We start from the raw sequence: 144,179 nt of genomic DNA, 5'->3' as shown, positions 1-144,179 counted from the left end.
ATAAAATATTGTATGGAAGTCACCAAGACCGAATTTCTGATCTGATTCTGTGGTTCGACGCATAATCAGTTTTTTCTCCGGCTCGGTGAACATACCTATTTGGCAATACTTGCAAAATTTCGAACGGGCCTAGGGTGGAGTCAGGGCATAATTATTGATCAGATTCTTTCGTATGTGTATAAAATATTTTATGGAAGTGTCCAAGACCGAATTTCTGATCCGATTCAGGGGTTCGACGCCTACTTAGTTTTTTTCTTCGGCTCGGTGAACATACCTCTTTGCCAATAATGGCAAAATTTCGAACGGGCCCTGGGCTGGCGTCACGGCATAATTATTGATCCGATTCTTTTGTATGTGTATAAAATATTGTATGGAAGTGTCCAAAACCGAAATTCTGATTCGATTCTGTGGTTCGACCCATTGTCAGTTTTTTCTCCGGCTCGGTGAACATACCCCTTTGGCAATACTGGCAAAATTTCAAACGGGTCGCAGGGTGGCGTTGGGGCATAATTAATTATCCGATTCTTTCGTATGTGTATAAATTATTATATGGAAGTCACCAAGACCGAATTTCTGATTTGATTCAGTGGTTCGACGCATACTCAGTTTTTTCTCCGGCTCGGTGAACATACCCCTTTGGCAATAATGACTAAATTTCGAACGGGCCGCGGGGTGGCGTCATGGCATAATTTTTTATTCGATTCTTTCGTATGTGTATAAAATATAGTATGGAAGTCTCCAAGACCAAATTTCTGAAACGATTCAGTGGTTCGACGCATACTCAGTTTTTTCCCCGGCTCGGTGAAAATATCCCTTTTGCAATACTGGCATAATTTCGAACGGGGCGCGGGGTTGCGTCTTGGCATAATTATTGAACCGATTCTTTCTTATGTGTATAAAATATTGTATGGAAGTCACCAAGACCGAATTTCTGATCTGATTCAGTGGTTCGACGCATAATCAGTTTTTTCTCCAGCTCGGTGAACATACCCATTTGGCAATTCTGGCAAAATTTCGAACGGGCCTAGGGGTGGAGTCAGGGCATAATTATTGATCCGATTCTTTCGAATGTGTATAAAATATTGTATGGAAGTCTCCAAGACCGAATTTCTGATCCGATTTAGATGTTCGACGCATACTCAGTTTTTTTTCCGGCTCGGCGAACGTACCCCTTTGCCAATAATGGCAAAATTTCGAACGGGACCCGGGGTGGCGTCTGGGCATAATTATTTATCCGATTCTTTCGTATGTGTATAAAATATTGTATTAAAATCTCCAAAACCGAATTTTGATCCGATTCTGTGGTTCGACGCATAGTCAGTTTTTTCTTCGGCTCGGTGAACATACCCCTTTGGCAGTACTGGCAAAATTTCAAACGGGCCGCGGGGTCGGGTCAGGGCATAGTTATTGATCCGATTCTTTCGTATGTGTATAAAATATTTTATGGAAGTCACCAAGACCGAATTTCTGATCCGATTCAGTGGTTCGACGCATACTCAGTTTTTTCTCCGGCTCGGTGAACATTCCCCATTGGCAATAATGGTAAAATTTTGAACAGGCCACGGTGTGGCGTCAGGGCATAATTATTGATTCGATTATTTCGTATGTGTATAAAATATTGTATGGAAGTCTCCAAGACCGAATTTCTAAACCGATTCAGTGGTTCGACGCATACTCAGTTTTTTCTCTGGATCGGTGAACATGCCCTTTTGGCAAAACTGGCAAAATTTTGAACGGGCCCCGGGGTGCCGTCACGGGATAATTATTAATCCTATTCTTTCGTATGTGTATAACATATTGAATGGAAGTCTCCAAGACCGAATTTCAGATCCGATTCAGTGGTTCGACGCATACTTTGTTTTTTCTCATGCTCGGTGAACATACCCCTTTGGCAATACAGGCAAAATTTCAAACGGGCCACGAGGTGGCGTCAGGGAATAAATATTAATCCGATTCTTTAGTATGTGTATAAAATATGGTATTAAAGTCACCAAGACCGAATTTCTGTTCCGATTCAGTGGTTCGACGCCTAGTTTGTTTTTTCTCCGGCTCGGTGAACGTACCCCATTGGCAATAATGGCAAAATTTCGAACGGGCCGTGGGGTGGCGTCATGGCATAATTATTGATTAGATTCTTTCGTATGTGTATAAAATATTTTATGGAAGTGTCCAAGACCGAATTTCTGTTCCGATTCAGGGGTTCGACGCATACTCAGTTTTTTCTCCGGCCTGGTCCCTTTGGCAATGCTGACAAAATTTCGAACGGGCCGAGGGGTGGCTCAGGGCATAATTATTGATCCGATACTTTCGTATGTATTAAATATTGTATAGAAGTCACCAATACCGAATTTCTGATCCGATTCAGTGGTTCGACCCACACTCAATTTTTTCTCTGGCTCGGTGAACATACCCATTTGGCAATACTGGTCAAATTTCGAACGGGCCCCGGGGAGGAGTCACGGCATAATTATTGATCCGATTAATTCGTATGTGTATAAAATATTGAATGGAAGTCTCCATGACCGAATTTCAGATCTGATTCAGTGGTTCGACGCATACTTAGTTTTTTCTCCGGCTCGGTGAACATACCCCTTTGGCAATACTGGCAAAATTTCAAACGGGCCACGCGGTGGCGTCAGAAAATGATTATTGATCTGATTCCTTAGTATGTGTATAAAATATTGTATTAATGTCACCAAGACCGAATTTCTGATCCGATTCAGTGGTTCGACGCATAGTCAGTTTTTTCTCCGGCTCGGTGAACGTACCCCTTTGGCAATAATGGCAAAATTTCAAATTGGCCGTGGGGTGGCGTCATGGCATAATTATTGATCAGATTCTTTCGTATGTGTATAAATATTTTATGGAAGTGTCCAAGACCGAATTTCTGATCCGATTCAGGGGTTCGACGCATACTCAGTTTTTTCTCCGGCCCGGTGAACATACCCCTTTGGCAATGCTGACAAAATTTCGAACGGGCCGAGGGGTGGCTCAGGGCATAATTATTGATCCGATTAATTCGTATGTGTATAAAATATTGAATGGAAGTCTCCATGGCCGAATTTCATATCCGATTCAGTGGTTCGACGCATACTTAGTTTTTTCTCCGGCTCGGTGAACATACCCCTTTGGCAATACTGGCAAAATTTCAAACGGGCCACGCGGTGGCGTCAGGGAATGATTATTGATCTGATTCCTTAGTATGTGTATAAAATATTGTATTAAAGTCACCAAGACCGAATTTCTGATCCGATTCAGTGGTTCGACGCATAGTCAGTTTTTTGTCCGGCTCGGTGAACGTACCCCTTTGGCAATAATGGCAAAATTTCAAATGGGTCGCGGGGTGGCGTCAGGGCATAATTATTGATCCAATTCTTTCGTATGTGTATAAAATATTGTATGGAAGTCACCAAGACCGAATTTCTGATCCGATTCAGTGGTTCGACGCATACTCCGTTTTTTCTCTGGCTCAGTGAACTTACCCTTTGGCAATACAGGTATAATTTCAAATGTGCCGCTGGGTGGCTTCTGGGCATACTTATTGATACGATTCTTTCGTATATGTATAAAATATTGTATGGAAGTCACCAAGACCGAATTTCGGATCCGATTCAGTGGTTCGACGCATACTCAGTTTTTTCTCCGGCTCGGTGAACATACCCCTTTGGCAATAATGGCAAAATTTCGAGCGGGTCGCAGAGTGGCGTTAGGGCATAATTATTGATCTGATTCATTGGTATGTGTATAAAATATTGTATGAAAGTCTCCAAAGCTGAATTTCTGATCCGATTCGGTGGTTCGACGCATACTTAGTTTTTTCTCCGGCTCGGTGAACGTACCTCTTTGGCAATAATGGCAAAATTTTAAACGGGGCCTGGGGTGGCATCAAGGCATTGATCCGATTCTTTCGTATGTGTATATAATATTGTATGTATGTCTCAAAGACCGAATTTCTGATCCGATTCAGTGGTTCGACACATTCTCAGTTTTCCTCCAGCTCGGTGAACATACCCCTTTGGCAATACTGGCAAAATTTTGAACGGGCCGCGGGGTGGCCTTAGGGTGGCCTCAGGGCATAAATATTGATCTGATTCTTTTGTATGTGTATAAAATATTGTATGGTAGTCTCCAAGACCGAATTTCTGTTCCGATTCAGTGGTTCGACGCATACTCAGTTTTTTCTCCGGCTCGTTGAACATACCCCTTTGGAAATAATGGCAAAATTTCGAACGGGTCGCAAGGTGGCGTTAGGGCATAATTGTTGATCCGATTCTTTCGTATGTGAATAAAATGTTGTTTGTAAGTCTCCAAGACCGAATTTCTGAACCGATTCAGGGGTTCGCCGCATAGTCAGATTTTTCTCCGGCTCGGTGAACATACCCCTTTGGCAATAAAGGAAAAACTTCGAACGGGCCCCGGGTGGAATCACGGCATAATTATTAATCCGATTCTTTCGTATGTGTATAAAATATTATATGGAAGTCTCCAAAACCGAATCTCTGATCCGATTTTGTTGTTCAACGCATAGTCAGTTTTGTCTCTGGCTCGGTGAACATACCCCTTTGGCAATACTGGAAAAATTTTGAATGGGCCGCGGGGTGGCCTCTGGGCATAATTATTGATCTGATTCTTTCGTATGTGTATAAAATATTGTATGGAAGTCTCCAAGACCGAATTTCTGATCCGATTCGGTGGTTCGACCCACACTCAGTTTTTAATCCGGCTCGCTGAACATACCCCATTGGCAATACTTGAAAATTTCGAACGGGCCCCGGGGTGGCGTTAAGGCATAATTATTGATCCGATTCTTTCGTATGTGTGTAAAATATAGTATGGAAGTCTCTAAAACCGAATTTTTGATCCGATTACGTGGTTCGACCGACACTCAGTTTTTAATCCGGCTCGGTGAATATACACATTTGGCAATAATGGTAAAATTTCAAACGGGCCGCGGGGTGGCGTAAAGGCATAATTACTGATCTGATTCTTTCGTATGTGTATAAAATATTGTATGGAAGTCTCCAAAACCGAATTTCTGATCTGATTCTTTGGTTCGACACATAGTCAGTATTTTCTCCGGCTCGGTGAACATACCCCTTTGGCAATGCTGGCAAAATTTCGAACGGGCCGCGGGGTGTTCTCAGGGCATAATTATTGATCTGATACTTTCGTATGTATAATATATAGTATGGAAGTCAACCTGACCGAATTTCTGATCCGATTCAGCGATTCAACCCAAACTCATTTTTTTCTCCAGCTCGGTGAACATACCCCTTTGGCAATACTGGCAAAATTTTGAACGGGCCCCGGGGTGACGACAGGGCATAATTATTGATCCGATTCTTTCGTATGTGTATAAAATATTGAATGGAAGTCTCCCAAACCGAATTTCAGATCCGACTCAGTTGATCGATGCATACTCAATTTTTTCTCCGGCTCGGTGAACATACCCCTTTGGCAATACTGGCAAAATTTCAAACGGCCCCCGGGGTGGCGTTAGGGCATAATTATTGATCCGATTCTATCGTATGTGTATAAATAATTATATTAAAGTCTCCAAGACCGAAATTCTGATCCGATTCAGTGGTTCGATACATACTCAATTTTCTCTGCGGCTCGGTGAATATACCCCTTTGGCAATACTGGAGAATTTCGAACGGGCCCCGGGGTGGCGTCAAGGCATAATTATTGATCCGATTCTTTCGTATTTGTATAAAATAAAGTATGAAAGTCTCCCAAAACCGAATTTATGATCCGATTCAGTGGTTCGACGCATACTCAGTTTTTTCTCCAGCTCGGTGAACATACCCCTTTGGCAATATTGGCAAAATTTCGAACGGGTCGCGGGGTGGCGTCAAGGCATAATTATTGATCTGATTCTTCCGTATATGTAAAAAATATTGAATGGAAGTCTCCAAAACGACTTTCAGATCCGATTCAGTAGTTCGACGCATACTCAGTTTTTTCTCCGGCTCAGTGAACATACCCCTTTGGCAATACTGGAAAATTTTCAAACGGGCCTCGTGGTGACGTTAGGGCATAATTATTGATCCGATTCTTTCGTATGTGTATAAATAATTGTATTAAAGTCTCCAAGATCGAAATTCTGATCCGATTCAGCGGTTCAACGCATAGTCAGTGTTTTCTCCGGCTCGGTGAACATACCCCTTTGACAATACTGGCAATATTTCAAACGGACCACGGGGTGGCGTCAAGGCATAATTATTGATCCGATTATTTCCTATGTGTATAAAATATTGTATGGAAGTCACCAAGACCGAATTTCTGATCCGATTCAGTGGTTCGACGCATACTCAGTTTTTTCTCCGGCTCGGTGAACATACCCCTTTGGAAATAATGGCAAAATTTCGAACGGGTCGCAAGGTGGCGTTAGGGCATAATTGTTGATCCGATTCTTTCATATGTGTATAAAATGTTGTTTGTAAGTCTCCAAGACCGAATTTCTGAACCGATTCACGGGTTCGCCGCATAGTCAGTTTTTTCTCCGGCTCGGTGAACATACCCCTTTGGCAATAAAGGAAAAACTTCGAACGGGCCCCGGGGTGGAATCACGGCATAGTTATTAATCCGATTCTTTCGTATGTGTATAAAATATTATATGGAAGTCTCCAAAACCGAATCTCTGATCCGATTCTGTTGTTCGACGCATAGTCAGTTTTGTCTCCGGCTCGGTGAACATACCCCTTTGGCAATACTGGAAAAAATTCGAATGGGCCGCGGGGTGGCCTCTGTGCATAATTATTGATCTTATTCTTTCGTATGTGTATAAAATATTGTATGGAAGTCTCCAAGACCGAAATTCTGATCCGATTCGGTGGTTTGACCCACACTCAGTTTTTAATCCGGCTCGGTGAACATACCCCTTTGGCAATACTTGAAAATTTCGAACGGGCCCCGGGGTGTGTCAAGGCATAATTATTGATCCGATTCTTTCGTCTGTGTGTAAAATATTGTATGGAAGTCTCTAAAACCGAATTTTTGATCCGATTAGGTGGTTCGACCCACACTCAGTTTTTAATCTGGCTCGGTGAACATACCCCTTTGGCAATAATGGTAAAATTTCAAACGGGCCGAGGGGTGGTGTCAAGGCATAATTATTGATCTGATTCTTTCGTATGTGTATAAAATATTGTATGGAAGTCTCCAAAACCGAATTTCTGATCTGATTCTTTGGTTCGACGCATACTCAGTTTTTTCCCCGGCTCGGTGAACATACCCCTTTGGCAATGCTGGCAAAATTTCGAACGGGCCGCGGGGTGTTCTCAGGGCATAATTATTGATCTGATACTTTCGTATGTATAATATATTGTATGGAAGTCAACAAGACCGAATTTCAGATCCGATTCAGCGGTTCAACCCAAACTCAATTTTTTCACCAGCTCGGTGAACATACCCCTTTGGCAATACTGGCAAAATTTCGAACGGGCCCCTGGGTGACGTCAGGGCATAATTATTGATCCGATTCTTTCGTATGTGTTTAAAATATTGAATGGAAGTTTCCCAAACCGAATTTCAGATCCGATTCAGTAGATCGATGCATACTCAGTTTTTTCCCCGGCTCGGTGAACATACCCCTTTGGCAATACTGGCAAAATTTCAAACGGCCCCTGGGGTGGCGTTAGGGCATAATTATTGATCCGATTCTTTCGTATGTGTATAAATAAATGTATTAAAGTCTCCAAGACCGAAATTCTGATCCGATTCAGTGGTTCGATGCGTACTAAGTTTTCTCTGCGGCTCGGTGAATATACCCCTTTGGCGATACTGGAGAATTTCGAACGGGCCCCGGGGTGGCATCAAGGCATAATTATTGATCCGATTCTTTCGTATTTGTATAAAATATTGTATGGAAGTCTCTTAAAACCGAATTTATGATCCGAATCAGTGGTTCGACGCATACTCAGTTTTTTCTCCAGCTCAGTGTACATACCCCTTTTGCAATAATGGCAAAATTTCGAACGGGCCGCGGGATGGCGTCAAGGCATAATTATTGATCTGATTCTTTCGTATGTGTATAAAATATTGAATGGAAGTCTCCAAAACCGAATTTCAGATCCGATTCAGTAATTCGACGCATACTCGGTTTTTTCTCCGGCTCGGTGATCATACCTCTTTGGCATTACTGGAAAAATTTCAAACGGGCCTCGGGGTGACGTTAGGGCATAATTATTGATCTGATTCTTTCGTATGTGTATAAATAATTGTATTAAAGTCTCCAAGATCGACATTCTGATCTGATTCAGTGGTTCGACGCATAGTCAGTTTTTTCTCCGGCTCCATGAACATACCCCTTTGGCAATACTGGAAAAATTTCAAACGGGCCTCGGGGTGACGTTAGGGCATAATTATTGATCTGATTCTTTCGTATGTGTATAAATAATTGTATTAAAGTCTCCAAGATCGACATTCTGATCTGATTCAGTGGTTCGACGCATAGTCAGTTTTTTCTCCGGCTCGGTGAACATACCCCTTTGGCAATACTGGCAATATTTCAAATGGACCACGGGGTGGCGTCAAGGCATAATTATTGATCTGATTCTTTCGAATGTGTATAAAATATTGTATGGAAGTCACCAAGACCGAATTTCTGATCCAATTCAGTGGTTTGACGCATAAACAGTTTGTTCTCCGGCTCGGTGAACATACCCCTTTGGCAATACTTGGAAAATTTCGAACGAGCCCCGAGGTTGCGTCATGGCATAATTATTAATCTGATTTTTTCTTATGTGTAAAAAATATTGTATGGAAGTCTCCAAGACCGAATTTCTGATCCGATTCAGTGGTTCGACGCATAGTCAGTTTTTTATCCGACTCGGTGAACATACCCCTTTGACAATACAGTCGGAATTTCGAACCGGCCGCGGGGTGGCCTCAGGGCATAATTATTGATACGATTCTTTCGTATGTGTATAAAATATTGTTTGGAAGTCTCCAATATCGAATTTCTGATCTGATTTGGTGGCTCGACCAACACTCAATTTTTTCTCCGGCTCGGTGAACTTACCCCTTTGGCAATGCTGGAAAATTTCGAAAGGGCCCCGGGGTGGCGTCAGGGCATAATTATTGACCCGATTCTTTCGTATGTGTATAAAATATTGAATTGAAGTTTCCAAGACAGAATTTCAGATCTGATTCAGTGGTTCGACGCATACTCAGTTTTTCTCCGGATCGGTGAACATACCCCTTTGGAAATACAGGCAAAATTTCAAACGGGCCCCGGGGTGGCAATAGGACATAATTATTGATCTGATTCCTTCGTATGTGTATAAAATATTGTATTAAAGTCTCCAAAACCAAATTTCTGATCCGATTCAGTGGTTCGACGCATTGTCGGTTATTTCTCTGGATCGGTGAACATTCCCCTTTGCCAATAATGACAAAATTTCAAACGGGCCGCGGGGAGGCGTCAGGGCATAATTATTGATCCGATTCTTTCGTATGTGTATAAAATATAGTATGGAAGTCACCAAGACCGTATTTCTGATCCGATTTAGTGGTTCGACGCATACTCCGTTTTTTCTCCGGCTCGGTGAACATACCCCTTTGGCAATAATGTCAAAATTTCGAACGGGTCGTAGGGTGGTGTCAGAGCATAATTATTGATTCGATTCCTTCGTATGTGTATAAAATATTGTTTGAAGTCTCTAATACCAAATTTCTAATCCGATTCAGTGGTTCGACGCATAGTCAGTTTTTTCTCCGGCTCGGTGAACGTACCCCTTTGGCAATACAGGCAAATTTTCAAACGGGCTACGTGGTGGCGTCAGGGCATAATTATTGATCCGATTCTGTTGTATGTTTATAAAATATTGTATGGAAGTCGACAAGACCGAATTTCAGATCCAATTCAGTGGTTCGACGCAAACTCAGTTTTTTCTCCGGCTCGGTGAACATACCCCTTTGGCAATACTGGAAAAATTTCGAACGGGCCCCGGGGTGGCGTTATGGCATAATTATTGATCTGATTTTTTCTTATGTGTAAAAAATATTGTATGGAAGTCTCCAAGACCGAATTTCTGATCCGTTTCAGGGTTCGATGCATACTCAGTTATTTCTCAGGCTCGGTGAACATACCCCTTTGGGAATATTGGAAAATTTTCGAACGGGCCCCCTAGTGGCATCACGGCATAATTATTAATCCGATTATTTCGTATGTGTATAAAATATTGTATGGAAGTCTCTAAAACAGGATTTCTGATCCGATTCTGTTGTTCGACGGATAGTCAGTTTTATCTCCGGCTCGGTGAACATACCCTTTTGGCAATACTGGAAAAATTTCGAGCGGGCCGCGGGGTGGCCTCAGGGCATAATTATTGATCTAATTCTTTCGTATGTGTATAAAATATTGTATGGAAGTCTCCAAGACCGAATTTCTGATCCGATTCGGTGGTTCGACCCAAACTCAGTTTTTAATCCGGCTCGGTGAATATACCCCTTTGGCAATACTAGAAAATTTCTATCGGGCCCCGGGGTGGCGTCAAGGCATAATTATTGATCCGATTCTTTCGTATTTGTATAAAATATTGTATGGAAGTCTCTCAAAACCAAATTTTTGATCCGATTCAGTGGTTCGACGCATACCCAGTTTTTTTCTCCAGCTCGGTGAACATACCCCTTTGGCAATAATGGCAAAATTTCAAACGGGCCGCGGGGTGGCGTCAAGGCATAATTATTGATCTGATTCTTTCGTATGTGTATAAAATATTGAATGGAAGTCTCCAAAACCGAATTTCAGATCCGATTCAGTAGTTCGACGCATACTCGGTTTTTTCTCCGGCTCGGTGAACATACCCCTTTGGCAATACTGGAAAAATTTCAAACGGACCTCGGGGTGACGTTAGGGCATAATTATTGATCCGATTCTTTCGTATGTGTATAAATAATTGTATTAAAGTCTCCAAGATAGAAATTCTGATCCGATTCAGTGGTTCGACGCATAGTTAGTTTTTTCTCCGGCTCGGTGAACATACCCCTTTGGCAATACTGGCAATATTTCAAACGGACCACGGGTTGGCGTCAAGGCATAATTATTTATCCGATTCTTTCGTATGTGTTTAAAATATTGTATGGAAGTCGACAAGACCGAATTTCGGATCCGATTCAGTGGTTCGACGCAAACTCAGTTTTTTCTCCGGCTCGGTGATCATACCCCTTTGGCAATTCAAGAAAAATTTCGAACGGGCCCCGGGGTGGCGTCCTGGCATATTTATTGATCTGATTTTTTCTTATGTGTAAAAAATATTGTATGGAAGTCTCCAAGACCGAATTTCTGATCCGATTCAGGGGTTCGATGCATACTCAGTTATTTCTCCGGCTCGGTGAACATACCCCTTTGGGAATATTGGAAAATTTTCGAACGGGCCCCCTAGTGGCATCACGGCATAATTATTAATCCGATTCTTTCGTATGTGTATAAAATATTGTATGGAAGTCTCTAAAATAGGATTTCTGATCCGATTCTGTTGTTCGACGGATAGTCAGTTTTATCTCCGGCTCAGTGAACATACCCCTTTGGCAATACTGGAAAAATTTCGAGCGGGCCGCGGGGTGGCCTCAAGGCATATTTATTGATCTAATTCTTTCGTATGTGTATAAAATATTGTATGGAAGTCTCCAAGACCGAATTTCTGATCCGATTCGGTGGTTCGACCCAAACTCAGTTTTTAATCCGGCTCGGTGAATATACCCCTTTGGCAATACTGGAAAATTTCTAACGGGCCCCGTGGTGGCGTCAAGGCATAATTATTGATCCGATTCTTTCGTATTTGTATAAAATATTGTATGGAAGTCTCTCAAAACCAAATTTTTGATCCGATTCAGTGGTTCGACGCATACTCAGTTTTTTCTCCAGCTCGGTGAACAAACCCCTTTGTCAATAATGGCAAAATTTCAAACGGGCCGCGGGGTGGCGTCAAGGCATAATTATTGATCTGATTCTTTCGTATGTGTATAAAATATTGAATGGAAGTCTCCAAAACCGAATTTCAGATCCGATTTAGTAGTTCGACGCATACTGAGTTTTTTCTCCGGCTCGGTAAACATACCCCTTTGGCAATACTTGAAAAATTTCAAACGGGCCTCGGGGTGACGTTAGGGCATAATTATTGATCCGATTCTTTCGTATGTGTATAAATAATTGTATTAAAGAATCCAAGATCGAAATTCTGATCCGATTCAGTGGTTCGACGCATAGTCAGTTTTTTCTCCGGCTCGGTGAACATACCCCTTTGGCAATACTGGCAATATTTCAAACGGACCACGGGTTGGCGTCAAGGCATAATTATTTATCCGATTCTTTCGTATGTGTTAAAAATATTGTATGGAAGTCAACAAGACCGAATTTCTGATCCGATTCAGTGGTTCGACGCAAACTCAGTTTTTTCTCCGGCTCGGTGATCATACCCCTTTGGCAATTCAAGAAAAATTTCGAACGGGCCCCGGGGTGGCGCCATGGCATAATTATTGATCTGATTTTTTCTTATGTGTAAAAAATATTGTATGGAAGTCTCCAAGACCGAATTTCTGATCCGATTCAGGGGTTCGATGCATACTCAGTTATTTCTCCGGCTCGGTGAACATACCCCTTTGGGAATATTGGAAAATTTTCGAACGGGCCCACTAGTGGCATCACGGCATAATTATTAATCCGATTCTTTCGTATGTGTATAAAATATTGTATGGAAGTCTCTAAAACAGGATTTCTGATCCGATTCTGTTGTTCGACGGATAGTCAGTTTTATCTCCGGCTCGGTGAACATACCCCTTTGGCAATACTGGAAAAATTTCGAGCGGGCCGCGGGGTGGCCTCAAGGCATAATTATTGATCTAATTCTTTCGTATGTGTATAAAATATTGTATGGAAGTCTCCAAGACCGAATTTCTGATCCGATTCGGTGGTTCGACCCAAACTCAGTTTTTAATCCGGCTCGGTGAATATACCCCTTTGGCAATACTGGAAAATTTCGAACGGGCCCCGTGGTGGCGTCAAGGCATAATTATTGATCCGATTCTTTCGTATTTGTATAAAATATTGTATGGAAGTCTCTCAAAACCAAATTTTTGATCCGATTCAGTGGTTCGACGCATACTCAGTTTTTTCTCCAGCTCGGTGAACATACCCCTTTGTCAATAATGGCAAAATTCAAACGGGCCGCGGGGTGGCGTCAAGGCTTAATTATTGATCTGATTCTTTCGTATATGTATAAAATATTGAATGGAAGTCTCCAAAACCGAATTTCAGATCCGATTCAGTAGTTCGACTCATACTCAGTTTTTTCTCCGGCTCGGTGAACATACCCCTTTGGCAATACTTGAAAAATTTCAAACGGGCCTCGGGGTGACGTTAGGGCATAATTATTGATCCGATTCTTTCGTATGTGTATAAATAATTGTATTAAAGAATCCAAGATCGAAATTCTGATCCGATTCAGTGGTTCGACGCATAGTCAGTTTTTTCTCCGGCTCGGTGAACATACCCCTTTGGCAATACTGGCAATATTTCAAACGGACCACGGGTTGGCGTCAAGGCATAATTATTTATCCGATTCTTTCGTATGTGTATAAAATATTGAATGGAAGTCTCCAAAACCGAATTTCAGATCCGATTCAGTAGTTCGACGCATACTCGGTTTTTTCTCCGGCTCGGTGAACATACCCCTTTGGCAATACTGGAAAAATTTCAAACGGACCTCGGGGTGACGTTAGGGCATAATTATTGATCCGATTCTTTCGTATGTGTATAAATAATTGTATTAAAGTCTCCAAGATAGAAATTCTGATCCGATTCAGTGGTTCGACGCATAGTCAGTTTTTTCTCCGGCTCGGTGAACATACCCCTTTGGCAATACTGGCAATATTTCAAACGGACCACGGGTTGGCGTCAAGGCATAATTATTTATCCGATTCTTTCGTATGTGTTTAAAATATTGTATGGAAGTCGACAAGACCGAATTTCGGATCCGATTCAGTGGTTCGACGCAAACTCAGTTTTTTCTCCGGCTCGGTGATCATACCCCTTTGGCAATTCAAGAAAAATTTCGAACGGGCCCCGGGGTGGCGTCCTGGCATAATTATTGATCTGATTTTTTCTTATGTGTAAAAAATATTGTATGGAAGTCTCCAAGACCGAATTTCTGATCCGATTCAGGGGTTCGATGCATACTCAGTTATTTCTCCGGCTCGGTGAACATACCCCTTTGGGAATATTGGAAAATTTTCGAACGGGCCCCCTAGTGGCATCACGGCATAATTATTAATCCGATTCTTTCGTATGTGTATAAAATATTGTATGGAAGTCTCTAAAATAGGATTTCTGATCCGATTCTGTTGTTCGACGGATAGTCAGTTTTATCTCCGGCTCAGTGAACATACCCCTTTGGCAATACTGGAAAAATTTCGAGCGGGCCGCGGGGTGGCCTCAAGGCATATTTATTGATCTAATTCTTTCGTATGTGTATAAAATATTGTATGGAAGTCTCCAAGACCGAATTTCTGATCCGATTCGGTGGTTCGACCCAAACTCAGTTTTTAATCCGGCTCGGTGAATATACCCCTTTGGCAATACTGGAAAATTTCAAACGGGCCCCGTGGTGGCGTCAAGGCATAATTATTGATCCGATTCTTTCGTATTTGTATAAAATATTGTATGGAAGTCTCTCAAAACCAAATTTTTGATCCGATTCAGTGGTTCGACGCATACTCAGTTTTTTCTCCAGCTCGGTGAACATACCCCTTTGTCAATAATGGCAAAATTTCAAACGGGCCGCGGGGTGGCGTCAAGGCATAATTATTGATCTGATTCTTTCGTATGTGTATAAAATATTGAATGGAAGTCTCCAAAACCGAATTTCAGATCCGATTTAGTAGTTCGACGCATACTGAGTTTTTTCTCCGGCTCGGTGAACATACCCCTTTGGCAATACTTGAAAAATTTCAAACGGGCCTCGGGGTGACGTTAGGGCATAATTATTGATCCGATTCTTTCGTATGTGTATAAATAATTGTATTAAAGAATCCAAGATCGAAATTCTGATCCGATTCAGTGGTTCGACGCATAGTCAGTTTTTTCTCCGGCTCGGTGAACATACCCCTTTGGCAATACTGGCAATATTTCAAACGGACCACGGGTTGGCGTCAAGGCATAATTATTTATCCGATTCTTTCGTATGTGTTTAAAATATTGTATGGAAGTCAACAAGACCGAATTTCGGATCCGATTCAGTGGTTCGACGCAAACTCAGTTTTTTCTCCGGCTCGGTGATCATACCCCTTTGGCAATTCAAGAAAAATTTCGAACGGGCCCCGGGGTGGCGTCATGGCATAATTATTGATCTGATTTTTTCTTATGTGTAAAAAATATTGTATGGAAGTCTCCAAGACCGAATTTCTGATCCGATTCAGGGGTTCGATGCATACTCAGTTATTTCTCCGGCTCGGTGAACATACCCCTTTGGGAATATTGGAAAATTTTCGAACGGGCCCCCTAGTGGCATCACGGCATAATTATTAATCCGATTCTTTCGTATGTGTATAAAATATTGTATGGAAGTCTCTAAAACAGGATTTCTGATCCGATTCTGTTGTTCGACGGATAGTCAGTTTTATCTCCGGCTCGGTGAACATACCCCTTTGGCAATACTGGAAAAATTTCGAGCGGGCCGCGGGGTGGTCTCAAGGCATAATTATTGATCTAATTCTTTCGTATGTGTATAAAATATTGTATGGAAGTCTCCAAGACCGAATTTCTGATCCGATTCGGTGGTTCGACCCAAACTCAGTTTTTAATCCGGCACGGTGAATATACCCCTTTGGCAATACTGGAAAATTTCGAACGGGCCCCGTGGTGGCGTCAAGGCATAATTATTGATCTGATTCTTTCGTATTTGTATAAAATATTGTATGGAAGTCTCTCAAAACCAAATTTTTGATCCGATTCAGTGGTTCGACGCATACTCAGTTTTTTCTCCAGCTCGGTGAACATACCCCTTTGTCAATAATGGCAAAATTTCAAACGGGTCGCGGGGTGGCGTCAAGGCATAATTATTGATCTGATTCTTTCGTATGTGTATAAAATATTGAATGGAAGTCTCCAAAACCGAATTTCAGATCCAATTCAGTAGTTCGACGCATACTCAGTTTTTTCTCCGGCTCGGTGAACATACCCCTTTGGCAATACTTGAAAAATTTCAAACGGGCCTCGGGGTGACGTTAGGGCATAATTATTGATCCGATTCTTTCGTATGTGTATAAATAATTGTATTAAAGAATCCAAGATCGAAATTCTGATCCGATTCAGTGGTTCGACGCATAGTCAGTTTTTTCTCCGGCTCGGTGAACATACCCCTTTGGCAATACTGGCAATATTTCAAACGGACCACGGGTTGGCGTCAAGGCATAATTATTTATCCGATTCTTTCGTATGTGTTTAAAATATTGTATGGAAGTCGACAAGACCGAATTTCGGATCCGATTCAGTGGTTCGACGCAAACTCAGTTTTTTCTCTGGCTCGGTGATCATACCCCTTTGGCAATTCAAGAAAAATTTCGAACGGGCCCCGGGGTGGCGTCATGGCATAATTATTGATCTGATTTTTTCTTATGTGTAAAAAATATTGTATGGAAGTCTCCAAGACCGAATTTCTGATCCGATTCAGGGGTTCGATGCATACTCAGTTATTTCTCCGGCTCGGTGAACATACCCCTTTGGGAATATTGGAAAATTTTCGAACGGGCCCACTAGTGGCATCACGGCATAATTATTAATCCGATTCTTTCGTATGTGTATAAAATATTGTATGGAAGTCTCTAAAACAGGATTTCTGATCCGATTCTGTTGTTCGACGGATAGTCAGTTTTATCTCCGGCTCGGTGAACATACCCCTTTGGCAATACTGGAAAAATTTCGAGCGGGCCGCGGGGTGGCCTCAAGGCATAATTATTGATCTAATTCTTTCGTATGTGTATAAAATATTGTATGGAAGTCTCCAAGACCGAATTTCTGATCCGATTCGGTGGTTCGACCCAAACTCAGTTTTTAATCCGGCTCGGTGAATATACCCCTTTGGCAATACTGGAAAATTTCGAACGGGCCCCATGGTGGCGTCAAGGCATAATTATTGATCCGATTCTTTCGTATTTGTATAAAATATTGTATGGAAGTCTCTCAAAACCAAATTTTTGATCCGATTCAGTGGTTCGACGCATACTCAGTTTTTTCTCCAGCTCGGTGAACATACCCCTTTGTCAATAATGGCAAAATTCAAACGGGCCGCGGGGTGGCGTCAAGGCTTAATTATTGATCTGATTCTTTCGTATGTGTATAAAATATTGAATGGAAGTCTCCAAAACCGAATTTCAGATCCGATTCAGTAGTTCGACGCATACTCAGTTTTTTCTCCGGCTCGGTGAACATACCCCTTTGGCAATACTTGAAAAATTTCAAACGGGCCTCAGGGTGACGTTAGGGCATAATTATTGATCCGATTCTTTCGTATGTGTATAAATAATTGTATTGAAGAATCCAAGATCGAAATTCTGATCCGATTCAGTGGTTCGACGCATAGTCAGTTTTTTCTCCGGCTCGGTGAACATACCCCTTTGGCAATACTGGCAACATTTCAAACGGACCACGGGTTGGCGTCAAGGCATAATTATTTATCCGATTCTTTCGTATGTGTTTAAAATATTGTATGGAAGTCGACAAGACCGAATTTCGGATCCGATTCAGTGGTTCGACGCAAACTCAGTTTTTTCTCCGGCTCGGTGATCATACCCCTTTGGCAATTCAAGAAAAATTTCGAACGGGCCCCGGGGTGGCGTCATGGCATAATTATTGATCTGATTTTTTCTTATGTGTAAAAAATATTGTATGGAAGTATCCAAGACCGAATTTCTGATCCGATTCAGGGGTTCGATGCATACTCAGTTATTTCTCCGGCTCGGTGAACATACCCCTTTGGGAATATTGGAAAATTTTCGAACGGGCCCCCTAGTGGCATCACGGCATAATTATTAATCCGATTCTTTCGTATGTGTATAAAATATTGTATGGAAGTCTCTAAAACAGGATTTCTGATCCGATTCTGTTGTTCGACGGATAGTCAGTTTTATCTCCGGCTCGGTGAACATACCCCTTTGGCAATACTGGAAAAATTTCGAGCGGGCCGCGGGGTGGCCTCAAGGCATAATTATTGATCTAATTCTTTCGTATGTGTATAAAATATTGTTTGGAAGTCTCCAACACCGAATATCTGATCCGATTCGGTGGTTCGACCCAAACTCAGTTTTTAATCCGGCTCGGTGAATATACCCCTTTGGCAATACTGGAAAATTTCGAACAGGCCCCGTGGTGGCGTCAAGGCATAATTATTGATCCGATTCTTTCGTATTTGTATAAAATATTGTATGGAAGTCTCTCAAAACCAAATTTTTGATCCGATTCAGTGGTTCGACGCATACTCAGTTTTTTCTCCAGCTCGGTGAACATACCCCTTTGTCAATAATGGCAAAATTCAAACGGGCCGCGGGGTGGCGTCAAGGCTTAATTATTGATCTGATTCTTTCGTATGTGTATAAAATATTGAATGGAAGTCTCCAAAACCGAATTTCAGATTCGATTCAGTAGTTCGACGCATACTCAGTTTTTTCTCCGGCTCGGTGAACATACCCATTAGGCAATACTGGAAAAATTTCAAACGGGCCTCGGGGTGACGTTAGGGCATAATTATTGATCCGATTCTTTCGTATGTGTATAAATAATTGTATTAAAGAATCCAAGATCGAAATTCTGATCCGATTCAGTGGTTCGACGCATAGTCAGTTTTTTCTCCGGCTCGGTGAACATACCCATTTGGCAATACTGGCAATATTTCAAACGGACCACGGGTTGGCGTCAAGGCATAATTATTGATCCGATTCTTTCGTATGTGTATAAAATATTGTATGGAAGTCACCAAGACCGAATTTCTGATCCGATTCATTGGTTCGACGCATACTCAGTTTTTTCTCCGGCTCGGTGAACATACCCCTTTGGCAATAATGGTAAAATTTCGAACGGGTCGCAAGGTGGCGTTAGGGCATAATTGTTGATCCGATTCTTTCATATGTGTAAAAAATATTGTATGGAAGTCTCCAAGACCGAATTTCTGATCCGATTCAGGGGTTCGATGCATACTCAGTTATTTCTCCGGCTCGGTGAACATACCCCTTTGGGAATATTGGAAAATTTTCGAACGGGCCCCCTAGTGGCATCACGGCATAATTATTAATCCGATTCTTTCGTATGTGTATAAAATATTGTATGGAAGTCTCTAAAACAGGATTTCTGATCCGATTCTGTTGTTCGACGGATAGTCAGTTTTATCTCCGGCTCGGTGAACATACCCCTTTGGCAATACTGGAAAAATTTCGAGCGGGCCGCGGGGTGGCCTCAAGGAATAATTATTGATCTAATTCTTTCGTATGTGTATAAAATATTGTATGGAAGTCTCCAAGACCGAATCTCTGATCCGATTCGGTGGTTCGACCCAAACTCAGTTTTTAATCCGGCTCGGTGAATATACCCCTTTGGCAATACTCTAAAATTTCGAACGGGCCCCGTGGTGGCGTCAAGGCATAATTATTGATCCGATTCTTTCGTATTTGTATAAAATATTGTATGGAAGTCTCTCAAAACCAAATTTTTGATCCGATTCAGTGGTTCGACGCATACTCAGTTTTTTCTCCAGCTCGGTGAACATACCCCTTTGTCAATAATGGCAAAATTTCAAACGGGCCGCGGGGTGGCGTCAAGGCTTAATTATTGATCTGATTCTTTCGTATGTGTATAAAATATTGAATGGAAGTCTCCAAAACCGAATTTCAGATCCGATTCAGTAGTTCGACGCATACTCAGTTTTTTCTCCGGCTCGGTGAACATACCCCTTTGGCAATACTGGAAAAATTTCAAACGGGCCTCGGGGTGACGTTAGGGCATAATTATTGATCCGATTCTTTCGTATGTGTATAAATAATTGTATTAAAGAATCCAAGATCGAAATTCTGATCCGATTCAGTGGTTCGACGCATAGTCAGTTTTTTCTCCGGCTCGGTGAACATACCCATTTGGCAATACTGGCAATATTTCAAACGGACCACGTGTTGGCGTCAAGGAATAATTATTGATCCGATTCTTTCGTATGTGTATAAAATATTGTATGGAAGTCACCAAGACCGAATTTCTGATCCGATTCAGTGGTTCGACGCATACTCAGTTTTTTCTCCGGCTCGGTGAACATACCCCTTTGGCAATAATGGTAAAATTTCGAACGGGTCGCAAGGTGGCGTTAGGGCATAATTGTTGATCCGATTCTTTCATATGTGTATAAAATGTTGTTTGTAAGTCTCCATGACCGAATTTCTGAACCGATTCAGGGGTTCGCCGCATAGACAGTTTTTTCTCCGGCTCGGTGAACATACCCCTTTCGCAATAAAGGAAAAACTTCGAACGGGCCCCGAGGTGGAATCACGGCATAATTATTAATCCGATTCTTTCGTATGTGTATGAAATATTATATGGAAGTCTCCCAAACCGAATCTCTGATCTGATTCTGTTGTTCGACACATAGTCAGTTTTGTCTCCGGCTCGGTGAACATACCCCTTTGGCAATACTGGAAAAATTTCGAATGGGCCGCAGGGTGGCCTCAGGGCATAATTATTGATCTGATTCTTTCGTATGTGTATAAAATATTGTATGGAAGTCTCCAAGACCGAATTTCTGATACGATTCGGTGGTTCGACCCACACTCAGTTTTTAATCCGGCTCGGTGAACATACCCCTTTGGCAATACTGGAAAATTTCGAACGGGCCCCGGTGTGGCGTCACGGCATAATTATTGATCCGATTCTTTCGTATGTGTGTATAATATTGTATGGAAGTCTCTAAAACCGAATTTTTGATCCGATTTGGTGGTTCGACCCTCACTCAGTTTTAATCCGGCTCGGTGAACATACCCCTTTGGCAATAATGGTAAAATTTCAAACGGGCCGCGGTGTGGCGTTAAGTCATAATTATTGATCTGATTCTTTCGTATGTATATAAAATATTGTATGGAAGTCACCAAAACCGAATTTCTGATCTGATTCTTTGGTTCGACACATACTCAGTTTTTTCTCCGGCTCGGTGAACATACCCCTTTGGCAATGCTGGCAAAATTTCGAACAGGCCGCGGGGTGTTCTCAGGGCATAATTATTGATCTGATACTTTCGTATGTATAATATATTGTATGGAAGTCAACAAGACAGAATTTCTGATCCGATTTAGAGGTTCAACCCAAACTCAATTTTTTCTCCAGCTCGGTGAACATACCCCTTTGGCAATACTGGCAAAATTTCGAACCGGCCCCGTGGTGACGTCAGGGCATAATTATTGATCTGATTCTTTCGTTTGTGTATAAAATATTGAATGGAAATCTCCAAAACCGAATTTCAGATCCGATTCAGTAGATCGATGCATACTCAGTTTTTTCTCCGGCTCGGTGAACATACCCCTTGGGCAATACGGGAAAAATTTCAAACGGCCCCCGGGGTGGCGTTAGGGCATAATTATTGATCCGATTCTTTCGTATGTGTATAAATAATTGTATTAAAGTGTCCAAGACCGAAATTCTGATCCGATTCAGTGGTTCGATGCATACTCAGTTTTCTCTGCGGCTCGGTGAATATATCCCTTTGGCAATAATGGCAAATTTTCAAACGGGCCGCGGGGTGACGTCAAGGCATAATTATTGATCCGATTCTTTTGTATGTGAATAAAATATTATATGTAAGTCACCAAGACCGAATTTCTGATTCGATTCAATGGTTCGACGCATACTCAGTTTTTTCACTTGCTCGGTGAACATACCTCTTTGGCAATAGTGGCAAAATTTCGAACGGGCCTCGGGGTGGCGTCAGGGCATAACTATTGATCCGAGTCTTCCGTATGTGTATAAAATATTGTACTAAAGTCCTCAGGACCGAATTTCTGTTCCGATTCTGTGGTTCGTCGCATAGTCAGTTTTTTCACTGGCTCGGTGAACATACCCCTTTGGCAATACTGGCAATATTTAAAACGGGCCATGGGGTGGCGTTAGGGCATAATTATTGATCTGATTCTTTCGTATGTGTATAAAATATTGTATGGAAGTCACCAAGACCGAATTTCTGATCCGATTCAGTGGTTCGACGCATACTCAGTTTTTTCTACGGCTCGGTGAACATACCCCTTTGGCAATATTGGCAAAATTTCGAACGGGCAGCGGGTTGGCGTCAGGGCATAATTATTGATCTGATTCTTTCGTATGTGTATAAAATATTTTATGGAAGTCTCCAAGACCGAATTTCTGATCCGATTCAGTGGTTCGACCCACACTCAGTTTTTTCTCCGGCTCGGTGAACATACCCCGTTGGCAATACAGGCAAAATTTCGAACGGGCCATGGGGTGGCCTCAGGGCATAATTATTTATCCGATTCTTTCGTATGTGTATAAAATATTCTACGAAATTCTCCAAGACCGAATTTCTGATCCGATTCAGTGGTTCGACCCGCACTTAGTTTTTTCTCCGGCTCAGTGAACTTACCCCATTGGCAATGCTGACAAAATTTCGAACAGGCCCCTGGGTGGCGTCAGGGCATAATTAATGATCTGATTCTTTCGTATGTGTATAAAATATCGTATGGAAGTATCCAGACCGAATTTCAGATCCGATTCAGTGGTTCGACGCATACTCAGTTTTTTCTACGGCTCGGTGAACATACCTCTTTGGCAATACTGGCAATATTTACAACGGGCCACGGGGTGGCGGTAAGGCATAATTATTTATCCGATTCTTTTGTATGTGTATAAAATATTGTATTAAAGTCTCCAAAACCGAATTTCTGATCCGATTCAGTGGTTCGACGCATACTCGGTTTTTTCTCCGGCTCGGTGAACATACCCATTTGGCAATACTGCAAAATTTTAATCGTGCCCCGGGGTGGCGTCAGGGCATAATTATTTATCCGATTCTTTCGTATGTTTATAAAATATTGTATGGAGGTCTCCAAGACCGAATTTCTGATCCGATTCAGATGTTTGACGCATACTCAGTTTTTTCTCCGGCTCGGTGAACATACCAATCTGACAAAAAAATGGCAAAATTTCGAACGGCCCCGGGTTGCGTCAGGGCATAATTATTGATCTGATTCTTTCGTATGTGTACAAAGTATTGTATGGAAGTCACCAAGACCGAATTTCTGATCCGATTCAGTGGTTCGACGCATACTCAGTTTTTTCTCCGGCTCGGTGAACATACCCCTTTGGCAATACTGGCCAAATTTCGAACGGGCCGCGGGGTGGCCTCAGGGCATAATTATTGTTCCGATTCTTTCGTATATGTATAAAATATTGTAATGAAGTCTCCAAGACCGAATTTCTGATCCGATCCGGTTGTTCGACCCACACTCAGTTTTTTCTCCGGCTCCCTGAACATACCCTTTGGCAATACTGGCAAAATTTCGAACATGCCCTGGGGTTGCGTCAGGGCGTAATTATTGATCTGATTATTTCGTATGGGTATAAAATATTGTATGAAAGTCTCCAAGACCGAATTTCTGATCCGATTCACTGGTTCGAGCATACTCAGTTTTTTCTCTGGCTCGGTGAACATACCCCTTTAGCAATACTGGCAAAATTTCGAACGGGCCCGGTGGCGTCATGGCCTAATTATTGATCTGATTCTTTCTTATGTGTATAAAATAGTGTATGGAAGTCTCCAATACCGAATTTCTGATCCGATTCAGAGGATCGACGCATACTCAGTTATTTCTCCGGCTCGGTGAACATACCCCTTTGGCAATAATAGAAAAATTTTGAACGGGCCGCGGGGTAGCGTCAGGGCATAATTATTAATCCAATTCTTTCGTATGTGTATAAAATATTGAATGGAGGTCTCCAAGACCGAATTTCAGATCTGATTCAGTGGTTCGACGCATACTAAGTTTTTTCTCCGGCTCGGTGAACATACCCCTTTGGCAATACTAGCCAAATTTCGAAAGGGCCGCGGGGTGGCCTCGGGGCATAATTATTGATCCGATTCTTTCGTATGTGTATAAAATATTGTAAGGAAGTCTCAAGACCGAATTTCTGATCCGATCTGGTGGTTCGACCCACACTCAGTTTTTTCTCCGGCTCCCTGAACATAACCTTTGGCAATACTGTCAAAATTTCGAACGGGCCCTGGGGTTGCGTCAAAGCATAATTATTGATCTGATTATTTCGTATGTGTATAAAATATTGTAAGAAAGTTTCCAAGATCAAATTTCTGATCCGATTCAGTGGTTCGAGCATACTCAGTTTTTTCTCCGGCTCGGTGAACATACCCCTTTGGCAATACTGGCAAAATTTCAAACGGGCCCCGAGGTGGCGTTAGGGCATAATTATTGATCCGATTCTTTCGTATGTGTATGAATAATTGTATTAAATTCTCCAAGACCGAAATTCTGATCCGATTCAGTGGTTCGACGAATAGTCAGTTTTTTCCCCGGCTCGTAGAACATACCCCTTTGGAAATAATGGCAAATTTTCAAACGGGCCACGGGGTGGCGTCAAGGCATAATTATTGATCTGATTCTTTCGTATGTGTATAAAATATTGTATGGAAGTTTCTAAAACCGAATTTTTGATCCGATTAGGTGGTTCGGGCCACACTCAGTTTTTATTCCGGCTCGGTGAACATACCCCTTTGACAATAATGGTAAAATTTCAAACGTGCCGCGGGGTGGCGTTAAGGCATAATTATTGATCTGATTCTTTCGTATGTGTATAAAGTATTGTATTAAAGTCCTCAAGACCGAATTTCTGATCCAATTCTGTGGTTCGTCGTATAGTCAGTTTTTTCTCCGGCTCGGTGAACATACCCCATTGGCAATACTGGCAATATTTCAAACGCGCCGCGGGGTGGCGTCAGGGCATAATTATTGATCTGATTATGTGTATAAAATATTGTATGGAAGTCACCAAGACCGAATTTTTGATCCGATTCAGTGGTTCGACGCATACACAGGTTTTTTCTCCGGCTCGGTGAACATACCCCTTTGGCAATAATGAAAAAACTTCGAACGGGCCCCGGGGTGGCATCACGACATAACTATTAATCCGATTCTTTCGTATGTGTATAAAATATTGTATGGAAGTCTCCCAAACCGAATTTCTGATCCGATTCTGTTGTTCGACGCATAGTCAGTTTTGTCTCCAGCTCGTTGAACATACCCCTTTGGCAATACTGGAAAAATTTCGAACGGGCCGCGGGGTGGCCTCAGGGCATAATTATTAATCTGATTCTTTCCTATGTGTATAAAATATTGTATGGAAGTCTCCAAGACCGAATTTTTGATCCGGTTCTGTGGTTCGACCCACACTCAGTTTTTAATCTGGCTCGGTGAACATACCCCTTTGGCAATACTGGAAAATTTCGAACAGGCCCCGGGGTGGCGTTAAGGCATAATTATTGATTCGATTCTTTCGAATGTGTATAAAATATTGTTTGGAAGTCTCTAAAACCGAATTTTTTAATCCGGCTCGGTGAACATACCCCTTTGGCAATAATGGTAAAATTTCAAACGTGCCGCAGGGCGGCGTCAAGGCATAATTGTTGATCTTATTCTTTCGTATGTGTATAAAATATTGTATGGAAGTCTCCAAGTCCGAATTTCAGATCCGATTCAGTGGTTCGACGCATACTCAGTTTTTTCTCCGGCTCGGTGAACATACCTCTTTGGCGATACTGGCAAAATTTCGAACGGGCCCCGGGGTGGCTTCAGGGCATAATTATTTATCCGATTCTTTCGTATGTGTGTAAAATATTGTATTAAAGTCTCCAAAACCGAATTTTAGATCCGTTTCAGTGGTTCAACGCATACTCAGTTTTTTCTCCGGCTCGGTGAACATACCCCTTTGGCTATTCTGCAAAATTTCGAACGTGCCCCGGGGAGGCGTCAGGGCATAATTATTTATCTGATTCTTTCGTATGTGTATAAAGTATTGTATGGAAGTCACCAAGACCGAATTTCTGATCCAATTCAGTGGTTCGACGCATACTCAAATTTTTCTCCGGCTCGGTGAACATACCCCTTTGGTAATAATGGCAAAATTTCGAACTGGCCGCGGGGTGGTGTCAGGGCATAATTATAGATCTGATTCTTTCGTATGTGTATAAAATATTGTATGTAAGTCACCAAGACCGAATTTCTGATTTGATTCAGTGGTTCGACGCATTCTCAGTTTTTTCTCTTGCTCGATGAACATACCTCTTTGGCAATAGTGGCAAAATTTCGAACGGGCCCCGGGGTGGCGTCAGGGCATAACTTTTGATCCGATTCTTTCGTATGTGTATAAAATATTGTATTAAAGTCCTCAAGACCGAATTTCTGATCCGATTCTGTGGTTCGTCGCATAGTCAGTTTTTTCTCCGGCTCGGTGAACATACCCGTTTGGCAATACTGGCAATATTTCAAACGGGCCGCGGGGTGGCGTTAAGGCATAATTATTGATCCGATTCTTTCGTATGTGTATAAAATATTGAATGGAAGCATCCAAGACCCGGGTTGCGTCAGGGCATAATTATTTATCTGATTCTTTCGTATGTGTATAAAGTATTGTATGGAAGTCACCAAGACCAAATTTGTGATCCGATTCAGTGGTTCGACGCATACTCAGTTTTTTTTCCTGCTTGGTGAATATACCCCTTTGGCAATAATGTAAAAATTTCGAGTGGGCAGCGGGGTGGCGTTAGGGCATAATTATTGATCCGATTCTTTCGTATGTGTAAAAAATGTTGTATGGAAGTCTCCAAAACCGAATTTCTGTACCGATTCAGGGGTTCGACGCATAGTCAGTTTTTTCTCCGGCTCGGTGAACATACCCCCTTGGCAATACTGGCAAAATTTCAAACGGGCCACGGGCTGGCGTCTGGGCATAATTATTGATCTAATTCTTTCGTATGTGTATAAACTATTTTATGGAAGTCTTCAAGACCGAATTTCTGATCCGATTCAGTGGTTCGACCCACACTCAGTTTTTTCTCCGGCTCCGTGAACATACCCCGTTGGCAATACTGGCAAAATTTCGAATGGGCCGTGGGGTGGCCTCAGGGCATAATTATTTATCCGATTCTTTCGTATTTGTTTAAAATATTGAATGGAAGTTTCCAAGACCGAATTTCTCACGCTCGGTTAACATACCACGTTGGCAATACTGGCAAAATTTTGAACCGGCCACGGGGTGGCTTCAGGGCATAAATATTGATCCGATTCTTTCGTATGTGTATAAAATATTCTATGGAAGTCTCCAAGACAGACCTTCAGAACCGATTCAGTGGTTCGACGCATAGTCAGCTTTTTCTCCGGCTCGATGAACATACCTCTTTGGCAATAATGACAAAGTTTTGAACGGGGCACGGGGTGGCTTCAGGGCATAATTATTGATCCGATTGTTTCGTATGTGTATAAAATATTGTTTGGAAGTCTCCAAGACCGACCTTCTGAACCGATTCAGGGGTTCGACGCATTGTCAGCTTTTTCTCCGGCTCAGTGAACGTACCCCTTTGGCAATACTGGCAAAATTTCAAACGGGCCCCGGGGTGGCGTTTGGGCATATTTATTGATCCGATTCTTTCGTATGTGTATAAATAATTGTATTAAAGTCTCCAAGACCGAATATCTGATCCGATTCAGTGGTTCGCCGCATTCTCAGTTTTTTCTCTGGCTCGGTGAACATACCCCTTTGGCAATAATGGCAAATTTTCAAATGGGCCCAGGGGTGGCGTCAGGGCATAATTATTGATCCGATTTTTTCGTTTGTGTATAAAATATTGAATGGAAGTCTCCAAGTCCGAATTTCAGATCCAATTCAGTGGTTCGACGCATACTCATTTTTTTCTCCGGCTCGGTTAACATACCCCTTTGGCAATACTGGCAAAATTTCAAACGGACCCCGGGGTGGCGTTAGGGCATAATTATTGATCCGATTCTTTCGTATGTGTATAAAGTATTGTTTGGAAGTCACCAAGACCGAATTTCTAATCCGATTCAGTGGTTCGACGCATACTCAGTTTTTTCTCCGGCTCTGTGAACATACCCCTTTGGCAATAATGGCAAAATTTCGAATGGGCCGCGGGATGGTGTCAGGGCATATAATTATTGATCTGATTCTTTCGTATGTGTATAAAATATTGTTTGGAAGTCTCCAAGACCGACCTTCTGAACAGATTCAGTGGTTCGACGCATAGTCAGCTTTTTCTCCGGCACGGTGAACGTACCCCTTTGGCAATATAGGCAAAATTTCAAACGGGTCGCGGGGTGGCGTCAGGGCATAAATATTGATCTGATTCTTTCGTATGTGTATAAAATATTGTTTGGAAGTCTCCAAGACCGAATTTCTGATCCGATTCAGTGGTTCGACGCATTGTTAGTTTTTTCTCCGGCTCGGTGTACGTACCCCTTTGGCAATACAAGCAAAATTTCAAACGGGCTTCGGGGTGGCGTCAGGGCATAATTATTGATCCGATTCTGTTGTATGTGTATAAAATATTGTATGGAAGTCGACAAGACCGAATATCTGATCCGATTCAGTGGTTCGACGCATACTCTTTTTTTTCTCCGGCTCGGTGAACATACCCCTTTGGAAAAGTTGGCAAAATTTTGAACGGGCCTCGGGTGGCCTCAGGTCATAATTATTGATCCGATACTTTTGTTTGTATAAACTATTGTATGGAAGTCACCAAGACCGAATTTCTGATCCGATTCAGGGGTTCGACCCACACTCAATTTTTTCTCCAGCTCGGTGAACATACCCCTTTGGCAATACTGGCAAAATTTCGAACGGTCCCCGGGGTGGCGTCAGAGCGTAATCATTGATCCGATTCTTTCGTATGTGTATAAAATTTTGAATGGATGTCTCCAAGAACGAATTTCAGATCCAATTCAGTGGTTCGAAGCATACTCAGTTTTTCTCCGGCTCGGTGAAAATACCCTTTTGGCAATACAGGCAAAATTTCAAACGGGCACGGGGTGGCGTTAGGGCATAATTATTGATCGATTCTTTCGTATGTGTATAAATAATTGAATTAAAGTCTCCAAGACCGAATTTCTGATCCGATTCAGCGGTTCGACGCATTGTCAGTTTTTCCTCTGGCTCGATGAACATACCCCTTTGGCAATAATGTCAAATTTTCAAACGGGCCCCGGGGTGGCGTCAGGGTATAATTATTGATCCGATTCTTTCGTATGTGTATAAAATATTGTATGGAAGTCACCAAGACCGGATTTCTGATCTGATACAGTGGTTCGACGCATACTCAGTTTTTTCTCCGGCTCGGTGAACATACCCCTTTGGCAATAATGGCAAAATTTCAAACGGGCCACGGGGTGGCTTAAGGCATAATTATTGATCCGATTCTTTCGTATGTGTATAAAATATTGTATGGAAGTCGACAAGACCGAATTTCTGATCTGATTCAGTGGTTCGACGCATATTCAATTTTTTCTCCGGCTCGGTGAACATACCCCTTTGGCAATACTGGCAAAATTTCAAACGGGCCCAGGGGTGTCGTTAGGGCATAATTATTTATCCGATTCTTTCCTATGTGTATAAATAATTGTATTAAAGTCTCCAAGACCGAATTTCTGATCCGATTCAGTGTTTCGACGCATAGTCAGTTTTTTCTATGGCTCGGTAAACATACCCCTTTGGCAATAATGGCAAATTTTCAAACGGGCCCCGGGGTGGCGTCAGGGTATAATTATTGATCTGATTCTTTCGTATGTGTATAAAATATTGTATGAAAGTCACCAAGACCGAATTTCTGATCCGATACAGTGGTTCGACGCATACTCAGTTTTTTCTCCGGCTCGGTGAACATACCCCTTTGGCAATAATGGCAAAATTTTGAACGGGGCATGGGGTGGCTTCAGGGCATAATTATTGATCCGATTCTTTCGTATGTGTATAAAATATTGTATGGAAGTCACCAAGACCGACCTTCTGAACCGATTCAGTGGTTCGACGCATAGTCAGCTTTTTCTCCAGCCCGGTGAATGTACCCCTTTGGCAATACTGGCAAACTTTCAAACGGGCCGCGAGGTGGCGTTAGGGCATAATTATTGATCCGATTTTTTCGTATGTGTATAAATAATTGTATTAAAGTCTCCAAGACCAAATTTCAGATCCGATTCAGTGGTTCGACGCATACTCAGTTTTTTCTGCGGCTCGGAGAACATACCCCTTTGGCAATAATGGCAAAATTTCGAATGGGCCCCGGGGTGGCGTTAGGGCATAATTATTGATCCGATCCTTTCGTGTGTGTATAAATTATTGTATGGAAGTCACCAAGACCGAATTTCTGATCCAATTCAGTGGTTCGACGCATACTCAGTTTTTTCTGCGGCTCGGAGAACATACCCCTTTGGCAATAATGGCAAAATTTCGAACGGGCCGCGGGATGGTGTCAGGGCATATAATTATTGATCTGATTCTTTCGTATGTGTATAAAATATTGTTTAGAAGTCTCCAAGACCGAATTTCTGAACCGATTCAGTGGTTCGACGCATAGTCAGTTTTTTCTCCGTCTCGTTGTACGTACCCCTTTGGCAATACAGGCAAAATTTCAAACGGGCTTCGGGGTGGTGTCAGGGCATAATTATTGATCCGATTCTAATGTATGTGTATAAAATATTGTATGGAAGTCGAAAAGACCGAATTTCTGATCCGATTCAGTGGCTCGACGCATACTGTGTTTTTTCTCCGGCTCGGTGAACATACCCCTTTGGAAATGTTGGCAAAATTTTGAACGGGACGCGGGGTGGCCTGAGGGCATAATTCTTGATCTGATACTTTCGTATGAATAAACTATTGTATGCAAGTCACCAAGACCAAATTTCTAATCCGATTCAGCGGTTCGACCCACAATCAATTTTTTCTCATGCTCGGTGAACATACCCCTTTGGCAATACTGGCAAAAATTCGAACGGTCCTCGGGGTGGCGTCAGAGCGTAATTATTGATCCGATTCTTTCGTATGTGTATAAAATTTTGAATGGAATTATCCAAGACCGTATTTCAGATTCGATTCAGTGGTTCGACGCATACTCAGTTTTTCTCAGGCTCGGTGAACAAACCCTTTTGGCAATACTGGAAAAATTTCAAACGGGCCCGGGGTGGCGTTAGGGCATAATTATTGATCCGATTCTTTCGTATGTGTATAAATAATTGTATTAAAGTCTCCAAGACCGAATTTCTGATCCGATTCAGTGGTTCGACGCATAGTCAGTTTTTTCTCTGGCTCGGTGAACATACCCCTTTGGCAATAATGGCAAATTTTCAAACGGGCCCCGGGGTGGCGTCAGGGTATAATTATTGATCCGATTATTTCGTATGTGTATAAAATATTATATGGAAGTCACCAAGACCAAATTTCTGATCTGCTACAGTGGTTCGACGCATACTCAGTTTTTTCTTCGGCTCGGTGAACATACCCCTTTGGCAATAATGGCAAAATTTTGAACGGGTCACGGGGTGGCTTCAGGGCATAATTATTGATCCGATTCTTTCGTATGTGTATAAAATATTGTATGGAAGTCTCCAAGACCGACCTTCTGAACCGATTCAGTGGTTCGACGCATAGTCAGCTTTTTCTCCAGCTCGGTGAACGTACCCCTTTGGCAATACTGGCAAACTTTCACACGGGCCGCGGGGTGGCGTTAGGGCATAATTATTGATCCGATTCTTCGTATGTGTATAAATAGTTGTATTAAAGTCTCCAATTCCAAATTTCAGATCCGATTCAGTGGTTCGACTCATACTCATTTTTTTCTCCAGCTAGGTTAACATACCCCTTTGGCAATACTGGAAAATTTTCAAACGGGCCCCGGGGTGGCGTTAGGGCATAATTATAGATCCGATCCTTTCGTATGTGTATAAAGTATTGTATGTAAGTCACCAAGACCGAATTTCTGATCCAATTCAGTGGTTTGACTCATACTCAGTTTTTTCTCTGGCTCGGTGAACATACCCCTTTGACAATAATGGCAAAATTTCGAACGGGCCGCGGGATGGTGTCAGGGCATATAATTATTGATCTGATTCTTTCGTATATGTATAAAATATTGTTTAGAAGTCTCCAAGACCGAATTTCTGAACCGATTCAGTGGTTCGACGCATAGTCAGTTTTTCTCCGTCTCGGTGTACGTACCCCTTTGGCAATACAGGCAAAATTTCAAACGGGCTTCGGGGTGGCGTCAGGGCATAATTATTGATCCGATTCTGTTGTATGTGTATAAAATATTGTATGGAAGTCGAAAAGACCGAATTTCTGATCCGATTCAGTGGCTCGACGCATACTCTGTTTTTTCTCCGGCTCGGTGAACATACCACTTTGGAAATGTTGGTAAAATTTAGAACGGGACTGAGGGTATAATTCTTGATCGGATACTTTCGTATGAATAAACTATTGTATGCGAGTCACCAAGACTAAATTTCTAATCCGATTCAGCGGTTCGATCCACAATCAATTTTTTCTCATGCTCGGTGAACATACCCCTTTGGCAATACTGGCAAAATTTCGAACGGTCCCCGGGGTGGCGTCAGAGTGTAATTATTGATCCGATTCTTTCGTATGTGTATAAAATATTGAATGGAAGTATCCAAGACCGAATTTCAGATTCGATTCAGTGGTTCGACGCTTACTCAGTTTCTCTCTGGTTCGGTGAACAAACCCTTTTGGCAATACTGGCAAAATTTCAAACGGGCCCGGGGTGGCGTTAGGGCATAATTATTGATCCGATTCTTTCGTATGTGTATAAAATATTGTATGGAAGTCTCCAAGACCGACCTTCTGAACCGATTCAGTGGTTCGACGCATAGTCAGCTTTTTCTCCAGCTCGGTGAATGTACCCCTTTGGCAATACTGGCAAACTTTCAAACGGGCCGCGGGGTGGCGTTAGGGCATAATTATTGATCCGATTCTTTCGTATGTGTATAAATAATTGTATTAAAGTCTCCAAGACCAAATTTCTGATCTGATACAGTGGTTCGACGCATACTCAGTTTTTTCTCTAGCTCGGTGAACATACCCCATTGGCAATTCTGGGAAAATTTCAAACGAGCCTAGGGGTGGCGTTAGGGCATAATTATTGATCTGATTCTTTCGTATGTGTATATCTAATTGTATTAAAGTCTCCAAGACCAAATTTCTGATCCGATTCAGTGGTTCGATGCATAGTCAGTTTTTTCTCTGGCTCGTTGAACATACCCCTTTGGCAATAATGGCAAATTTTAAAACGGGCCCCGGGGTGGCGTCATGGTATAATTATTGATCCGATTCTTTCGTATGTGTATAAAATATTGTATCTAAGTCACCAATACCGAATTTGTGATCCGATACAGTGGTTGGACACATAGTCAGTTTTTTCCCCGGCTCGGTGAACATACCCCTTTGGCAATAATGCCAAATTTTGAACGGGGCACGGGGTGGCTTCAGAGAATAATTATTGATCTGGTTCTTTCGTATGTGTATAAAATATTGTATGGAAGTCTCCAAGACCGACCTTCTGAACCGATTCAGTGGTTCGACGCATTGTCAGCTTTTTCTCCGGCTCGGTGAACGTACCCCTTTGGCAATACAGGCAAAATTTCAAACGGGCCGCGGGGTGGCGTCAGGGCATAAATATTGATCTGATTCTTTCGTATGTGTATAAAATATTGTATGGAAGTCTTCAAGACCGAATTTCTGATCCGATTCGGTTGTTCGACCCACACTCAGTTTTTTCTCCGGCTCCCTGAACATACCCTTTGGCAATACTGGCAAAATTTCGAACGGGCCCCGGGGTTGCGTCAGGGCATAGTTATTGATCTGATTCTTTCGTATGTGTGTAAAATATTGTATTGAAGTCTCCAAGACCGAATTTCTGATCCGATTCAGAGGTTCGACACATACTCAGTTTTTTCTCCGGCTCGGTGAACACACCCCTTTGGCAATACAGGCAAAATTTCGAACGGGCCCCGGGGAGGCGTCAAGGCATAATTTTTGATCCGATTCTTTCGTATTTATATAAAATATTATGAGGAAGTCTCCAAAACCGAATTGCTGATCCGATTCTGTGGTTTGACGCATAGTAAGTTTTTTCTCCGGCTCGGTGAACATACCCCTTTGGCAATACTGGCAAAACTTCAAACGGGCCGCGGGTTGGCGTCAGGGCATAATTATTGATCCGATTCTTTCGTATGTGTATAAAATGTTGTATTGATGTTACCAAGACCGAATTTATCATCCAATTCAGTGGTTCGACACATACTCAGTTTTTTCTCTGGCTCAGTGAACATACCCATAGGCAATAATGGCAAAATTTCGAACGGGCCGCGGGGTGTTTTCAAGGCTTAATTATTGATCTGATTCTTTCATATGTGTATAAAATATTGTTTGGAGGTCTCCAAGACCGAATTTCTGAACCGATTCAGTGGTTCGACGCATAGTCAGTTTTTTCTCTGGCTCGGTGAACGTACCTCTTTGGCAATACAGGCAAAATTTCAAACGGGCTGCGTGGTGGCGTCAAGGCATAATTATTGATCCGATTCTTACGTATGTGCATAAAATATTGTATGGAAGTCTTCTAGACCGAATTTCTGATCCGATTCGGTGGTTCAACCCACACTTAGTTTTTTCTTCGGCTCGGTGAACATACCCCTTTGGCAATGATGGCAAAATTTCAAACGGGCCGCGGGGTGGCGTCAGGGCAAAATTATTGATCCGATTCTTTCGTATGTGTATAAAGTATTGTATGGAAGTCACCAAGACCAAATTTCAGATCCGATTCAGTAGTTAGACGTATAGTCAGTGTTTTCTCCGGCTCGGTGAACATACCCAATGGCAATAATGATAAAATTTCGAACGAGCCGCGGGGTGGTGTCAGGGCATAATTTTTGATCCGATCCTTTCGTATGTGTATAAAATATTGCTTAGAAGTCTCCAAGACCGAATTTCTGAACCGATTCAGTGGTTCGACGCATAGTCAGTTTTTTCTCCGTCTCGGTGTACGTACCCCTTTGGCAATACAGGCAAAATTTCAAACATGCTTCGGGGTGGCGTCAGGGCTTAATTATTGATCCGATTCTGTTGTATGTGTATAAAATATTGTATGGAAGTCGAAAAGACCGAACTTCTGATCCGATTCAGTGGCTCGACGCATACTCTGTTTTTTCTCCGGCTCGGTGAACATACCCATTTGGAAATGTTGGCAAATTTTGAACGTGACGCGGGGTGGCCTGAGGGTATAATTCTTGATCTGATACTTTCGTATGAATAAACTATTGTATGCAAGTCACCAAGACCAAATTTCTAATCCGATTCAGCGGTTCGACCCACAATCAATTTTTTCTCATGCTCGGTGAACATACCCCTTTGGCAATAATGGCAAAATTTCGAACGGTCCCCGGGGTGGCGTCAGAGCGTAATTATTGATCCGATTCTTTCGTATGTGTATAAAATATTGAATGGAAGCATCCAAGACCGAAATTCAGATTCGATTCAGTGGTTCGACGCATACTCAGTTTTTCTCTGGCTCGGTGAACAAACCCTTTTGGCAATACTGGCAAAATTTCAAACGGGCCCGGGGTGGCGTTAGGGCATAATTATTGATCCGATTCTTTCGTATGTGTATAAATAATTGTATTAAAGTCTCCAAGACCGAATTTCTGATCCGATTCAGTGGTTCGACGCATAGTCAGTTTTTACTCTGGCACGGTGAACATACCCCTTTGGCAATAATGGAAATTTTCAAACGGGCCCCGGGGTGGCGTCAGGGTATAATTATTGATCCGATTATTTCGTATGTGTATAAAATATTGTATGGAAATCATCATGACCGAATTTCTGATCTGATACAGTGGTTCGACGCATACTCAGTTTTTTCTCCAGCTCGGTGAACATACCCTTTGGCAATTCTGGGAAAATTTCAAACGAGCCCAGGGGTGGCGTTAGGGCATAATTAATGATCTGATTCTTTCGTATGTGCATAAATAATTGTATTAAAGTCACCAAGATCGAATTTCTGATCCGATTCAGTGGTTCGACGCATAGTCAGTTTTTTCTCTGGCACGGTGAACATACCCCTTTGTCAATAACGGCAAATTTTAAAACGGGCCCCGGGGTGGCGTCATGGTATAATTATTGATCTGATTCTTTCGTATGTGTATAAAATATTGTATGGAAGTCACCAATACCGAATTTGTGATCCGATACAGTGGTTGGACGCATAGTCAGTTTTTTCCCCGGCTCGGTGAACATACCCCTTTGGCAATAATGGCAAAATTATGAACGGGGCACGGGGTGGCTTCAGAGCAAAATTATTGATCCGGTTCTTTCGTATGTGTATAAAATATTGTATGGAAGTCTCCAAGACCGACCTTCTGAACCGATTCAGTGGTTCGACGCATAGTCAGCTTTTTCTCCGGCTCGGTGAACGTACCCCTTTGGCAACACAGGCAAAATTTCAAACGAGCTGCGGGGTGGCGTCAGGGCATAAATATTGATCTGATTCTTTTGTATGTGTATAAAATATTGTATGGAAGTCTTCAAGACCGAATTTCTGATCCGATTCGGTTGGTCGACCCACACTCAGTTTTTTCTCCGGCTCCCTGAACATACCCTTTGGCAATACTGGCAAAATTTCGAACGGGCCCCGGGGTTGCGTCAGGGCATAGCTATTGATCTGATTCTTTCGTATGTGTGTAAAATATTGAATAGAAGTCTCCAAGACCGAATTTCTGATCCGTTTCAGAGGTTCGACACATACTCAGTTTTTTCTCCGGCTCGGTGAACACACCCCTTTAGCAATACTGGCAAAATTTCGAACGGGCCTCGGGGTGGCGTCAGGGCATAATTTTTGATCCAATTCTTTCGTATTTATATAAAATATTATGAGGAAGTCTCCAAAACCGAATTGCTGATCCGATTCTGTGGTTTGACGCATAGTAAGTTTTTTCTCCGGCTCGGTGAACATACCACTTTGGCAATACTAGCAAAACTTCAAACGGGCCGCGGGGTGGCGTCGGGGCATAATAATTGATCCGATTCTTTCGTATGTGTATAAAATGTTGTATTGATGTCACCAAGACCGAATTTCTCTACCAATTCAGTGGTTCGACACATACTCAGTTTTTTCTCTGGCTCGGTGAACATACCCATAGGCAATAATGGCAAAATTTCGAACGGGACGCGGGGTGGTGTCAGGGCATAATTATTGATCCGATTCTTTCATATGTGTATAAAATATTGTTTGGAAGTATCCAAGACCGAATTTCTGAACCGATTCTGTGGTTTGACGCATAGTCAGTTTTTTCTCCGGCTCGGTGAACATACCCCTTTGGCAATACTGGAAAAACTTCAAACGGGCCGCGTGGTGGCGTCAGGGCATAATTATTGATCCGATTCTTTCGTATGTGTATAAAATGTTGTATTGATGTCACCAAGACCGAATTTCTCATCCAATTCAGTGGTTCGACACATACTCAGTTTTTTCTCTGGCTCGGTGAACATACCCATAGGCAATAATGGCAAAATTTCGAACGGGCCGCGGGGTGGTGTCAGGGCATAATTATTGATCCGATTCTTTCATATGTGTATAAAATATTGTTGGGAGGTCTCCAAGACCAAATTTGTGAACCGGTTCAGTGGTTTTAACGCATACACAGTTTTTTCCCTGGCTCGGTGAACATACCCCTTTGGCAATACTGGCAACCCTTCAAACGGGCTGCGGGGCGGCGTCAGGGCATAATTATTGATCCGATTATTTCGTATGTTTATAAAATATTGTATGGAAGTCTCCAAAACCGAATTGCTGATCCGATTCTGTGGTTTAACGCATAGTCAGTTTTTTCTCCGGCTCGGTAAACATACCCCTTTGGCAATACTGGCAAAACTTCAAACGGGCCGCGGGGTGGCGTCAGGGCATAATTATTGATCTGATTCTTTCGAATGTGTATAAAATGTTGTATTGATGTCACCATGACCGAATTTCTCATCCAATTCAGTGGTTCGACACATATCAGTTTTTTCTCTGGCTCGGTGAACATACCCATAGGCAATAATGGCAAAATTTCGAACGGGCCGCGGGGTGGTGTCAGGGCATAATTATTGACCCAATTCTTTCATATGTGTATAAAATATTGTTTGGAGGTCTCCAAGACCGAATTTCTGAACTGATTCAGTGGTTCGACGCATAGTCAGTTTTTTCTCTGGCTCGGTGAACGTACCTCTTTGGCAATACAGGCAAAATTTCAAACGGGCTGCGGGGTGGCGTCAAGGCATAATTATTGATCCGATTCTTACGTATGTGCATAAAATATTGTATGGAAGTCTTCTAGACCGAATTTCTGATCCGATTCGGTGGTTCAACCCAAACTTAGTTTTTTCTTCGGCTCGGTGAACATACCCCTTTGGCAATGATGGCAAAATTTCAAACGGGCCGCGGGGTGGCGTCAGGGCAAAATTATTGATCTGATTCTTTCGTATGTGTATAAAGTATTGTATGGAAGTCACCAAGACCAAATTTAAGATCCGATTCAGTAGTTCGACGCATAGTCAGTGTTTTCTCCGGCTCGGTGAACATACCCATTGGCAATAATGGCAAAATTTCGAACGAGCCGCGGGGTGGTGTCAGGGCATAATTTTTGATCCGATTCTTTCATATGTTTATAAAATATTGTTTGGAAGTCTCCAAGACCAAATTTCTGAACCGATTCTGTGGTTTGAAGCATAGTTAGTTTTTTCTCCGGCTCGGTGAACATACCCCTTTGGCAATACTGGCAAAACTTCAAACGGGCCGCGGGGTGGCGTCAGGGCATAATTATTGATCCGATTCTTTCGTATGTGTATTAAATGTTGTATTGATGTCACCAAGACCGAATTTCTCATCCAATTCAGTGGTTCGACACATACTCAGTTTTTTCTCTGGCTCTGTGAACATACCCATAGGCAATAATGGCAAAATTTCGAACGGGCCGCGGGGTGGTGTCAGGGCATAATTATTGATCCGATTCTTTCATATGTGTATAAAATATTGTTTGGAAGTCTCCAAGACCGAATTTCTGAACCGATTCAGTGGTTCGACGCATAGTCAGTTTTTTCTCTGGCTCGGTGAACGTACCTCTTTGGCAATACAGGAAAAATTTCAAACGGGCTGCGGGGTGGCGTCAAGGCATAATTATTGATCCGATTCTTTCGTATGTTTATAAAATGTTGTATTGATGTCACCAAGACCGAATTTCTCATCCAATTCAGTGGTTCGACACATACTCAGTTTTTTCTCTGGCTCGGTGAACATACCCATAGGCAATAATGGCAAAATTTCGAACGGGCCGCGAGGTGGTGTCTGGGCATAATTATTGATCCAATTCTTTCATATGTGTATAAAATATTGTTTGGAAGTCTCCAATACCGAATTTCTGAACCGATTCTGTTGTTTGACACATAGTCAGTTTTTTCTCCGGCTCGGTGAATATTCCCCATTGGCAATACTTCAAACGGGCCGCGGGGTGGCGTCAGGGTATAATTATTGATGCGATTCTTTCGTATGTGTATAAAATATTGTATGGAAGTCACCAAGACAGTATTTCTGATCCGATTCAGTGGTTCGACGCATACTCAGTTTTTTCTCCGGCTCGGTGAACATACCGCTTTGTCAATAATGACAAAATTTCGAACGGGCCGCGGGGTGGCTTCAGGGCATAATTATTGATCTGATTCTTTCGTATGTGTATAAAATATTGTATGGGAGTCTCCAAGACCGACCTTCTGAACCGATTCAATGGTTCGACGCATAGTCAGTTTTTACTCAGGCTCGGTGAATGTACCCCTTTGGCAATACAGGCAAAATTTCAAACGGGTCGTGGGGTGGCGTCAGGGCATTATTATTGATCCGATTCTTTCATATGTGTATAAAATATTGTATGGAAGTCTACAAGATATAATTTCTGATCCGATTCAGTGGTTCGACGCATACTCAGTTTTTTTCCGGCTCGGTGAACATACCTCTTTGGCAATACTTGCAAAATTTCGAACGGGGCGCGGGGTAGCCTCAGGGCATAATTATTGATTTGATTCTTTCGTATGTGTATAAAATATTGTATGGAAGTCTCCAAGACCGAATTTCTGATCCGATTCGGTTGTTCGACCCACACTCAATTTTTTCTCCGGCTCCCTGAACATACCCTTAGACAATACTGGCAAAATTTCGAACGAGCCACGAGGTGACGTCAGGGCATAATTATTGATCTGATTCTTTCGTATGTGTATAAAATAATGTATAGAAGTCTCCAAGATCGAATTTCTGATCCGATTCAGTGGTTCGACCCACACTCATATTTTTCTCCTGCTCGGTGAACTTACCCATTTGGCAATACTGGCAAAATTTCAAACGGCCCAGGGGTGGCTTCAGGGCATAATTATTGATCTGATTCTTTCGTATGTGTATAAAATATTGTATTGAAGTCTCCAAGACCGAATTTCTGATCCGATTCATTTATTCGACGCATACTTAGTTTTTTCTCCGGCTCGGTGAACATACCCCTTTGGCAATACTGGCAAAATTTCGAATAGGCCCCGGGGTGGCGTCAGGGCATAATTATTGATCTTATTCTTTCGTATGTGTATAAAATAATGTATAGAAGTCTCCAAGATCGAATTTCTGATCCGATTCAGTGGTTCGACCCACACTCATATTTTTCTCCTGCTCGGTGAACTTACCCATTTGGCAATACTGGCAAAATTTCAAACGGCCCCGGGGTGGCGTCAGGGCATAATTATTGATCTGATTATTTCGTATGTGAATAAAATATTGTATTGAAGTCTCCAAGACCGAATTTCTGATCCGATTCATTTATTCGACGCATACTCAGTTTTTTCTCCGGCTCGGTGAACATACCCCTTTGGCAATACTGGCAAAATTTCGAATGGGCCCCGGGGTGGCGTCAGGGCATAATTATTGATCTTATTCTTTTGTATGTGTATAAAATAATGTATAGAAGTCTCCAAGATCGAATTTCTGATCCGATTCAATGGTTCGACCCACACTCATATTTTTCTCCTGCTCGGTGAACTTACCCCTTTGGCAATACTGGTAAAATTTCAAACGGCCCCGAGGTAGCGTCAGGGCATAATTATTGATCCGATTCTTTCGTATGTGTATAAAATGTTGTATTGATGTCACCAAGACCGAATTTCTCATCCAATTCAGTGGTTCGACACATATTCAGTTTTTTCTCTGGCTCGGTGAACATACCCATAGGCAATAATGGCAAAATTTCGAACGGGCCGCGAGGTGGTGTCATGGCATAATTATTGATCCAATTCTTTCATATGTGTATAAAATATTGTTTGGAAGTCTCCAATACCGAATTTCTGAACCGATTCTGTGGTTTGACGCATAGTTTGTTTTTTCTCCGTCTCGGTGAATATACCCCATTGGCAATACTTCAAACGGGCCGCGGGGTGGCGTCAGGGTATAATTATTGATGCGATTCTTTCGTATGTGTATAAAATATTGTATGGAAGTCACCAAGACAGTATTTCTGATCCGATTCAGTGGTTCGACGCTTACTCAGTTTTTTCTCCGGCTCGATGAACATACCGCTTTGTCAATAATGACAAAATTTCGAACGGGGCGCGGGGTGGCTTCAGGGCATAATTATTGATCTGATTCTTTCGTATGTGTATAAAATATAGTATGGGAGTCTCCAAGACCGACCTTCTGAACCGATTCAGTGGTTCGACGCATAGTCAGTTTTTACTCAGGCTCGGTGAACGTACCCCTTTGGCAATACAGGCAAAATTTCAAACGGGTCGTGGGGTGGCGTCAGGGCATTATTATTGATCTGATTCTTTCGTATGTGAATAAAATATTGTATGGAAGTCTACAAGATATAATTTCTGATCCGATTCAGTGGTTCGACGCATACTCAGTTTTTTTCCGGCTCGGTGAACATACCTCTTTGGCAATACTAGCAAAATTTCGAACGGGGCGCGGGGTAGCCTCAGGGCATAATTATTGATCTGATTCTTTCGTATGTGTATAAAATATTGTATGGAAGTCTCCAAGACCGAATTTCTGATCCGATTCGGTTGTTCGACCCACACTCAATTTTTTCTCCGGCTCCCTGAACATACCCATAGGCAATAATGGCAAAATTTCGAACGGGCCGCGAGGTGGTGTCATGGCATAATGTGACAACCGGTAATTTCCCAAACCCATAAGCTAAGTAATCAACCTAATAATTAGGTGATTGTAAATATTAAGCGCGTGCATTTGTTATGTGCAACCTGCGCGAGCGCACCATGTTAAGAACCAGCGTGAGCATATGTTATATGCGCCATGCGTGAATGATTTGGCTTTATGTTTTCATGTAACTTAAACGTTATGTTGTCTATGGGTTGACCATCCCGCATGATGCTAAGGCGGGTGCATCCTACATCGTTTATGCGCGTGCGGAAGGGAACTAACCTACCCGCATGGCGGGAACGTTGAGAGCTAGTTTGTCTGAAGCTCCAAGATGGAATTGACTTCAACATGACTGATCACTATGTTGAAATACCAAGACCACCTGGAGAATCTACAAATGAAACTCAAATGTCCCTAACTGCGAGAAGGTTACGCACCTACCCGCAGCAAAGACATGTCCTATACGCAGAAAGCTATGCGCACCAAGTTATACGCGCAGAACACTTGGTCTATTCTCCAGTTAAGGAGATTACTCCCGCCCGAAAGGAAACAGTAGCGTGTTTCAGAGATTTTCCACTTTTTACTGTACACTGACAAAAGTACCTGAAAAAGCACACTGTAACATGAAAAGTCAACTGTCAGCCACCCTATTCTCACCAACCCCAGACCTGCATGTTCTGTCCAAATCAAATCAAAATCTTTTATCCACCACTCCACTCTTAAGTAAATAATAATAACTTCCATACTTTATCATCATTACATTTAGATATGAAAAGATTTCAATCCCCTAAAGCAAGGGATTGTGTTCCCTTGAGTTTGCCTATAAATTTGTAGCCTAAATTATCACCCAAAACACACCTCAAAGAACTACAAACTTGCACTAATCCTTTCCCAAGCATCCGTTGTTTCCAGCTCCGATCCTGTTACTAGGTAAGCCGAGAATATAACCTTGAGACCTACTATCCAACCCTTATATTCTCCTATTTCTTGATCTTAATATATATACTTGTTATTTAATCGTATTCTAGACCTTCGATTCCGAGGCCAACACCAAGAAAACCCGAATCTCGATTAATCCCTTAACAAGAACCTCAGGTGAGTCTCACAGCCCCTATTTTCACTGTTTTCACTGTTTTTAAACTGCTTTCGGGGCGAGGGACACGTACTTAAATAATGTTTTATCATGGTATACTTACAAGCTATGCAAGCGATTATGTGTTTAAGTTATGTTTCATGATGAGCAATGCAAACGGTTATCTAAGGTTTTCAATGTATGTGCGCTAGAACTCGAGTAAGTGATCACTTTACCATTGGAACTCTAAGGGTAGGGACTGCTGGTTTGATCCGCCCACTCGTAGGGGTCGCACCTCTTTGCATGGACGAGTACCTGGCATGGGGCAGTACTATGGGGTTGAGCCCGCTCGTAGGGGTCGCGCCTCTTTGCATGGACGAGCGCCTTGTTTTCCGGCACAACGTCTGCGCGTAACCCGCGGGACGGTATCCTTAGCTCGTAGGGGCAATGCCTCTTTGCATAGACGAGCATAGTTTTCCAGAAACGTCTGCGCGTAACTCGCGGGACGGTTTTACGTTATTTTAGCTCGTAGTGGCTGCGCCACTTACATAGACGAGCACCGTATCCAGAATTTGTTCACGCGTAACCCGCGGAACGATTTTTATCAGAATATTGTCAGAATTATGTGTTAATACGATTTTACCAAGCAGATGTTAATGAGGGTGCCAGAAATGTTTCAGAATGATTTTATCAAGTTACTAAAACTTGTGAACTCACTCAGTTTATACTGATTCAAATGTTTTTACGTGTCTTTCAGGAGATAACTAGGTAGCGCATGGAGTCACACTTAGAGCACCACACGCTGAACATCTAAAACAAGCTTTTTGGAAGATTTTGGTTTTATCCCCTCGATGCGCACGGTTACCCGCCGCGCAAGGGGATATGGCGAGGAAATCTTCAGTTTTATACTTGGATGTTTCTTTTTGTAATCTTTGAACAATGTAATGTGTTTGTACTAAACTTCTCATGCGCAATAAAAATCTTTGAATGTTTTGCAATGGCCCGTGCTTAATTATCAATCCCCACTCGTGCGCGCCCGGCTGTTTCCGCCGCTCAGGGCCGGGTGTGACAGATTGGTATCAGAGCACTGGTTATAGCGAACTAGGAAAAGAAGTTTTTAACCTAGACTATAACCTTTGGGGAATCGCATGAAATATTTTTCAAAGAATATTTTCAAAAGAATATTTTCAAAAGAAAAATCACACACGCACTTAGGAACACGGGTCACAGTGTCTAGAGATAAGAACATTATGTGCTCTGAGTACATGCGCTAAGTTTGTTATATTTTCTTTTTATGAAAAGAATGCCTCCAACCAGAGCCAAGGGAATTACCATGACACCCGAGGAGCTCGCAGAAATAATCGCGCAGGCGATTGCAACGCATGAGGCCAGCAAGGCCGAATCTAGTCAGGGTCGCCAAGAGAACGAGACCCCAGAACCCGAATCAGGAGCCTTGAACAAAGGATGCTCCTATAAAACATTCATGGCCTGTAGGCCTTGGCCGTTCAAAGGCACCGAAGGAGCCATTGGGCTCTACAATTGGATTGACAAGATGGAGACCGTTCTCTCCATCAGCGGATGTAGTGAAAACCAGAAGGTCCTTTACGCGACCTGCATGTTCCAAGAAGCAGCTTCGTCTTGGTGGAAGCTCCAAGTAAAGACTTTGGGGCGAGAAGTTGCTCTTCACAAGACCTGGGAAGAATTGAAAGAAATGATGATGAGAAAGTTCTGCTCTCGCGCAGAAATTCAGAGCTTGCAACAAGAATTCTGGAACCACACCATGGTAGGAACGGATATCGATGCCTACACCAATCGTTTCAACGAGCTTTGCCAGCTGGTGCCAGACATGGCAAACACAGAAGAAAAGAAAATCGAGAGGTATATCTTTGGGTTACCTCCTGTCGTTAGAGTCCCGCTCAACGCCGCCGCACCTCCGACCTTTGACGAGGCGGTTGCGCGAGCCATCACCCTTACAAAGGATACGGTTCGTGCGGGTATGTTGACCGCTCGCTTGAACGAGCAGCGAACCTCTGACTCCAAGAGGAAATGGAACTCCCACCGAGGGTCAGACTTCAAGCAGCCACCGCCCAAGAAGCAGGAAAGCACAAGGGTTTACGCGATTCAAGCCGCGGAACCATCAAGGAAAGGATACAGCGGGCCTCGCCCATGGTGCAGCAAATGCAAGTATCACCACGAGGGTGAATGCGCAAAAATCGAATGCGCCAAATGTGGCAGACCAGGACACAAGGCGATGAATTGTCGCATCAGAGAAGCTGGATCGAGCGACAGCTGCTACGCATGCGGGAAGCCTGGACACTTCAGTCGGGATTGCCCACAGAAAGGAAACCAAGCTCGCGGGAGAGCTTTTGTGATCGGCGCGGGTGAAGCAAAGGAAGAGCCGAATGTGGTAACCGGTACGTTTTTGCTTAACGGTCATTATGCATCTGTCTTATTTGATACTGGCGCTGACCTAAGTTTTATATCCCATGAGTTTAAAAACTCCCTGGGCTTAGCGACCAGTAGGCTAGACAAACCTTATACTATAGAACTAGCCAATGGTAGGCAGTTATGCGCGAATGAAAGGACTGAGCAATGTGTATTAGTCATGGGAGGTCATGAGTTCAATATAAACTTGTTGCCAATAGATTTGGGAAGTTTCGATATTGTGGTAGGTATGGATTGGTTGGTCGAGAATCTCGCGGAGATTGTTTGTCATGAGAAGCAGGTTCGGATTCCACTGTTGAACGGAGAAACTTTGATGATTCAAGGGGAAAGAAAGGGAGTTGCGACGAAACTGATTTCGTGCCTAAAGGCGCGCAAGTGCCTAAGGAAAGGGTACTACGCCTTCCTGGCGCATGTAATAGAGAAGGGAGATGAGCGAAGAATTGAAGACTTACCTGTAGTGCGCGAATTTCCAGAAGTTTTTCCTAAAGATCTGCCCGGATTGCCGCCACCGCGACAAATCGAGTTTCGAATTGATTTGGTCCCAGGAGCTGCGCCAGTAGCCCGAGCGCCTTATCGATTAGCTCCATCTGAGATGCAAGAGCTATCCAATCAGTTACAGGAACTTTTGGATAAGGGTTTCATACGCCCAAGCTTTTCACCTTGGGGAGCTCCAGTACTGTTTGTTAAGAAGAAGGATGGTTCGTTCCGGATGTGTATTGACTACAGGGAGCTGAATAAGCTGACGGTCAAAAATCGGTACCCCTTACCGAGGATTGACGACTTATTTGACCAGTTGCAGGGATCTAGTTATTATTCGAAGATAGATCTACGGTCAGGATACCACCAACTTAGGGTCCATGAGGAAGACGCGCCAAAGACAGCCTTCCGAACCAGATATGGCCATTATGAGTTCTTAGTGATGCCTTTCGGGCTAACTAATGCGCCGGCTATATTCATGGATCTGATGAACCGTGTGTGCAAACCATACTTGGACAAGTTTGTGATTGTGTTTATAGATGATATTCTAATTTACTCTCGAACCAAGGCCGAGCATGAGCAACACTTGAGGTTGATTTTGGAATTGTTAAGGAAAGAAAGGTTGTATGCAAAGTTTTCTAAATGTGAGTTTTGGCTTAGAGAGGTTCACTTTCTCGGTCACGTTGTAAACGAGAAAGGAATACACGTCGATCCTTCTAAGGTTAAAGCCATCGAAAACTGGGAAGCGCCAAAAACCCCAACTGAGGTGAGGCAATTCCTTGGACTAGCTGGCTACTATCGACGCTTCATTGAGAACTTCTCCAAGTTAGCTCTACCTCTGACCGCGCTAACTCAGAAAGACAAGGCGTTTATTTGGGGCGAGAATCAGGAAGCGGCATTTCAAATGTTGAAACAGAAGTTATGTAGTGCGCCAATTTTATCTTTACCAGAGGGGACGGATGACATCGTCGTTTACTGCGACGCTTCACACCAGGGACTCGGATGTGTCCTTATGCAGCGAGACAAAGTTATAGCGTATGCCTCGCGCCAACTCAAGACCAATGAAAAGAACTACACAACGCATGATTTAGAACTTGGAGCGGTTGTCTTCGCGCTAAAGATTTGGCGCCATTACCTCTACGGTACGAAATGTGTAATCTTTACGGATCATAAGAGCCTCCAACATATATTCAATCAGAAGGATTTAAACATGAGGCAACGAAGATGGGTTGAATTGTTGAATGATTATGATTGCGAGATCAAGTATCATCCGGGGAAAGCGAATGTGGTAGCAGACGCGCTAAGCAGAAAGGAGCGAATAAAAACACTACGGGTCAAGGCCCTAAAGCTAACAATTCACGCAGAGCTCTCTACGCGCATCCGAGACGCTCAGCAAGAAGCCTTGAAACCAGAGTTTGTTAAAACTGAATCCCTTGGGGGTATGATTAAGAATTTGGAACTTAAAGGGAACACTCGATATTTTGCCAACCGCATATGGGTCCCTCTCAAGGGAGGACTGCGCGAGCAGGTATTAAACGAAGCTCACAAGACGCGGTATTCCGTACATCCTGGCGCAGACAAGATGTACCAAGATGTTAAAATGTTGTATTGGTGGCCCAATCTTAAAGGCGCCATCGCGACACATGTCAGTAAGTGCCTGACGTGTTCAAAGGTAAAGGCTGAATACCAGAAGCCGTCGGGGTTACTTCAACAGCCAGAAATTCCCATGTGGAAGTGGGAACAAATCTCCATGGATTTCATCACCAAACTACCAAGGACACCTGGGGGTTACGACACGATATGGGTTATTGTAGATCGGCTAACTAAGTCAGCGCACTTCCTGCCGATTAAAGAAACTGATAAAATGGAAAAGTTAGCCCGACTATATATTCGAGAAGTAGTTTCAAAACATGCAGTCCCAGTGTCCATCATTTCTGATAGAGATAGTCGGTTCACCTCAAGGTTTTGGAGATCATTACAAGAGGGGTTAGGTACTCGACTGGACATGAGTACGGCTTATCACCCCCAAACGGATGGACAAAGCGAACGAACGATCCAGACATTGGAAGATATGCTGCGCGCGTGCGCGATCGATTTTGGAGGTAGTTGGGATACCCACCTTCCGTTGGTTGAATTTTCTTACAATAACAGTTATCACACAAGCCTCAAGGCAGCGCCGTTTGAAGCGTTATATGGGCGCAAGTGTAGATCCCCACTGTGTTGGGCTGAAGTGGGCGACAAGCAAATGACTGGTCCAGAAGTGATCCAAGAAACAACAGACAAGATTTTTCAGATAAGGGATCGCCTTAAGGCAGCACGCGACAGACAGAAAAGTTATGCTGATATGAGAAGGAAACCGTTGGAGTTTCAAGTAGGGGATAAAGTACTTTTGAAAGTCTCTCCATGGAAGGGAGTCCCCCGTTTCGGTAAGCGAGGAAAGCTAAATCCGCGCTACATTGGACCATTTGAGATCCTGGAGAGGATCGGTCCAGTTGCTTATAAACTCCGTCTACCCGCCGAACTCAGTGGAGTTCATGATACGTTTCATGTATCCAACCTCAAGAAGTGTTTATCTGACGAAACGTTGATTTTACCGTTGGAAGAAAATCATATTGACAAACAGCTGCACTTCGTAGAAGAACCCATAGCAGTAACCGATTGGAAAGAACAAAAGTTACGCAGAAGCAAAATCAAGTTAGTAAAGGTTCAATGGAACTCGAGGCGTGGGCCTGAATTCACTTGGGAAAGAGAAGACCAGATGCGCACAAAATACCCACACCTCTTTCAGAACATGGCTTCTGCCAGCAACGTCTCCTAAATTTCGGGACGAAATTCGTTTAACGAGGGGAGAATGTGACAACCGGTAATTTCCCAAACCCATAAGCTAAGTAATCAACCTAATAATTAGGTGATTGTAAATATTAAGCGCGTGCATTTGTTATGTGCAACCTGCGCAAGCGCACCATGTTAAGAACCAGCGTGAGCATATGTTATATGCGCCATGCGTGAATGATTTGGCTTTATGTTTTCATGTAACTTAAACGTTATGTTGTCTATGGGTTGACCATCCCGCATGATGCTAAGGCGGGTGCATCCTACATCGTTTATGCGCGTGCGGAAGGGAACTAACCTACCCGCATGGCGGGAACGTTGAGAGCTAGTTTGTCTGAAGCTCCAAGATGGAATTGACTTCAACATGACTGATCACTATGTTGAAATACCAAGACCACCTGGAGAATCTACAAATGAAACTCAAATGTCCCTAACTGCGAGAAGGTTACGCACCTACCCGCAGCAAAGACATGTCCTATACGCAGAAAGCTATGCGCACCAAGTTATACGCGCAGAACACTTGGTCTATTCTCCAGTTAAGGAGATTACTCCCGCCCGAAAGGAAACAGTAGCGTGTTTCAGAGATTTTCCACTTTTTACTGTACACTGACAAAAGTACCTGAAAAAGCACACTGTAACATGAAAAGTCAACTGTCAGCCACCCTATTCTCACCAACCCCAGACCTGCATGTTCTGTCCAAATCAAATCAAAATCTTTTATCCACCACTCCACTCTTAAGTAAATAATAATAACTTCCATACTTTATCATCATTACATTTAGATATGAAAAGATTTCAATCCCCTAAAGCAAGGGATTGTGTTCCCTTGAGTTTGCCTATAAATTTGTAGCCTAAATTATCACCCAAAACACACCTCAAAGAACTACAAACTTGCACTAATCCTTTCCCAAGCATCCGTTGTTTCCAGCTCCGATCCTGTTACTAGGTAAGCCGAGAATATAACCTTGAGACCTACTATCCAACCCTTATATTCTCCTATTTCTTGATCTTAATATATATACTTGTTATTTAATCGTATTCTAGACCTTCGATTCCGAGGCCAACACCAAGAAAACCCGAATCTCGATTAATCCCTTAACAAGAACCTCAGGTGAGTCTCACAGCCCCTATTTTCACTGTTTTCACTGTTTTTAAACTGCTTTCGGGGCGAGGGACACGTACTTAAATAATGTTTTATCATGGTATACTTACAAGCTATGCAAGCGATTATGTGTTTAAGTTATGTTTCATGATGAGCAATGCAAACGGTTATCTAAGGTTTTCAATGTATGTGCGCTAGAACTCGAGTAAGTGATCACTTTACCATTGGAACTCTAAGGGTAGGGACTGCTGGTTTGATCCGCCCACTCGTAGGGGTCGCACCTCTTTGCATGGACGAGTGCCTGGCATGGGGCAGTACTATGGGGTTGAGCCCGCTCGTAGGGGTCGCGCCTCTTTGCATGGACGAGCGCCTTGTTTTCCGGCACAACGTCTGCGCGTAACCCGCGGGACGGTATCCTTAGCTCGTAGGGGCAATGCCTCTTTGCATAGACGAGCATAGTTTTCCAGAAACGTCTGCGCGTAACTCGCGGGACGGTTTTACGTTATTTTAGCTCGTAGTGGCTGCGCCACTTACATAGACGAGCACCGTATCCAGAATTTGTTCACGCGTAACCCGCGGAACGATTTTTATCAGAATATTGTCAGAATTATGTGTTAATACGATTTTACCAAGCAGATGTTAATGAGGGTGCCAGAAATGTTTCAGAATGATTTTATCAAGTTACTAAAACTTGTGAACTCACTCAGTTTATACTGATTCAAATGTTTTTACGTGTCTTTCAGGAGATAACTAGGTAGCGCATGGAGTCACACTTAGAGCACCACACGCTGAACATCTAAAACAAGCTTTTTGGAAGATTTTGGTTTTATCCCCTCGATGCGCACGGTTACCCGCCGCGCAAGGGGATATGGCGAGGAAATCTTCAGTTTTATACTTGGATGTTTCTTTTTGTAATCTTTGAACAATGTAATGTGTTTGTACTAAAATTCTCATGCGCAATAAAAATCTTTGAATGTTTTGCAATGGCCCGTGCTTAATTATCAATCCCCACTCGTGCGCGCCCGGCTGTTTCCGCCGCTCAGGGCCGGGTGTGACACATAATTATTGATCCAATTCTTTCATATGTGTATAAAATATTGTTTGAAAGTCTCCAATACCGAATTTCTGAACCGATTCTGTGGTTTGACGCATAGTTTGTTTTTTCTCCGTCTCGGTGAATATACCCCATTGGCAATACTTCAAACGGGCCGCGGGGTGGCGTCAGGGTATAATTATTGATGCGATTCTTTCGTATGTGTATAAAATATTGTATGGAAGTCACCAAGACAGTATTTCTGATCCGATTCAGTGGTTCGACGCTTACTCAGTTTTTTCTCCGGCTCGATGAACATACCGCTTTGTCAATAATGACAAAATTTCGAACGGGGCGCGGGGTGGCTTCAGGGCATAATTATTGATCTGATTCTTTCGTATGTGTATAAAATATTGTATGGGAGTCTCCAAGACCGACCTTCTGAACCGATTCAGTGGTTCGACGCATAGTCAGTTTTTACTCAGGCTTGGTGAACGTACCCCTTTGGCAATACAGGCAAAATTTCAAACGGGTCGTGGGGTGGCGTCAGGGCATTATTATTGATCCGATTCTTTCGTATGTGAATAAAATATTGTATGGAAGTCTACAAGATATAATTTCTGATCCGATTCAGTGGTTCGACGCATACTCAGTTTTTTTTCCGACTCGGTGAACATACCTCTTTGGCAATACTAGCAAAATTTCGAACGGGGCGCAGGGTAGCCTCAGGGCATAATTATTGATCTTATTCTTTCGTATGTGTATAAAATATTGTATGGAAGTCTCCAAGACCGAATTTCTGATCCGATTCGGTTGTTCGACCCACACTCAATTTTTTCTCCATCTCCCTAAACATACCCCATTGGCAATATTGTCAAAATTTCAAACGGGCCGCGGGGTGGCCTCGGGGCATAATTATTTATCCGATTCTTTCGTATGTGTATAAAATATTGTATGGAAGTCTCCAAGACCGAATTTCTGATCCGATTCAGTGGTTCGACCCACACTCAGTTTTTTCTCCTGCTCGGTGAACTTACCCTTTTGGCAATACTGACAAAATTTTGAACGGGCCGCGGGGTGACGTCAGGGCATAATTATTAATCCGATTCTTTCGTATGTGTATAAAATATTGTATGGAAGTCACCAAGACCGAATTTCTGATCTGATTCAGTGGTTCGACGCATACTTAGTTTTTTCTCCGGCTCGGTGAACATACCCCTTTGGCAATACTGGCAAAATTTCGAACATACCCCGGGGTGGCGTCAAGGCATAATTATTGCTCTGATTCTTTCGTATGTGTATAAAATATTGTGAGGAAGCCTCCAAAACCGAAATTCTGATCCGGTTTTGTTGTTCGTCACATAGTCAGTTTTTTATCCGGCTCGGTGAACATACCCCTTTAGCAATACAGGCAAAACTTCAAACAGGCCGCGGGGTGGCTTCAGAGCATAATTATTGATCCGATTCTTTCGTATGTGTATAAAATATTATATTTAAGTCACCGAGACCGAATTTCTCATCCGATTCAGTGGTTCGACGCATACTCCGTTTTTTCTCCGGCTCGGTGAACATACCCCTTTGGCAATAGTGGCAAAATTTCGAACGGGCCTCGGGGTGGCGCCAGGGCATATAATTATTGATCCGATTCTTTCATATGTGTATAAAATATTGTTTTAAAGTCTCCAAGACCGAATTTCTGAACCGATTCAGTGGTTCGACGCATAGTCAGTTTTTTCTCCGGCTTGGTGTACGTACCCCTTTGGCAATACAGGCAAAATTTCAAACGGTCCCGGGGGGGCGTCATGGCATAATTATTGATCTGATTCTTTCGTATGTGTATAAAATATTGAATTGAAGTCTCCAAGATCGAATTTCTGATCCGATTCATTGATTCGACGCATACTCAGTTTTTTCTCCGACTCGGTGAACATACCCCTTTGGCAATACTGGCAAAATTTCGAATGGGCCCCGAGGTGGCGTCAGGGCATAATTATTGATCTGATTCTTTCGTATGAGTATAAAATATTGTATCGAAGTCTCCAAGACCGAATTTCTGATCCGATTCAGTGGTTCGACCCACACTCAGTTTTTTCTCCGGCTCGGTGAACATATCCCTTTGGCAATAATGGCAAAAATTTCGAACGGGCCCCGGGGTGACGTCAGGGTATAATTATTGACCTGATTCTTTCGAATGTGTATAAAATATTGTATACAAGTCTCCAAGCCCGAATTTCTTATCAGATTCTGTGGTTCAATGCATAGTCAGATTTTTCTCCGGCTCGGTAAACATACCCCTTTGCCAATGCAGGCAAAATTTCGAACGGGCCCCGGGGTAGCGTCAGGACATAATTATTGATCCGATTCTTTCGTATGTGTATAAAATATTGTATTGAAGTCTCCAAAACCAAATTTCGGATCCGATTCGGTGGTTCGACCCACACTCAGTTTTTTCTCCGGCTCGGTGAACATATCCCTTTGGCAATAATGGCAAAAATTTCGAACGGCCCCGGGGTGACGTTAGGGTATAATTATTGACCTGATTCTTTCGAATGTGTATAAAATATTGTATACAAGTCTCCAAGCCCGAATTTCTTATCAGATTCTGTGGTTCAATGCATAGTCAGATTTTTCTCCGGCTCGGTAAACATACCCCTTTGCCAATGCAGGCAAAATTTCGAACGGGCCCCGGGGTAGCGTCAGGGCATAATTATTGATCCGATTCTTTCGTATATGTATAAAATATTGTATTGAAGTCTCCAAAACCAAATTTCGGATCCGATTCGGTGGTTCGACGCATACTCAGTTTTTTCTACGGCTCGTTGAACATACCCCTTTGGCAATATTTGCAAAATTTCGAACGGGCCCCGTGGTGGCGTCAGGGTCATAACTATTGATCCGATTACTTCGTATGTGTATAAAATATTGTATGGAAGTCACCAAGACAGAATTTCTGATCCGATTCAGTGTGTTCAACCCACACTCAGTTTTTTCTCCGGCTCGGTGAACATACCCCTTTGGCAATCATGGCAAAATTTCGAACGGGCCGCGGGGTGGTGTCAGGGCATAATTATTGATCCGATTCTTTCATATGTGTATAAAATATTGTTTGGAAGTCTCCAAGACCGAATTTCTGAACCGATTCAGTGGTTCGACGCATAGTCAGTTTTTTCTCTGGCTCGGTGAACGTACCCCTTCAGCAATACAGGCAAAATTTCAAACGGGCTGCGGGGTGGCGTCAAGGCATAATTATTGATCCGATTCTTACGTATGTGCATAAAATAATGTATGGAAGTCTTCTAGACCTAATTTCTGATCCGATTCGGTGGTTCAAACCACAATTAGTTTTTTCTCCGGCTCGGTGAACATACTCCTTTGGCCATAATGGCAAAACTTCGAACGGGCCCCGTGGTGGCGTATGTGTATAAAATATTGTGAGGAAGCCCCCAAAACCGAAATTCTGATCCGATTCTGTTGTTCGACACATAGTCAGTTTTTTATCCGGCTCGGTGAACATACCCCTTTGGCAATACTGGCAAAACTTCAAACGGGCCGCGGGGTGGCGTCAGAGCATAATTATTGATCCGATTCTTTCGTATGTGTATAAAATATTGTATTGAAGTCACCAAGACCGAATTTCTCATTCGATTCAGTGGTTCGACGCATACTCCGTTTTTTCTCCGGCTCGGTGAACATACCCCTTTGGCAATAGTGGCAAAATTTCGAACGGGCCCCGGGGTGGCGCCAGGGCATATAATTATTGTTCCGATTCTTTAATATGTGTATAAAATATTGTTTGGAAGTCTCCAAGACCGAATTTCTGAATCGATTCAGTGGTTCGACGCATAGTCAGTTTTTTCTCCGGCTCGGTGTACGTACCCCTTTGGCAATACAGGCAAAATTTCAAACGGGCTTTGGGGTGGCGTCAGGGCATAATTATTGATCCGATTCTTTCGTATGTGTATAAAATATTGTATGGAAGTCAACAAGACTGAATTTCTGATCCGATTCAGTGGTTCGACGCATAGTCAGTTTTTTCTCCGGCTCGGTGAACATACCCCTGGCAATACTGGCAAAATTTCGAACGGGTCGCGGGGTGGCCTCAGGGCATAATTATTGATCCGATTCTTTCGTATGTGTATAAAATATTGTATGAAAGTCTCAAGACCGAATTTCTGATCCGATTCGGTGGTTCGACGCACACTTAGATTTTTCTTCGGCTCGGTGAACATACCCCTTTGGCAATGATGACAAAATTTCGAACGGGCCCCGGGGTGGCATCAGGGCATAATTATTGATCCGATTCTTTCGTATGTGTATAAAGTATCGTATGGAAGTTACCAAGACAGAATTTCTGATCCGATTCAGTGTGTTCAACCCATACTCAGTTTTTTCTCCGGCTCGGTGAACATACCCCTTTGGCAATACAAGCAAAATTTCGAACGGGCCACGGGGTGGAGTTAGAGCATAATTATTGATCTGATTCTTTCGTATGTGTATAAAATATTGTATGGAAGTCTCCGAGACCGAATTTCTCATCCGATTCAGGGGTTCGACGCATACTCAGTATTTTCTCCGGCTCGGTGAACATACCCCTTTGGCAATAATGGCAAAATTTCAAACGTGCCCCCGGGAAACGTCAAGGCTTAATTATTGATCCGATTCTTTCGAATGTGTATAAAATATTGAATGGAAGTCTCCAAAACCGAATTTCTGATCCGATTCTATGGTTAGCCGCATATACAGTTTTTTCTCCGGCTCGGTGAACATACCCCTTTGGCAATACTGGCAAAATTTCAAACAAGCCGCGGGGTGGCGTTAAGGCATAATTATTGATCCTATTTTTTCGTATGTGTATAAAATATTGTACGGAAGTCACCAAGACCGAATTTCTGACCCTATTCAGTTGCTCGACGCATACTCAGTTTTTTTCCGGCTCGGTGAACATACCTCTTTGGCAATACTGGCAAAATTTCAAACGGGTCGCTGGGTGGCAGTAGGGCATAATTATTGATCTGATTCTTCCGTAGGTGTATAAAATATTATATGGAAGTCTCCAAGACCTAATTTCTGATCCGATTCAGTTGTTCGAACCACACTCAGCTTTTTCTCCATCTCGGTGAACATACCCATTTGGCAATACTGGCAAAATTTCGAACGGGCCCCGGGGTGGCGTCAGGGCATAATTATTGATCCGATACTTTCGTATGTGTATAAAATATTGTATGGAAGTCACCAAAACCGAATTTCTGATCCGATTTTGTGGTTCAACACATAGTCAGTTTTTTCTCCGGCTTGTTGAACATACCCCTTTGGCAATAATGGCAAAATTTCGAACGTGCCCCGAAGTGGCGTCAGGGCATAATTATTGATCCGATTCTTTTGTATGAATATAAAATATTGTATGGAAGTCTTCAAGACCGAATTTCTGATCCGATTCTGTGGTTCGACGCATGGTCAGTTTTTTCTCTGGCTCGGTGAACATACCCTTAAGGCAATACTGGTAAAATTTCGAACAGGCCGCGGGGTGGCGTCAGCGCATAATTATTGATCCGTTTATTTCTACGTGTATAAAATATTGTATGGAAGTCTCCAAGACCGAATTTATGATCCGATACAGAGGTTCGACGCATACTCAGTTTTTCTCCGGCTCGGTGAACAAACCACTTTGGCAATAATGGCAAAATTTCGAACGGGCCCCAGGGTGGCGTCAGGGCATATTTATTGATCTGTTTCTTTTGTGTGTGTATAAAATATTGTATGGAAGTCACCAAGACCTAATTTATGATCCTATTCAGTGGTTCGATGCATACTCAGTTTTTTCTCCGACTCGGAGAACATACCCCTTTGGCAATATGGCAAAATTTCGAACAGGCCGCGGGGTGGCCTCAGGGCATAATTATTGATCCGATTTTTTCGTATGTGTATAAAATATTGTCTGGAAGTCTCCAAGACCGAATTTCTGATCCGATTCAGTGGTTCGACCCACACTCATTTTTTTCTCCGGCTCGGTGAACTTACCCCTTTGGCAATACTGGCAAAATTTCCAACGCCCCCGGGGTGGCGTCAGGGCATAATTATTGATCTGATTCTTTCGTATGTGTATAAAATATTGTATTGAAGTCTCAAAGACCGAATTTCAGATCCGATTCATTGATTCGACGCATACTCAGTTTTTTCTCCAGCTCGGTGAACATACCCCTTTGGCAATACTGGCAAAATTTCGAATGGGCCCCGGGGTGGCGTCAGGGCATAATTATTGATCTGATTCTTTCGAATGTGTATAAAATATTGTATTGAAGTCACCAAAACCAAATTTCGGTTTAGATTCGGTGGTTCGACGCATACTTAGTTTTTTCTACGTCTCGGTGAACATACCCCTTTGGCAATATTGGCAAAATTTCGAACGGGCCCCGAGGTGGCGTCAGGGAATAACTATTGATCCGATTCTTTCGTATGTGTATAAAATATTGTATTAAAGTCTCCAAGACCGAATTTCTGATCCGATTCTGTTGTTCGACGCATAGTCAGTTTTTTCTCCGGCTCGGTGAACATACCCCTTTAGCAATACTGGCAAAATTTCAAACGTGTCGCGGGGTGGCGTCAGGGCATAATTATTGATACGATTCTTTGGTATGTGTATAAAGTATTGTACGGAAGTCACCAAGACCGAATTTCTGATCAGATTCAGTAGTTCGACGCATACTCAGCTTTTTCTCCGGCTCGGTGAACATACCCCTTTGGCAATAATGGCAAAATTTTGATCGGGCCGCGGGTTGGAGTCAGGGCATAATTATTGATCCGATTCTTTCATATGTGTATAAAATATTGTTTGGAAGTCTCCAAGACCGAGTTTCTGAACCGATTCAGTGGTTCGACGCATAGTCAGTTTTTTCTCTGGCTCGGTGAACGTACCCTTTTGGCAATACAGGCAAAATTTTAAACGGGCTGCGGGGTGGCGTCAGGGCGTAATTATTGATCCGATTCTTACGTATGTGTATAAAATATTGTATGGAAGTCTTCTAGACAGAATTTCTGATCCGATTCGGTAGTTCAACCCTCACTTAGTTTGTTTCTCCGGCTCGGTGAACATATCTCTTTGGCAATAATGGCAAAACTTTTAACGGGCCCCGTGGTGGTGTCAAGGCATAATTATTGATCCGATTCTTTCATATGTGTATAAAATATTGTGAGGAAACCTCCAAAATCGAAATTCTGATCTGATTATGTTGTTCGACACATAGTCAGTTTTTATCCAGCTCGGTGAACATACCCCTTTGGCAATACTGGCAAAACTTCAAACGGGCCGCGGTGTGGATTCAAGGCATAATTATTGATCCGATTCTTTCGTATGTATATAAAATATTGTATTGAAGTCACCAAGACCGAATTTCTCATCCGATTCAGTGGTTCGACGCATACTCTGTTTTTTCTCCGGCTCGGTGAACATACCACTTTGGCAATAGTGGTAAAATTTCGAACGGGCCCCGAAGTGGCGCCAGGGCATATAATTATTGATCTGATTCTTTCATATGTGTATAAAATATTGTTTGGAAGTATCCAAGATCGAATTTCTGAACCGATTCAGTGGTTCGAAGCCTAGTCAGTTTTTTCTCCGGCTCGGTGTACGTACCCCTTTGGCAATACAGGAAAAATTTCAAACGGGCTTCGGGGTGGCGTCAGGGCATAATTATTGATCCGATTCTTTCGTATGTTTATAAAATATTGTATGGAAGTCTACTTTCAAATTTCAAATCCGATTCAGTGGTTCGACGCATACTCAGTTTTTTCTCCGGCTCGGTGAAAATAGGCCAAATTTCGAACGGGTCGCGGGGCGCCTTAGGGCATAATTATTGATCCGATTCTTTCGTATGTGTATAAAATATTGTATGAAAGTCTCCAAGACCGAATTTCTGATCCGATTCGGTGGTTCGACCCACACTTAGTTTTTTTCTCCGGCTAGGTGAACATACCCCTTTGGCAATGATGGCAAAATTTCGAACGGGCCCGGGGGTGGCGTCAGTGCATAATTATTGATCCGATTCTTTCGTATGTGTATAATATATTGTATGGAAGTCACCAAGACAGAATTTCTGATCCGATTCAGTGTGTTCAACCCACACTCAGTTTTTTCTCCAGCTCGGTGAACATACCCCTTTGGCAATGCAAGCAAAATTTCGAACGGGCCCCGCGGTGGCGTCAGAGCATAATTATTGATCAGATTCTTTCGTATGTGTATAAAATATTGTATGGAAGTCTCCGAGACCGAATTTCTGATCCAATTCAGGGGTTCGATGCATACTCAGATTTTTCTCCGGATCGGTGAACATACCCCTTTGGCAATAATGGCAAAATTTCGAACGGGCCCCCGGGTGGCGTCAAGGCCTAATTATTGATCCGATTCTTTCGAATGTGTATAAAATATTGTATGGAAGTCACCAAGACCGAATTTCTGACCCGATTCAGTGTGTTCAACCCACACTCAGTTTTTTCTCCGGCTCGGTGAACATACCCCTTTGGCAATACAAGCAAAAATTCGAACAAGCCCCGGGGTGGCGTCAGAGCATAATTATTGATAAGATTCTTTCGTATGTGTATAAAATATTGTATTGAAGTCTCCGAGACCGAATTTCTGATCCAATTCAGGGGTTCGACGCATACTCAGTTTTTTCTCCCGCTCGGTGAACATACCCTTTGGCAATAATGGCAAAATTTCGAACGGGCACCCGGGTGGCGTCAAGGCTTAATTATTGATCCGATTCTTTCGAATGTGTATAAAATATTGAATGGAAGTCTCCAAAACCGAATTTCTGATCCGATTCTATGGTTAGCCGCATATACAGTTTTTTCTCCGGCTCGGTGAACATACCCATTTGGCAATGCTTGCAAAATTTCAAACAAGCTGCGGGGTGGCGTCGGGGCATAATTATTGATCCTATTTTTTCGTATGTGTATAAAATATTGTATGGAAGTCACCAAGACCGAATTTCTGACCCGATTCAGTTGTTCGACGCATACTCAGTTTTTTCTCCGGCTCGGTGAACATACCTCTTTGGCAATACTGGCAAAATTTCGAACGGGCCGCGGGTTGGCATTAGGGGATAATTATTGATCCGATTCTTAGGTATGTGTATAAAATATTGTATGGAAGTCTTCTAGACCGAATTTCTAATCCGATTCGGTGGTTCAACCCACACTTAGTTTTTTCTCCGGCTCGATGAACATACCCCTTTGGCAATAATGGAAAACTTTTAACGGGCCCCGTGGTGGAGTCAAGGCATAATTATTGATCCGATTCTTTCGTATGTGTATAAAATATTGTGAGGAAGCCTCCAAAACCGAAATTCTGATCCGATTCTGTTATTCGACACATAGTCAGTTTTTTATCCTGCTCGGTGAACATACCCCTTTGGCAATACTGGCAAAATTTCAAACGGGCGCGGGGTGGCGTCAGGGCAGAATTATTGATCCGATTCTTTCGTATGTGTATAAAATATTGTATTGAAGTCACCAAGACCGAATTTCTCATCCGATTCAGTGGTTCAACGCATACTCCGTTTTTTCTCCGGCTCGGTGAACATACCCCTTTGGCAATAGTGGCAAAATTTCAAACGGGCCCTGGGGTGGCTCCAGGGCATATAATTATTGATCTGATTCTTTCATATGTATACAAAATATTGTTTGGAAGTCTCCAAGACCGAATTTCTGAACCGATTCAGTGATTCGACGCATAGTCAGTTTTTTCTCCGGCTCGGTGTACGTACCCCGTTGGCAATACAGGCAAAATTTCAAACGGGCTTCGGGGTGGCGTCAGGGCATAATTATTGATCCGATTCTTTCGTATGTGTATAAAATATTGTATGGAAGTCGACAAGACCTAATTTCTGATCCGATTCAGTGGTTCGACGCATACTCAGTTTTTTCTCTGGCTCGGTGAACAAAGGCCAAATTTCGAACAAGTCGCGGGGTGGCCTTAGGGCATAATTATTGATCAGATTCTTTCATATGTGTATAAAATATTGTATGAAAGTCTCCAAGACCGAATTTCTGATCCGATTCGGTGGTTCTACCCACCCTTAGTTTTTTCTCCGGCTCGGTGAACATACCCCTTCGGCAATGATGGCAAAATTTCGAACGGGCCCCGAGGTGGCGTCAGGGCATAATTATTGATCCGATTACTTCGTATGTGTATAAAATATTGTATGGAAGTCACCAAGACAGAATTTCTGATCCGATTCAGTGTGTTCAACCCACACTCAGTTTTTTCTCCGGCTCGGTGAACATACCCCTTTGGCAATACAAGCAAAATTTCGAACGAGCCCCGGGGTGGCGTCAGAGCATAATTATTGATAAGATTCTTTTGTATGTGTATAAAATATTGTATTGAAGTCTCTGAGGCCGAATTTCTGATCCAATTCAGGGGTTCGACGCATACTCAGTTTTTTCTCCGTCTCGGTGAACATACCCCTTTGGCAATAATGGCAAAATTTCGAACGGGCCCCTGGGTGGCGTCAAGGCTTAATTATTGATCTGATTCTTTCGAATGTGTATAAAATATTGAATGGAAGTATCCAAGACCGAATTTCTGATCCGATTTTCTGGTTCGACCCACACTCAGTTTTTTTCTCCAGCTCGGTAAACATACACCTTTGGCAATAATGGCAAAATTTCGAACGGGCCGCAGGGTGGAGTCAGGGCTTAATTATTGAATCGATTCTTTCGTATGAGTATAAAATAATGTATGGAAGTCTCCAAGACCGAAATCCTGATCCGATTTAGTGGTTCGACGCATACTCCGTTTTTTCTCCGGCTCGGTGAACATACCACTTTGGCAATAGTGGTAAAATTTCGAACGGGCCCCGGGGTGGCGCCAGGGCATATAATTATTGATCTGATTCTTTCATATGTGTATAAAATATTGTTTGGAAGTCTCCAAGATCGAATTTCTGAACCGATTCGGTGGTTCGACGCCTAGTCAGCTTTTTCTCCGGCTCGGTGTACGTACCCCTTTGGCAATACAGGAAAAATTTCAAACGGGCTTCGGGGTGGCGTCAGGGCATAATTATTGATCCGATTCTTTCGTATGTTTATAAAATATTGTATGGAAGTCTACTTTCAAATTTCTAATCCGATTCAGTGGTTCGACGCATACTCAGTTTTTTCTCCGGCTCGGTGAAAATAGGCCAAATTTCGAACGGGTCGCGGGGTGGCCTTAGCGCATAATTATTGATCCGATTCTTTCGTATGTGTATAAAATATTGTATGAAAGTCTCCAAGACCGAATTTCTGATCCGATTCGGTGGTTCGACCCACACTTAGTTTTTTTCTCCGGCTAGGTGAGCATACCCCTTTGGCAATGATGGCAAAATTTCGAACAGGCCCGGGGGTGGCGTCAGTGCATAATTATTGATCCGATTCTTTCGTATTGGTATAATATATTGTATGGAAGTCACCAAGACAGAATTTCTGATCCGATTCAGTGTGTTCAACCCACACTCAGTTTTTTCTCCGGCTCGGTGAACATACCCCTTTGGCAATGCAAGCAAAATTTCGAACGGGCCCCGCGGTGGCGTCAGAGCATAATTATTGATCAGATTCTTTCGTATGTGTATAAAATATTGTATGGATGTCTCCGAGACCGAATTTCTGATCCAATTCAGGGGTTCGATGCATACTCAGTTTTTTCTCCGGCTCGGTGAACATACCCCTTTGGCAATAATGGCAAAATTTCGAACGGGCCCCCGGGTGGCGTCAAGGCTTAATTATTGATCCGATTCTTTCGAATGTATATAAAATATTGTATGGAAGTCACCAAGACCGAATTTCTGACCCGATTCAGTGTGTTCAACCCACACTCAGTTTTTTCTCCGGCTCGGTGAACATACCCCTTTGGCAATACAAGCAAAATTTCGAACGAGCCCCGGGGTGGCGTCAGAGCATAATTATTGATAAGATTATTTCGTATGTGTATAAAATATTGTATTGAAGTCTCCGAGACCGAATTTCTGATCCAATTCAGGGGTTCGACGCATACTCAGTTTTTTCTCCCGCTCGGTGAACATACCCTTTGGCAATAATGGCAAAATTTCGAACGGGCACCCGGGTGGCATCAAGGCTTAATTATTGATCCGATTCTTTCGAATGTGTATAAAATATTGAATGGAAGTCTCCAAAACCGAATTTCTGATCCGATTCTATGGTTAGCCGTATATACAGTTTTTTCTCCGGCTAGGTGAACATACCCATTTGGCAATACTGGCAAAATTTCAAACAAGCTGCGGGGTGGCGTCGGGGCATAATTATTGATCCTATTTTTTCGTATGTGTATAAAATATTGTATGGAAGTCACCAAGACCGAATTTCTGACCCGATTCAGTTGTTCGACGCATACTCAGTTTTTTCTCCGGCTCGGTGAACATACCTCTTTGGCAATACTGGCAAAATTTCGAACGGGCCGCGGGGTGGCATTAGGGGATAATTATTGATCCGATTCTTAGGTATGTGTATAAAATATTGTATGGAAGTCTTCTAGACCGAATTTCTAATCCGATTCGGTGGTTCAACCCACACTTAATTTTTTCTCCGGCTCGATGAACATACCCCTTTGGCAATAATGGAAAACTTTTAACGGGCCCCGTGGTGGAGTCAAGGCATAATTATTGATCCGATTCTTTCGTATGTGTATAAAATATTGTGAGGAAGCCTCCAAAACCGAAATTCTGATCCGATTCTATTATTCGACACATAGTCAGTTTTTTATCTTGCTCGGTGAACATACCCCTTTGGCAATACTGGCAAAATTTCAAACGGGCCGCGGGGTGGCGTCAGGGCAGAATTATTGATCCGATTCTTTCGTATGTGTATAAAATATTGTATTGAAGTCACCAAGACCGAATTTCTCATCCGATTCAGTGGTTCGACGCATACTCCGTTTTTTCTCCGGCTCGGTGAACATACCCCTTTGAGAATAGTGGCAAAATTTCGAACGGGCCCTGGGGTGGCTCCAGGGCATATAATTATTGATCTGATTCTTTCATATGTGTATAAAATATTGTTTGGAAGTCTCCAAGACCGAATATCTGAACCGATTCAGTGATTCGACGCATAGTCAGTTTTTTCTCCGGCTCGGTGTACGTACCCCGTTGGCAATACAGGCAAAATTTCAAACGGGCTTCGGGGTGGCGTCAGGGCATAATTATTGATCCGATTCTTTCGTATGTGTATAAAATATTGTATGGAAGTCGACAAGACCTAATTTCTGATCCGATTCAGTGGTTCGACGCATACTCAGTTTTTTCTCTGGCTCGGTGAACATAGGCCAAATTTCGAACAAGTCGCGGGGTGACCTTAGGGCATAATTATTGATCCGATTCTTTCATATGTGTATAAAATATTGTATGAAAGTCTCCAAGACCGAATTTCTGATCCGATTCGGTGGTTCTACCCACCCTTAGTTTTTTCTTCGGCTCGGTGAACATACCCCTTTGGCAATGGTGGCAAAATTTCGAACGGGCCCCGGGGTGGCGTCAGGGCATAATTATTGATCCGATTACTTCGTATGTGTATAAAATATTGTATGGAAGTCACCAAGACAGAATTTCTGATCCGATTCAGTGTGTTCAACCCACACTCAGTTTTTTCTCCGGCTCGGTGAACATACCCCTTTGGCAATACAAGCAAAATTTCGAACGAGCCCCGGGGTGGCGTCAGAGCATAATTATTGATAAGATTCTTTTGTATGTGTATAAAATATTGTATTGAAGTCTCCGAGACCGAATTTCTGATCCAATTCAGGGGTTCGACGCATACTCACTTTTTTCTCCGTCTCGGTGAACATACCCCTTTGGCAATAATGGCAAAATTTCGAACGGGCCCCTGGGTGGCGTCAAGGCTTAATTATTGATCTGATTCTTTCGAATGTGTATAAAATATTGAATGGAAGTATCCAAGACCGAATTTCTGATCCGATTTTGTGGTTCGACCCACACTCAGTTTTTTTCTCCAGCTCGGTAAACATACACCTTTGGCAATAATGGCAAAATTTCGAACGGGCCGCGGGGTGGAGTCAGGGCTTAATTATTGAATCGATTCTTTCGTATGAGTATAAAATAATGTATGGAAGTCTCCAAGACCGAAATCCTGATCCGATTTAGTGGTTCGACGCATACTTAGTGTTTTCTCCGGCTCGGTGAACATACCCCTTTGGCAATACTAGCAAAATTTCGAACGGGCTGCGTGGTGGAGTTAGGGCATATTTATTGATCCGATTCTTTCGTATGTGTATAAAATATTGTATGGAAGTCTCCAAGACCGAATTTCTGATCCAATTCCGTGGTTCGACCCACACTCAGTTTTTTCTCCGGCTCGGTAAACATACCCATTTGGCAATACTGCCGAAATTTCGATCGGGCCGCGGGGTGGCGTCAGGGAATAATTATTGATCCGATTCTTTCATATGAGTATAAAATATTGTATTTAAGTCTCCAAGACCGAATTCTTATCTGATTCAGTGGTTCGATGCATACTCAGTTTTTTCTCCGGCTCTATGAACATACCCCTTTGGCAATACTGGCAAAATTTCGAACGGGCCCCGGGGTAGGCATAATTATTGAACTGATTCTCTCGTATGTGTATAAAATATTGTATGGAAGTCTCCAAGACCGAATTTCTGATCTGATTCAGTGGTTCGACCCACACTCAGTTTTTTCTCCTGCTCGGTGAACTTATCCTTTTGGCAATACTGACAAAATTTCGAACGGGCCGCAGGGTGACGTCAGGGCATAATTATTGATCCGATTCTTTCGTATGTATATAAAATATTGTATGGAAGTCACCAAGACCGAATTTCTGATCTGATTCAGTGGTTCGACGCATACTTAGTTTTTTCTCCGGCTCGGTGAACATATCCAATTGGCATTACTGACAAAATTTCGAACGGGCCGCAGGATGGAGTCAGGGCATAGTTATTGATCCTATTCTTTCGTATGTGTATAAAATATTGTATGGAAGAATCTAAGACCGAATTTATGAACCGATTCAGTGGTTCGACCCATACTCAGTTTTTTCTCCAACTCGGTAAACTTACCCCTTTGGCAATACTTGCAAAATATCGAACGGGCCGCGGGGTGGCGTCAGGACATAATTATTGCTCCGATTCTTTTGTATGGGTATAAAATATTGTATGGAAGTCTCCAAGACCGAATTTCTGATCCGATTCAGTGGTTCGACGCAAACTCAGTTTTTTCACCGGCTCGATGAACAAACCCCTTTGGCAATACTGGAAAAATTTCGAACGGGTCGCGGGGTGCGCATAATTATTGAACCAATTCTTTCGTATGTGTATAAAATATTGTATGGAAGTCTCCAAGACCGAATTTCTGATCAGATTCAATGGTTCGACCCATACCTCAGTTTTTTCACCAGCTCGATGAACATACCCCTTTGGCAATATAGGAAAATTTTCGAACGGGCCGCGAGGTGGCGTCAGGGTATAATTATTGATCCGATTCTTTCGTATGTGTATACAATATTGTATGGAAGTCTCAAAGACCGAATTTCTGATTCGATTCAGTGGTTCGACGTATACTCAGTTTTTTCACTGGCTCGGTGAACATACCCCTTTGGCAGTACTGACAAAATTTCAAACGGGCCCCGGGGTGGCGTCAGGGCATAATTATTGATTCGATTCTTTCATATGTGTATAAAATATTGTATGGAAGTATCTAAGGCCGAATTTCTAATCCGATTCAGTGGTTCGACGCATACTCAGTTTTTTCTCCGGCTCAGTGAACATACCCCATTGGCAATACTGCAAAATTTTGAACGGGCCCCGGGTTGGCGTCAGGGCATAATTATTGATCTGATTCTTTCGTATGTGTATAAAATATTGTATGGAAATCGCCAAGACCGAATTTCTGATCTGATCCAGTGGTTCGATGCATACTCAGTTTTTTCTCCGGCTCGATGAACATACCCCTTTGGCAATACTGGCAAAATTTCGAACAGGCCCCAGGGTGGGCATTATTATTGAACCGATTCTTTCCTATGTGTATAAAATATTGTATGGAAGTCTGCAAGACCGAATTTCTGATCCGATTCAGTGGTTCGACCATACTCAGTATTTTCTCCAGATCAGTGAACATACCCCTTTGGCAAAAATGGCAAAATTTCGAACGGGCCGCGGGGTGGCGTCAGGGCATAATTATTGATTTGATTCTTTCGTATGTGTACAAAATATTGTATGAAATTTTCCAAAACCGAATTTCTGATCCAATTCAGTGGTTCGACCCATGCTCAGTATTTTCTCCGGCTCAGTGAACATACCTCTTTGACAATAATGGCAAAATTTCGAACGGGCCGCGGGGTGGCGTCAGACCATAATTATTGATCCGATTCTTTCGTATGTGTATAAAATAATGTACGGAAGTCTCCAAGACCGATGTTCTGAACCAATTCAGTGGTTCGACGCATAATCAGTTTTTTCTCCGGCTCGGTGAATATACCCCTTTGGCAATACTGGCAAAATTTCGAATGAGCCGCGGGGTGGCTTCATGGCATAATTATTGATCCGATTCCTTCGTATACGTAAAAAATATTGTATTGAAGTCTACAAGACCGAATTTCTGGTCCGATTCTGTGGTTTAATGCATAGTCAGTTTTTTCTCCGGCTCGGTGAACATACCCATTTGACAATACTGGCAAAATTTCGAACAGGCCCCGGGGTCGCGTCAGGGCATAATTATTGATCTGATTCTTTCGTATGTGTATAAAATGTTGTATGGAAGTCTCAAGACCGAATTTCTGAACCGATTCAGTGGTTCGACACATAGTAAGATTTTTCTCCGGCTCGGTGAACATACCCTTTGGCAACACTGGCAAAATTTCAAACGGGCCGTGGAGTGGCGTCAGGGCATAATTATTGATCTTATTCTTTCGTATGTGTATAAAATTCTGTATGGAAGTCTCCAAGACCGAATTCTGATCCGATTCAGTGGTTCGACCCACACTCAGTTATTTTTCCGGCTCGGTGAACATACCCCATTGGCAATATTGTCAAAATTTCAAACGGGCCGCGGGGTGGCCTCGGGGCATAATTATTTATCCGATTCTTTCGTATGTGTATAAAATATTGTATGGAAGTCTCCAAGACCGAATTTCTGATCCGATTCAGTGGTTCGACCCACACTCAGTTTTTTCTCCTGCTCGGTGAACTTACCCTTTTGGCAATACTGACAAAATTTTGAACGGGCCGCGGGGTGACGTCAGGGCATAATTATTAATCCGATTCTTTCGTATGTGTATAAAATATTGTATGGAAGTCACCAAGACCGAATTTCTGATCTGATTCAGTGGTTCGACGCATACTTAGTTTTTTCTCCGGCTCGGTGAACATACCCATTTGGCATTACTGACAAAATTTCGAACGGGCCGCAGGGTGGAGTCAGGGCATAATTTTTGATCCGATTTTTTCGTATGTGTATAAAATATTGTCTGGAAGTCTCCAAGACCGAATTTCTGATCCGATTCAGTGGTTCGACCCACACTCAGTTTTTTCTCCAACTCGGTAAACATACCCCTTTGGCAATACTTGCAAAATATCGAACGGGCCACGGGGTGGCGTCAGTACATAATTATTGATCCGATTATTTTGTATGAGTATAAAATATTTTATGGAAGTCTTCAAGACTGAATTTCTGATCCGATTCAGTGATTCGACGCATACTCAGTTTTTTTCTCCGGCTCGATGAACAAACCCCTTTGGCAATACTGGAAAAAATTCGAAAGGGCCCCGGGGTGGGCATAATTATTGAACCGATTCTTTCGTATGTGTATAAAATATTGTATGGAAGTCTCCAAGACCGAATTTCTGATCAGATTCAATGGTTCGACCCATACTCAGTTTTTTCACCAGCTCGATAAACATACCCCTTTAGCAATACAAGAAATTTTTCGAACGGGCCGCGTGGTGGCGTCAGGGTATAATTATTGATCCAATTCTTTCATATGTGTATAAAATATTGTATGGAAGTCTCTAAGACCGAATTTCTGGTCCGATTCAGTGGTTCGACGTATACTCAGTTTTTTCACTGGCTCGGTGAACATACCTCTTTGGCAGTACTGGCAAAATTTCAAACGGGCCCTGGGGTGGCGTCATGGCATAATTATTGATTCGATTCTTTCATATGTGTATAAAATATTGTATGGAAGTATCCAAGGCCAAATTTCTAATCCGATTCAGTGGTTCGACGCATACTCAGTTTTTTCTCCGGCTCAGTGAACACCTTTGGCAATACTGCAAAATTTTGAACGGGCCCCGGGGTGGCGTCAGGGCATAATTATTGATCTGATTCTTTCGTATGTGTATAAAATATTGTATGTAAGTCTCCAAGACCGAATTTCTGACCCGATTCAGTGGTTCAACGTATACTCAGTTTTTTCTCCGATCGGTGAACATACCCCTTTGGCAATACTGGCAAAATTTTGAACGGGCTGCGGGGTGGCGTCAGAGCATAATTATTTATCCGATTCTTTCGTATGTGTATAAAATATTGTATGGAAGTCTACTTTCAAATTTTTAAACGGGCCGTTGGGTGGCGTCAGGGCATAATTATTGATCTGATTCTTTCGTATGTGTATAAAATATTGTATGGAAGTCTCCAAGACCGAATTTCTGATCCGATTCAGTGGTTCGACCCATACTCAGTTTTTTCTCCGGCTCGGTGAACATACCCTTTTGGCAATACTGGCAAAATTCCGAACGGGCCGCGGGGTGGCGTCAGGGCATAGTTATTGATCCGATTCTTTCGTATGAGTATAAAATATGGTATGGAAGTCTACGGGCAAAATTTCGAACGGGCCGCGGTGTAGCGTTAGGGCATAATTATTGATCTGATTCTTTCGTATGTGTATAAAATATTGTATGGAAGTCTTCAAGACCTAATTTCTAATCCGATTCAGTGGTTCGATCCATACTCTGTTTTTTCTCCGGCTAGTGAACATACCCCTTTGGCAATACTGGCAAAATCTCGAACGGGCCCCGGGGTGGCGTAAGGGTATAATTATTGATCCGATTCACTCGTAAGGTAATAAAATATTGTATGGAAGTCTCCAAGAACGAATTTCTTATCCGAATCAGTGGTTCGACTCGTATTCAGTTTTTTCTCCGGGTAGTGAACATACCCCTTTGGAAATACTTGCAAAATTTCGACGGGCGCCGGGGTGGCGTCAGGGCATAATTATTGATCTGATTCTCTCGTAGGGTAATAAAATATTGTATGGAAGTCTCCAAGACCGAATTTCTGATCCGATTTAGTGGTTCGACCCATACTCGGTTTTTTCTCCGGCTAGTGAACATACCCCTTTGGCAATACTGGAAAAATTTCGAACGAACCCCTGGGTGGCGTCAGGGCATAATTATTGATCTGATTCTCTAGTACCAAATGTATGATAGTGTATTAATTAACAGTTAACAAAATTGTTTATATCTAAATTCATTATTTTCGACCTAAAATTTTCAAGCTCAAATGGCAATAACCGAAACCAGGATCGAAAAACTAAAACCGAACGGTTTCAAAAATCCAAAATTGAAGTTTTTTTTTTATTTGGTTTTAACTTAAAACCATACCGAACCGCACTACGCACACCCCTGATTATGAATTTATCATGACAATATATGCCAAAAATTGAATATACAACTTACAATTATAAAACATCGGACAATATTAAGCTTACACTACTTTTTAGATTTTAATCCCTCAATTTCATTTGGATGTACACTTTTAACCTATAATCCAATTTTCTTTTCACTCCTCCAACTCTTCTCTTTCTCTCCTAACAGCACCAAATTTATCAATCAATATATCTACTACAAAGGGCACCAAGTCCTTACAAGGGACACCCTTCTTATAAATATCACCCAAATGTGAGTCACTCCCAATTCTACCCCCTAAGAAAACATCTACCCCTTCAACAACCTTTCCGTTTTCGTCTTTCGTCATGCATCCCATGAACCCTATATCCGCCACTTGTACCTGACCACATGTGTTCGGGCAGCCAGTCCAGTGCATTCTTACTGGACGAGTTATAGAAACAAGTCTTTCTATTTCCTCTGTGACTTTCAAAGCTTGAGCTTTTGTTTCTATTATCGCCTGCCCACAAAATTGGTTTCCCGTACAAGCTACTAAACCTTTCATTAGTATTGGTGGCTCGGGTAAAAACTTCTCTTTTAAAAGTGGCTCGTCAAGCAAAGCTTTGACTTTTGAGTTTTGTATGTTTGGGATTATGATGTTTTGTTCCACGGTCAGTCGAAGCTCTCCAGAGCCATACTCGTCAGCTAACCGTGCCAGCTGATCCATGTCATCGGCTAGGACTCGGCCCACAGGAATGTGAATGCCTACAAAGCTTAAACCTTCTTGTTTTTGTGGATGCACACCAAAGTAATCCCCTCTTTCCCATTTGTGGTCAATGAGGTCTTCGGAAGACGCTCGCTCCAATGCTTGTCCGGGCATTCTCTTTACCACTTCAGATCGAAACCGTTCTACACCCTGCACCCCAAAGTAACACGAGTTAGAATAAAATACCGTTCAATAATGAAAATTTACACTTTTGACCCAAAGTTTAACAAATGTGACATACAAGTTCATCAATCAACCACATCATTCTACACTTTTGTCTATTCCCTCGGAAACCAAGATCACGAAATGCCTCGAGTATCGCTCCACAAACTGGGACTACGTCTTCTTCAGAGACCCATGCGTCAAGAGGTATAGCCTCAGCGCACCTCTTTGCGCTAAAGAATCCCCCTACTAACAAATTGAACCCAAACCGACCATTCTTCGTGGCTGGCATGTATGCCAGATCATTGATATGAGGGTGTTCATAAAGATCATGTGAACCAATTACACACACATTCCACTTCCTTGGCCTAAAAAAAACCATTCAAAAATCAAAATCTATCTCTTAATCACAATCAATAAATATAGATAATACTCTAAGATCCAAGAACATTACAAATTGGTGAATTCGGGATTCCCTTGTGAATTTGTGGTAATGAATTGTTGTAACATGTCTAGATACGGTCTTGTGTCCACAATTTCATGTGGATCGATTCCAGCAAGAGGGTTTCCAACCGCGTTTCTAACATTGTCCATACCACTTTGGATGCTTGTTAGACCGACTTCTTTAAGACCCTTTAAAATTTTGGGAACATCTGGTAGTGTAACACCTCGAATTTGCCAGTTTTGGCGCGTGGTAATATCAGCACAACCGTCCTCACCATATTTCTTTATCACACTAGCTAAATACCGGGTTTGTGCACTAGTTGTTACACCATTTGGAAGCTTCAACCTCATCATAAACCTGCCATCTACACATTAAAAGCAGTCGGTAAACATTAACATTTAAATCAAAGAACAATGGTTATCATGCTTAATCAAATGATTCAAGTGTAAAGATACAAAATGGTTTTTGAACCGAATTAGCTATGATCTTTACGGAGCGTTGAAGTGTGGTTAGAATTTGAATCTTGAAAATATGTTAAAAGTATAAGCAGTCACCATAGTGATGCTTACTTCTTTGATTAATGTTTCAAAAACTAGACCTGATATCAACTCGGATATCACACTTCATTTGTCGAACTCATAAACCGTACAACATCATAATAATTATAAATAAACATTTATATATGACAAAAAAATAAAAATGTATAATTAAAAAAAATAAAAAAATAGGAGGATGATAATTAACTTTTTTAGATTAAAAAAAATATTTATTTAAGCTAATCAGGAAATGCATCACCTTCCTATATTAGAGTTAGGTTCAAACACTTTCATAATGAAAACATTAAAATTTTTGCAAAACCTTTTTCTATTTTAATAATTAAAACTTTACCAACCACTAAACCGGAATATATTACCGGTCCAACTGTCTTTTAAAAAAAAGAACAACTATTCCAACAACATTGTATAAAGACCATTGATAAAAATATTCCAGAATAAACTATTCTGAAATTTTTTTTGAATCCATAGTTATGATATTTACTATGAAATAGTAACCAAAAAATGTATCTTTAAAACATGTTCAAATGCAGGGTTGCAAACCGAGCAGAACCACTCGCAAGCTACTTGAAATTGAATCGATAAAAAACTCGAAACGACCCTAGCCATATCAAGCCTGAGCCGAGCGCGATCCTCAAATAAAGCTCATTTAGTTATCAGCCCGAGCTTGAGCGTTGTATCGGAAGATCGTTTAGGCTCGTCGAGCTTCGAGCCTAGTGTACTCTTGTGAAGTTCTATGTATTAATTTCACATAGCATACCCGAGCTCAAGCGGATTTTAATTAGCCTCGTTAATGCATTCCCGGAAATATATAAAAATACTTAAATATGTGTTAAGTTAATTTAATTAATAAATAATAAATGAGCCAATCCCGAGCAGAGCTCGAGCTTGAGAAAGTGACTCACTAGCCAAACTCTCGTAAGTCAAATGAGCCGAGCTCAAGCCTAGTCAAGCTCATAGGCCTGGCTCGTTTACGCTACTATAAAAAAGATATAAACAATATACAAGATTCAAAGACATAAAATCTTAATACTTACAATGATGTTTTCTCCTATGAAACAACCCAAGCCACTTAAGTCTAACATCAACATCATCTTTAGTATCCTTATTCTTATCAAGCTCTTCAAATGGGATCTTTGCAAGCTCTTCAATCCCATTTTCCATAACAAACTTCATCGGTTCACCGCCTATCTTAACCTTCTCTTGTGGATTAATACCTTCCCTAAACTTTTCCTTGAGCACATAATATCCATTTCTCTTTTCCACACGTGGTTCCAGCCTATCTGCAGCAATATCTTGTGACGCTGATGTGACAGTTTGTGATGGGCTTGCATAGAGCCTAGTGGAACTTAAGTTGGTTTTTGTGTTGAGAAATGAGTTTGGTGGTAGAAATCTGACATGGCATGCTGACATGTTGTCAAAAAATGGAGTATGGTGGTGGTGGTGGTGATAGAGGAAGTGTGGGTGGTTTTGTAGAGTGGGTAGTGGCTTTTGAATATTGGTAAAGGTCATGTGTTATGAATTGTGAATTGTATGGCTATGGGAAGAAGAAACAAGAGTACACGATCTTTGATCATATCTGATGCCTAAACTAATGGTTCATGTTTTGAGATGATTATTAATTGTTATTATTATTATTATAAGTTTTTGATATTTTTCAAAGATTTACATTTTTACATTGTAACATTTTAGGCATTTAATTATAATTAGTCAAACTATGACTTAGGTGTCCAAAACTAATATAAGGTTGTGTGTCATTTCTGCGAAATATGAAACCGCGATTTATGATAGGGTAAAATGTGAAATATGAAATGTGGTTGTGGAATTAAATAGTGTAAAATAATTTGTTATATTATTAACTGTTACCTTATGCCCGCTAGTACTCTCACACCTCTAATTGCGTATATATAAGAATCATAAATAAAAGTGTCCGTTTGAATTATTATCAACGAATGATTAATTATATTTTAATTATTAAAACTGAATTGGGGTATATATTCTCAAATTAGTTGTCTAAGTTGCATTAAATACTTTCAAACGATTATAGTAAAGTGATAGGTAAATGGATGTGTTATAATTTATATAAAATAACTGATAGTATGAATAAGTATTTGATAGTTTGTGGATGAAAACAAGATGTGATGTGGTGTGGCTTTATATAAGATGGAAGAGGCAGTCACTTAACCCAAATGAATAGAGCCAAACCACTACAAAACCATGTGCTTCTACATTCAATTGTAACCACTAACCAAGTTTTGCAAGTGTAGTTGACAAACTAATCAAAACGATGTCGTTTGAGAAAATAATATTCAAAATATGTATGATATTTTAAAGGCCGGATTTTACAAAACCCTAAAACAGTTGAGAGTGTGCACGGGTCGGTTTAGATATGTTTGAAATTGAATTCAAACTGAACCGAAATTTTACACGGTTTCGTTTTTTGCAGTTTTACGCATGGGTTCGGTTTGATTTTGGATGAGTATTCAGTTTTACATTTGGGCTTGAAATATGTGGGCATAAAAGCGGTCTAAAATTTGTTACCCACTTACTAATGAATTTGGACCCAAACCTTTTTATCATGTTAATGAATGGGTTATAAACCTAATAATAAACGTAATAAACAATTTGTGTGTGGTTCGGTTTAATTAGTTTGGTTTTGGAACATGATAGAACCAACACCAAGCCATATGTTTCGATGAAAAAAATAAAACGCAAAAACCGAACTGGTTATTCCGATTTGGCTTTTTCGTGTTTTTTTAGTTTTGTTTCGATTAATCTTTTTTTTTTTTTTTTTTTTTGCTTACACCTGAAAAATATTTTTAACTCTTTTGGTTTGATCAACTAAAGTGGCTATTTAGGATTTGTATCAGCCTGTCAAGCTCTGTTTGGGCCTTGCCCATTGGGCTTATGCATCAATCTCAATTCCCAAGTTCCAAAGTCCAAACAACCCTCCAATCTTCAAAATTACTCGAATTAACTATTTATTTTGTAATAAAAACGAACTATTTAAGCCTTAATATATTCTTTATAAAAAATACAAATATAAAATACTCTTTTAGAAACATCTTAAGAGTCATACTTACATCGACATTTTATGCCGTATTTTCCACTTTACTAGATTATTAATTGAAAATACAATAGCAAATCCTGAAATATTCACTTCACTAGAATCAAATCAATAATGATTCTAGTGAAGAGAAATAGAGTGACCGTGCGGTAAAACACCAGCGTCTTTAACACTCTCTCCCTTACAAGTTAGTATCACGCTATCACGTTAGATTTTCCATTCCATTACTAAACCATTGAAAAGATCATCTTTCACATCCGTCACCTTTCTAATTGTGATTTAGCTCAACGTCGTACAAAAGCATTCAACAATGCGGTTTGACTGACAAGACTATACCGAACCATCCCATATTTAAACAGTGGGGATGGGGATGGTGTTTACCTGCGAGAAAAGCTAAGGTGGCACCCAAGGGCGAAGTATACTTAGGGCCGGGGGTGGCCTCGGCCCCCTGCTTTTGCGTAGTAGTGTAAATTTACCTATTTTCGCCCGAAAATTTTTATACGTAGTGTAATTTTAGCCATTTTCGATCAAAATTTTGAGCCCGACCCCCTCGTTTGTGAATTTTTTAATACATTTTGAGTCTGGTCCCCGATATCTTCGTCCAAACTTCACCACTTGTGGCACCCTCACCCCTGTCCCGCCGCATCAACACCCTGAGCCCTAGTATGATATGTATGGTAACAAGCGAAGTATAGATGTGGCCCAAGGTGGGCCCGGCCCCCTGCTTTTTTGCTTAGTATTGTAAATTTATCATTTTTCAACAAATTTAACAAATATCCAGTCAAGGAAACCAGAGCAATAGAGCGGAATGATTTGGTCAGTCTAACCAGGTTTGATGATGGTTTTTCCTTAGTCAAGTTTATTAATGGTCCATGTTGAGGTTCTTACATCATGTAGCTATGTGTGTTCATTTTCTTTTCAGAATAGCCATGCAGACTCTCAGTCAAGGAAGAAGTCATATATACCATTAAACCACCATATTTGATTTACTTTAGGTTTGTTGAGATATCCATACCTCCATCATGTTAACTATGAAATGATGATAGAGCTAATATGATGTCAACACATCTATATATATAATATAATAATATAATATAAGGATGAAGAAAAAGAGTTACACACATATATTAATTTACAAGTAGATGCAACAATGTTATAAAACTATTACATCAATATATAAAATGGATGTTCCATTTTCTAGCTAGCATATATAAAATGGTGCATAATACACTTTAACTTTACTAGTTATCTTGTGAGAACCGTATAAAGATATGCATCTTATGCAGGGCTGCAAACGAACCGAATGAATACGAACAAAGTTTTGTTCTTGTTGTTTGTTAAGGAAATAATATGTTCACGAACGGTTCACGAACACTTGCCGAATGAGATGTTATGTTCCTGTTCGTTCATTTAAATAAAATCGGTAGAACCTAGCGATTGAGATAGATGTATTCATCAATGTGAATAATGATAAAGGAAATGAGAACAATGCAAAAACACTATGAAAATATGGTTTCTTATTTTATGTTTGGGGTAATAAATTAAAAAATATAAAATATTTAAATAAAATGAATATGTGTACAAAAAATTTGCATGAACAACATATACAAACATACATGAACAAACGTTCATGAACATAGTTGAACAAACGGAGGCTCTGTTCATGTTCGTTTGTTAAACATTTCTTGTTCATGTTCGTTCATTTGTTAAATGAACGAACTTCCCGCCGAACAATTCACGAACTGTCCGTTGAACGTTTGGTTTAATTACATACATAAATTCTTATGCATTGTGAGAACCCAAATATCTTATAGTCATACAAACTAAGTAACATAAAGATTTTTTATTTTACATTACTCGTGTTTATGATATGCTCGTATAAACAAGTGGTTAAAAAACCCTCCTCCTATTAATATAAGTTGTTTGTTTTAATTCCGACTTCTTGCCAAAACCCGCGTTTAAATATAAAGGAAAAGTATTATAAAAAATAACTAACTGAAGATATTTTTTTGATGGAAAAAGTTAGTTGACAAGTAAGATGCGTGATACAGTTTAGCAACTATAAAGGTGAAAAGAAAATGATGACTTGTTTTGTGTTTATTTAGTTGTGGTCCTGTTATATATATACATAATACATGTAATGGTTGATGACGAAAATAAAACACATTATGGCAATTATTTTCACGTGAAAGTGGAAATCCTCTTGTAATTCATGTGTCAAAGATAACTCTTTTTTGCTTTTAGGATGTTTATACGTATGCATGTACGTCATATATCATAGATATATTATTATTATTATTACTATTATGGTTAATTATAAGTTTTATATATTTTTTTTATCCTTGTCTTGTTGTGATTTTGGTTTTAATATTCACATTCTTGCTAATAGCGTTATTTTTTTGTTTAAAAAAAAGAAGGAACCTTAACTTTTAACATGTTGTGTTCAAGTTAGGTGATTTTAAGTTTCTATATGTTATTATTGATGTCTTTAACATGAACAAATTGGTATAATCGAGTAACTTATATATTTGAAAACATCTAAATACATGTTTTGTCTTTTTTAATCTTTAATATCTATCAATCTAATTGTCTACCGTCACATCCTATTATTTCTACGTGACGCTATGTGGTTATACTTATACTTGTGTTTGTGTCAGTATTAATTTATTTAATAGCGGAGTACTGCATTTTTTTAGAAATTAGTTAATTTTATTTCGAATACAAATGGAAGGGACTATTAATTAAGAAACTAAATATTGTGTTTTTTGTCCCATAATATAACAAAATAATTTATATCGGATACAATTGTTTTTGATAAAATGATATCATAGATAAAAAATTATCTCTGATTTTCTTTAAACAACATTGGATCTTGCATATTATTAGGGATGCACATTAAAAACATTACATATTATTACATATTGCGTATTAATTAAAAAATAAATAAAATTTATAGAAGTGTAATCACAATCTTAAATAGTCCATTACACTTTCCTCATTGAAGTCAATGCCTAAATACAACTAATCTAGAAATTAACTTAAAAAAGATACCATTTAAAAAAAATCTATTTTTCTTGAACTTATAAGTAAATTAGTCAATCTCATATTTATGGAAACATAGTGTTACCAAGAAAACATGATAAATATCACTAAGAAGATGTTTTGTAAGTTCGTGAAGCCGTGTTACATGTTTGTTTTACATTATGTTGAATTGTTATGATCGATTGATGAACATGGTTTGACGGGTCGTGTATAGTACCGTTTCAACCTCTAAAATTCAAAACTTTGTTTCTAGTAGGATTGGGCTGTTATCCAAAGAGAGGTTGCGGCACGACTTGTTTGTCCATTTACCTATCACTTCATTGTAATTGTTTGGACATACGTAAATTATAATATATTCACGCTATATATTGGTGGAGTAATAAAAACAATGATTTATAAAGTTATCTAATAAAGGTGTTCACAGTTCGGTTTAGGTCGATTTTGGGCTAAAACGACACAGAAATTTGAAACTTCGGTTTTCGAATTTTTAAAACCGTTCGGTTCTTATTTGACCCAAAATAATGAATTTTGGCTTAAATTATTTGTTTATTAATAAAATAATTTATTATTATACATATTTTGTTCGGTATGGTTTTTCGGTTTTTATTACATATAAAACTAAAACTGAACATACACCGAACTGTATGTTCGGTTTTTCAAAAACATAAAACCAAACTGTCGGTTTTGTTTTGGTTCGGTTTTCCAGTTTGGTTTTTCAGTTTTATTCGTTCCGAATTGGTTTTTTTGATTTCATTAAGACCCTATTTTATAGAATACAAAATCACAAATGATCTTAAAATAATACAAATAATAACAGTACACCAAAATTAAAATTTATTCAACCATTAAAATTGTTTTGTGAGAAATATTCTACCAAAGATATCTACATTCTGTTTTTCACGAAATTATACTTTCCTATTCTGCTGCATGTTTGTTATTATTAATATTATTATTAGCTAACTGAGAAGAAGCTTCTAGAACTGAGCAGGAAACAAGTTGTGCCCATTGTTTCAACTTCATCTTCACCTTCTTAGGATCATCACCTATATACAATCAAATCAAAATCATAACATGAATTAGTTGTATTAATCAATGAGGCAAAATCAAATTTATAGAGGTCAAACGGACGTTTTGATATTGTTAAATGACAGTTTTTAATGTCTAACCATCTATGGTCAAAACTATCATCTTATATTCACTAAATATTTGTTTTGACCATAAGTAGTTAGATAATGTGACTAATAATTTTAAAGTTTGGTTGCTAGTGGTTAGAACGGCTGTCCAGATACAAAAGACTGTTCTATCCAATAATTTTTAAAGTTTAACAACTTACGGCTAGAACTGCCGTAAAATATTGTTCATACGGTAGCTATGACCGATAATTATAAAAGTTTGACTTTTTGGGTCAAAACTAAGCATATGAACAAATAATTTAACCGAACACAAACATATAATCGAAAACAAATTTGTGTTCATCTTGCATGTTCGTGTTCGTTCGTTTATAATCTAAACGAACAAAAACAAACAAACATAACAAACAAAAAATCGAAAGCAAATGAACATAACTAACCAAACATAACCAAGTATATATACATATACGTGAATATTTTTTATATTTAACCGAACAAACATTAAACAAATGTAAATACATAAACATAAACATATATTCATGAAATCATGAACATAAATTAACAAGCAAAACGTGTGTTTATATTCGTTTATTTAATTAAATAAACAGAAAAATATGCTCATGTTAGGGTTAGAATAGTTGTCCAATATACTATTATTGTTCAGACGACTGTTCTAACCAATAATTTTAAAACGTTCAGGATTTTACATACCTGGATCAATGAAAGCGGTATTTGAGTTCAACGAACTCGACGACGAGTCTGAACTCAACGACGAACACCTCGACAACACGCCTCCTCCACCGTTAACCCCTCGGTTAACCGCAGCATAAAACTCAAGCGCAGGAAACGCATGAACAAGTTTCGGGTCCAAATCGGTCGACAAATCAAACCCGAAACCCAATTCGAAGCACGCTTTCAATTCCTTCACATCATCATCAGTGACGTCATCTCCGGCGGCATCACCGGAGATACTCTTACTTCGCCGGAGTAGCTGGTTGTTCTTTAGCTTCTGCCATTCGATGTCCCGGTGGATGTCGGGTGAACACGAACGTTGTTTTGAGAGAATCGGTGACATTTTGGGGGTGAATTCCGGCGTTAATTAACTCGCCGGAGATATTTTCCGGTGACGGAGATGGTGGTAGGGTTTTGAAATGGAGGGAGTGAATGTATTTAAAAGTATTTATGGTGGGTCCTTTAAATAATAATAATAATAATAATAATAATAATAATAGATTGTGGGCCTAATTTGTATTGGGCTTCTGGTTTCTCACCCGACTCGATATCTTACTAAAACCGGTTTAACCCAAACGGGTTTTAAACTCGACCTTACTTGATGATTTATCGGTCTGTATTCTCGTGCCTTAAAAATGGTTTGGACTTATTTGGTTTTGAACAACTGGTTGGACAGTTTCAAGTTTCAACCGACCTTACCCGACACTTTGTAAATCGGTTCGTACTTCGTATGTGTGTGTCTTAAAACCGGTTTGGACCTAATTCCCTTTCAAAAACCGGTTAAATAGTTTCAAGTTTCAGCTAACCCTAATCGGGTCCTATAGGTTTGAGTATTTCCATAAGAAATCAGAAATTCTATATTTGTAAAATCGTTAACTAAAACCGATAACCGAAATTTGGTTCGGTTCGTTTTAGTTTTTGCATATGTAAAGTTAATAACCAAATCATACCAAACTCGGGCTATAGTTTTTGCGTAAAATTACATGCAATGGAGGTATAAGACCTACAAATATACGAAAATATGAATTGATAGAATCGGTTAATTTTAGTTGTCAAGGGTACTAAAAAAACTGATAATTGGCTTTTGGTTATATCGGTTGTCGATTAGTTCAATTTAAGCTATCAATCACCCCTGATTTCTAGCCAAACCAGTTTTGACAAAAGTGAACCAAACCAATATGTTTTTCACTCGATCATTCATGCACATAAACCAATTTGCACACCGCTAGTAGCAAGTAGCATCGTAAGATCTTGACTAATCATGCCTCTTATACTCGGCATATTGACTAATTTGGAATAGAATTTCAGATGCTACATCTTTATCGGTCATTTCTCTTATACTCAACACAAAATTGTTAAATAGCCCTTAACTATAAGTATGATACTTATTGATATAAACCGGTTCATAATAGGTTGGTTTTGGGTTTGGGCCGGGTTGAATAGTCGTGGATCAAATGAATATGCATATAATTTGGTTAGTAGATGCATAGGTACTAGGTACTGGGTACTAGGTACTGGGTACTAGGTACCCGTGTTCTATCATCTATGTTCTTTTTATCTTTGTTGGATCAAGTGGGATGTCATTAGTTCTCAATGGTTGTGTGTATGTAATGATAGTCAAAAGATTCAATAGACCAAGTTGGATATTTGTTTCATTATTATCTATAGTTATTATTATTATTATTATTATTATTATTATTATTATTATTTTTTCAAAAACCCGTTTTGATTTAAACTAAAATAACCAATGTTTAAAAAACTGGTTTTTACTGGCCGGTTGAACTGGTGATACTGGGTTTTACATATCAGGCCAATTTAATTGAGCTCGGTATTTTTGAACGGTTTGCTGAAACATCAAACCGTCAGCTTTTGCTGAAAATAACGACTTTTAATATGGGCCGTTCTAACTCACAATCCGTCCAAACCAATTCGTCCATTTTGCTAAAATAAATATACGTATTATTCTTACATATAATTTTTTTGAAATTAGGTATCATCTAAAAAGTGAATAAAAAAATGTTACAGGTTCGCTCAAGTATATAAATAAATCTAGAAGTGTATTTAACATCATCTTGATAAAAATTAGCTTGTTCATAATATCGGATTGTGTTGACTTAATGAGCATAAATGACGTGACCAAAAAAAAAACAGTTTTTCTTTTTTATTTTTGATAAACTTTAACTCAACTGGCATCAAAGGAAAAGTGTAGATTTGGATGAAGACCGTAAGATCTCAGGATCGAATCCGTCCCAATCAGGTTTTGCCCTAGTGGGCTTTTGGGTGACGGTTTTTTCTCAAAATAGAAAAGATGGTAGACCTACCTATCCAATGTTGTCTACGATCATATACGTATTGGTCGCCTTTTGTTATTAGGTAACCAGACTTTATTCGTTGATTCGTAAAAAAATATATGTTTCATCTATTAATTCACCAAAATGTAGTTATGTTTATCTTTAATTTTTATATTAAATAAACCTTGTTTTGTTTTCTTTAAAACATATTTTTTAATATAATCTTTAATAATAGTTGGCAACAAACTGTCATGTCATAAAACATTCTTAATTGCCTATCAAGACAAATATCACATATGTTAAAATATTTCAGCATTTAGTAGCAGCTAAGTAGCTAACCTAAACTTACATAAACTTACTTAAAAAACACATAAATGTATAGTTTTAATAATAATTGGTATGGATACACTTTCAAACACCAAAAATATCTTTAGCTTATATTCATTCTTGGTTAAGATGGACTAGTGCAAATGTTGAATGTTGGATACTGTTGTAAAGTGACCCAAACAAAGGTTCTTTTTTGTATTAACTATTTTTTAATTCTAATATTCATTATTACTTAAAAACTTTTTCAGTTTTCTTATCTGAATCTGAGAACATGTTGATTTGGCCGTCCTCGTTAAGAGGAGATCGATCTTACCTGGATCGATGGAAATTTTCTAGAGGTTCGTCTATAAGTACATTCCTATAAAGGTTAACATTTTTGATTTGGCGATTACTTTCGGACCGTGTCCCAACTCCGTATAACTTAAGTATCAAAGGTTTAGATATACCTTCTATTTTTATGCAAGTTGTGTCCGAAAGTGATGGAATATTCAGATCATGTCTTCGAAGGTTGTCACATTTTATCCAAGATTTTGGAACTCTATTGCTTGCTAGTTGGATCTGGAGTTACATGCTAATCTTAGGTTGGACTCAGCTAGATTGGTGAAAAAGGAAACAAAATGTCATGGAGCCGGTTGTTATAACGGCTTAATGGATCATCATGAGATCCGGAATGAGGTGTTGCTTGGAACACATAATGAAAACAAAGAAACTCTTTTTTAATTCCATAGTTTTGATGTCTATTTTAAGGTTTTCTTCTGGTAATTGTAAGTTTCATTTGAATTAGATAGCGTGACTTAATAACTCGTCACTTTGCATGCAATTTTGTTTTGTCCCTGATTAAGAGGTTTTTTTAACCAAGTTTGATGTTTTAACCTAGTTTGCCTTAAAAAACATACTTTAGTTGTCAATTTTTTCCCTAAATGTTATATTATATGCTAAAAAAAAGTTGTGTTATAATTTGTTATGCAAATACTACATTACTTGACCCTCTTCCTTATACATTAGCATTTTTATCAACCAAGTGTTTTAATTATCTCAAAATCTAGTGGTTTCGTGATAATTAAGTGGATTAATTGAATATCTTTTTAATAATTGAGCCAATTGGCTATGAACATATGAAAATAAAAACATTTGTAATAGGTTTAATTTTATTCCTCAGGCCCTACTAAAATTTAAAACTATATGGTGAAGTATCTTATCAACAATTTGAACTAAGGAAACACTTGACACTTAGTAACCAGTCATAACCTATAAACCATTTTTAATTATTGATAGAGATAAGGTGATTGATAGAAGAAGAATAATAAAGGGAGATAACAAGATCATGTAGGGGTAGATCCCTTAAAGAAAAAGAGATAAATAAAGGCCTTTTTATAGTTCAAAAAGAAAAGAAAACACACACACATTTCTAAATTAACTTTATGCTCATGAAACATGCAATAAGTTTAGTAACTAAAGTAGTCCTATCATTGGGTGTGTTCTTCAGGTTTTGAGTTTTCTGGGTTGTGTTTTTCAGGTTTCAATATTTACATGTAGACCCAAAAGTCAACCTAAATCGCTCACGGTCTATTAATGTTTTGATTAGGTTAATCGGGTTTTGAGTATCTAAAGTATAACTTAAAAAGCTACAATATTAAAATTGATGCAACATATTCATCTTTAAGTAAAGTCGTAGAAAGTTTAGTTACTAAAGTAGTCGCTTCATTAGTTGTGTTTTTCAGGTTTTGAGTTTTCTAGGTTGTATTCTTCGGGTTTCCAAGTTTACATCTAGACCTGAAACCTGACCTATATCGTTCACGTGTTATTCAAGTTTATATTCAAGTTTTGATTGGGTTAATCGGGTTTTGAGTACCAATTTTTTAAAACTACAATATTAAAACTAATGCAACAACTTTACTCGTAGCGCAAAAAACCAAACAAAACAAGAATAATCCAATAAAGCAATTAAAAAGATAAAATATAACAAAGTCTAACTATAAAGAGCAAAGTTTAACAAAGTCTTAAACCATAAAGAAAAAAATTTAATAAAATCCAACCATAAAAGCGACCAATTTAATTGTCTTCAATCTTCACGTTCGATTCTTCATTTTCCAATGTTATATTATAAAAAATAATTAAAATAAGTATCCAATTGTTAGATATAACATGAGCAAACATTAAACATTAAAATAAAAATAATCTCAGGTTTTAATACAACAAGTTAGGCGGGGTTTTTGGGCTGACACGGAAACCATAAATTAGACCAATGAACGACCCGAACTGTTATGCTTTGGGTTAAGTCAAACTTAAACAAACTCGAGCTTATAAATAATTAAATATAATATGAGTGAAAATGTATATGGACAATAATTAAATAGAACCGTCTCCATCCACCTTCACCGGACCACACCACCACAGCATCGCCTTCCGTCTCCATCCACCTTCTCCGAACCACACCACCACCGCATCGCTTTCTTTGTCAACGGTATTCGGTTAGTATGTGTGATTTTGCTGATTAGAGTTTACGGTTTTGCGTTGTAAATGTTTACACTTCAATTAGTTGTTTCAATTGGTTTCTGGAAGGTACAGTTTATTACTATATATTTTGACCAAGGCTGATCACTCCCTACATATGAAAAAGTGCAGCCAGAGTCCTAGCAAACCTCCAAATATTTTTGTATAGACAAGTCACCTATGGAAGCAGATTTATGTAACTCTATAAATGTTAATAGTGCAGCCTATGTATGGACGCCAACAACTTGATATGCAACCAAACAATATGTTAGCAACCTTTCATAAACAGTCACACCAAATGCAAACTAGTTAAATATAAGACTAACAAACAACATTGATATTAACTAACGATTGATATTAAAGGAATAATAAAAATTGTAGAATTTAAAGATGATGGATTTCCATATCTTCATGTTCCCCACTCACCTACTCCTCTCTTATGTGAATAAAAGCACTAAAAAATTGTGTTATTCTTTGTCAGAAAGTTAAATCGGACGGTCAGCATTCATCCAGACTGCACTCACTCGTTGGTTAATAAATCACATCTTGCAAATCAAAGCACCACTATCATTGGTCCACGTTTCACTGTCCTTATTTTAATATTTAGTATTTTATTCAATGTCTTATTATTTACAAAACATTTCCATTAACTTACTTTTGTTTAATGTTTGGTCCCTTATGTTTTTAGTACTTATGATAAAAACTAGTGATTTACTTGGTTCCGCGGATGGATCTATGGCTGCTAGTATGTTGGTAGGACTAGATCCGCGGGTGTGACATGAGCTTATTCTATGGTCCGATTGTGCTTGCGGGTGCCTTTGAAACCCTATATCTTCACTAGTATATGCTTATCGATATAACCAAACTAACTATATATTGGTTAATTATTAGGGCTATGTATTAGAGCATTTAGATTGACTGACTTTTAGAACCATGCCCATGGTCAACCCAATTAGATTTATAAAATAAAACCTAAGTTTATATTTTGGTTTTCGGTAGAAATTTAGATTGATTGACTTTTAGAACCATGCCCATGGTCAACCCAATTAGATTACTTAACTAGTACGAATTAGTCGACTTTCGATTCTATTATCTAATTTTTTTGAATAGGTTTAGTTATAATGAATACCTATACTTTTGATTGAATCATCTTCCTCGACCTTGGTCACTTGTGAGTGTTTTTTCTTCCAACGATTTGAAGGACTACATCTTTCTTCTTGTTCTACATGTCATTCATGAATTATTTGTTATTTTGATTTTCTATGCTCGAGCAATATGAGAAGTACGTCCTACAAGCCAAAAAGGGTATTCCTACGTGTGAGAACTTAAATGGATAACAAAATGTGATACATTGATTTACAAGTCGAACTAAAGCTAAATTGATTTGAGGCAATCGTTGTCATAATATTCTTAAGTTGTTAATGATCTATACATATAGTTTTATTATATCATATCAAGTGACACAACATGCTTCATATAAGATGAGTTTGCCTCGATTTAATATACCAAACATCAACCGACAATTGTCTAAGTGGCACGAAAAGGTGTCTTGTACAAATTTTATTCTAAAACATAAAGAAAGTTGGTTTCTTGTCCTAATATAGTTCTCTTATAGTATGGTCTATGAAGCACCATCGTTTTGCTAGCTCCATAATATGACTATTGACTATGTTTCTTAGTACATGGAGACAAAAGTGGCTATAAACCGGCAACGAATTAATACTATGTAGTTCCAATCTTAGTATTAATATTTTTACCTTTTCGATTTAATTGACGTTTTTGGTTGTCACACACTCTAGCGTTTTTTAGCATAAAAATCAGGCCTACAAATGAACCGAACAAACACGAACATCTATTTTGTGTTATTGTTCGTTTATTTAGAAAATGAACATGTTCATGTTCGTTTGTTTAAATTCTAAATGAATAGTTCACAAACATAAATGAACAAATATAAACAAACATATATGATCAAATGTAAATGAACACAAACAAACATAAATGAACATAAATAAAGACACTTAAATGAACACAAATGACCAAATTTAAAACCATTAAGTAGATGACTTTTCAATATTATATTTTATTATATTATATTCATATATAAACGTACATAAATAAACGGACATGACTGAACGAACATAAACCAACGCTCACGAACATAAATGAACGAACGTAACACTATGACAATCGATATAATAAGTCGATATTCATGTTCGTTCATTAAATAAAAGAACTTTAACGAACTTCCTGTCGAACGGTTCACGAATAGTTCACCGAACGTTATGTTCGTTTACAAGCGTGATAAACACTATGACAATCAATATAATAAGTTTCGAGAAACACAAGGGTAAATTTGGAAAGATTCCAATATAGAAGGTCACATATAACTTATGCATAAAACAACCATAAATATCAACAAATTCTATATTTGCAAGACACTTGTCATCTCTACCGAGCCAACAAGATCAACACGACACTGCTCTTCACCTCCACCTTCACCTCTCTCTCTCACTCTAAAAGGGTAAATCCGTCTTTAAATTCCAACACTCCTCTAAAGATATTTATCCCCTGTTTTCTTGGGTCTTTTTATTTTCTTTAACTTGTGTCAAGATCTGATTTTTATCATCCATTTCTTGTTATTGATCCAATTCCTTCATGGGTTCTAGTTATTATTGTGTTTGGATCCATACCCTTAAGTTTCATGGATTAATTTGGCTTATTGATCATCAAATCTTCTTATTGGATATTGATCAAATAAAGAGGAAAAATAGTTACTTTTTGCATAAAGATTTGATTTTTTATTAGGGTTTAAGTTTTACTCATGTTTTAATCTTTATTAGTGATTTGATGCATAGATTTGCAGGTATTGGTTAAGGGTATTTTGGGGATTTTTACTTTCAAAGCAATAAGAGTTGAATTCATTTCTAATTTTACTAAAAAAAATATAAATAAAATTTTTAAATCAAGTGTTGATTTTGCCCCAATTATTTTTTTGAATTAAAGTTTGACTTTTGGATTTAGAAGGTTATGTTTAATAATATTCAACTTAATGTCATTATCATATTTTATGAGTAAAGATAATGTTTGTATCTAAAACTTCACTTTGAAGTCAAACTTGGACTTGTTTAACATGGGCATCATTACACTTTTTTTTTGCCTTTTTAAACAATTCAAGATTTAATATTATCCTATTGCATATATTAGTTGTACTAGAGTTCAAATTGTTTAAAAAAGACGATGTTTTAATTACTAATTTGGGATTCTTGATTTATGAATGTTGACTTACTTTTGTTCTTATTAAGGTTATAGGGATACAAGAAATTTGAATTTAAATTTAAATTTAGGTTCTTGATCTTGAACAATGAGTTCATTTATCAACTTCAAGAACTACGGTGACACGTCACAACCGGAGCTCAACTGCGGTAAACAAATGGTGGCGAATTCGCCTTTGACCAGACAGTCTTCTATCTACTCGTTGACTTTTGACGAGCTGCAAAACACTTTAGGTGGTGGTGGTAAAGATTTTGGATCAATGAACATGGATGAACTTTTAAAGAATATTTGGACTGCTGAAGAAACTCAAGCACTTGCATCAACTTCCAATTTTGGAAATGCCCAAAATGCCCCTGATAACAATGGGAACATTCAAAGACAAGGATCTTTGACTTTGCCAAGAACACTTAGCCGGAAAACAGTCGATGAAGTGTGGCGAGAATTGCTTATAAGTAGTAGTAGTAATGGAGTCAAAGACGGAGACTTGATCGGTCAAACAACGAATTTACAGCCGCAAGAACGAGAACCGACATTAGGCGAGATGACACTCGAGGATTTCTTGATGAAAGCAGGGGTAGTTAAGGAAGATCACCATATTCAAACGAATGCGGGCCAGCCCGTTATGCCTCAAAACGGGTCGTTTTTCGGGGATGTTTCACAAACGAACGTTGAAAACAGTAGTTTCATTTTTGGGTTCCAAAACCCGAATCCGAACGCGAACCCGAACCCGAACCCAAATCAGAATCACGGGTTTAACGGGCCGAATGTTAACCGACTCACCGAGTCCAAAACAGGGGTGGCCCTGCACCCGAAACCACAACCACAACCACAACCACAACCGCAGCCACAGCCTATTTTTCCCAAACAAGCTGCTTTGGACTTCACTGCACAGTTGACCGGTCAACTGGCTAGCCCGGGGGCGAAAGCTGGGAAATTTGAGCAACCAGTTAAGACTAATGTGGTTCAGGATAGTGACTTGGAGAATGGAGTTATAAGCATTAAAACACTCGGGGGTATTCCGGTAAATTCTCCACGGAATTTGATCTCGAAGAGTAATTTGGATTCGGGGACTCCATCGCCCCCGTTTTATGCATTTGGTGAAGGCGGGCGGAAAAGTAATGGGACTTTAGAGAAAGTGGTGGAGAGAAGACGGCGAAGAATGATTAAGAACCGAGAGTCGGCTGCACGATCCCGGGCTCGAAAGCAGGTATTTTTTGTTTTAACAATTTGCATTTGTTAAATATCGAAATTGATTGATATAATGAGAGTGTATGATTTCAAATCAAGTTTGTACACCAGAGTCTGTTATATCGTACAATTCATATGATAAGACGAAAAATGGTCACGCGGGCCATATGACATTGTCACTGGTCAAACGAGCCATTTTTTACTAGTCAAAACATAATACGGGCCCTATGACATTGTCGCTTGTCAAATCAGTCACTTCTTTGTTAGGCAAAGCAACGGGTTATATATTTTGTATTAAACATAATTACATAAGGGTCATATGATATTTAATTATAACTTGTAAGGTTGTTAAAATAAGAATATACACATATATATATATATATTTATTAAATTCGTCTCTATTTTGCGTGGTTTTCGTATTATTACTTTCGCTTAATGGCCGCTTGATTTAATCTGATAGGCGTATACTTTGGAACTGGAAGCCGAAGTTGCGAAACTTAAGAAATCAACAACGAGCTGCTTAAAAAACAGGCATGTAACCGTAACTTTAATCGTTATTATTATTATGTTCATAAACTCGTTTAAATGTTTGTTATAAGTTATAACTTATAACATGTATTTGTTGTTGACCTGTTGACTGTTGTGACTACAGGAAGAGATCATGGAGATGCAGAATAATCAGGTATGTATTCACATAATAATTATAATAGTAGTAACAACAACAACAACAACAATAATAATAATAATAACCTCCAAATCAACTTAAAATCATATTAGAAGTTATTACTTATTGGCAAGTAGTCCTGTCAATGAACCGAACGAACACAAACAAGGGCATGTTTATGTTCGTTTATTTAACTATAAATGAACACGAACACTTAATTGGACAAATATTTGTGTACATGTTCGTTCGTTTAAAAAATGTTTATGCTCATGTTCGTTTATGCTCTTTCATTTAAAATCTAAATGAACAGTTCACGAACGGAACTGAACAACGATAAACAGACATAAATGAAAATATAAGAACAAACGTAAACGAACAAAAACAAATATAAAGGAAGAACAAATATAAGACGTTAAGTAGTGATTCATCCAAAATTTCATCCAAAAATGAACATAAACAGACGTTCACGAACATAAGTTAATAGTTCGTTTAATTAAATGAACACAAACTTTTTTTTCATGTTCGTTTGTTTATTAAATACATAAATGAACTTCCCGCCAAACGGTTCATGAAATGTTCACTGAATGTTCGGTTCGTTTACATGTCTACTAGCAAGTGTTTGTTATTTTGACTTCCAAAAGTCAACTAATAACTTGTATCATATTATGCAGGTAGTGGAGAAGAAACTGCCATGGGGAAACAAAAGACTATGCTTACGAAGAACGTTGACCGGACCTTGGTAGACCGAAGAAGTAATAATAGATTAGGCGAAAAAAATAAAATAAAAAAAAACAATATTAATAATAATGGTATTATTATTATTATTATTATATTAGGTATGCATGTTTTTATACATATGGGAATGCAATATTGTTAACTGTGTCTGTGTGTATGTATTAGGACCAGATTAGCAAGCACATTATGTTTATGTGCAACTTCATTTTGAGAGGCATCCTGTTTGTAAGTTATTTGATCATATGCAAATTTGTGGTATGAATCTTTGTTTGCACTCTTGTTTGGTTTGTAGATTATTGTGTAATTATTAATTACTTTGTTTTGTTTTAAAGATTCTCGGCATGTTATGTGGCCGGTTCTAGGGGTGTTCACAGTCTGGTTTTATTGGTTTTGATGTAAATTTTTAGTTGAACTGCTAACTAAAGTTTTGGAAACAGATAAACCAAACCGACTGGGGTGGGCTGGGTTGGTTGGTTTGTCCGGTTTTGCGGGTTTGTGTCATTCTTTTCTTTTTTTAAAAAAGTATGATTTTGCTATAATTTATGTGAACCGATAAACAGGCTGGCAAAACGTTTAATTTGTAAATATTAATATTGGTTACGTGTAAATAAAAAATTATAAGTGTTGAGAAAAATTAAATTAGAATGGTTATATTATGAATTCTTTTTTTATTTAGATACGGGTTTAGGTTTAAAACGAATGGAAAAAAAGAAAAAAAAAGATACCCGACCTTAGGGTTGAGGTGACTTCAAATTGAACCTGTCAGGTAGCGGTGACTTCAAATCTAATCCGAATCAAATTTGGTTGGAACTTATCTGCACCTAATATACTCAAGCTAAAATCATCAGTGTCGAATCTTGTTTTCGCATGTTTCTTATTAAAACTTATTAAAGACCGCATGACCAACACAAGCTGTGATTTATCTGATCCTGTTAGTTAGCAGGGTATTGATAATCATGAGTATATTGTATTGGGTTCTCATAGGCCCCTAAAGTGATATTGTTTGGTGATGCATGATAAGTTTTTTAAATACGAATAAACAATTATTATTTTGTGGATGACTTTCAAGTTTTAATAAGCCTTGTGATTTTTTTAAGTTTGACCTCTTTTTTTGGACTTTTATGTATTAATTTTACGTTGTCACAGTCTAGCTTGAGTTGAGCTTCGACTTGTTTAAAGTACTACACGAGCTTGACTCGCGCTTAGGCTCATTTAACGTTTTTCTCAAACTAAATAAACTTATTTAAAACTGAATATAAATTAATTAATATTTAATAAACGAGCGAAGCCTAAGCTGGAAAAGGACTCGAAACAAGCCGAGCTCGAGTTTTTGTAAATTGAAACGAGCCAGACTCGAACTTTAAAAAAAACACGAAACAAGTTGAGCTCGAGTTTTCGTAAATTGAAACGAGCCAAGCTCGAGCTTTAAAAAAAGCTCGAAACGAACTAAGTCTTAGAAAAATAGCTTGAAACGATCCGAGCTCGAGTTTTCAAGCTTGAGCTCTCATAAATGTAAACAAGCTGAGCTCGAGCTTTAGAAAAAGAGCTTGAAACAAGCAGATCTCAAGTTCGACCTCTCATGAGTCAAAACAAGCTGATCTCGACCTTTAGTAAAGAGCTCAAAATGAGCCGTACTTTAGAAAAAGGGCTCAAAACGAGCCGAGCTAGAGTTCGATCTCTCATAAGTCAAAACGAGCTGAGATGGAGCTGTAGCAAAAGAGCTCGAAACGAACTGAACTCATGCTTGAGCTTCAAAAATGAGTTAGAATTAGAACGAGTCGAGCTCGAGCTCGGTTATTCAAATCATTTAAAATTAGCAACGGATGGGCATCGAGATAAGATATGAACACCACACCAGCAACAGCAAACCAACTCAGTGACTCACTTCCGTGTCGTTATTATCTTCTCTACTATACTCATCACCTCCGTGTCGTATATAAACAAACAAACCACTCTCTTCTTCTTCTTCATATTATTATTATTATTATTATTATTATTACACACACAGTTAAAAGGTGAAATGTTAGGGTTTCTATCACGAACAACCGCATTACATCGGCGGCGTTCACCGGTCAACGCCGCCGTGTTACTGCCGTCGATCAGTCGACATTTCAGCTCCAATGTTCTACCCGACGGTATCGATCGGAGCTCCGATTCGTTTATTCGAAACCGTACGGTTATGGAGTCAGTTATGGATCAACTTCACTCTCGTATCCGTCAGGTATATACATACGAGTTTAATATTAATATTAATCAGGTTAATTGTGTAATTTCATATAACACGTGATTTTAGATGCTGATTTTGACTCTAGAGTTGACTTCTGATTACATGCAGCTTGCCGAAAATCGAACCGGTTTGAAACCGATTATGTAGAAGCCGGTAATGATATTAGGTTAATTGTGTAATCAACTTAATAATTAATATTATCCTTCAATATGCGATTTCATGTGATTTTAGATGCTAATTTTGACTGTAGAGTTGACTTTTGATTACATGCAAGTGTTGGAAGTGAACTTATGGTAATGATATTAGGTTAATTGTGTAACTAACTTAATATCATCCTTCGGTATGCAATATCATGTGATTTTAGATGCTAATTTTGACTTTAGTGTTGACTTTTGATTACATGCAAGTGTTGGAAGTGAACTTATGGTAATGATATTAGGTTAATTGTGTAACTAACTTAATATCATCCTTCGGTATGCGATTTCATGTGATTTTAGATGCTAATTTTGACTTTAGAGTAGACTTTTGATTTACATGCAAGTGTTGGAAGTGAACTTTTGATTAATTATCCAATTTCACGTTAATTGTGTAATTAACATAATATTATTCATCTTTCGATATGTGATTTCATGTTAATCAATCGAACTGTTTGTGTTACGTATTTGAGCGATCGTGAATATGTTGACTGTTTTTTACTTTAGAGTTGACTTCTGGTTACATGCTACCATGCAAGTGTTGGAAGTGAGTTTAGGTAATGAATCTGTGTTGATTGTGTAATTAACCTAATATTCATCCTTCGATATGCAATTTGATGTTAATCGAACTGTTTGTGTTACGTATATGAGCGATCGTGAATATGTTAACTACTTTTGACTATAGAGTTGACTTCTGTTTACATGCTACTACTATGCAAAGTGTTGGAAGTGAGTTTTGGTAATGAATTTTTGTTAATTGTGTAAGTAGGTTACCGAAGGTGGAGGTGAGGAGGCTGTGAAGAGGCATAGAAGTAGGAACAAGTTTCTTGCAAGAGAGAGAATCGATCGGTTACTGGATCCGTCTTCTTCGTTCCTTGAGCTTTCGCAGGTTACAAACCAATCATTTGTTTTCATTTAAGTGATTGAAATTTTGAAATACATGTTTGTAGGATTTGGTTAGCTTAATTCGATTATAATTGTTCACTGCGAATATCATGGTTAGATTAGGTAACTTTAGTTAGGATTTAGGTTCATGAATTTGGATGTACAGGGGAATTTTTCTTAGTTATCATAGGGGTGCAAACGAGCTGAGCCGCTCGTGAGTTAATCGAGATCGAGTCGATAAAGAGCTCGAAACGAGCCAAGCTCAGCCTCAAATAAAACTCTAATAAACTTTGTTTGGGAAGATTGTTAGGATTGTCGAGCCTTAATGAGCTTTGTGTCGTCTTATGAACTTCTATGTATTAATTTTAAAGCCAAGCTCGAGCTGAGCTTTGGCTCATTTAAGGTACTGTTCACGAGCTTGAGCCGAGCTTAGGCTCGTTTAAGGTTTTTTCAAAATACATAAGAATAATAAAAAATGTATAGTAAATAAATAACAAATAATAAACGAGCTCGAGCTGAGCTTTGGCTCATTTAAGGTACTGTATACAAGCTTGAGCCGAGCTTAGGCTCATTTAAGGTTTTTTCAAAATACATAAGAATAATAAAAAATGTATAGTAAATAAATAACAAATAATAAACTAGCCGAGCTCGAGCTTTAAAAACGGCTCATGAGCCAAGCTCGAAACGAGCCAAGCTCAAGCCCGAGCTCTTGCAATTCAAAACAAGCCGAGCTCAAGCCTAGACGGGCTCAGGCTCGACTCGGCTTATTTACACCCCTAGTTATACACTGATAATGTATGCCTAACAATCTACTTGATTAACTAACCCTAAATTATCCCATTAGGTCATGTTAGGATATATTCCAACACCGGATTGATAGCTTTTACAAAGATATGTCTTGTATCTTATGTACTGGTTCATTTAAGGTACTGTATACAAGCTTGAGCCGAGCTTAGGCTCATTTAAGTTTTTTTCAAAATACATAAGAATAATAAAAAATCTATAGTAAATAAATAACAAATAATAAACGAGCCGAGCTCGAGCTTTAAAAACGGCTCATGAGCCAAGCTCGAAACGAGCCAAGCTCAAGCCCGAGCTCTTGCAATTCAAAACAAGCCGAGCTCAAGCCTAGACGGGCTCAGGCTCGACTCGGCTCATTTACACCCCTAGTTATACACTGATAATGTATGCCCAACAATCTACTTGATTAACTAACCCTAAATTATCCCATTAGGTCATGTTAGGATATATTCCAACACCGGATTGATAGCTTTTACAAAGATATGTCTTGTATCTTATGTACTGGTTACAGTCTAATTTGAAAGCAGAACTTCCATATAGAATCTCTAGGTTAACATGATAAGAAATAATGAGTATTAATTCTTGCTTTTCTGTTTATTTCTTTTTTCTATTTGATGAAAGCTTGCAGGCCATGAGTTATATGAAGAACCTCTACCATCTGGAGGTATAGTCACTGGAATGGGACCAGTACATGGAAAACTTTGTATGTTTATAGCAAACGATGCAACAGTTAAAGGAGGAACTTACTATCCTGTTACTGTTAAAAAACATCTTCGAGCCCAAGAAATTGCAGCTAATTGCAGATTACCATGTTTATATCTTGTTGATAGTGGCGGTGCTTTTCTGCCAAAACAAGCCGATGTTTTTCCTGATAAAGAGCATTTTGGTAGAATATTCTATAACGAAGCCCTTATGTCATCAGAAGGTATTCCCCAAATTGCCCTTGTGTTAGGTTCTTGCACAGCGGGTGGGGCCTACATACCTGCAATGGCCGATGAAAGTGTTATGGTTAAAGGAAATGGCACCATATTTTTAGCAGGACCTCCACTTGTAAAGGTTAGTTTTAATTTCATTCTTGGTAACTTTTATGTTACATTTTGTATTATATCATATGTTGGATGATTTGTTGTTCAGGCTGCTACTGGGGAGGTAGTGTCTTCTGAAGATTTAGGGGGTGCAGATGTTCATTGCAAGGTATCAGGTGTTTCAGATTATCTTGCACAAGGTAAACTTCTTATGCGAATACATCCTTGTTCGTTTTACTTTAACAGAACATACAATCGAACACGGACGATTAAATTAGCGAGGTTTTCTTGTTCTTGTTTTCTCATTAAGAAAATGAGCATGATTGTGTTCATTTATGTTCGTTCATTAACACTATAAATGAGTGGTCTGCGGATGTAAACAAACGAACATAAGTGAACATAGATGAACGAACATAACTGAGTTAAAACTAGGTAAAAATAATGTGAAGAATAATCTGTCGGGCCTAAAAAGTTGTTTAAACTATAATAGGTCGTAAAGGGCCGAAAAATGAATATATTAACGAACTTAAACAAATATAAACTAACATACATAAACGAATTAAATGAACGAACGTTCACGAACATAAATGAATGAATAGGACACGTGTTCATGTTCTTTCGTTTAAACCACATGAACATAAATTTTCGTCCATGTTCGTTCGTTTTTTTAAAAGCATTGCTGCATGTTACGAGTGATCGTTTGTAACATGCTTTCAAGTGTTCTTTAACTAATTAAACTAATACATCTTTTGTGATTCATACTTGCACAGATGAACTGCACGCACTCTCAATAGGAAGGAATATTGTTAAAAATTTACACACAGCTGGAAATGAAGGAACGGTGAATGGTTTTCACAACATTATTACTGATTACAAAGAGCCGGTTTACGATGTCAACGAGCTTCGGTCAATCGCACCCACAGATCTAAAACAGTCATTTGACATTCGTTCGATTATTGCCCGTATTGTTGATGGAAGTGAATTTGATGAATTCAAACAATTGTATGGCACTGTGAGGGCTAAGTTTATCACTTTTTACCCTAACTTATTTAAGTTTTTGTTACAATGATATTCATTTTAATTCCTTTTTTTATTATTTTTTATTTTTCAGACCCTTGTAACAGGCTTTGCTAGAATTCTTGGACAGCCTGTTGGAATTATAGGAAACAATGGAGTGTTGTTTAATGAATCTGCGTTAAAAGGAACTCACTTTATTGAATTATGTTCTCAACGGAACATTCCATTGGTGTTCCTTCAAAATATTACAGGATTCATGGTATGTCATCTAGGCCTGTAAACAAGTTAGTTTATTTAATAAATAAAACAAACGAACATGAACAAGTTTTTTGGTTTGTTTAGTTATTAGAATTGGACATGAACATATATCTCATTTGTTCGTTTATGTTCGTTAGGTTAAGTTCGTTCGTTTATATTTTTTATACCTGCTAAAACTTAGTCTAGTTTCATTAGTTTTTAGTCTTGACTGATATTCACGTTTACTTTAATTGATGTTCACTCGGTTATCGGTTATGTTCGTTCGTGAATCGTTCTTTTATACTCTTGACAAACGGATATAAACGAACACGAGGATAAACAATATGGAAATTTTGTTTGCGTGATAGGTTGGATCAAAATCAGAGGCTAACGGTATAGCAAAAGCCGGAGCAAAGATGGTGATGGCTGTATCTTGTGCAAAGGTTAGTTTCTTTTATAAATTGTTGGCGTCATTTGAAGTCATCTCATTTTGTATAATATAGATCTATTCTTGGTATTACTAACATTATTATATTTATTTGGTATTTACAGGTGCCTAAAATTACTATCGTTGTTGGTGCAAGCTTTGGTGCTGGAAATTATGCAATGTGTGGGCGTGCGTATAATCCAGATTTTATGTTCTTCTGGCCAAACGCTAAAATAGGTGTGATGGGTGGTCCTCAGGTATGCCAGATTTAAAAAAAAAATAGTCAATATTTATATTAAAATTTGCAATTTGCACAGAGTGAATTATATATTAAAATGTTATATTGTTTTACAAATTTACAGGCGGCTGGTGTGATGTCTCAAATAGAAAAGAGCAAGATGAAAAAAGCGGGAATCCAGGTAATGGCATTCGATGTCTTGTTTACTTTGACTTTGACTTTTTTATAATGTTTTTTAAAAGGGAAAATCACCCAAATAACCATTTTGACCAACCAAATTATAATAATTGATTCTTGTAATTTTTTTTAAAAAATCAATAACAAAACGACGTTTGTACCGGCCATCATACAGTTTAGGGGGAGATACCCATCACTGAAAAAATCCACTAATAAGATGACACGTATCCTAATTACGTGATATTATATTGGACACGTGTTATCTTTTTACTAGCTTTATCTTGAAGGACCTTGTGATCCCAAAGATTACAGTGAACTCGAGTGAGTAGACATCAACTTTACGGGTCAAAAGGCTATTCTCGTATATCAAGTCTAGGCTGGTACACGAACTGAACTGTTCGTGAACCGTTCAGCGGGAAGTTCGTTCATTTATGTTCGTTTATCTTCATTCGTTTACATGCTCCGTTCATGTTCACTCGGTTCATTTGTAAGTCTAGTTATGTCTTTGGTCAAAATGGTTTAATCGGGTTATTAGGAGTTTTAATAATTGGTCATAATTTTTTGGACGGCCTTTAATAATTGATTTGACTTACAGTGGTCAAAGGAAGAGGAAGAGAAGTACAAGGGGAAGTTTATCGAGGCGTACGATAGAGAAAGCAGTGCATATTATTCAACAGCAAGATTATGGGACGATGGGATTATCAACCCTGCTGACACCCGAAAAGTATTGGGACTCTGCATCTCTGCTTCTAGGAATCGCCCCGCACAAACCACTAAATTTGGTGTGTTTAGAATGTAAACATTTATGTCATGTAAAAGAATTTGTAGCTTTGATATGAGCTACTGTAAAAACTGTTTTTACATAATCTCCTTTTGTGAGTTATGTATTTAACTACAACCCCTATCAGGGGTGTTCACGGTTTTTAGGCCAAACCGTCGATACTGGTTTTTGATCATAATAAATAGAGATGGAAAAGAATCTTAACAGCGGGAAACACGAAACATTTTGGATAGGTATTCCCGTATTACGGTATCAGGTATGAGATTACGGTATCAGGTATGAGATTAGTTTTAAAAACTTTTATGGGAATGGGTAGGATATGGTATTATGTGATATTAAGCCGGATTAACCAAAACATAAAAACTTGCTTACTCGAGTATATCCCGTGTTACAAAAATCCTGATTGCTTACTCGAGTATATCTAGTGTTACAAAAATCCTGACTAGGCACTGATTAATCCCCGATTAATCGCTATTCATTTCACTGATTAATTTTGGGCTATTCGGCTAATTAATCGCTCAAATCCGGCCAAAATTGGTGGTTTCCGGTGAGATTTAGACCAATATCAGTGGTTTCTAGCGAGATTCTGACCAAAATAAGCGTGTTGTGATTGCATAATAAAAATTTTATAAGTTATATTCAATAAAAAAAATAATCAATATATGTTACATCAATCGAAAACCATAGAAACAATTACCTACACTAATTCTGATAAAGCGGATACCATCTCGAAGTTTGCTCGATTGGTATCGGTTCGTTGCGCTTACACTCCCTGCGAATGGTATAGTTTTATCACACAACTATGTTTGCTTCGTTTTATGAAAATGACTGAGTATGTTTGTTATGGTACTGATACATGGTATAGTTTATATCAAGTGTTGTGGAAATTGCTAGTCACCAGTCGGGTGGTGGGGTAAGAACTAACAATTAACCGGATTGAACTTTAATGTATAATTTTCAGTTATATATACACACATATTTTTATATGCAATTTTTAATTTTATATATACACATTTATTTTGGCCAGAATCTCATTGGAAGCTGTTGAATTTAGCTGGAATCTTTTCGGAAAACGCCGATTCTGGCTGGAACCTCATTAGAAAATGCCGCCTAAGCCTGGTCGAATTTGACCATTGCTTAATTAACTAGATGACTAGTCCAAATTTAATCAATTGAGTAGGAACTAGCGATTAATTGACGCATTGCAGTACTATATCAATACATAAAAACTTTGTGGCCAATCTATAAAATAAAACATGACTTGGTTTTTTGTTTTGTAGAATATACAAATATAATAATATGTCTATAAGTATTCTTAGATAGAAAACAAATGAAAGCATTACAACATAATGGCGCCCATGGCCTAATGGATAAGGCGTCTGACTTCTAATCAGGCGATTGTGGGTTCGAGTCCCACTGGGCGTGCTTTTAAACTTTTCCTTTAATATTTTTCCAATATTTTATTATTATTATTATTAAAAAACACGCAGTTCTTGTTTTCCACGAACCACGTCATTATATATTCACATGTCTTCTTCTTCTTCACCATCACTTTCACAATTCTTCACAATCAAATTTCATTTTAATTATAATATTCATCTTCACTACCAACCACGTCACCGATCCGATCTCATTTTGCTCTCATCTAATAATATTAATAATAATAATCAAAGTTAGTCTTTAGAAGCAGTATTAATAATAACAAGAATGGCGGTTTCATTATCATCATGTTCTTGTTATTATTTACCTCAACTTAATAACACTCAATTCCAATTAGCCTTACGATCTTCATTGTTTGTGTCTCCTCTGCATAATAATAATAATATTAATGGATTCTTCTCCTCCTTCCGTCCAATCAAAACCAAATCCTCTGTTCCACTCCTCTCAATGAGACACCCGTCCAAAGGTATGTATGGTATCTTTCAATTCACTCATCTAAGTAAGTAATTAATTAATGAACAAGATCTTATTGAGCCATTGATGATCTAGTAGCTACCATGATTTCTTTCCTAATTACTGACATCGTATATTATTATTATTATTATTATTATTATTATTATTAAATTAAGTAGTGATTGATTAGTGGAATGCAAATGAATCCAATGCTAGATCAATCAATTGATACCCGTAGGCGTACGGACTGTGTTCGGTACGGTACGGGTATTTGCTAAAATAAATGCTGATATTAGTGGAATCTACTACTATCATTTTTAGAGGTGCACAAATCGGTTCGGTTGGGTCAACAAAAGTCTAAACCGGTTTGTGACCAGATTATGATGGGTTTGGTTGGTTTCGATGGAGAAAATCACAAACCGGTTCAGAACCAGTTTCTACATAATCGGTTTAAAACCAGTTCGTTAACCGGTTCTTTTGCCCACATCTACTATCGTTGATTAAAATTGAAATTAGAGTGTAGTGATTGAATTAGGGGGTTTTGTTTCCTAAAGTTAGAGGTGTAAATGAGCCGAGCAGAGGCTCGGCTCGTTTAAGCTCGGACACAAGTCCTAAAAAGTTCAAAACTTGACAAGCCTAAAAGATCCTCCCATACAAGGATCAAGCTCTGGCTGAATAACTAAACAAGATTCATTTAAGGTTCGGGGCTCGATAAGGGTTGGCTTGTTTCGAGCTTTTTATCGAACCAATCTCAAGCAGCTTGGCTCGTTTGAGTTGGATCAAATTTGGGGTTTTCTAGTTTTTAGTTCATCTAAGAGATTACTTAATATAATATTGTTTATAGGCTTTAGAAATAAATAAAGTTGTGATCATAGCTGTATATATACTTAATTCAACATGAATAAAGAAGCCAACCTATGGAAATATGTCAACAAATGTAACCTCTTAATTAGCTTAACTAGCAAAAAAAATAAAATAATAATAAATAAATAAATTAATTAATTAATTAATAAGTTGGATTTGTATTTTGAAACTGACTATCATCATCATCATCATCATCATCATCATCGTACTCAGTATATTCCACCAATAGCAAAGCTATGGTAGGGTCTGAGGAGGGTAAGATGTAGACAACCTTACCTCTACCCCTTAGGGATAGAGAGGCTGCTTCCGGTGAGACCCCCGGCTCGATAGTAGTTTTGTATCAAGCCTTGGACATAAGGCACATGCACTCAACAATCTGGACACCGCTAATTGGTGCATGTACCCTTGTCTTTCGGCTATCAACGCCACCACATGATGCCTGATTAACCTTCCGCCACTTTTAACGTTAGTTTCACGAGATTAGTAAAATAACGTCAAAATTAGTGCAATTTCACTTTTGCCCACCCGAGGGTTCACACATATATACATTATATGTGCGCACCGCATGCAGTGTTTCTAGTTATTATAATGTGCTTTTAGCATAGTTTTTGTTTTGTCATGGATGTTCATTTACTGGCTTAAGTGTGATTCCTTGCATGTTAGTATGTTACTTAACTTGAATGACAAGTAAAACTTTGATGGAAAATACATATACTTCACTCAGTGTCTCAGTTAATACTTGTTTAAACTATTTGGATATTTTCGTAATATTTGCCAGTTTTAAGGGGTCTTTGGGAATGCTCATTTTAATCTATTGCAGTTTTTAAGAGCAGATAAGTCCTTTTGAGTGTGTGCATAATGAAAAGTGCTCATTTCACTGGTTAAATAAGTTGTTTCCAATAAGCAGTTTGAGATTGCTTATTTTCAAAACCAGTGACTCTTGGTGGATTTGAAATTACAAGTTTACGCTTACGTGAAATAAGCTGATTATGTGCTTTTACTTTTAAGCACAACTTTAATCAGTCCCAAACACCACCAGACTTATGTTTGATTTCGTTTTTGTGTCATAATAATCGCGGTGTTTTTTGCTTCTTGTTCGTTCATATTCTTCATGTCTTTCAATCAGAGTTTGATTTTGATCGGTGAAATGCGTTATCAAATTTTGTTTTGACGTTTTTCGGATTTTTATAGGGAAAATTTGTTTCTCTTTATAAATGCCATTTTCTTTTATCTGGGCTGCATCAGTACTTGTTAACTTAAAAAGTCAAAAAACATACTAATTTTTCAGTCAAACATTAATGCTTGGCTACTGTTGATAATTACAGCAACGGTGGTGACGGGGCAGTCATGGGGCGCATCGGTTCTCGACAGCAAAGCACCAGTCCTAGTGGAGTTCTACGCCAGCTGGTGCGGACCGTGCCAAATGGTGCACCGTGTGATTGACGAGATTGCAGCCGAGTATGCAGGGAAGGTCAACTGTTATGTGTTGAATGCTGACAAGGACCCACGAATCGCTGAGGAATACGACATTAAAGCGGTCCCGATAGTGGTCTTGTTCAAGAATGGTGAGAAGTGTGAGTCAGTGGTTGGGACCATGCCTAAAGAGTTCTATGTGGCTGCTATTGAAAGGATGTTGCAGTCATCATCATCTTGAACATTGGATGTGTAAAGTTGTTTAGCTTTGTTTTTATGGTTTGATTCTGGATTTGGATTGATTTGTTGTCGCGGTTTAGGGTTGTTACAGAAACGGTTTGTGTTGTGGTTGTGGTCGGCGTTATAAACTCAGACTATAAGGTTGGGGGTTCAAGTCTCATAAAAGAAACATTTGTGTTCTTATAGAAAAATAAGGGTTAGTGTTTTTTCTTTCTTTTACATCATGAGTTGTTTTCTTTGTCGGTTAAGGGTGCGCAAGAAACCGAAAAAAAAATCGAAAAAACCGAACCGAAGCTAAAACAAATGGTTTGGTTTTATGTTTTTTACAAATCTAACTAACGGTTTAGTTTTTCTTTTGGTTTTCCATGTAAGAAAAACCGAAAAAAACTGAAAAAACCGAACCGAATTCCTAAATTTTTATTTATTTTATTTTTTTTAAGTAATTTATAAGAATTTTATAAATATGTATAATAGTCTACTAGTTTACAATTAACAAAATTATTTAATACCAACTTTTTTTATCAGCTAAAATTTTCAAGCTCAAATGGCAAAAACCGAAAAAACCGAAACCGAACAGTTTCAAAAAATCCAAAGACCAAAGTTTTGATTTTCAGCTTGGTTTTAGCCCAAAACCACACCGAACCGCACCACGCATGAACCAACTTGTTATGAATCCAAATGAGCTTGAATAGCGTCATCCAAACAGTCCATAAAATGAACCAACTTGTTATGAAAATATAGAAACCAAACCATCATTATATAACCGAATGCTAATCGAGTAATTTCACTACATAAGTCTATTCCACATCCAACTCTTTCTCCAACCATAGGCGGCCCGGCCCTACTGTATTAAAAAAAGCAACCGCTTTAGGCCTCCATATTTACGTACCCTGAAATATTTTTACGGTTTTCTCAATGTATGATTTATGAACCGAACCATCCACGTGTTACATTTCCACCATGTTTTCCCAACTGCGTTAAATACATACCTTAGATTAGTATGACACTTAATTCACCATTATCCTCGATACGGGTGCAAATGAGCCGAGAAGCTCACGAGTTACTTGAGACAGAATTGATAAAATGCTTAAAATGACTCAAGCCCAGGCCTCCAATAAAGTTGGTTTAGTTATCAAGCCCGAGCTATGGAAGATCTATACGAGCCTCGTGTATATTTTAGTTTTAACTCTTTGACTTTTATGTAATAATTTCCCATTGCACAGCCGAACTCGAGCTGCGCTTTGGCTCGTTTAAGGTACCACGCACGAGCTCGAGCCAAGTTTTGGCTTGTTTTAAGGTTTTTCTCAAATTATATAAAAATAATTAAAAATGTACATAAATAGTTAGTAAATAATAAACGATCTGAGCCCAAGCCCGAGCTGAGCTCAATCTTGAAAAAACCACAAACAAGCCAAGCTCGAGGTTTAGAAAAAGAGATCGAAATGAGCCGATCTTGAGCTCTCGCAAGTCGCAAGTCAAAACGAGCCGATCTCGAGCAAGCTCGGGCTTGGCTTGGCTCGGCTCATTTACACCCCTACTCGACAGTCAATAATGATGGATGTGTATCAAATGTATATTAAATGCAAGCTTAAAAGATGAACATACTGAATTGAATAACTCATTTATCAACAAATTTAAACTTGCTAAGTACCTTAAACGGAGGTAATATTTGAAGGCGATTGAGGTGATCCAGTTTCAAGCAGAAAGCTTCTACTACAATAAGACCGCGAAGTACTAGACGAAGAAGCCAAAACCCCAGCATCCCAACTTTGGTTAAAAATCCCGTCTCTCCTATGTGATTTACCTCTACTGTTTCTCCCCGTTTCAGTTACCACAGCTTCAATAAAACCGTTATGTGTGGGGTCCACACACTCGTATAAAAGCCTTAATACTTGTTTGACTGAAGGCCGGGCCCGCCCTTCTCTGTGGGTACACCATTTCACAAGGGTGACTAGTGTTTGAAGTTGGTCAAAGTCAAATGTGTCTCTGATTGCGGGGTCCACAAGGTCAACGAGTCTTGAGTCTGATGTCATTAGCGGTTGGCATAACTCTACTAAGTTTTTGTCGTCTTGTATGGCTCGTTTAGAGGTTATTAATTCTAGTAGCACGACCCCGTAGCTGTAGATGTCACTTTTTTCTTTTAGTTCTTGTGTGACTAAGTATTCGGGGTCCATGTAACCTGAATTTAATAAAATAGGCAAAAACAAAAAAAAAAGAAAAAAGAAAGAAAGAAATTAGAATCTTTCACATGTATTTATGGTTGTAGAAATATGCTAATTGGATAAAAAGTACCAACTTCTGGTCCAGTTTTCTTGAAAATATCAAAATTGCTTAGGGCTTTTTTCCTTTTTGACATTTGCTCTTTTATATTTTGGCCTTTTGGGTAACTTTTTTAGGCTAAAAAGTTATTAAAGCTTAAAAAAATGAAAATGATAAAAGGCAACCAAGTCATACAAGTAACAATGACCCGTGGTTGACTTTTTTCAAGGTGCCCGGTTTACTTAAAAGATTACCTTAAATCTTTTTATTTATTTTTTTGAAATTCAGATTGTTTTTTCTAGTCCAAAAAAAAATTTTGACCAAATTTTTTTCTATAACCATGAAAACCTGTTAGAAAAACTCCTCGGGCCCACCAAAGTTGGTTACCATTTTACTTATCTTGGCTCTATAGAAAATAAATGTGTTCTAACCAGGAGTTCCTCTGATCTCTGTGTTAACCGGTTCAAAACAGATGGATCCATCTTTAGATGCATATGCAAGGCCAAAGTCAGCAACCTGGATCACAATTGTTAGAACATAAACTTTTACGTTTATTTTAAAACCTTGGTCTAAGAAAATTGATATGGTCATTTTTTCAAACTTGTAAACATAATTGTAAACAAAATTGATAGCTCCTTTTGTTACGCTCGTGCATGGGGGTTGCTAAGTTAGTGTTTGGGCTCCGGACCTGTCAACCTGAACATGTCAAAGAGGCTGTGTCCATATTTGATGCGGGCCTGCGGGGGGCAATTGAAGATATTGTTGTGTGTGGAGGACCGCATTTTGGGGACCTCCAGTAGAGGTTGGCTTCCTTCCCTATGCGTTTCGGAGGCTTAGGAATTTTCTCGGCTGAGGATGTCTCCGCATATGCATTTGTGGCTTCCAGGTCTCAGTCGTGGAAATTGCAGGACCACGTCCTGCGAAACGCTGGTGTTACGGGGGTAGATCCTGACTACTCTTTTGCACTTGGTAATATTGGAACAACTCTCCCGAACCTTGATATAGGCGGTTTTACTGATAAGGAGACCGCCCCCAAGAAACCTCAACATACCTTGGCGAGTGCTCTTTATGGTAAACACGTACATGATTTGGAGGAGCGATTCGATATGACCCCGAGACAAAAGGCAGTTTTAGCTTGTCTCAAGGGGGCTCATGCCTAGGATTTTTTGACTGTTGTGCCCATTGAAGGTCTTGGGCAACGGATGTCGGCAGTTGAATACAGAGCCATCCTTAAATACCGGCTTATGATTCCCCTTTTCCCTCCAGATGAATTATGCCCCATTTGTAAAAAAGCTTGTTTGGATAGATTCGGTGAGCATGCCCTCCACTGTAAGGAATTGCCGGGATTCAAGTATCGTCATGACTGGGTTAGAGATGTGTTATGGGATGTGCTTAGACGTGCCGGGATCTCAGCCAAGAAAGAGGCACCTGTTAACTTTTTGACTGATCCGCGTGAGGGAAGATCTACCCTGCGCCCTGCGGATGTTCTTGTGTTTGGCTGGGCAGGGGGTAAGCATGCGTGTGTTGACCTCACTGGGGTGTCCCCGTTGGTGGGGCTGAGAGACAGTGGCTTCGTACCGGGACAGGCGGTTTTGAGAGCGGAGTCTAGGAAGGTTGCTAAGCATGAGACATCGTGTTTGGAGAATCAGCACGTGTTCATTCCATTTGCCTTCGACACTTTTGGATCCCTAGCTCCCGAGGCGGTTCGCTTCTTGGAGCGGGTGCAGAAGGTGGTCCACAGTGACTCACAGAGCCCGAGGAACCAAGGATTTATATTTAGTAGAATAGGCTTTGCGATTCAAAAGGGGATAGCGGCGCAGCTTGTTGCTCGCTTACCCATTATCCAGATGTAGTTCGGTTTGTGTTATATATAAAAGGATCAATATGTTTTTCACAGAAGCATGTTTGCGTATGTGGCAGATGACATGGCAACAATTTAAAAATGAAGTCGGATACTAAAGTCATAAATAAGTTGCAAATTGGCTTATACTTCGTGCCTAATTCAAAGTTGGTGCTAAAACCAAAAAGTTTCTAATTTATGCAGTTTACTCTACAAAATTTGAAGGATAAAATAGTCAATTTGTCATTAGTCATTACCTTTCCTACGAAATTCTCATCAAGCAATATATTGCTGGACTTGATGTCTCTATGACACAGAGGAGGATCACAGTAGAAGTGGAGGTATTCCTGAATGCAAAATTATAAAATGAGGACAAATAAATGTTTTATATATAAAATATCATTTCCAAATATATGTCAAATCATTGGTATTATTACCAAGGCGTTTGCCACGTCAATTGCAATTTGAATTCGTGTCTGCCAACTCAACGGGGCGACGCCTGGATCTGCACAAAAGCATAAGTAATTTAGAAAGACGAAAACAAGTTAAAGAAATAGAAAATAAAATAAATTAAGATTCATACTGTGAAGATGATCCTTTAGGCTCCCATTTGCCATGTATTCATACATGAGAAACCTACATTAATAAGTAACGGGTCAAAATCATCACCTCTAAATTAATAATAAGCAGAAGAAGAAACATATGTTAATGTATGAGGGTATAAATGACCTTTCATGCTTTTCAATGCAAAATCCTTTCAAGGCAACAAGATGACGATGATGAAGTCTAGCAAGAAGCAAAATTTCTCTGCAGAATTCTTCCACAGCTTGTTCAGAAACTTTATCCATATGTTTAACTGCTACTATTGAACCATCACTAAACTGAGCTTTATATACAGTCCCAAATCCTCCTTGTCCAATAATGGTGTTAAAATTGTTCGTTGCTTTTTTAGTTTCTTTATAACTGAATTTTGTTAGCATAGATGATGGACCTGCAGAAACATCCACGTTGTTTAAAAAAATCTAAAAATGAAAGAGACACACACATGCATTGCAGCTGATATATTAAATGAGGAAATTTTTGGTTAAAATGGAACAGGTTGAACGGTCGAAAATCACCCACAACCTTCAAAATCAGTTTATTTCAAAATAATCTTATTATTGTAATAATACATATTTGGGATAATGTATGTGGAGGCCACCCAAGTATTCAACTTAAGGCCACCGATGTGTTGAAACTGCTTTAGAGGTCACCCAAGTATATAACCGATTTCATTCATATATTTATCAAGTTTGGCCAAAAACTTTTCAGATGACGGAAATACCCTTGACTATTTTGAAAAGACAAAAACAGCTGATGAAGTGTCAATGTGTTATTGGTTAAAACCGTTGTCTTTTCAGAAAAAAAAAAAGGCATTTTTGTCATTCTGTATGCTTTTGGCACCTCTAGGTAAGAAAATAATTACCTTCTTGGAACTTTTTTGTTGGCTGAGACATTGTGTCCATTGAGGTTTTATTAGTTGGCATCTCATGCCCTTTAAGTTCTTTAGCTTTTCTACGAATAAGGAAAACCATTAATACCAGCATCATAACGGCTAGTGCGGTAACCGCGATGCCAACAACAGGAACCAATGACAGATGGTAGGGATGGTGTCGAGTTCTAGGTATGGTCAAAGAGCTTTGACTTGGGCCTACAGAAACAAATGGGCTTGGAGATGACTCAGGTGGAAAGCTAGGGGGAGAGGATCCTGTAAAATCTACAAATAAATGCAACAAATACAGTTAACATTACAACTGTCGATCAACAAAAATGAAATATTTAAATATAAGATGAAACATATGAAATATTCATTTCGGCCTCAAAGTAAGTCAGAGATTTCTTATTAAAACTGCTTATTCAAAACAACTTATTTCATTCAGATAAGTAGTTTAAATAAGCAATCCAAACAACCTCAAAATAGCTTATTGGTGTATCAAGAAGCAGATAAGCATTTTAATAAGCAGTCCCAAACACCCCTAAAAGTAAAGGAAATTATTATATAAGTTTAACAAATTTTGGTCTCATTTCTTTTTCAGTAACACAAAAAAAAGTTTCAAGTAGGGTAATCTTAAACGTTAAACGGTCCCTGGCACCATGTCAACACCACATCAACATGACATTAGGTCAAAGCAACATGGTCAAAGTTACCAGCATGTCAGCATTCTGGCAAATAATCCAGTCAGATAACCTTGAACACAAAATAATGTGAAAGTTTGAGGTTCTTTTTATCAATAAACTTGAAACTTTGTTATATTTCATGGGATCAAAGTTGATTTACCTTATTAAGCAATTTGCACAAAGTATCAGTATAATATGGTTTTAAGTAAAAATCATGAAATTTTCTTCAAGTGCAGCCTTACCAGGAGTGCTACTGAGTCCTTGAACTCCAAAAAAACAGTCAGCCAACCTAACAGCAGCAACATCATCAATTTGGCTAGCAATAGCAACATATGTTGCATCCCTGCAGATGCTCAGTGTCATATTATCCCCTGCTTTCACTAAATTTCTTAAAAACAACATTCCAGCATTTATACACCTATTACAACGTTCTTCGCCTAATGGTGCTCTGCAATGTAGAGTCACATTAGAAAAATTTGGAGATTGCTGCATCTGGTTGACAGTTTTCATTCCAAGACACTCATAATTGACAGGAATTTTCGTCCCAAATCCACAAAATGCAAAAGCTTTTTTTGTCATTCCATGTAGTTCTAAATTTTGGGATATATTTAGGAGACACGTATTGGATAATTCTGGATAAACACCTAGGTTGTTAGTTGTGTTTGCATACCGAGCAATAGAAACTGCAATAAGTGCGTTGATATAACGACAACAACTTGCTCTAGATTCTGCATCCGAACAAATTGTGGCAGCTCGTGTAAGATTAGAGCCACTTAGGTCTAACGGGCAACCTGCTACAGTTTAACAAGTGAAAAAGAGAGAAAACTAGTCATGAAACACGATTTTAAACACATAACACCAAAAGAAGAAGTAGATTTAGCAGTTAACAGTTGTAACCTCTTTCATAAAATATCTATATAGAGAAACAATTTTTTAATTCTGTTCTGTAGCTTTATATTATATTAGTGGTTTGATCATGTGCATGTTTCTATGATGGCCCAGAAACACTCGTTCTTTATGTTTGTAAAGGGACTTCAGATTGTGATGCACCATTATGAGTTTTGTACATACTAATGTAACTCCAAGAAGTAACAATAATTTCAAATTTGACCATATCTACTTGTATTAAATGCTCATATATTAAAAGGTCTACAGAGTACTGCTACACAGAGAATAAATGAATAATTAATGTAACCATCCCTTTAGGTACTCATAAAAGTATAGTGAATTGCAGAACCAACATCTCTGATCAAATTATTCCAACCACAACTACATATTCATAAATTCTAGGACAGTTACGAACCATATTTTTTGAGCCGGAAATAGTTAAGTTTATAGGTTGCAACGAGCTGAGCCGCTCGCGAGCAACTCAGGATTGGGTCGATAAAAAGCTCAAAACGAGCCGACCGAGCCAGAGCCTCACATAAAGCTTATTTAGTTATCGAACCTGAGCTCAAGCCTTGTGTATTTTTATGTTTTAACTCTTTTGAACTTCTATGTATTAGTTTCATGCTGCATAGCTGAGCTCGAGCCGAGCTTTGGCTCGTTTAAGGTACTATACACGAGCTCGAGCCAAGCATAGGCTCGTTTGAACTTTCTCAAAATATATAACATTAATTTAACATGTAAATAAATTAATTATTAAATAATATACGAGACGAACTCGAGCTTGCATAAACGACTCACGATCCAAGCTCTAGAAAAAGAGCTCGAAACGAGTCAAGCTCGAGCTCTTGCAAGTAAAAACGAACTGAGCTCGAGCCGAGTCAAGCTCGTGCTCGATCGTTTACACCCCTGCATAAGTTGAATATCACAACTGATTTCAGAAGCGAATCGTAACTAGTACAGTACAACTGTCTGCTGTTTCCGGTATCTTCTTTAACACAAATCCTTCCAGATTAGATCATAATAACCAACTCAAAACCTTAAATAAAGAACTACTGAGTTCACATCACTCTTTTCACCTCCGTCCAACCGAATATAAACTGCTAACTTGTGCACTAATTGCTAACACTAAATCTACACATTCTGACAAATAACAACAAACATTCGTAGCTAAGTTACTAATCAACAGTCGGAAGTAATTACAGATAAATTCACACGAAATCATAATCTATAGTTTCCAAAATTGATCACACAAGCTATCGATCAAGTTCAAACCTAAAATCGAACAGTATTCTCGGTAACGAAGCTAAATCTACGCATTCTAACAAATAATAACGAACATTCGTACTTCGTAGTAAAATCACGCAAAAAATCAACAGTCAGAAGTCATCAAAGCTTAAATTCACACAAAATCATAACCTAAAATCAAATAACGAAATTAAATCTACGCATTCGTAGCTAAATTACGCAACAAATCAACAGTCACAACTAATTACAGCTAAAATGCATATAATCGTAAACACGAACGGAAACTTAACCTCTAGTTTCCGAAATTAATCACACAAGAAGCAAAAAACACTATCGATCAACTTAAAACCTAAAATCGAATAATATTATCAGTAACAACTTAAATCTACATATTCGAAGAGATAATAACAAGCATTCGTAGCTTAATTACTCAACTAATCAACAGTCGCAAATAATTACAGCTAAATTCACCTCTAGTTTCCGAAATTGATCACACAATAAGCAAATAACACTATCGATCAACTTAATACCTAAAATCGAATAATATTATCATTAACGAAACTAAAACATTACAAAACTCGTAATATAATCTACAGTTTCCGAAAGTAATTACAGCTTAAATTCACACAATAACTTAACCTATAGTTTCCGAAGCTATCGATCAACTTAAAACCTAAAAATCGAATAATATTATCCGTAACGAAACTAAATCTACGCATTCGTTGCTAAATTACGCAACTAATTACAGCTAAAATGCACCGAAGCATTCACACGAACGAATAGTCGAATACTTAACCTCTAGTTTCCGAAACTAATCACACAATAAGCAAATAACACTATCGATCAACTTCAAACCTAAAATCGAATAATAATAATAATAATAATAATAATAATAATAATAATATCAGTAACGAAACTTATATATTACGAAATACGTAACAGGATTGACTCACGTGAAGCTACTGCTGACGTCATTGCAGAACAGAGGAGTGTATTGACGAGTAACGGTAGAGAGAGTATGAGTAGAGTCCACGTGTAAGTCGCCATTGTTGATGATGAGAAGTTGATGCAGAAGGTTATAATAATAATAATAATATAACAGAAGAGTGTGTGAGTTAGTTGTGACTGGAATGGTGAGTGCGTACGGTAGTGTGATGAAGAAGAAAATGGAATGGAATCGTGGGTGCGTAGGTTAGCGGAGACTGCTTACGTGACAGATGCGTGTGTGTGCAGCGAGGTATTCGTGTTTGTTTGTTATTTTATTCAAATTTACTTGGGTTTTATCATAGTGTGCCTTTAGATATTAGATACTGGGTTTTTTTTTTAATTACGTTCTGGGTTCTCGGGTGGGTAAAAGCGAAATTACACTGATTTTGACGTTATTTTACTAATCTTGCGAAAATAACGTTAAAAGTGGCGGAAGGTTAATCAGGCATCATGTGGTGGCGTTGATAGCCGAAAGATAAGGGTACATGCACCAATCGGCCGGTGTCCCGATGGTTGAGTGTTATTTGTCTTATGTCCAAGGCTTGATGCCTATCGAGTCGGAGGTTTCACCGGAAGCAGTCTCCCTATTCATATAGGGTAGATGTAAGACTGTCTACCTACATCTTACTTTCCTCATACCCTACCATAGCTTTGCTATTGGTTGGATTTACTGAGTACGTTGATGATGATGTTTTTTGTAATTGGCTTTTTGACACAATGGCATGGGGATGATGGTTAATTTGAGATGTCTCTGGTTCAAAATCTGACTCAATGGGGTTTACTTTTCTCATAGTGGTGAGTTTCCTACTTGATGGTGTTTTTGAGTGAGTCAGGCCTGGAGCGTCAAAATCAGTATGGACAGTTGACATCCCGTTTCAGGAAGGTTAACTCAGGTATTGACGGTGGATCCAAACGCTATTCCAGAAAAGGAAAACAAAGTATTGGAATTTTCATGGAATAGTAGAATGTGAGCTTGTGCTGCCCAGAAAAAGAAAAAAAAGTATTGGGTTTTTCAAAATTATTGGATTTTTCATGGCTATCAACATGATATCTCCATTTCTCGAATACCGGAGACCAATCTATGATGATACTTAATAGTTACGATATATTTTTATACAAAAGTACGATATATGGAGTCTTAATCTTACCAATAGAATTTTATTGATAGAGTTTTGTGATAACGTATGCTTTTAAATTAACAAATAAAATACTTATTTTTATATAAGGATATACTAATAATCTATGATTTTTTTGTTGTTTTATATCAATGATTGTCAATAATGAACAACATTAGCGTCAACATTTTTGTTTTATACTTTGTTGTTTATTATTAAATCCAAATTATACTAAATACATCCATCTTGTTGTCATTAGTTTTTAATAATTTTTTTACCGGTTTTCTTTAGGTTGCATAGAATCCAACTTATTCAATTAAACTCGATTCGGGCTCTAACCGCGTGCATGTTGAAGAATGAGCCAGTAACTCATAGGCATTCGCATCACCAGTCCTTCAACCTTGCAATATACACCATTCATAACTTTTTTTTAGTATATTGAAAAATATATTCTTTATTTATTACCCAAATTATCAAACATGCCCTTTATGTAAGGCATATAGATTGGACGGATTGGTATAAATTCTCGTTAATGTAATTTTCTTTGTTGTTGGAATGTTGGTAGTTTCTCTCCGTGTGTGAAGGAAGTGGTTTTCGGTGTTTGTTGGTTGTTTATAAAATTTAATGGGTAATATAGCATTCTATATAATGCAATGAATACCTTAAGTAGGTAATATACTTATGTTAGATTTCAATTTACTATTTTCTATCAACACTTATTTTTATCGTATTATTTTACAAAATTTAATTATTTAAAAAAATAGCGTTATTGATGAGTTTAAATTGATTTTTTCTAATAGTAAATTATTACACCTTTTTTTTATATAATATGAAACTTGAATCATTACTATTTGGGTGGAGCTCCCACTTTCAACATGGACGTTCTATATTGATATCATTGGTGATTGGACTACAAATTTGGTACTTCAAAAATAAACTGTTTACTAAGCGTGTTCGGTTTACGAAATTTTATTTGGTTTACGAAATTTTATTTTAAAAGAGATGTAATTTGAATTTGGAAATGGAATTGAATGTTTAGAAAATCTGTAATCTGTTCAATTTGAACGGGACGAAAACAAATTTTTATTGGATGTAATCTTCATATATCACCCTCATGATAACTGACCAGGCCTATACGGCTCGTATATGGCTATATAGGCCACGAAAAAGTTTACGGAGGTGACATATAAAAACAGCTTTTTCAGCCTATATACGAACCGTGTATGTCTTTGACAACTCAGGTCCTATATATATTATATAGGCAAAAAGTGATATATGAAGATCCATGATGAAGTATAACGATTATATGCCATTCTTATTCTATTTGATGGTTCAAGCGTGGATTCTATATTTTATTGTGGGCCCACTTGAGGACAAGTTAAATGAAAAGTATTCAAATATTTTCCACATTATTGGGTATTTCTAATAGAAGTAAGGCCCAATTTGGTTTTCGAGTGATTTTAAACAATAGTATAAGACCAAGCATAATTGGTTTGTTGATGATTTGACATTAGGATAAAGGTGTATTTCTTGATCTAAAATTTGTTGCTTTGTGTTTATTTTGATATTCAAGTTTACTTGGCTTAATCTTCCATTTAAAACTAGATTCAATTAATTGATATTGGATCATTTGGAGCAATATTTGGTTTGCGGGCGGTTTGATTGATGGTTAACTACTAAATTTAAAACATGCATGTATGAACGAGATAAGACTGAGCTGAACTCAAGCTTGAAGAATTACTCATGATCTAAGCTAGAACTGAACTTAAGTTCGAGCTCTCATAAGTTAAATGAGTTGAGCAAAAATTTGACTCAACCCGGCTTATTGCACCCCTATTAACATGTACCTGCAACTTGATGTTTGCATCGATCCCATATTAAGATACAATCTTTCTAGCGCTACCGTGCACATATAAATGACTCAAAGTAACATGTTTCGATGCTAAAGTAGTACATTAGATGGTAATTCACACACATCACAACATATTTAAAAAATGCACACTCATGTAGTCATGTGATACTTTTTTTTATGCAATGGAAAGAGCTTCAAACTTGTTCTATTGTGATATATCATATATGCTTTAGATTTTAATTAACTACTATGGATAGAGAATGCCTGTGAGACATATGTGTTATCGAAGGGTAATGGTATTACAATAGACAAAAAAATGTTTTGTGTCTACTATTATGATAATTGATTACAGTATACTGTAAAATACTTGATCCCCTTTGTTTATCGTCATTTGTTGTTTTCCTTTTGAGTCTTTGACAATGTTTCTTTTTTTTCTCTCAAAAACACACAACTAAGCCGCAGTATTACATTTATTCGTAAAATAAGGGTTTTGAAACTATAATACCTAAAAAAAATGAAAAATCATAATTTCGACACCAAAACATAAAGTGATTATACGTAATAAATGTCTTAAACATTTTAAGGTTGTAATTGTTGCTTAATTAGATGAGTTGTTCTTGTTATCTAGAAACTTGCTTAGGAGCAAAATGAGACATGAAGTCCACAGGCAAAAGACCATATTAATGCATGTTTTGGGTCAAGCAAATGTTGCTTTGAAGGCTTAAAATAGCCAACAAATTGAGTGCGTTACGTTTTATAAAGTCTCATTTTCTATCCACGTGTTCAAAGTTAAATACGACACACATGAAATTTGTATTAATTTATATAAGAAAAACACAGCGAGATATGTATTTAACACGGCATAAAACATAGTTACATTTTTTGCTTGATTAAAGATGTCAGAATTATACATATTTTTTAACGTTTCAGTCGAATCATACAACATAAAATTAAAGATTTACATGTCAGTATTTTTTTATTAATGAAAGATGTCATAATCATATATATGAAGATATTGTATAAGTGAGGCGTCTACAACTATCACTTTATTGTTAAAAGCATAATTCATGACCTTTTTTTAACAAATTTAACATAAAAGAAAAGTGGTTTAATTCATCTATAAAGTGTCATGTCATTTTAATCTATGTTGGGTTAGAGTATACCCCCAACCTTATATTAAAAAAAAAACTATGGACCTCAAAAAGAGGTAGTAATTGCCTAATTGCGTTCATGTTAATTTATGAAAAGCTATTTTAAATAATTTATGACAAAGTACTTATTTATATTTAGTTTATATACAAATAAAAAGTAGCTTCTGTTATGTGCACGCCAATGCGCCATTTCAAATATCACCTTCATCTTTCAGTACCGACATTCCGGTAACTCTTCACCGAATTCTATACACACACATACACATATATACATACATATATATATACACACACATATCTCTCTCTCACTTCCTTCATTCAACTTCCATTTCACCTCATCAATGGCGGCAAGCATTCCATTCCATATTATTATTCTTCCTTTCATCAACTCCACGCTACTTAATAATTAAAATTATTCAACTTAATTCATCACTATTTTTTCCAGGCATGCCACGTGTCCTTCGCTCTCTTCTTCTTCGTTCTCGTCACACTTACGTCATCACTCAAGGTCTATTCTCAATTCAATCCTCTGTATTATCATTTATCAATGCTTAATGCTTATAATAATAATACTAATATGAACATACATTATGTGATGCTAATGTTAATAATAATAATAATAATAATGTGAAGAAACACTAAGTGGCCCCGGCAGATTACGGATAATCTTAGGGTCAAGTAGGTGTTTACCACGAGGGTTAGGTCCGGCAAAGATGGTTATTCTTCTGATGACCTGCAAAACAGACACCGTGAGCTCGTCACTGAGAAGGGGGGTACCTCCTTGTGACCACCCTCCGGCGTGAGAATCAGACTAGATTGCTCTGAATATAAATGTATATTAAGAGAAATAGCTAGAGCAGATAAGATATGTGATGGTATATGATAGTATCCCCTACCGTTCCAAGGTATTGGAGTATTTATAGCCGAAGGTAGGTTTCCAAGAAGGTACAGCCAGCTGTATAATATTCCTTTTCTACCAACTGTGGGCTACGCACGTGCCATGCTGGTGGTTGGTGGGTAGGCAGCGGCTGATAGTGACATGGCCGGCTGTGTACTATTCCTTTTCCACCAACTGCAGGCTATGTACGTGCCACGACAAGGGTTGGTGAGTAGGCAGCGGCTGATAGTGACATTTTGTACTAGAGCGTGCTCCTCGTCGTACTGTTGTCAGTGAGCTGTCACCCTGTGATTGGTTCATGGGCTGCTTTGGTCAGATCTTGTCTATTTTGTCCATACCTTGGCAGGTATAGTACAAAAGATCCTCCAGAAGCGTACGGACTGGCTCATTTGGGCGGGAGTATTCCCGCCTTGCTCATTCCTTCTTCAGGTGACATTACTGAATTATTGAGAGTTAGTGCCTTGTGCGTGTAGCCTTGCTATTAGTGCGGGTAGCCTTCCCTGATGGCTTGTATCCGCAGTTGCGGGAACAGGCGGGGTACTTCACCATTAGGAAACTTTTCCTGCGGGAACAGCTGGCGTACTACGCGTAATGTCTTCATCTCTCTGAGCATGGTGGGTCCTACGAAACCAGTTGGTCTTTGCGCAGACGTCCCTCTTCAAGGTGAGTCTTGCGGGTCCAACTGGGCCCTGCTGGGACCTACCTCTTCAAGTCCCCCCAGTCCAATGTTCTTCTCATGAATTGTTAATAAGTGAGGTGAACTTTTGGACTTAAGCAAAGGGTTTTGAAAAGGGTTTTTAGTTTTAAGGTTTTTCATTGGGGATTCTTCCCGCGGTTTTCCTAATGTCACGTGCAGAAATTCCCGACTTTTCTGCTTGATCTTTGGGTATGATGCGGGTAGGTGTGTAACCTCCTCGCAAGTCAGGAGCGTTGAGTTTCACTTGTGTAGATTCTCCACGAGGTTTTGGTAGTTTTAGACATAGTGATCAATTATGTTAAATAACCAATTCCATCTTGGAGCTTCAAACAATCTAGTTCTCAACGTTCCCGCTATGCGGGGATGTTATTTCCCTTTCCACAAGCATGGCCCAGAAGATCCTTCTTGGTTTTAATTCCCTGCAAGTGCTAAGTATGTGAAGGGTTTCGCCTTGACACTGTACCCGCACTCGTCTTATAGTTACTTGACTTCCAAGGTATTCTTGGCTTCAATTCCCTGCAGGTGCTAAGTATGTGAAGGGTTTCGCCTTGACACTGTACCCGCACTTGTCTTACGGTTCCTTGGTTACCAAGGTATTCTTGGCTTCAATTCCCTGCAGGTGCTAAGTATGTGAAGGGTTTCGCCTTGACACTGTACCCGCACTTGTCTTACGGTTTCTTGGTTACAAGGTATTCTTGGCTTCAATTCCCTGCAGGTGCTAAGTATGTGAAGGGTTTCGCCTTGACACTGTACCCGCACTCGTCTTACGGTTTCTTGGTTACCAAGGTAAGGGGGTATATTCCCCTTATTTTTGAATCTTTGTTTCCCGCATATTTTAGTTTAACTTAGCAATTTCTTGAGTAGTTTGGATAAGTTAACCTTTCAACGTGGCAGATGATAGGTTAAAGTTTTGCTCTCTTTCGTGATTGTGCGGGTAAGACCGTCACTTTCACTTGGCTAAACTTTACCTATATCTGACCTGCGTGAAGGTTTTTCTCATCTTTTCCTTAGAAATTTTTTCCGTTTTGTGTTTATGCGGATTTTGCCGCCTTCCACACGCAACGACTTACTTCCCCACTTATTTATGCGGTGAATACCGGCGTATCAGTGTTTTGAATAAGTATAAAGGTAAGGCTATCAACACAATGTGATAAAGGAGAATCATTTCCATTAGAAGTGGCTCTAGCCCTTTTCTTTATAAGTTTGGAATTGATCTACATGTAACATTTGCGTAATTGAGCTCCATTCCATGTTCTTGGGATGGGGGTGCCATCGAGCCTTTCGAGCCGGTATGCGCCATTTCCCAAAACTTCTTTGATAATGTATGGCCCTTCCCAGACCGGGGCCAGCTTTCCTGGGCGTTCTTGGTTCGAAGCCTCGTTGTTACGCAGTATGTAGTCTCCGACATTGAAGTTGCAGAGTTTTACCCGCGTGTTGTAGTACTTTTGCATTTGTCGCTTGTAGTTCTCTTCACGCGCTGCGGCTAAGTCTCTGCGTTCTTCGGTTAGCATAAGGTCTAACCGTCTTTCTGCATCATTGTCTTCTGGCTGAATCAAGACCCTTGGTGAGGGTAAACCAATTTCGACCGGGACCATGGCTTCAGTGCCATAAGTGAGGCTGAACGGGGTTTCTCCCGTACTGGCCTTTTTCAGCGTTCTGTTTGCCCAAAGGACGTGTGGAACTTCGTCCACCCAGCCGGATCTGTGTTCCAAGAGTCTTTTCTTTATGCCGTCAACGATGCTCTTATTTGCTCTTTCCACCTCACCATTACCCTGCGGGTGCGCCACTGAGGTAAAGGTGTGGGTGATTTGAAGTTCTTCCAGCCACTTTTGTAGCTTCTTGTCAGCAAAGTTGGTGCCGTTATCGCTCACCAAATTCTGGGGAAGTCCAAAACGACAAATAATAAATTCCCAAATAATTTTTTTGATATGTTTTGCGGTTGTTTGGGCTAAGGGTTTTGCTTCTATCCACTTGGTGAAGTAGTCGATGGCTACTACCAGAAACTGAACGTTCCCTGCTGCTGTGGGAAATGGGCCTGTCACATCGATGGCCCACTTCTGAAATGGCCATGAAGAGGTGACTGGAACAAGTTCATTCTTCGGGCGATGCGTGTTGGGTGCGTAGAGTTGGCAAGACCTACACTTTCTGATGTATGCCAGCGCATCTGTATGCATCCCCGGCCAAAAGTATCCCGCGTTATTTAGCTTAGCTACAACAGCGCGTGGAACTGCGTGTACTCCACAGATGCCCTCGTGCACTTCCCTTAGGAGGTAGCCAGCATCTTGGTTGTCCACGCATCTTAGGAGTGGGCCAAGAAAATTACGCATGTAAAGGATGTCATCGATGAGTTGATAGTTCAGTGCCTTACAGCGTATTTTTCTTGCCTGTGTTTTTGACTCTGGTAGTATACCCACCGCAAGGTAATTTATTATTGGTGTCATCCACGTTTCTGTGCCGGTTTGGATGACACAGATTTCCTTGTGCGGGACTGATGGTGCTCCAAGGAGTTCAATGCGGATGTCCTTTCCCAAGTGGGTGAAGGCTAACGATGCAAGCTTGCTTAACGCATCCGCAGATTTGTTTTCGCTACGCTTGACGTGTATGACCTTACAATCATTAAAGTCGCGCATAAGGGTTTTTGCTTGTGCGAGGTACAGGGCCATTGTGTCGTTCACGGCCGTGTACGTCCCGTTTATTTGGTTGGCTATTAACATGGAATCCACGTGGGCTTCCAAGTTTTTCACTCCCATCTTACGCGCAATTCTCAGCCCGGCCAAGAATGCTTCATACTCTGCTTCGTTATTTGTACTTGGAAATTCCAGTCGAATAGCGTAAGTGTATTCTTGGCATGCTGGGTTGGTTAGTTTCAACCCTGCGCCTGAGCCCTCGTTGCTGGCTGCTCCATCAGTGTAGAGTCGCCAGACATCGATGTCCTGTGCTGGAGAGGGTTGAGCCTCCTCCTGGCACTCTTTCTCCCGCGAAGCGGGGACTTCTGCAATAAAGTCGGCCAAGACCTGGCCTTTTATGGCTGGTCTCGGCTTGTACTTTATCGCGTATTCTCCCAATTCTATTGCCCATTTGGCTAGGCGTCCTGACAATTCGGGTTTGCCTAGAACGTTTGCGAGTTTGAAGTTGGTGAGAATGGTGATTGGGTGACCTTGGAAATATCGTCTTAGCCTGCGTGAAGCCTGTACAAGTGCTAAGACTAATTTTTCCAGGGTAGAGTACCGGGTTTCTACGTCTGTTAGGACACGGCTAACATAGTAGATTGGCATCTGGATGCCTTTTCGTTCTACTAGCAGGACGGCCCCGGTTGCTCTATCTGTGGCGGAAAGGTATAGGATTAATTCCTCCCCCGCTTCTGGTGCTGTGAGCGTTGGGAGTTCGATCAAGCGTGACCGAATTTCCTGAAAAGCTGCTTCCGCTTCTGGTGTCCAGCGGAAGTGCGTTTTCTTTAAACAGTTTCTCAATGTTGACACGAATGGGAACGACCTATCCGCATGGTTTGCCAAAAAGCGGTTAAGTGCGACTAGGCGTCCATTCAGTGTCTGAGCTTGCTTGATGGTAGTAGGTGATTCCATTTTGATAATGGCTTCGACCTTTTCAGGGTTCGCTCTGAAGCCATCTTTAGTAACAATGACTCCTAAGAACTTCCCTTCTTCCATCCCAAAGGAACACTTGCTCGGGTTGAGCTTCATGTTTATCTTTCTGAGCGTGTTGAAAGTTTCTTCGATGTCTTTCAACATCGTTTCTGGGTCAGGGCTTTTGATGACCAAGTCATCCATGTAGACTTCAAAGTTCCTCCCAATTTGGGCATGAAACTCTTTGTCCATCAGGCGTTGGTATGTGGACCCGGCATTCTTAAGTCCGAATGGCATCATTTGATAACAAAATGTGCCATCGGGCGTCCGAAATGCGGTTTTGTCCTGATCGTCAACGGCCATGTGGATTTGATGGTACCCCTTATACGCATCAAGGAAGCATTTAAGGCGAAACGGTGCTAACGAATCTACCTTAAGATCAATTTCGGGTAACGGGTAACAATCTTTGGGGCATGCTTTGTTTAAGTCTTTGAAATCTATGCACATGCGCCATTGTTTGTTAGACTTCGGTACCATGACGGGATTTGCAACCCATGTTTGATATCTGCTAACGCGTACGACGCCCGCGTCAAGGAGTTCCTTGACTTGGGTTCTACACGCGTTAGCTTGTTCCGCCCCCATTACTCTGCGCTTTTGTATGACTGGCGTAAAAGCCGGGTCACACTTGAGCTTATGCTCTGCCTTACTTCGAGGTACACCAGTCATGTCAGCTGGTGTCCACGCGAAGATGTCAGCGTTTTTCTGTAGTAAGCGTTTGAGTAAGGTGCGCGTAGGATCAGTGACTGGTGGGCCAATGGTAACAGCCTGGTCAGGGTATTTGCCATTGAAGGCCCATTCTTCTGGTTTGGTGATTGTTGGTTTAGCCATCTTTGGTTTGGGTTTTGATGAGACAGATGCGATGCATACCTGGGGAATACCGTTGATCATCGCTACACCCTCAGCTGTTGGCCATCCCATCATGCCGTGGACTGAAGATACCACGGCATTGAATCTTGCCATCCCGTCTCTGTCGAAGAGAATGTCGTATGTGTGGTGTGGCTTCCTCATTACGACAAAGTCCACGTCTTCTGTGCGGGAGTGTTTCCCGTCTGTGAGAATGACGGGGAAAGATAGGATGCCCAGGGGGGTGTTCGTGCTGCCGTCGAACCCTTCCATCGAGGCGTAGACCGTTTCCAGGCGTTCCTTGTCTTCGTCGTCTAGCTTGTCGAAGAACTGCCTGTACATAACCGTTGACGAGGCGCCATTGTCAGCAAGAGTGCGGGAAGTGATGTAGTGCCCAGCTGGCTTTTGATGACGATAGGGTCTTCTTTGCTGGGTCCTCCTGGCACTCGCGGGAAGCGCACCTCAGCTTCCTTCCACGCGCAAGGTTCTGTCATTCGTCTTTTTCTTCCTCTGACGTTACTATGAACCATGTGGATGCTGATGTCAACGGGCTTTCGTCCGTTGCTTTTGTTTCGGTTATCATTCTTCCCTCCATTCTTGATTGATGCCACAAGGTGTGTAAGTTTTCCATCCTTGACGAATGTTTCAACAATATCCCTCAAGGATATACACTCCTCAGTGGTGTGACCCTTTGTCTCGTGGAAGTCACAGGATTTGCTATGATCCGCGTTATGTCGCTACCGGACCATTGGAGCTTTTGGCCATGGGAGTTTTTCGGTGGCAAATATCTCCGTGACGCTTTTGGTGAGTGGCGTCCACCGGGGGTTTCGGCTTGATGGGTGCGTATTATCCCTTCCGCCTACTCAATGGCGAGAGCTGGATGAGGTGTCAAAGTTTACCCTTGACTGCCAAATACCTAGCTTCCTCTTTTTGTTTTGCCGGGCGGTCCGGACGTTGTTTTCTCTAGTCCTCTGCGTGTAGAGGTTTGTACTATGGGGAAGATCCCTACCCAGTTGCTTCTCCGTTTCGGCAAAGCGCTTGGCCGCCGTCATGATGGCATCCCATGTGGATGGCATGCCGTCTTTACCCGTCAACGTGCGGATAAGCTCTGGGTATTCGGCGCCCTGGATGAAAGCGGCGCGAACAAGATCTTCGCTTATGGTGCCCAGACTCAGCTTTTTCGAGTTGAAGCGAGTGATGAAGTCTAGTAAAGATTCATCTTCTTCTCTAACGCAGTTGAGGATCGTCCACTGCTCTTCAGTATATTTCCTCTGTTGGCTGAAGTGCTGGCTGAACTTGTGTTGGAAGTCCGCCCAATCATAGATGTGGTGGACCGGTAAACGATCAAACCACGCCCTGACCGCTCCAACCAGCGTCATCTGGAACATATAACACCACGTGGGTTCCGTCCAGTTGCTGACGGTTGCCCCCGCTATGAATCTGTTCAAGTGATCATCTGGGTCGGATATACCATCATAAGTGCCGATGTTGGACATCTGTTTGGCACTCTTCGGGGCGATTGCTTCCGCAATGTCCCTTGCAAACTTGGACGTTCCCGCATTTGCAACAGTTGGTCTAAAGGTTTTAGAGAATTCACGTGGGTTTCTCCCCGCGTTCCTTGGTTTGAAAGTTTCTCCAAAATTCCTTTTCGGTTGGAAGTCCGTTTCCTTGCGCTTCCCTTTCGCCCTATGACGAGGGTTTGCGTCACTGTCGGACTCCTCCCAATCATCGTCCAAGTACTCGCACTCGTTGCTCATGTTGAGCTGTTGAGTGTTCCCGAACTCGTCATTAGCCTGTTGGAGTGAACGTAAACGTTCATCCAACTCAGCTTGGAATTCTTTCTGACGTGCTTCTGCCCACGCTTTAACTTGATCAAGTGTTTGGCGGGGGAGCCTCGTATGTTGTTTCTCCAACTGGGTATCAATGAATCCCAGGGGAGGATTGTTTACTGCACTTGCCCCGGCTTGGGTAACCGGGGTAGTGTTCGTAAAATTTGTGTACTCGCCGGTGTTCCCAGTAGCTGGGGTTTTGGTTACCGGGGTTTCTTGGTCACTCGCTGGCCTTGGCACCGGAGTAACCTTAACCATCTTTCCAGAGGTTTTGAAAAAACTGAGAATTAGTTCTAGCTTTTGTCCCACGGATGGCGCCAATGAAGAAACACTAAGTGACCCCGGCAGATTACGGATAATCTTAGGGTCAAGTAGATGTTTCCCACGAGGGTTAGGTCCGGCAAAGATGGTTATTCTTCTGATGACCTGCAAAACAGACACCGTGAGCTCGTCACTGAGAAGGGGGGGTACCTCCTTGTGACCACCCTTCGGAGTGAGAATCAGACTAGATTGCTCTGAATATAAATGTATATTAAGATAAATAGCTAGAGCAGATAAGATATGTGATGGTATATGATAGTATCCCCTACCGTTCCAAGGTGTTGGAGTATTTATAGCCGAAGGTAGGTTTCCAAGCAGGTACAGCCAGCTGTATAATATTCCTTTTCTACCAACTGTGGGCTACGCACGTGCCATGCTGGTGGTTGGTGGGTAGGCAGCGGCTGATAGTGACATGGCCGGCTGTGTACTATTCCTTTTCCACCAACTGCAGGCTATGTACGTGCCACGACAAGGGTTGGTGAGTAGGCAGCGGCTGATAGTGACATTTTGTACTAGAGCGTGCTCCTCGTCGTACTGTTGTCAGTGAGCTGTCACCCTGTGATTGGTTCATGGGCTGCTTTGGTCAGATCTTGTCTATTTTGTCCATACCTTGGCAGGTATAGTACAAAAGATCCTCCAGAAGCGTACGGACTGGCTCATTTGGGCGGGAGTATTTCCGCCTTGCTCATTCCTTCTTCAGGTGACATTACTGAATTATTGAGAGTTAGTGCCTTGTGCGTGTAGCCTTGCTATTAGTGCGGGTAGCCTTCCCTGATGGCTTGTATCCGCAGCTGCGGGAACAGGCGGGGTACTTCACCATTGGGAGGCTTTTCCTGCGGGAACAGCTGGCGTACTGCGCGTAAGGTCTTCATCTCTCTGAGCATGGTGGGTCCTGCGGAACCAGTTGGTCTTTGCGCAGACGTCCCTCTTCAAGGTGAGTCTTGCGGGTCCAACTGGGTCCTGCTGGGACCTACCTCTTCATAATGATATATAATTAGGAAGGACAGACGTGCGTAGATAACAGCAACTGTGACCTAGGGTTACACTGTGAGGCGTGTGTTGCAAACGGAAATGTTCGTCCGAGATGTACTCGTATTCAGCCGATTAGTCCGTTTACAAAGGTATAATATAATATATTATGTTATATTATATTAATTTTGTGTTTGAGTGTTGTGTTAAACTGTTAATTTGTGGTTAATGTGAGTGATTACAGGTGAAAGGATTGCCGTTTAATAGGTACTCGTGGCTCACGACGCATAATTCGTTTGCGAAGTTAGGTGAGAGGTCGGCTACTGGTTCGGTTGTGCTAGCTCCAACGAACCAGCAGGATTCTGTTAGTTCGCAGCTCGATGTAAGCCTTTTTTTACGGTTTCTGTTGTAATTGATAGTGATGATTTTGAATAGGATTATGATATTTGGGGATTGAGGATAATTTGGGTGTATCTGATAGTTTTGGGGTGTAAACGAGCACGAGCTGGCTCATTTGACTTACGAGAGCTTGAGTTGTCTATTTCTAAAGCTAGAGCTCGTTTCGTGAATTGTTTTTTAAGCTCAAGATTGGCTTGTTTATTATTTGTTTAATTAATTTGTATACATTTTGTATTATTTTTTTATATGTCGAGAAAACCTTAGACGAGCCTAGGCTCCGCTAGAGCTCGATTCGTGAATTGTTTTTTCAAGCTCGAGCTTGGCTCATTTATTATTTATTAAATTAAGTTATATACATTTTGTATTATTGTATTATATGTCGAGAAAAACCTTAGACGAGCCTAATGTCACGGAGCTATCCCTTTGACTCCGTGTGGCGCCCGAATGCCAGCCAATCGGTCCGCTCATGATCAGGGCTTGCTGGTTTCGTCCTTCCTTGGACTCATTAGGCGAGCGACAACAGCTCGCAACCAGCGATGCGTTCGTCGTGCCAACACGACTAGGCATGTACGTCTTCCTTCCCGCTGAGGCCGTGCCCAATGAAGTCCGGGACGAGCCAACAAACCCAAGCGTTGCAACACAAATTTAAGCATCTCGATATTCAAATATTTGGTCCGTGACACTCTCCCACCACCATAACCATGCACATCCTCGTGCATGCACTTGTCGTCCCATACCAACGTGCAAGACTTAGACGTTGGTCTTCCCCTATGCCATGCATGTCTGAAGGGCAAGTTCGCCGTCCCATACCAGCTCACTAGCCGAAGCCATGCGTTTTGAGAATAATTCACTCTGATAAATGGGACACCCGGTAGTTCAGCCAAAATGTGAGTTAGCCGTGTCGGTTAATTATGCCGTCGGATTATGTAACGCCGACGTTCGCCAAATTAGCATACTTCAACCTAAATTACGGCTCTGCCGCACCGTAAAACTTTTAACACGAACACGGTGTCCTTCACCTCACTGGACTAGGGCGGAGCTCACGATCCCATACTCGCGGCTTACAAAGACCATTCGATCTTCTCCCACCACCAATGCATAACTCATCCTCGACATTTTTAAGCTCTTTTTGGTTGAGTGTGCACGTTCCAACGTATCCGAGGTTCGACCTGCTCTGATACCACTTGTCACGGAGCTATCCCTTTGACTCCGTGTGGCGCCCGAAGACCAGCCAATCGGTCCGCTTATGATTAGGGCTTGCTGGTTTCGTCATGCCTTGGACTCATCAGGCGAGCGGCAATAGCTCGCAACCAGTGATGTGTTCGTCGTGCCAGCACGACTACGCATGTACGCCTTCCTTCCCGCTGAGGCCGTGCCCAATGAAGTCCGGGACGAGCCAACAAACCCAAGCGTTGCAACACAAATTTAAGCATCTCGATCTTCAAATATTTGGTCCGTGACACTAAGCTCCGCTCGAGCTATGTGCTAACGAGCCATAGCTTGGTTTGAGCTCGGCTATGTAGTTTGAAATTCATAAATAAAAATTCAAGAGTTAAAACTTGAACATATGCTCATTATGGCTCAGCGAGCCTAAACAATCTTCTTATATAAGGCTCGAGCTCGGGTTCGATAAAGCTCAGTGTGTCACACCCTGACCAAAGGCGGCGGAACATGCCGGGGTGCAACGTGATTGGACAAATACACAAGACACTATTTAAAGTGACAATATTTATTCAACTCATTTTAGTTCAACAAATCAATAAACAACACATCTCATTCACACAACCAAGTTAAATACAAGTAGCAAATATATTGTTCGTTTTACTAATATCCTAATAGTCTTGGTAACGTTTTCGTCAAGTCCTCGAGTCAACAATAGTCAAACCTGTAACATTTCATAAAATAAAGTTTGTCAACACAAAGGTTGGTGAGCAATTCATAAGTTTGAGCAACAATAGTATATAGTATGAAAAGCCACAAAACTAGTATACAAAACAATAAATAAGAGCTATAAACCTGGATAAAATAGTTATCGCTAAACAAGTTAGCGACACCTAGCTATTGGCAATTAGTCTAGGATTTTATTGACAATTGCTAATAAGCTTACATTAGCACCACCTAACTACAAGGGATTGCCAAGTAGTCTAGGATTTTATAGTTATCGTTAATTGCATTACGTTAACGACACCTTGCCATTGCCAAATGGTATAGGATTTATAGTTCCACCATCCAAAAGCTGTAAACACATAGGCAAATAAGCATAGAACACCAAATCGAGCAATTATTCAAGTCAAGTATACAATCACGTTTGTGGGTTTAAGACTCAAGTAAATAAAGCATTTAGTTTGATAAGTATGAAATGTCACCCCAAAACGAAAGATGGAAAAAGGGGTATGAAAGTACTCACCTTGAAATAATAAAGTTAACGAGAAATTTAAGGATGCGTTAAGCGAGCTGACTGGTCAGAAAATAAATAAACCTGAAACTTTGAGGGAATAATATACAATAAATAAAACGAGAACGTAGCCACTGGAAACAGGTCTAACGGATGTCTAGAACTTAAGTTATGAAATAAACAATATTTAAGCGAGCTGGTACTGTTCAGAATCCGAACTGCGAGTCTGGAGTCGGGTTCTGACCACTACACTCAAGATATTATGATGAACATAAAAGTCTTCTGGTCCGAAAGCTAGTTCTAACCAGAAGATAGAGTATTCGAATTATTCCAAAATTGACTAAAATGCCCCTTAACGGGCCGGGATCGATTTGACCACCGAAAGCTCCAACTTAACAGATTTTGATTTAAGGCTTACGTTTATCATGTGAAAAATGTACATCTTTTATGTAAACAACTTTACCCAAAATATGGTGTCGGGTGTTTAAATAAGTTATGTTCGTTATTTATATATTTACGATATATACATACATACATATATATATATATAGATTAAATTAGTTTAACGAGTCGAGCCGAGAAAACAGGTTATAACGGTGTTCGGTTTTAATACGAAAAAGTTATTTATATTTAATATTAATTTTTATAAGTTTTATAACCTTTAAAATACTTACAAAAAGAAATAGTCGAATAGCTCGAAACCATAACAAACGAACTCTGATTTAGGCAAATAAGATATCCACGCGAACGTCTCATTAAACTCCACTATCTGTACCTATTTTCGTCACTGGAAAACACCTTCACCGTCGCCGAAAAACCAAACAGTCAGCAGGAAAACTGACCCAACAGCCGAAATACGAACCCTTTCTTGTTTTGCTCATAACTTGGTCATACGAACTCGAAATCAAGCAAATAATATATCCACGCGACCGCGTCGCTGAGGGTTACCGCCCTGAACCAGCGCTGTAGCCTGCAGCCACCGAAACTGTTGCCGGAAAAACGAGGGAAAGGGAATGAGAGGGTGCCGGAGGTGATGGGGTTACCGAAGAAGGAGAGTGGTGGTGTCGGAGGTCGGTGGTGGTGCTTTGGGACTCTCCAAAGCCAATTCCGGTCGCCGGAAAATAAGAGAAAGAGATGGGGGCTAGGGTTTGGTTTAGGTTTATATATATATTAGCGAATTTATCTAAAGGACCCTAGACCTTTATTAATAGTTTAAAACTTGAATGGAATATATGAACTCTTAACAAAAATGACCATTCCAATCCTTACGGTTTATTAACGATCCTCTAGAAGACAAATTAACGAACTTCACGCTTATCGATCAATACGATATAACTATTTATTAACCAAATGAAATGCTAAAATCGCTTAGTCGGGTTTATAAATACGGATATAGATTCGAATGCAAATACAATTTATTAAAATAAAATGCGAAAAATCGAAATGTTACACAGTGCGTTTCATGTTTTGTTTCAATCTTATCTCAAGTAGCTCACGAGTGACTTAGCTTGTTCGCACCCTTATTTAAGTAATTGTTGTTACCAAAAAAAGTATAATTTTAATTGCAATTTGAACTTCAAAATTACGGTTAATTTAGGGATATAAGGTTATTTTGGGCCTATATGATATTTTAGTACAATAACTACAACCGAAGGAATCTAGGTACAAATCCATAACAAATCCAGAGCAATTTAAAAGGAATGCATCTACTAATTGAGTTTATAGTGGTATTGGACAATTGTAACTATATTAGGGTTTATGGTTTTTTTATTTGTTACTATATGGTAAGTATGCTAATTTTGTTTCCTAGTTTAGATTACTTAGTTTCCTATTTAATCTCTTTGTTATGGAACTCACTTTTAAGTGTTGACATAGAACATGAGTGAAGGTAACACATTGCAATTAGCATGATTGTTAGAAATTTATCGGTACCAACCGAGTAGTTAAGGTCATGTTAGTATGCGCTTACCAACCTCATGGGAGTATGATGGTGGGAATGGTAATTATTCCTTCACAGGTTGGATGGAGTGTATAAACTATAAACAAAGGCATAGTCTCTTATGGTCTTCTTTATTAATTTATAATCTCCAATGGGTGGAGTTGTTGGATGGTCTTGCATTAAATACTCATTAAAAAAAGACATGCTTAGAATATAATTCTAGTAAATGATGTGGTTGCTATTTTTTTATTCGGCATAAAGGAGACCCATTACACCCAAAGTGACATATTGAGTTTTAAAATTAAAAGAGTCGGATATTATGTGATGACATAACTGTATACTCCAAGGGATTATGTGCAAATGACATCATTAGGAGTATTACCTTAGGACAGCTTGTTAATAATCTCATTGATTGTCATTTGCACATATTTTTCTTTTCTTCCAAGGGATTATGTTATTCTGTCAGCCACATGATTTATCTTAAAGGTTTCTATAAGAAGTTCACTTTTATTAACGAATCTTGAGAACTATAATTTTTTCAACTTTAAGAAATTAATTTTTCAACAATGGGGGTTGGATATATAAAGTTCCTGAACCTTGCATACGTAATATCTTACTTATTGTAGTTGAATTTGTCAAAACATCAACTACTACACAACCAACTCTGGTTTAATATGCTATTCTAAATGTGAGCCTAGTCTTGTTTATTTTTTATTTATTATATGTATGACTTTGAGAGTGACATTTGGTTATGACATACCTTTGGTGACAAATGCTTCAGGTTATCTTTCTAATTATCCTCCTAATGTCAACTTGGCAAAAACTATGTGGTGCTGACTTTTGTAGGTGCATTGACTAATATTAACAAACCTACCCCATTGTTATTTTCTGAACAATAATTTTACTCTTTTAGCAAGTTAAGTTCTAAAATAAAAATGTTAATATATTTATAAATCCAACTACTACACAAGCACACAACAATATGTGGTTTACTGATTTACATATGTTATTATAAACATAAACATGTTATTGATCATATTTGTTTACTTTAGAAAGGGTTTTAAATTTGTATATATTAGTTCACCATCTAAAGGAAATTTACTTGCTCGCTTTCCTGCAGAATGGTGTGAGAGGGCTGATGCTTGATTTGTATGACTTTGAAAATGACATTTGGTTATGTCATTCCTTTGTAGGCAAATGCTTCAACTACACAGCTTTTGTAAGCAATTCATATATCTTCCTTCCAAATTAGACCGTTTCAAATTTTGAAAATGATGTGTGTCAAATGATCAAACTATCGAAGCACCTAACGTGTATTCACATTCTTACAGCGTTCTAAATCGTTTTAATAAAAGTTATGTTATTATTAAAACACTACTTTATTTCAAAATAGCAAAAGGGGAAAAAATGTTGGTGAGTTGGCACAGCTCGGCCTGACCCGACCCGTTTGACCCGCACATAAAGTTGCATTTTATGCCACCAATCCATTTGACCTATTATCCAGCCGGACCAGCCTGCTTGTTTGCATTACTAATGACAATTTTTTTTTGCATCAGCAATGAAGTTACTTCATCAAACGGTTTAACTAAGGTCTTCAATGCTGCTGGTTTGAGAAAATACTGGTTTCCAGCAGCCCAAATGCCAAGTGACAGTAGGGACTGGCCCACAGTTGACTCCATGATCCGCCAAAATCACCGTTTGGTAGTTTTCACTTCCAAATCTACTAAACAGGCCAGTGAAGGGATTGCATACGAGTGGAAGTACTTGGTTGAAAACCAATGTGAGTTGTGCCAACTTTGAGATATCATATTTCATATATAATTCAAAAACTTCAAAATTACATATATAGTTCATTTTAAATTTATAAATATCATATTTACCTTTTCAAAACAAATGTTACAATGAAGTCACAAAAATGATAAATATGATATCTTTTAGTTTTTTAGAATGGCAAAAGTTGGTTAAATTTCAAAATTTCTTATTTGTGTAACACATGTGGAATTACAGATGGAACAGTTGGGATGAAAAGTGGTTTATGCCCTAACCGAGCCGAGTCAGCAGCAATGAACACTACATCAAGATCACTTGTTTTAATGAACTATTTCCCGGATACCCCTGATCTTACTCAAGCTTGCAAGCACAATTCAGATCCGTTAATGAGCATGGTGAAGACATGCCATGATCTAGCTGGTAAACATTGGCCGAATTTCATTGCTGTTGACTTTTACAAGGTATCATTGTTAAACCATATTTTTAGTAATTTTAATGCATTGTTAATTGATGTTTATGTATTCAGTTGCTTTATCTTAATACATTATTTAAAACTAGTTTTAGACTGTAGAAATGTATCATTGTCATTAGAGATATGGTAGCCGTTAGCCAAGCATATTATTCTGCAACTTAACCGGTCTTTCGATACCACGAAAATTTAATTCGTAAAATGTATAAATCATTTTAGTCTTGTGTTTCATTCGGCCTTCGGGTGTGGTGCTAGATCATGTAAATTTTGAATATCCTTAAATCATTTCTATGGATATTCTAAAAGTATTACATAATTTGAAATTTAATAAATTTGAGTAAAATATGCCATTTTTATTCTTCTATTTAGACGGGATTCCCGCCTCTTTCATACGGAGGCTTGTTCTTCTCTGAAAGCGGTGAATGACGTTTTGCTTATTTCCTACAACTGGATTAGGAGCAGAGCTTAGTTATTCAATACGTGGTGGTCGGGATGGTGTTGTTCCCCGACCTCTTATTTGTAATTTTCGTACTTTTGTTCCCGTCGAGCTTCTTGCTAGCTTTTCTATTTATATATTTTGTAGCCATATTAAACAATAACTTCATTTTAAATTCGGCAACTAATAAAATATCTAATTAGAGTTGAATATATTTCATATTATACCAAGAATTAACAAAATTTTAAAAAGCTAACACCTAAGACTATATGCTATGGGTTGGGCCATGACAGACTTGTTTTTTTTACTGGCCCAAAAAATAAATCCATACACCCAGCCTTTGCGCCCGTACGCCCCAAGCAACGATGTTTAACGCCTCTTGCCTCTTGGCGCTCCCCTTTTCAAAGACGTTGAACCACGACACTTAGCCTAAAGATCTTAACTGTCTAGAAAGGAGCATATGAACTACACATCATGATACTTCAAGCCTAGTTATACTTTGGTAGCTCATGTAACTATGTAAGTATTTAAAACATCACATTATGAGCCTAAGAGGTATGAAAATTACATATTAGATCAAAGAAATGTAAGGTTAATAATGTCTTTGGCCGTTAAATAATAATTAAAATAACAGGCTTTTTTTTGGACATACGCTCCATAAGTTTCATAGTAAATTAGTAACGCTTATAAATTATTTATGTGCTTACTAAATCTAAAATTTTTAAGGTTTTCCTTAGTTATAGTGTTTATGTGTTAACGTATTATATAATATTAAAAATATAATAAATAATATTTGAATTTGTTAAAATTGTTAGGATTCCGGCTGTATAAAATTTTGTTGAAGTCCTTAGAATCTTACTCGAGTATTTGATGTTTCTTGCCAATTTTTTGGAAGAACGTTAACACCGGGTTTTTTATTATGTTTCTTGCCGGTGTTTCTTCTCTACCACATCCTCCCGAGCCTTCTACATCCCACATCCCTCCTCGGCTAGTTAACGTGTATAAGACCAAATTTAAAACACAACTTTATAAGTTATAATTATATAGAGTTATTATTCTTAAAAGATAAATTTATGACTTTCCTGTAACTTATATCTTATGCAAAGATTTATTCATAACTTTGTAATGTTTTTCTCAAATCATAGTAGAATAAAAAATGCTACTACATAAATAATTAACATAAGTCCAACCGAACCTTTAGAAAACAAGACAAAACAATGTGAAATTGAGTTCATGAACCTACGGAGGCAGCGGTGGAGATCACGTGATTATTGATTATTAGGTAACCTTAAAATTACGTACGAGGCTCGAGGTACCTTATTATTTGTTCCTTAATCCAAAAATCTATTATTATAGACCAATAATACCAAAGACAAGTACAAAAGTACGTATTTTTTTTATTACAATTTGTCTCAAAATTAAAAAATTGACACATAATGAAAATACAGGAACAACAAAGATATCCTTAATAAGTTGCCACTTGCATCCACTAATTAATTATTAGCGGTGCAAATGAACAAAGCTTGACTCGGCTTTTTTCGTGCTCTTTTTTCTAAAGCTCTAGTTTAGCTCGTTAGATGTTTTTTTCAAGATCGAGCTCTGCTCGATTATTACTTCTTGTTTAATTGCATTAGGCTTACTAAACAATCTTCCCATACAAAGCTCGAGCTCATGCTCGATAACTAGACGATCATTATTTGAGGCTTGGGTTTGGTTTTAACTCAATAAGGCTCGACTCGTTTCGAGCTTTTTATCGTCCTATCTCAAATGGCTTGCTCATTTGCACCCCTAATCATGGTTGAATATCTATGATTTCATTTAGTTGCTTTTCCGGGTTTGGGTTTAATTAAAATTAAATTAGTAATGATTAAATTTCTATAAATGTAATAAGACTGAAACCAAACTAAAGTTACTAGAATTTTGGTTTCGGTTTGTTCCTCGTTACAAGTGGGTTTGATGTAGAACTTTTTAAAACTATGAACAATATAACATAATAATTCACATGTATTGGTTTTTAGTTTTTACATAAATACAACCATACATAAAATATAAAAAGCTTACACAAGTAATGAAAGAATACGTAACCGTGAAAAATGATAACATTATACAATTAAGTGAGTCTTTTAGTTGAACTCGATACATGATAAGTTTTAAAATGATCTACAAACCAAACCGTCTGAAGAAAAAGAAACATGTTTTAAAAGAATATACACAAGACCAAACATATAACCGTCAATTATATAAGTTTAAATATACTCTAAAAACTCAAAATTTTAGGGTAAAATCAGTGGAACATTGACTTGAAGTAAAGTAGCTACTAAATATGGTATGACTTTTAGTTATGGCTAAACACTAAGTCATCTACATCCTAATGATATCTTAAACGTTGGAGTCATGATTTAAAGTAGTTTTTACTTATCTTTTAAGTTTTAAAAGACAACCACAAATTGTGAATAAAAAACTGAAGCACATCTAAACATAAAGATTAAGCACAAATATCGAAACAAAAATATTGGTTAGATTAAATAATTAGTTAACTAGCTTAATTAAGTACTTAGGTAGCTTTATTTAAGGTAATATATTATATTATTATAAATTGAAGAGTAATTATTATTTCAATGTATAAACATAATAAACAAAAGTGTGTGGAGTTGTAGGTTGGTGGGGGGAATCCGGCGCCACATATATCTCTGTCCCGTGATTAAGGATTCAAATCTCTTCTTTCAAATATTCCGGTCATATTATTATTATTATTATTATTATTATTATTATTATTATTATTATTATTATTATTTCTTAAGATTAATATAAATTTATGAAAATATGTTAAACCTTCGTAGTTTAAGTACTTGAGTTCGAATCCTCATTCAAGTTTTTATTTACTCGTCATAGTCATCATATGTTCGTTAAGGCATTGATTTGTTCGTTTAAAAAGTGCCGCTTCTGTTTTCACTAAACGGGGCTCGCAATGACTCGTGGGCCTTTGTTTTCACTAAATGGGGATATAATGGTCTCGTGGAATGATTAGGGGGTTGAGTTCCCCATTCAAGTCTTCATTTACTTGTCGTGATCGTCATTTGTTTTGTTAGGGCATTCATTTGTTCGCTAAAAAATGTCGCTTCTGTTTTCACCGAACGGGGCTCGCAACGACTCGTGGGCCTTTGTTTTCACTAAACGGGGATATTATGGTCTCATGGGATGATTAAGGGTTGAGTTCCTTTCGGATTTTTGTAAACACTCGATTCTAAACAATAATAAAGACTGCATTTGTTAAACTAAGACAAACCAATCATGTGTGTGTGTGGGGGGTTGGGGGGGCTTTATAGGGCAGGGAAGAGTTCCAGCCCCCTGTTTTTTTGGCTCTGAAGTGGTATTTTATGATTTTGATAGCCAAAATGTCCAATGAAACTAACTAAAAGTACCGGTTATTATTTTGTTTTTAGATTTATGGTCAATATTTGGTTAAATAAAATTTTTTTCGTAAATACATAATATTGGGTTAAAACTTGAAACAAACACATCATCCCATCAATGGAGTAAGGTGTGTAAAGTATAAAAAAAATAGAAATAAGCCTTTAAATATTGTCAAAGTAGGGTACATGATGATAACATATTTTTCCACAAAGAACCAAGTATATATCTTCCTTTTTCACATTTGCAGAAAAATATTGTAGCCACTCGTAGTGGAAGCCTAGTGTGGATGTGGGTGTGAGGAGAATCTTTTGAATTGACTTCAAAAAGTTATAAAATATAGTATTGTTTTTATAAAAGTTTGTAACTCATGGCTAATATTTAAATATTGTAATATTATATAAATTCATAAATAAAATTAAGTTAAAGATAGATTTTTAAGTTTGGTTATAATTAACAAAAATGGCAATTAAGCAATCACTACTATATTAATAGCGATGTACAAAAACAATTTTGCGTATGCATATTATCTTCACATGTCATAGTACTCGTTTTATAATGTATCAATAGACGAACTTGAATCAATAAATAGAGAGAAAACATTCAAAATAGACACACACGGTAAAAAAATCATGTAAAACTAAAAAATTAAACGTTTGACAGTTTTATTCGTTATATATCGTTATGAATAGTAAAAGAATTTTTAATAATAAATCGTTATGAGTAAAAAGAATTTTCGATTATAAATTTACCACTCATATCATAAATAAAATACACTTTAACCCATTAAATTTTGTTTTTTTTTTCTAATACTTGTGTTCATTAATTGTTTTAAGTTTAGTTTATCCGTTATCCCGCAAATATGTTCTCAACAATGTCTACTAAATAGAACTATACAAACACTTTGTTTAAGTAGAACTTATAATTATTTTTCATTGTTTTATAATATAAGCCATGCTTTTTTATTCCTAACTCTATAAAATTTGTTATAATGTCATCTATAGGCTTTGGATAATAGTTTAAAACTTAAACTAAACTACATGTTGTAAAAGTAGAAACATTATCTTCATACAAAAGAAATGAAGATTCCTATATAAATTTGTACCACAAACTTTTCTTAACGATCTCCTTTTAGCCGAAGAAAATTTGATGCAAACCTCATAAAGAGTCCTCACAAGCATAAAGGTAAGATTGTGCGGGAGTCGTCATCTAAGAATAAAATCGATGGATGATTCTTCTTAAAGTTAACGGATCAAATCGGCATTGATGTAAACATGATTTGATGCCAAAAGAAAATTATTTAAAAATATTTTTTTAGTTTGGTTATACTTAACAAACTTGATATTTAAAATATATAAGAAAAAGTATTTACATGATTTTCCCATGGATAAAATTCATAAAACAATAATCTTCATTAAATAAGATTTCGATGGTCATTTTTTAGTAAAGACAAAATGGCAAAACAGGTCCTTTACGTTTTTATGGTTTTTCAATAGTCGTCCTTTGGAAAACTTAATGACTGAAATCATATTCTTCCAAAATGTTGCACGTTACGTCCTTTTCCACTAACCCAGTTAGATTTTTTCGTTAACTCTGATCACATGACATGCACGTGAGGGTAAATACGTAATTTCATTATCCAGCTTATCCCCCTCCCCTTTTATAACATCACTAGCTGCCATACCTTCCCAATTTCCCCAATTTGATAACGGCTCGCAACACTAATTTCTAATTGAAGGAGGGAAACGACGAGGGAGGGTTATAAAAGGGGGAAATGAGGTGGATAATGAAATTACGTATTTACCCTCATGTGCAGGTTATGTGATCAGAGTTAACGAAAAATCTAACTGGGTTAGTGAAAAAGGACGTAACGTGCAACATTTTGGAAACACGGAATATGATTCGATCATTAAGTTTTTCAAATGACGACTATTGAAAAACCATGAAAACATAAAGGACCTGTTTTGCCATTTTGTCTTTAGTAAATATGTGCTATCACCAATGATGTTTGTATAAAATTAAACAAACAACTAACAAGTTATCTAAGTAGTTTTATAAACATTTTTTAGAATGTATAATGTAAGACATGTATTTTTAGTACTTACTTTGTAAAACTTTTTGTAACGGTCAATTATACGTTTTGTAATAGTTAAAAATCGAATCAAATTACATGTTTTAAAAGTTGCAACATTATCTTCATAGCATAAAAATGAAGATTCTAATCTAAATTTCAACCACAAAGATAGTTTTTTTTAATAATATCTTTTTAGCGGAATAAAATTTGATGCAAACTACATAAGACGATCAAAAAGCATAGAAAAAAGATTGTGAGGGAGTCGTCATTTAATAATAAAGTCGAAATTCGATTCGTTTTAAAACTAACGGATCAAACCAGCATTGATGTAAACATGATTTGATACCAAAATATGTACATCACCTTTTGACAAAGTGAGATGAAAAATATTCTCATAGTCATATGTAATGAGCTGAGTGGTCTCTTTTATTACTTTGAATGTTTAATGAAATTGCAACAAAAGTTATAGAGAGAGTCTGATGTGAATTTTTTGAATATTGACATCATTTTACTTATAAACAACAACAAAATAATAATATTTTTGCATAAATATCATTTCGGGTACAAAATGATATCAATTTCTAACACAATAAAGACTAACTTGTATACACTTATATTTCAAAAACACATTGATTGAACTATGGATTAGAAATTTAGAATTACGACTGATATAATTTATGAGTTAATTACATAGATAGTTCTTGCGGTTTGTGTAATCTCACAAATTATCAAATGAACCTCACAAATTTACAAATTATTGTTTGTAGGGTATTTATCGTTGAGGGAATGATATTCCAATATATAAAAATGAATATTATTCATTTTTTTTATTTCTTAGAAGTGAAATTATAGCCTTTTTGATTCTTATAATAGGATAAAGTAAATTAACTAATTAAAAAAAACTCTTTTAAAAAATCATAGACATTCATCATAATGAATATATTCAAAATAAATATTAAGCAGTTGAGAAAAATTCTCAAATTTTTATAGTAATGCTGATACTTGATAGGTCATATAATGAAATAAAATATTAGTTGAGTATGGACGTCAAAATATAGTATTTCTATAATGTTTTAAAATACTCGTTTAAAAGATTTTTTAATTCAAATTACCCCTTTTGTGAATAGCAAATTAGTTATTACATCAAAACAAAAGACAAGCAAGTAATAGCTGCGCTTTTGAAATGTTTTAACATGACTAATTAGTACATATAAATCCATATAATTATGAGAAATATTATTCATTAATACATCTAAATTTATATAATTAAGAGATTTATAAATTATAATTCAAGAATTTGAAGTATAAATGTGGATGTGGGATGGACCATTAAACTTTGAATAATGTATAGGTCATGGACCACATAGGATGTGTGGGCATGTGCCATGTGAGTCAGACATGACATGCTGGAATTTGATTCAATTAATATTGTTTTATTTACTTCCATCCAATGTTTCATTTCGGATGCCAAACATAGTCCTTTAATTCGCTAGTACTTTATTTATAACTCAAACTCTTATTACCATTAACAACGATAGTGAAAGTTATAAGTATTATTTGTAAGTTTTGAATATCGTAATTTATCGGATAGCTTTATGAATCATGAATATAATGTATTTTCAAAATAAAGTATTTCATAAATACATATAATATGTTTTCTTGAAACAATGAAGTATATAATTCGTTGTGTCAATTGGACCATCAGAATGTTTAAGTTGGTGGTTGAAAGGTAGTAGTTATAATTATTAGAATCAGTAACAATTACATCAATTACGTTAAACAGAAACGATCAATGAACATTGAACAACTCCGTCAATTGTAACTAAATTAGTAACAAGCGCCGAATCACCACTCATAATTAATTTGTCAATACAGGGCTAGCTTGTCATTGAAGATTAACTTCCACTCATCAACATTTCACACATACCACCATTCTTTCATATCCCCAAGCCTCCCACTAATCGGACACTGCCAAGGGTTCGTTAATGCTTGAAATAAGAAAAGTTACGAGTGAGTGTATGCTCCACATCTCTTAACTTATATCATATATATATATATATATATATATATATATATATATATATATATATTCTTATTTCTCATATGATGTTTAACTATAACAAAATACCCAAATTAACAACATTGAAATCATCAAAATTATTGATCAAGTTAAAAGTTCTTATCGATCCTTCGCTTGTGGCCTAGCGGTGGATAAGCTTGGGTTCTCTAGTGGAGACCCAAGTTTGATCCCCACTTGTGTCACTTTGTGTAACATCTCGAAATTTCTAAGTAATATTTAATATATTATTTTGTCGGGTGAAATAAACGAGTTAGTGGAACGATAAAAATAATAGCAAAATATGAAGACTTAGTAGGATAATTAGATGGGTTTGGATATGGATCAAAAGGAAATATGGGCATTCGGTCCATGGGCTTGAGGGAGTATAAATACCCCCTTAAACCCCAATCCTTTCCATTCCATCCATTTATCCATATCTCTACACACACCCAAAACACACACACCACATACACCGTCGGCGGCCGAGGAGAGGAACGAACAAGATCCGAGAGAGGGTGAGCGATTAGTTGTGATTAAACAAGTTAAACGAGATCCAAACAAGCTCAAAAAGGTATGATTCTTGATCTTTGAAGTTTAAAGATCCAAGCTTTATAGTGTATAAACGACCGAAAACGGTTGGGGAACGTAGTGGGTGATGTTGAACCATAACAAGGGTGTTAAAATCGCCAAAATGCTTGATAGAAACCAAACAGCGGCTGGACTGGGCAACTTCGCCGCGAACTGGGCAACTTCGCCTTCAAAGCGATAACTTCGCCTGAGGCCAAGTTCGCCTAATTGATAACTTCGCTTATGGCCAAGTTCGCCTAACTGGTAACTTCGCCTGAGGCCAAGTTCGCCTAATTGATAACTTCGCTTACGGCCAAGTTCGCCTAACTGATAACTTCGCCTAAAGCTAAGTTCGCCTGATGATAACTTCGCCTAAAGCTAAGTTCGCCTGATGACAACTTCGCCTAAAGCCAAGTTCGCCTAAGGTTTAACTTCGCCTAAAGTCAAGTTCGATTAGAAAATAGATTAAAAACGATAAGTAAAAGTAAGCTAATACTAGGCCACCAGATTAAATCAGGCGAGTATTGATACGTGTAACTTACACAGTCAGTCGAGCTCAGTTAAAGAAAGGATTTACAACTATCGGAGGAAGAAGCAGAATTCAGGTGAGTTTCTAGCCCCATTTCCTTGTTATGTTTTCGGGGCTGTGTGCATACTCGATGTGAAGTGTGAATACACTTACCTTAAGTGGTAAGTGTATGCTATAGATGTTATACGAGGTATATATTTTATAATGCCTGTCGGTACGTGAACGATCTTCGGATATTGCACGTATCGCCAAGGATAGTAAATTCCAAGTGGTTGATAGCGTGTATGAATGTTATGATGTGACTTGTTCATTACGTAAATACTGAACTGATATGAATAGTGTGTTAGAAGTGGCAAGAGTCTAAGGGTGTTAGTGGCATAACGTGAGCGCGTGATAGGGAAAGCCTGTACGTGCCATCGTTATTACGTGGGTATGAATGCTATGATGTGACTTGCTTATTATGTAAATGATATGAAGCATGTTGTAGACAAGTAGAGGTAGAGCGTGTTAGAAGTGGCAAGAGTGTAGTAAGAGTGTTAGTGGCATGACGATAGTACGTGGTAGGGTAAGCCTATACGTGACTACGTCATTAAAGTGGCAAAGTGGCATAACGTTATACGTTATTAAAGTGGCAAAGTGGCATGACGTTATACGTTATTAAAGTGGCAAAGTGGCATAACGTTTTACGTTATTAAAGTGGCAAAGTGGCATAACGTTATACGTTATTAAAGTGGCAAAGTGGCATGACGTTATACGTTATTAAAGTGGCAAAGTGGCAAGGTGATAGGTGTAAATAGGAGGCTAAGTGGTAAGGTAAGCATGTTAGATGTGAAAGTGTGAATACACTTACCTTAAGTGGTAAGTGTATAGATGTTATACAAGTAGCTATTATGTAATGCTTGTCGGTACGTGAACGATTTTCGGATATTGTACGTATCGCCAATGATAGTGGTTGTCAAGTGGTTGTTAGTGTGTATGTATTCTATGATGTGACTTGCTTATTATGTAAATATTGTATTGATATAAAGTGTGCTGTAGACAAGTAGGGGTAGATTGTGATAGAAGTGGCAGAGTCTAGTAAGAGTGTTAGTGGCATGACGATAGTACGTGGTAGGGTAAGCCTATACGTGACTTCGTTATTAAAGTGGCAAGGTGGCATAACGATATTCGTTATTAAAGTGGCATCAAGTGGCATAAGTGGCTAAGCTGTAGGGGTAATTAAGAGGCTAAGCTATAGGGGTAATTAAGTGGTTAAGCAGTGGCATGTTAGACTGTGGACTATGTG

General features: G+C 39.2%; 5 protein-coding genes, 1 non-coding gene and 2 pseudogenes across 9 annotated transcripts; 5 read left to right on the top strand and 3 right to left on the bottom strand.

Moving 5' to 3' along the window:
- Positions 1 to 70,959: 70,959 nt before the first annotated feature.
- On the bottom strand, positions 70,960 to 74,350 carry LOC143631384 (ferredoxin--nitrite reductase, chloroplastic-like). Its single transcript, XM_077100164.1, has 4 exons — positions 73,831 to 74,350; positions 72,249 to 72,603; positions 71,874 to 72,162; positions 70,960 to 71,782 (listed from the first exon to the last, which is right to left on the bottom strand). The coding sequence occupies exons 1-4, from the start codon at positions 74,303 to 74,305 to the stop codon at positions 71,042 to 71,044; spliced, it is 1,860 nt and encodes a 619-aa protein (XP_076956279.1). The 5' UTR covers positions 74,306 to 74,350; the 3' UTR covers positions 70,960 to 71,041.
- Positions 74,351 to 79,753: 5,403 nt separating this feature from the next.
- LOC143631383 (uncharacterized) lies at positions 79,754 to 81,354 on the bottom strand. Its single transcript, XM_077100163.1, has 2 exons — positions 80,744 to 81,354; positions 79,754 to 79,945 (listed from the first exon to the last, which is right to left on the bottom strand). The coding sequence occupies exons 1-2, from the start codon at positions 81,105 to 81,107 to the stop codon at positions 79,818 to 79,820; spliced, it is 492 nt and encodes a 163-aa protein (XP_076956278.1). The 5' UTR covers positions 81,108 to 81,354; the 3' UTR covers positions 79,754 to 79,817.
- A 7,517-nt stretch (positions 81,355 to 88,871) lies between these two features.
- Positions 88,872 to 92,318, top strand: LOC143631423 (ABSCISIC ACID-INSENSITIVE 5-like protein 4; annotated as a pseudogene). The gene is made up of 4 exons (XR_013153353.1): positions 88,872 to 90,355; positions 90,797 to 90,867; positions 90,989 to 91,018; positions 91,672 to 92,318. The product of XR_013153353.1 is annotated as an ABSCISIC ACID-INSENSITIVE 5-like protein 4 (transcript).
- Positions 92,319 to 93,710: 1,392 nt separating this feature from the next.
- Positions 93,711 to 99,821, top strand: LOC143631422 (methylcrotonoyl-CoA carboxylase beta chain, mitochondrial-like). Its single transcript, XM_077100197.1, has 10 exons — positions 93,711 to 93,956; positions 94,926 to 95,045; positions 96,464 to 96,898; positions 96,977 to 97,067; positions 97,638 to 97,879; positions 97,979 to 98,143; positions 98,490 to 98,564; positions 98,674 to 98,805; positions 98,911 to 98,967; positions 99,559 to 99,821. The coding sequence occupies exons 1-10, from the start codon at positions 93,756 to 93,758 to the stop codon at positions 99,760 to 99,762; spliced, it is 1,722 nt and encodes a 573-aa protein (XP_076956312.1). The 5' UTR covers positions 93,711 to 93,755; the 3' UTR covers positions 99,763 to 99,821.
- Positions 99,822 to 101,096: 1,275 nt separating this feature from the next.
- Positions 101,097 to 101,169, top strand: TRNAR-UCU (transfer RNA arginine (anticodon UCU)). Its single transcript has one exon. It is a non-coding gene; the product is annotated as a tRNA-Arg (tRNA).
- A 282-nt stretch (positions 101,170 to 101,451) lies between these two features.
- LOC143631404 (thioredoxin M3, chloroplastic pseudogene) lies at positions 101,452 to 104,355 on the top strand (annotated as a pseudogene).
- Positions 104,356 to 104,673: 318 nt separating this feature from the next.
- On the bottom strand, positions 104,674 to 113,673 carry LOC143631421 (putative receptor-like protein kinase At1g49730). 3 transcript variants are annotated; one of them, XM_077100194.1, is made up of 10 exons: positions 113,497 to 113,673; positions 110,653 to 111,204; positions 109,719 to 110,009; positions 108,983 to 109,244; positions 108,837 to 108,889; positions 108,691 to 108,758; positions 108,511 to 108,600; positions 106,845 to 106,929; positions 105,806 to 106,333; positions 104,674 to 105,126 (listed from the first exon to the last, which is right to left on the bottom strand). In XM_077100194.1, exons 1-9 carry the CDS (start codon positions 113,588 to 113,590, stop codon positions 105,807 to 105,809), a joined length of 2,022 nt encoding a protein of 673 aa, XP_076956309.1. In that variant the 5' UTR covers positions 113,591 to 113,673; the 3' UTR covers positions 104,674 to 105,126; position 105,806. The 3 variants fall into 3 exon arrangements, with proteins under 3 accessions (XP_076956309.1, XP_076956310.1, XP_076956311.1); XM_077100195.1 differs by having other exon boundaries at positions 110,653 to 111,201; XM_077100196.1 differs by lacking the exons at positions 104,674 to 105,126; positions 105,806 to 106,333 and having other exon boundaries at positions 106,790 to 106,929.
- Positions 113,674 to 117,989: 4,316 nt separating this feature from the next.
- LOC143631403 (PI-PLC X domain-containing protein At5g67130-like) lies at positions 117,990 to 133,920 on the top strand. Its single transcript, XM_077100174.1, has 8 exons — positions 117,990 to 117,995; positions 118,094 to 118,156; positions 126,876 to 126,998; positions 127,091 to 127,228; positions 132,700 to 132,798; positions 133,044 to 133,366; positions 133,537 to 133,810; positions 133,876 to 133,920. The coding sequence occupies exons 1-8, from the start codon at positions 117,990 to 117,992 to the stop codon at positions 133,918 to 133,920; spliced, it is 1,071 nt and encodes a 356-aa protein (XP_076956289.1).
- Positions 133,921 to 144,179: the final 10,259 nt, after the last annotated feature.

Source organism: Bidens hawaiensis, unplaced genomic scaffold, assembly GCF_021521415.1.
Source record: "Bidens hawaiensis isolate Kalapana, Puna unplaced genomic scaffold, B.hawaiensis_p1.1 tig00006068_1, whole genome shotgun sequence".
In the NCBI taxonomy this organism is placed as follows: Eukaryota; Viridiplantae; Streptophyta; class Magnoliopsida; order Asterales; family Asteraceae; genus Bidens; species Bidens hawaiensis.
The sequence above is the reverse complement of the archived record's forward strand: the minus strand, read 5'-3'. Positions and strand labels throughout refer to the sequence as shown.

Bases quoted from the DNA above. Each gene is read 5' to 3' on its own strand.
- LOC143631421 (XM_077100194.1), bottom strand. From the start codon at position 113,590: ATGGCGACTTACACGTGGACTCTACTCATACTCTCTCTACCGTTACTC. The intron at 110,010-110,652 runs GTAAGGCTGCAC...ATTTATTTGTAG, and splicing joins AGGACTCAGTAGCACTCCTG to ATTTTACAGGATCCTCTCCC. The intron at 106,334-106,844 runs GTTAGAACACAT...TATTAAATTCAG, and splicing joins AGAGATCAGAGGAACTCCTG to GTTACATGGACCCCGAATAC.
- LOC143631403 (XM_077100174.1), top strand. The intron at 133,367-133,536 runs GTGCCAACTTTG...GAATGGCAAAAG, and splicing joins GTTGAAAACCAATGTGAGTT to TTGGTTAAATTTCAAAATTT. The intron at 133,811-133,875 runs GTATCATTGTTA...TTATGTATTCAG, and splicing joins TTGCTGTTGACTTTTACAAG to TTGCTTTATCTTAATACATT.
- LOC143631384 (XM_077100164.1), bottom strand. From the start codon at position 74,305: ATGACCTTTACCAATATTCAAAAGCCACTACCCACTCTACAAAACCAC. The intron at 72,604-73,830 runs GTAAGTATTAAG...TTTAATGTGTAG, and splicing joins TCATAGGAGAAAACATCATT to ATGGCAGGTTTATGATGAGG. The intron at 72,163-72,248 runs GTAATGTTCTTG...GGTTTTTTTTAG, and splicing joins AATCCCGAATTCACCAATTT to GCCAAGGAAGTGGAATGTGT.
- LOC143631383 (XM_077100163.1), bottom strand. From the start codon at position 81,107: ATGTCACCGATTCTCTCAAAACAACGTTCGTGTTCACCCGACATCCAC. The intron at 79,946-80,743 runs GTATGTAAAATC...GATTGTATATAG, and splicing joins TACCGCTTTCATTGATCCAG to GTGATGATCCTAAGAAGGTG.
- LOC143631422 (XM_077100197.1), top strand. From the start codon at position 93,756: ATGTTAGGGTTTCTATCACGAACAACCGCATTACATCGGCGGCGTTCA. The intron at 97,068-97,637 runs GTAAACTTCTTA...ATACTTGCACAG, and splicing joins TTCAGATTATCTTGCACAAG to ATGAACTGCACGCACTCTCA. The intron at 97,880-97,978 runs GTGAGGGCTAAG...TTTATTTTTCAG, and splicing joins TCAAACAATTGTATGGCACT to ACCCTTGTAACAGGCTTTGC.